This window comes from Acanthaster planci, linkage group LG21 (assembly GCF_054643075.1).
Source record: "Acanthaster planci isolate LZ-2023a linkage group LG21, COTS_SCS, whole genome shotgun sequence".
Lineage (NCBI taxonomy): Eukaryota > Metazoa > Echinodermata > Asteroidea > Valvatida > Acanthasteridae > Acanthaster > Acanthaster planci.
In genome coordinates this window covers 10,041,931-10,184,159 of record NC_141797.1, presented here as the reverse complement: position 1 = coordinate 10,184,159, position 142,229 = coordinate 10,041,931, and the positions used below count along the sequence as shown (strand labels likewise).

General features: G+C 42.2%; 9 protein-coding genes across 27 annotated transcripts in view; 4 read left to right on the top strand and 5 right to left on the bottom strand.

Annotated features, from left to right (window-relative positions):
• Nucleotides 1–10,071, bottom strand: part of gbe1 (1,4-alpha-glucan branching enzyme 1) — a 12,201-nt gene extending 2,130 nt beyond the window's left edge. Inside the window, exons 1-15 of the mRNA XM_022238439.2 lie at nt 9,826–10,071; nt 9,112–9,281; nt 8,472–8,587; nt 7,756–7,909; nt 7,360–7,464; nt 6,306–6,396; nt 5,814–6,023; nt 5,191–5,306; nt 4,063–4,190; nt 3,493–3,591; nt 2,884–3,166; nt 1,867–2,051; nt 1,266–1,396; nt 930–1,047; nt 1–246 (exon numbers count right to left, since the gene is read on the bottom strand). The exon at nt 1–246 is cut by the window's left edge and continues 2,130 nt beyond it. Of these exons, the coding sequence (XP_022094131.2) occupies nt 184–246; nt 930–1,047; nt 1,266–1,396; nt 1,867–2,051; nt 2,884–3,166; nt 3,493–3,591; nt 4,063–4,190; nt 5,191–5,306; nt 5,814–6,023; nt 6,306–6,396; nt 7,360–7,464; nt 7,756–7,909; nt 8,472–8,587; nt 9,112–9,281; nt 9,826–9,920 (2,064 nt within the window). The 5' untranslated portion in view covers nt 9,921–10,071 and the 3' untranslated portion in view covers nt 1–183. The remainder of the gene's footprint in view (nt 247–929; nt 1,048–1,265; nt 1,397–1,866; nt 2,052–2,883; nt 3,167–3,492; nt 3,592–4,062; nt 4,191–5,190; nt 5,307–5,813; nt 6,024–6,305; nt 6,397–7,359; nt 7,465–7,755; nt 7,910–8,471; nt 8,588–9,111; nt 9,282–9,825) is intronic.
• Nucleotides 10,072–12,657: 2,586 nt separating this feature from the next.
• LOC110981193 (uncharacterized) lies at nt 12,658–43,609 on the top strand. Its single transcript, XM_022238549.2, is given in 13 exon segments — nt 12,658–12,976; nt 13,792–13,898; nt 23,204–23,298; nt 27,312–27,420; nt 27,874–27,969; nt 28,524–28,578; nt 29,260–29,447; nt 30,759–30,836; nt 31,278–31,641; nt 32,012–32,137; nt 33,763–33,971; nt 34,480–35,910; nt 35,912–43,609. Coding segments are annotated over 13 exon segments (6,324 nt in total). The 5' UTR covers nt 12,658–12,951; the 3' UTR covers nt 39,353–43,609.
• Nucleotides 43,610–44,392: 783 nt separating this feature from the next.
• On the bottom strand, nt 44,393–73,243 carry vcl (vinculin). 10 transcript variants are annotated; one of them, XM_087131010.1, is made up of 28 exons: nt 72,839–73,243; nt 67,518–67,625; nt 66,897–67,068; nt 66,365–66,510; nt 65,972–66,140; nt 65,093–65,190; nt 64,554–64,677; nt 63,899–64,044; nt 63,071–63,263; nt 62,432–62,580; nt 62,166–62,328; nt 61,318–61,466; nt 60,936–61,001; nt 60,180–60,291; nt 58,948–59,145; nt 58,442–58,533; nt 57,283–57,414; nt 55,791–56,021; nt 54,581–54,676; nt 53,726–53,797; nt 53,509–53,559; nt 52,250–52,405; nt 50,293–50,374; nt 49,715–49,836; nt 49,177–49,292; nt 48,543–48,666; nt 47,624–47,714; nt 44,393–46,913 (listed from the first exon to the last, which is right to left on the bottom strand). In XM_087131010.1, the coding sequence occupies exons 1-28, from the start codon at nt 72,899–72,901 to the stop codon at nt 46,747–46,749; spliced, it is 3,588 nt and encodes a 1,195-aa protein (XP_086987136.1). In that variant the 5' UTR covers nt 72,902–73,243; the 3' UTR covers nt 44,393–46,746. The 10 variants fall into 10 exon arrangements, with proteins under 10 accessions (XP_086987136.1, XP_086987137.1, XP_086987138.1 ...); XM_087131011.1 differs by lacking the exon at nt 53,726–53,797 and having other exon boundaries at nt 72,839–73,242; XM_087131012.1 differs by lacking the exon at nt 55,791–56,021 and having other exon boundaries at nt 72,839–73,242.
• Nucleotides 73,244–75,144: 1,901 nt separating this feature from the next.
• Nucleotides 75,145–105,066, top strand: LOC110981176 (uncharacterized). 3 transcript variants are annotated; one of them, XM_022238520.2, is made up of 23 exons: nt 75,145–75,457; nt 76,457–76,591; nt 81,336–81,438; nt 83,708–83,777; nt 84,378–84,530; nt 86,460–86,522; nt 87,313–87,426; nt 87,830–87,910; nt 88,513–88,653; nt 89,165–89,245; nt 90,108–90,178; nt 91,125–91,236; nt 91,555–91,771; nt 92,783–92,874; nt 93,448–93,504; nt 93,694–93,766; nt 94,136–94,361; nt 94,761–94,834; nt 94,993–95,042; nt 96,818–96,900; nt 97,195–97,246; nt 97,572–97,712; nt 98,145–105,066. In XM_022238520.2, the coding sequence occupies exons 2-23, from the start codon at nt 76,483–76,485 to the stop codon at nt 98,241–98,243; spliced, it is 2,262 nt and encodes a 753-aa protein (XP_022094212.2). In that variant the 5' UTR covers nt 75,145–75,457; nt 76,457–76,482; the 3' UTR covers nt 98,244–105,066. The 3 variants fall into 3 exon arrangements, 2 of the variants coding, with proteins under 2 accessions (XP_022094212.2, XP_022094213.2); XM_022238521.2 differs by lacking the exon at nt 75,145–75,457 and adding an exon at nt 75,566–75,962; XR_015423599.1 differs by lacking the exons at nt 94,993–95,042; nt 98,145–105,066 and having other exon boundaries at nt 97,572–97,658.
• Nucleotides 105,067–105,287: 221 nt separating this feature from the next.
• On the bottom strand, nt 105,288–112,527 carry tada3 (transcriptional adaptor 3). Of its 5 annotated transcripts, none has more exons than XM_022238398.2 (10): nt 112,363–112,527; nt 111,424–111,539; nt 110,287–110,486; nt 109,530–109,709; nt 108,790–109,051; nt 108,032–108,116; nt 107,728–107,842; nt 107,397–107,544; nt 106,741–106,934; nt 105,288–106,004 (listed from the first exon to the last, which is right to left on the bottom strand). In XM_022238398.2, exons 2-10 carry the CDS (start codon nt 111,512–111,514, stop codon nt 105,873–105,875), a joined length of 1,407 nt encoding a protein of 468 aa, XP_022094090.2. In that variant the 5' UTR covers nt 111,515–111,539; nt 112,363–112,527; the 3' UTR covers nt 105,288–105,872. The 5 variants fall into 5 exon arrangements, with proteins under 5 accessions (XP_022094090.2, XP_022094094.2, XP_022094092.2 ...); XM_022238402.2 differs by having other exon boundaries at nt 109,530–109,706; nt 112,363–112,526; XM_022238400.2 differs by having other exon boundaries at nt 112,370–112,526.
• On the top strand, nt 112,268–115,914 carry pigv (phosphatidylinositol glycan anchor biosynthesis class V). Of its 3 annotated transcripts, none has more exons than XM_022238396.2 (4): nt 112,268–112,323; nt 113,521–113,703; nt 114,075–115,277; nt 115,430–115,914. In XM_022238396.2, the coding sequence occupies exons 2-4, from the start codon at nt 113,614–113,616 to the stop codon at nt 115,739–115,741; spliced, it is 1,605 nt and encodes a 534-aa protein (XP_022094088.2). In that variant the 5' UTR covers nt 112,268–112,323; nt 113,521–113,613; the 3' UTR covers nt 115,742–115,914. The 3 variants fall into 3 exon arrangements, with proteins under 3 accessions (XP_022094088.2, XP_022094089.2, XP_086987094.1); XM_022238397.2 differs by lacking the exon at nt 112,268–112,323 and adding an exon at nt 112,539–112,645; XM_087130968.1 differs by lacking the exon at nt 112,268–112,323 and adding an exon at nt 112,652–112,884.
• Nucleotides 115,915–116,148: 234 nt separating this feature from the next.
• plk1 (polo like kinase 1) lies at nt 116,149–125,703 on the bottom strand. Its single transcript, XM_022238395.2, has 12 exons — nt 125,400–125,703; nt 124,684–124,791; nt 123,513–123,629; nt 122,944–123,108; nt 122,456–122,604; nt 121,950–122,254; nt 121,249–121,404; nt 120,526–120,609; nt 119,989–120,142; nt 119,528–119,657; nt 118,798–118,911; nt 116,149–118,426 (listed from the first exon to the last, which is right to left on the bottom strand). The coding sequence occupies exons 1-12, from the start codon at nt 125,508–125,510 to the stop codon at nt 118,160–118,162; spliced, it is 1,860 nt and encodes a 619-aa protein (XP_022094087.1). The 5' UTR covers nt 125,511–125,703; the 3' UTR covers nt 116,149–118,159.
• A 538-nt stretch (nt 125,704–126,241) lies between these two features.
• Nucleotides 126,242–130,806, top strand: pinx1 (PIN2 (TERF1) interacting telomerase inhibitor 1). The gene is made up of 6 exons (XM_022238404.2): nt 126,242–126,404; nt 127,117–127,239; nt 127,530–127,698; nt 128,121–128,238; nt 128,711–128,854; nt 129,191–130,806. Exons 1-6 carry the CDS (start codon nt 126,332–126,334, stop codon nt 129,647–129,649), a joined length of 1,086 nt encoding a protein of 361 aa, XP_022094096.2. The 5' UTR covers nt 126,242–126,331; the 3' UTR covers nt 129,650–130,806.
• On the bottom strand, nt 130,387–136,204 carry LOC110981198 (methylthioribose-1-phosphate isomerase-like). 2 transcript variants are annotated; one of them, XM_022238561.2, is made up of 7 exons: nt 136,087–136,204; nt 135,490–135,639; nt 134,809–135,047; nt 133,833–134,002; nt 133,197–133,373; nt 132,296–132,520; nt 130,387–131,703 (listed from the first exon to the last, which is right to left on the bottom strand). In XM_022238561.2, the coding sequence occupies exons 2-7, from the start codon at nt 135,628–135,630 to the stop codon at nt 131,573–131,575; spliced, it is 1,083 nt and encodes a 360-aa protein (XP_022094253.2). In that variant the 5' UTR covers nt 135,631–135,639; nt 136,087–136,204; the 3' UTR covers nt 130,387–131,572. The 2 variants fall into 2 exon arrangements, with proteins under 2 accessions (XP_022094253.2, XP_022094252.2); XM_022238560.2 differs by lacking the exon at nt 136,087–136,204 and adding an exon at nt 135,855–135,969.
• Nucleotides 136,205–142,229: the final 6,025 nt, after the last annotated feature.

Here is a 142,229-nt window from a genome sequence, read left to right as displayed (position 1 = left end):
AAAACTAGCTTGTGCTTGATAAATTTGTGCAACTTTCCATGACTTTTTTGACTTTAAAATCACATTAAATGAAAATCCAAGGATCATATTTTAAATGACGGCAGATAACGGCCAGATTTCATCATGTTGCTATAGCGCTGGAATTGTACTGTCTATGATGGCAATGCTACACAAGCCGTGTCATCAGGACGTAGCCGTGTCATCTACAAGACCAAGAACCAAGGCAACACGACTTGGTATATACACCTGCCAAGAAAACAAAAAGCAATCCTAAAGAGACGGCTTGCGGTAGCACCATGTGGATAGATATCTTTTGCAAGAGGTATAATTCTGATAACTGGGGTGTACCCGATGCTTTGATCGGTGTGCTCTCCAACATGCAAAACTTCCAGGTTTATCGACAGTGGCGTAGCTAGGGGGGCACCAGCATCTTATGTGGGGGGGGCACCAGCTTTCAGTGGCGCGGTTTTTGGGGGCAAGTTTTCGTTAGCCTTGTTCAAGTTCCATTCATTTTTTTTTAGTGGAGGCACCAGGAATTTGTGGGGGGAGGGGACACGCCCCCCCAGGCCTCCCGGTGGCTATGCCACTGCTTATCTACAACACAATCCTTATTTCCTCCCTGTTTAGGCAAATATAGAACCTCTCTGCCTAATGCCTAATATTTTATTTTTTTGGCAAAATCAACTAGACTATGTGATGCTTACAACCTGGTGCAATCTTTATTTTTTCCAAATCTACTGAAATCAGTGTAATCACGATGCTTACAGTGGGAAAAAGTTCAACTCAGCCACTTGTTCCGTTTTCAAAAAGAAACAAAGTTGTCCTCCACAGGTAAAGCGTCAGCAATAAAGGACAAAACCTGTTTCTTACTGTTTTCAGAGACAGGCAAACTTGACTGCGGAAATGTTACATTTTTAATCAGGCCTCACCTGCAAGGAATGTTGCCTGTCATGCCATGGGACGGGCAAGGAGAAGTACCGGGTGCTGTGGTCCAGTCTACAATGACCCCCAAACTCCGCCGCGTCGGAGTCTAACTCAATCTTGTACCTTCACAAACGATTTCAGGAAACACTCTCTTTACGAAACATGAAAGACAAATCGAAAAAGGAGGACCCTGGCCAATAAGATGACCTGTGTCAAATATTACCGTTTCGGGTCAAGAATTCTTCAAATGGACAAAAATGTACAAAAAGAGAAAGTTGAAGGGTAAATTAAACATTTAGTCTTGAACACAGGGCTGCCCGTGGCTTCATAGCAAAGGATACTCTCCATGTACATTAGTGCCGATGCGATAGTCCGTGAAGCTGGAAGACACATGGAAGTTGAAGATAAATACCAGACCCGCTCTCTCAAAGACGATCAACTTGTCACCTTCATGTTTGCAGCTCACGTAGGCCTGGACAAAAAGTATGCCAAAATGGTCGGTTCATTTATTCAAGTTTCTCATGCTCAATACAGAATGGAATTGTTTGTTTCAAACAAAATAAAAATGAAGAAAAAAGAAAAGGACCAAAAAAAAGGAAGGAAAGGGATTGGACCCTGGTCCAAGAGGTCCGCTGTTTATTGGTTGGTTTGTTGCTTGGCCCTGACCCCTTCCCTTCTGCCAACGCCCATGCTGATGAAGCCCTCTTGCCTTTGCATTAAAAACGGCATGCATTTTGAGCTGGACCAGGAGAGGGCGCAATGTTCCCAGCAACAGAGGCTCGTCTGGTGGTGACTGAACTTCACTTGTTTACGAACGACTTTGAAATGCACACTTTACAGTTGCATCACTACCAACAAAATCCACACTCCCCACCAGCATGGCTCTTTTCAACCCATGAGGGGGTGCTTCTGCTCGAGGCGGATTACTGGTTGTGCACTTACCTGGGGACTTTCTAACCACTGCTTCTTCAGTTGTAATTCATTCATGGCTCGGTCAAAGTTGTTCAGGTGTTCGTAGCGTAGGTTGGTGTCATCAACGGTGTTCCACTGCCTCCGGGCATAATGATAACTGTTGTTATTCCCCGGGCGTGGGAAATCTAGCCACTCCGGGTGACCAAACTCATTTCCTACACCAAGAGTTTTCACGGATCTGTTTGAAGCATTCTTTTCAAACAAATATACAATGTGTACCTTCAAATGAAGTAGAAACAATAGAAACTTGGCATGGTAGCCATCTTGCAGGGCAGTTATTTTGTTCCACAGGGAAACCTCCTTTGTGCATACCCCGTAGAACAAAAGCACTGGCCTGCAAGATGGCAGCTATGCAAACCCTCTATGTTACATGGCCATACTAAATGTCATAGTCGAGTCTCTCATTTTAACTAAAGACACATTTTTATTCTCAAATCAGTGAAGATTAATGATTAGCCCTCTTTTCATAAAAGAAACTCTTTCAAGGGATAAGCATTACATTGGGCATAACAGCTGAAGTGACAATATTGAACATAAGTCTTCACCCTAATTAGTCCTCAATCCTCCGATTTCAATTTGACTTTTCATAAACCCTAAGGGGTTAGGGTCAATAACTTTACTGTGTTTTCCTGACAATTGGTCGATTGCAATCCTTTTGTGTCCCCTTTATGTGTATCACGTCGGTCAAATCAACCAACCCCACCTGCAATCAGATTCTATCACCTGGAAACCATCTGTGTCTATTTTCATACAATATAACAATGACCTTTGATCTGTCAACCTTGCAATGAAAACTATCAGTGATCAAAATGATAAGATTCAACAGTTTGTTTCTAAACCCCGATGGGCCTTACGATGTATAAAAAACACACTTTAGGGGAATCAATTTATAGAGTTTTTAAGGTATCCAAGTACAGCGTTATATTCGGTGAAATCTCAATGATTTTTTCAACTATGAAATAATTTTCTTGGATTTCAAGCGCTCACCGATGAAATTGAGCCAGGCTTCTCCGCCTAGTGCATGCGTGATGAGGCGGATCATCTTATGCAGCGCGATGCCGCGGTCAATGATCATGGTCAGCGGTGTTAGCTTGGACATGTGGGTGTACATCTCCTTGTCCATCAGCCAGAAAGCCAAGGTCTTGTCGCCCACCAGGGCCTGGTCGTGGCTCTCTGCATAAGCCACTGTCTTCTCCCCATGGCGACGGTTGATCAAGGTCCACACAATGTCGCCCACGTTCCAATCCTCGTCTTTCTGCTCCTTCAGTAACTGTTCCAAGATTGAGTCCAAAGATCAGATGCACAAAGCACTTACGTTAAAAAGATGACATTATTTATTCTGGCCCAATTGAACGTGACAAAATGCAACAGGTCAAGCATTGCTGTGTGTTCTTTTGCAGGCAGTTTTCAGACAAAACCCTAATTAGGTGCATTTTCATTAAAAATATTGGGCTAATTTTAGGCTTCAACAAGGTATGTTTTAGCTTTCCTGGACATATTTTCAAGCTCTCGCATTCCCGCTGTTTGATCCAGCAGTCAACAGTGGATACACTGTCACTACACTGTCACTATTGTCACTACGATGCCTTAAGTTACCTTAATCCACTTGTCAGGAATAGCCATAGCCAGCCGGTAGTCAAAGCCATTACCCCCTTCGCTGACGGGCCGACACAAGGCAGGCATCCCAGAAACGTCCTTCAAAAAACAAGAGGTCAATAATAAGTTATTGTTACCCGGGCTTAACATTCGGCAGTTCAGGAAAAGAGTTGGATTAGCACTCATTTCCTTCATGAAACTTCAGAGAAAAATTCACTTTGTATACTTTTGTTTTCCAGGTTCTGTTTCTCCGTTTCCTTTGATCTTTTGGCAGCAAAAACAACTTGTAATTTTGCTCATGTTCTGCAAAGTGTGTGGGACAGGCAGAGGTAAGACAACTCAGGCAGTGAGACGTATTGGTACTGTGAAAATCAACCATAGCAGATTTTCCTCAGTTTTTCTGTATAAAGAGAGTGGCTCTGACAGACCGGTGAAACCAACTTCCTACATGAATTAACCAAGCACTTTGCTAACAAGTATTGCACTCCGATCTGATTATTGCTGATTTTGATTCCAAACACAGATGAGCTGAGTAATTTGAAGAACTAGTTTGCCCGCCTCAGGATGTACCTCTGCGATGGTGACGATGTCTGGGTAAAAGGTATGTAACATGTGATTGGCTAACGTCAGGTAAGTCAGAGCTTCCGTGTCTGTTGATAGGCCAAAGTATTCATGATATCCACCGCTGAATCCCGCTCCTGCAACCAAATAAACAAATTGTCTTTGGGCCTGTTTGTTTCACATGGATCATAAGCTCAATCAGTGATCTGTCACTGGTTCACCGACTCTAGAACCCACCTAATGGATGGCAGGAACCAGTGTTGGGATCACTGATTGAGATGTAGATTCATGTTAACCAGGCTCTCTGTTCACCTTATGTAACTGCTTATTCAATAGTAAACATAACAATTTGAATTCCCCAGACTAAATACACTGTTGTTATACCTCGTGATTCGGGGCAAGCTTTTGCATAGCGACCACCATCTCTGAAATGGATTGGTTCCTTTGTGCTCTTCTCATCCACTGAGAACAGTGTATTGATGCAAGGCGTCTCTTATGTAACTAAGCAAAAGCTTGCCCCGAATCACGAGGTATAGCAATAATGTCTTTTGTGTGGACGATTCAAATTATGTTGAAGTGAATTTAAAACCTCAGAGTACCAGATTTTACTCAAATTTAGGTCATAAAAGACTCCTTCCATTTATGAATCTGCCCATTCAGATTCTCTCAGTGTCAATTTCTTGATCAGATGCAATTGACTCTGCTATCATGGCATTATTTCCTCCCCTGCAGTAGTCACCCAACCAATCATCCTCACAAATTCCAGCAAGTCCGTCAGAAGTCATCCAACTCGCGAGCCAAAACCAAGTCAAGTGAAGTGTGCGATGAGCATTCCTTTGTCAATCACCATCCTATTTCCTGCGGGACTTGTGGTGAACTCGCCTATAGAGGTTTTTCAAGTGATGCAACATGATGGGCAGAGGCATTTCAGGAAGCATACCGTGTCCGTGGAGGAGTGTGTATTTTCCAATCTGTGTTTTCCTGTTGGCAATTTCATGTATGCCAGAATGGTGAGAGAGACTTTGAAGGCACGCACGTTCCCATGCACACCTGTCTCAATTAAACGCTGACCATCAAAGATCACATGACTGAGAATCCTCCACATCATCCCTTGCTGTCCTTGCTGCAGGAACTCACCTATGCCGTGGTGATGATAAATCATGGATGTGACTCCGTCAAATCGGAAACCGTCAAAGTGGTATTCCTCCACCCACCACCTCAAGTTGGACAGGAGGAAACGAAGCACCTCCCAACTATTAGTACAAAAAGAAACAAATTTAATTTGTGAACGGGCCTCGAGCTGGACCAAAAGAGGGCGCAATTTTCCTAGGAACAGAGGCTCCTTTGGTAGGAACTTCGCCTCACTGGTTCACAAACAACTATGAAACGCAAGTGTTGCAGTCACATTGCTACTAACAAACTGAACACTCCTGACCAACCTGGCTCTTTTCAACCTATGAGGGGGTGCCTCTGTTCAAGGCACATACAATACACATTCAAATCAATTTTGCGATAAGCGCACAGACATAATAAAGTATAATTTCTAGAATACTGTAGTATTCTAGAAATTATTTTATACATGGGATTGGTGTAGCTCCATAATCCCATGTATACAGGCCTTTAAAACACTGAATGGAATGGATCTATTAAGACCTGCACGGGTTTGGGTTGACAGTTCAACCTAGTTTATCATTTGGTTGGTTGTTTTTCTATCTATAGAGCAAGTCCAGGGCCAAATGTTTACAACTTCAGGTATCCACCTGCTGTAATTGAATAGTCGGCTATCCCACAACATGTGCTCGCCGCGGTGTCCCTCATGGAAGAAACAGGAGTTGGAGCCGTCAAATTGGTTGAGACCATCCAGGACGTTCTTAGCTGCGTGACTGTGGACGACATCCAGGAACACTACGAGTCCGCGTCGATGTGCCTCGTCAACCAGCCTCTTGAGGGCATCAGGGTTTCCATAGCGACTGTTTCAAGATAGAAATGATGGTAATGAAGTAAGTTTTTTTTTTAAATTAAATTCACATTTTATCAAGCTGCATCAGCTTATAATTGTTTTGGGAGAAACATTTCAACATTTAAATTGGAAATGCTCTAACTCTGTTGAGAAAAAGTTTCAATCTTCTAATTTCAAGGGATTAAAAATTTAAGAAAAAGGTTTCATTACTGCACCCTTCCTTTGAGTTATGTGACTTCATAATATGTGTTGAACTGAAGCAAAGTATGATCAACTTGAGCTAGCTTTTTACCTGGAGGCTGCATAGAAGCTTGTTACTTGGTATCCAAAGCTGGCATAAAAGGCATGCTCCATGATAGCCATCAGTTGAACCGCATTGTAACCTGGTCCGAAATCAGTCTTGAAGTGAGACTATGACAAGATTATTCACAACACCAGTCACAAGACCAGTCAAAGACCAGACACAAGACCAGTCACAACACCAGACAACACCAGTCACAACACCAGTCACAAGACCAGTCAAAGACCAGTCACAAGACCAGTCACAACACCAGACAACACCAGTCACAAGACCAGTCAAAGACCAGACACAAGACCTGACACAAGACCAGTCACAACACCAGACAACACCAGTCACAAGACCAGTCACAAGACCAGTCAAAGACCAGTCACAAGACCAGTCACAACACCAGACAACACCAGTCACAAGACCAGTCAAAGACCAGACACAAGACCTGACACAAGACCAGTCAAAGACTAGACACAAGATCACACACAAGATGAGTCACAAGTAACAGGGTGAACAATGACAAAGGAATGCTTTGGTTGCAGTTCATTTGAATAGCTTGTGACTTGAATTCAGACTGGAGCTCTTGTGATTGTCTTCAGAGGTCCTAACTACAACACTGTCAGAAGTAAGTTGATATCAGAAGAAAACACAACACATACTGTCACCGTCAAATGAGACTGGCTCCTTTAAGATGAGTCCTAAGTCCTTTTTCCCAGTCTTTTTATTTGAGTACAGATTAGAAAGAGCAAGCTGAGCTCTTGCTATTGATGCATCGCTCAGGCTGGAATCCTAACAAAAATGGATATCACAAGTTTCTATTGATTTGCACTTGTGGAAGGTTCTTACAAGTGATTCTGGTGACTTCTGACTTATTTGGCTAGGCTGGGGTTCAATTTACATTGAAATAAGACCAACGAAAGGCATGCACTTCATTTGTTTTCAAGGTTCATTGGGAGAAAAATTACACAAATCTTTCTCTGTTTTTTTACTTGACAGACAAAACAAAGTTCCTTTTCTCTGTTCTCGGGCTTAACTTCTCTCTAGACTTCGACCACACCTTGCTTTTGTATCCGTGGCAACACATTGTCCGTGAAGTTATCATAGCTTGACACCTCCCCCTTCCACGAAGCAATCCCGACGTGAGCCTCGTAGATTTGGAGTCCTATGAAAAATAATGATTACTCGGCTGTTTGCATTAACACACTCAGGTCCCGTCAATAAATGTCTTTGCGTTTTTATATCAATGTAACCCAATGGAGGTCAACGGCATGAATAAAGTTAAACACGGCTATAATGTTCAAAGGGTCATGACGTTTAACAGAAATACCTAGCTTAAGGCATCAATTTTAAACATGTTTTTCATATTTTGTGTAAAAATGATGAACCGATTGTTCCCAAAGAGAGCACAACTTGTACAGAAAAGTTTGAAATTGCGGGAACCAAAAATACAGACCAGACACTTTGGGAGCAGGGTACTTGAATTGGTATGGCTGAGGGGGATCCCACCACACGCTATCAAACAGCATGGTGTCTTGACACTGCACTGCGTACTTCGTCCAGGGGCAGATTCTATCGACCAGGTCCCCCGACTGAGTCTGAATCTGCAACTGGGTTTCAATAAACACAAGATGGAGGTGAAGATGACGCGATGGCAGGGTCCTGCTGTTCCAACCCAACTACTGCAGGGCATCAATTTCAACGGGAGTAGGGCTGGCCCTTCTACAGTAGGCAAATTTCAGTTGAAAAAATTTCTTGACCTTCTCCAAGTTTATACAGCACACACGTGACAGAATGCATCCAAAATATGCAAACCTGGCATTTCGTCCATGACACAAGTAAAACCTAGTTTCTACTAGCGTGAGTTGCCGATATGAATGCAATGATATTGGCATATGCTATGGCCCACACTGCTACTCTGTGCTAGTAACACCAGACCAATTGTACCACTATATAGTCGTCTCAACTACAGTTGGGACAAATGCTACACCTGGGACAAGGAGGAACTTCTTTAATACTAATTCAGCAACCAGAATTCGTCTGTTGGTCATAGGGGAAATAGATTGGCATATATACTCCAAACTGTCAATCTTTCCCCACAATGCATCATAAAAAACAGCCCGGCATTGTGTTCGAGACCGCACATGGCCAATCTATACGTAGCTTAGTTACCTTTACAATTGAGTTGTGTGCGATTGGGCAGGACCCGTCGTCTTTTGGTGGTAGAGTAAACTCCCACTTTCCAAATCCAATATTCCGGAAAGCGTGCTCACAACTTCGCCACTCATCTACAAAATAGAATTTTAGAATTAATGTATCTACACAGCTATGTCAACTACCTTAATACTGCACAAAGCAAAATGTCTAGGACAATTCAGAGGCAGACCTGTAGATGAGGTGTTACAATAAGAGAATAAATGTATGCCCGGCCGGTCCTGAACATCCATTTGAGACTGGACCAGAGGACGGACGCTGATAAAACCAAAGCCGAAAGCACAAACATATATGCATTCTCATTCATAAACCTTTTGAGTCAAAAAGTCAAAACAAAGTTTACAAGTTGTAAATTTCAAACAATTTTGTTCAACCATTTTATACGTACTTCGTGTTTTTCAAACATCCCTCGTGTCATGTTATGTTATGCTCTTCTCAGAGATGCCACAATCTCAAATGGAAATTGATGCACGTGGCACATACCACATGAGCTGGCTCACAGCCAGCCGCTGCTTCATCAATCGGTCAAGACTGACCACCTGAGGGGCTCTTTGACCGACAGGAATGGCCATCGTCTTAGCAGTTCATGAATACTTACTAAAATCTCCTCTCAGATAAACGGCCTGCGCCGCCGGTGCCCACTGTCGACATACCACACCACCGCTGGGGAGTTTATTGATGCCAAAATACTGGTAGCCTGACGTGAATGAATCCAGACCGCCTTGGTCTTGCTCTATGCCTTTCAAAAGCAGCTGCAAACAACCGTATCTGTAGACAATATAAATTTGTAAGATTGGAGAAATATAAATTTGACGTGGGATGGTAATAACTGACAGTGTAAACATCACTTTGCAAAATTAAGATAATTAAAGCCCCACCCCTAATATGTCTTGCAAGTTCTCAACTGCCAAAACCAGTAAGAATGCCACATTTGATTTCCATCAAAATGATTGAAAGTGGAGGACCTAAATGCACCTGCTTAAATGACCACCATGAGTGACCATAGCCACTGCCACCATGGCTATGCATATTTTCTTCGATGATATAAAGTCAAATTAAGCCTAATCCATGGAGGTAGGCAGGGTCAGGTGATGATAGGAACGAGTAGCATAGGCCTACCCATAGAGGCATAGGCCTAAGTAAATGATCTGCTGAAGAGGACAGAATTGATGTAGCCTACTGAGTAACTTCAGGCCCATGGACGGTTTACAAATTTGTTACAATACATGGGTTGGGTACGTTAGGTCTAGGGCCTACTTTAACCTTGTTTGGTAGGCCCAAAATAAAATTGGAACCTGGTGGGAGGACTCACCGTCGTTTGATTTCATGTTCATGAGACTTCAGATACCCATCTAGTCGATACAACGATTCCAAGTCAGGAATATCTCCTTCAAAAGAAACCGCCATAGCTTACGTAATCACGTCACAGAGCAACTTTTGTCAATGAACTCAGAGCGATGACCTAGCCAACCAAAATAATGCAGCAGGGATTAACTTTCTAAATCCCAGCCCGAAACATGCCGTATCCCGTGATAGTGACCGTGCGGACTTTCACCCTCGCGCCAGCGCCACCCTTCGCCGAGCTTCCACTTATTTATAGACGGTATACCGCCCTCTTGCGTTGTAAGGCGTCAAGTGCGCTGGTCCTGAGCGCCAGCGCAGGGTGACCCCGCTTCCTATGCTTTGTAAAGTAATTGATAGCTCTAATATTCTGCTTCTGCTGTTGTTTTTGTCTGACTTGCTGAAATAGCCTTCCCTTCCACATAAGTCTCTCGAAGCTAAATACATCAATAAGCTCGAGATAGTACAACGACGTGCAGCAACAACTTTAGTAGAGAGACTAGTGTGACCGACAAGATCACAAACCTTGGGTGGGATACCCTAAAACAGCGTCGTGAAGCTGCTAGATCGATCTTGATGAAACAAATGCATATGAGTGAATATGCTATTCCGAAGTCTATTTTCAAGCATGCTTCCACAAGACCATGTAGAACAGTCACTGGAAATAGTTCTCAACTTGATTTGCCACACAGCAGAACTGAAGCGCACAGGAATTCCTTTGTACCCAGAACTTGTACAGATCTGAAAAGGCTTCCTGATACAATAGTCTCAACAATGTCAATCAGCTCTTTTGGGAATCAGGTTCTTGAGTTTATTAGATCCAGGGCTACGAACTTCAATTAATTTTGTGTCACTCCGTCTTGTCCCGTGGCTATACATGGATTCTGTGAATCTGGTGCTACTTACCGAAGAAGAACTGTTTGATTTTTCAACCAGCGAAAGTTCGCGCATGGTGGTCCGCAGATATACTGTCTGGTGACCTACTTCTTCTGCGCTACCTCGCCGATCGACTAGTTTATACACGTTCTGTCTAAGTTCAGAAAAATCGAAAGGACTATTGAACTGACTGTATCAAAATAAACTCGTCGCGTGCCTGGAAGAAGCTTAAGGACGTTAAAAGCGCTTACGCCCTTTTGCCGGGAAACATGATCAATGCAAAAAAAATTAAAATTCTCGGCAAAAGGACATATGTGGTACTGTTTCAGAGAAGACTGCACGAATCACAGTTGTACTACATTACTTATAATGCTCATTAAATAAGAGGAGAGTCAGATCGGCGTAGTGGTTCTTTCCTCGCCTTGGTCTGCGGGGCAGTCCGGGTGCAAATCTCGGCCCCGGCGGGGTCTTCATGTGGATTGGGTTTTCAGTTCCTACCTGAATGTTCCTATAAGGCTTCTCATTGGCTCCTCTCTAGCTCCGCAGGCATGGGCGTTCCTAGACCATTTTGGAGGGGTGGGTGCCACATGAAATTTGCCGACGGACCGTCACGCAAAACGAGTGTACTGTAGTCTGATTCCCTAGCCCGACACCTACCTGACTATTTTATTCGGCCGACAGACCATGACTTTGCCGACAAAACTAGCCAACGGGGGGTGGAGTGGAGTGAACACGATCCCGTTCTAGAGACGTCTGTGTCTGCAAGTTTTTTTAAGCTTGGGAGCTGCGGTGCGTAGGGCGCTTTTGGGGATATCCTTGGTGTCATTAATCATAAAAGATTTTTTTTTCATAATATAGATGATTTTCAACTTTGCGAATTTCGGCTGTTCCGGTTATCAGTTTGAGGAGCCAACCCTACGATATAAAAGTAAATCTGCATATAAAAATATACATGATTCATGATGGTAATGCCAGGATTTTATCGGGAAAATGCACGAACCCTAACAAAACCCAATTTTATCGGGGGGGAGGCCGAGGGATACAAATGACAATGTCACGTGGTTTTCAATCCCACCCCAGCCCCTCTCTGTTCATTCCTACGTATCCGTCCTACCCACTCGCCAGTAAGTATACCCAGCCAATAGGCTTGTGGCGGCCGCGGCACTTTCGTGAGCCCGCCGCTGATGGCGTAGGAGGGTTAGAACTTTGCAACGGCGTTATGATTTTTGAACAAAGCAGGCTTGCCGATAGATACTAAATCGAGACGATGATCAAAAGGAACAAAAATCCTGTTTTTCACAACGGAAACCTCAAGCTTGATACGGCCCTTGGCTTCTTGTGGGCCGGGGGCGCTGTTCAGATGGCGCTGTTCAGATGGTGTCGAGTCACAAGAGACTTTAAAACACGAGCTGAACTGTTCTCTTGCATTCCTATCCTTTTGTATCACTTTTCGGCGGTATCGTTGATTTATTTTGATCCATCTTTTTTTTGGGGGGGGTCCTTGTATATTGATGTTTTTCACCTTCCCCACTTCCAATTCCCGTCGCTACAAACAAAGCGCAGTTTCATTTCCGTCAGCCCCATATGTTTTAGTTCATTTCAGTGGTTTACAGATCATCTGTGTCCTACTTATTTGTTTTTTTTTTCGACCGCAATAGTTAGCAACCGGGCATGCATTATGTCTATTCCAATGCTTCCACTGACTGTCTCCCCGCTCCACCTTTCTCCTTTCTTTCCTAATTTTAAAGCAGTCTGAAATCTTTTGGCACACACGGAGACGGCAATGATCCATTTTTATCTGTTTATAAAGTCTTCCAGGTAGTAATTGAATCATGATTAATTGACCAATGGGAAAACAGCGATTCTGCACGTGACCTTTGGTCGACCTCGCATTTTGTGTGATTATAGTATTGTACGCGATTAAGGTGGATGGAAGTGACCAGGTCCCGGGATATCGAACGTAAATGTTTCTTGGTAACTTCAGCATCAGGTCCCAACCTTGAATGACACATCTGCTGTTGTTTGTTTTTCGAAGTGGAAAATATAATGATGCAGATTTTGACAGAGAAAACACACAAAAGTATCCTTTAACTTGAATAGGGAGATGTCCCCCCCACGGCTATAATCCAGCGTTCCGTGAATACGGAGACGTATTTAAGAATGGAAAATGGCGGCCGACTCTCCCCAAGGATGACACTCAAACGGCATTTTCTTCTCCAAAATGCCGCGTAAGAAGCCGACCACTGGTATGTGTGGTATTATCAATATTTCTTTTCCTCTAAAACGATATTTTGAATGTGCTCTGGTCATTCTTTGTGACATGTAAGCTTAGGATACGACCTGAGTTGGAACTGATTTTGCAAGGTTTGGCTTGTTTATGCACGGTATAGACCCGTTACATGGTTTATGTATGGCATGTGTGCCTAGTGCATATTATAAATCAAATGAACTCTTCAGTGTTGCACTAGTTTCCCACAAAATTTGCAATATTCTGCGTCATTTCTGCTCTGCTTTGTCTTGTAAATATAATACCTACCTTATCTATTCAGACAAAAAATCCAACACACATGAATGTGTGGATGCAATCATAATTATTAACAATGAAGAAAAACTTTCTAGGCTCAATGTTTTTGTAAATGTTTTTAGCCTAGCTTTATAAAGTTTATGCTAACTTACTTAGTTGAAATTTAGAAAAAAAAAAGGGATGTGGAGGAAAGCGAAGAATGGAATAAACTTATTGAGGGCAAGACTCTTCCAAGAAAGAATGCAGGACATGAAACGACGGGTAAACTGGTTAATATGAAATGGGCCAACTCGTACCCAGGTGAACTTGTACCTGAGTCAACTTGTACCCAGGTAAGCTCACATCCACGTCGATCAACTCGTAGTCACCAGTGCGCCAACATATGGGTTTTGAGGCATTTGTAGGCTGATTCATTTATAAAGATGAAATGATGACCGTCATTTCCTATCCTCATGTGGTCTGATTTCAAACATGTCACAGTTCTGCTTTCATGTAAACTTTTAACTGGTTCCTCTCCACTGTTTGCTTGTTTTGCAGAATCGGAAGACGTCTTACAATTACGATGCATGTGGGAGACCGTTTCTGTGTTCCAGTTTGTGGGGCTTTTCCGATCTAAATTCCATTTCAGCCAATTTGACATAGAGGTAAGGCACTACAGTTCCACTTATTTCACATAGTTTTAATTATCCTTGAAAAAAGTGGACCGACGTATGAAATGTCACAGTCCCAAAAGTTTCTCTACATTGTGTTTAAAATCATAACCTTCATTAAAGCAGGATTGTGTTTGTGTCAGTGTGTGTCAGGTTGCTCGCTTAGTGCCTTGTTCTTGAAGCATACCATTATAAGACAAATTGGAAGCTTCCATATTCTTGCCCACTTTGCCTGCCAGTCAGTCATACCACGTGCTGCTGGAATGCATCATACTTCCTTGATTTACACGTACATCAGGAACTCCACTGTTACGAAATTACCTCCGTGTACTGGGCTTGGATTGTTTAAAGGTGCAGTGGCTGAAACAGTCTCACAAAAGTTACACGCAGAATTTAGAGCCTGAGAACGACCAGAGCATCCTGGTCAAAACGTCAAGTTTACACTCTCTTGATTCCACACAGTGTACCCACAAACCTCAGTCTAGCCTCCACCATGCAGAGTTTCAAATCTGATTTCACTTGAATGGTAAACAGATTGCAGTCACGACATGGGAAGCAACAGATCCTTTTTTTAAGGAACATACAGGTACACATGTACAGTAATTTACTTGTTACTGTAAAAATTGGTATCGATAACGTTTATTCCTTATCAAACTGAGTTATGATCTCATAATCCTAACCATCTACATGTGGGACCTTTTGGCTAGGATATACAAGTACCCTGAATCCTTCAAAATCCTCCAACTGCCCCCGTGAAAACATTGGATTCAGCCTCAGTCCTCCCAAATCCTCTGATATTTCTTGAATATGTTCTGTGGAGGGATGCCCACTGCCCCAATCCTCCAAAATCCTCCGGCAGTTCCTCTCATTATGCTGAGGCAGTGTGAATGGCGTCCTGGAGCAGTGTGGAGGATTTTACATGTATAATGTACATGTAGGCATGAATTTATGCATGGCTGAACATTAAACTACACCAGGTCTAACCCACAACCTTGAGACAATGCATCCTTTTCAATCAGCCACACTTCTTTCTCATTCTTCCTTAATATCCTCCAAAATTGCCCGGGGGATTTGGAAGGATTGACATGGTTAGAGTTACATGTCATTGTTCATATTTTCATCAAGGATGGAAATTGACGTTCATCATTATGGAGCATACTTTGCAGTTTGTGCATGTGTAATATCGACAAAAATATTCCTATTTTTGTTTACATATCATATATAGCATACCAGTGGAAATGTGTACAGTAGATAGGTGTTGATGTAAACTTGGGTATCAGCTACATGTTTGGTGTTTACACAGTAAGATTAGGTAATCATGGACTTCAAGTAAACATGTGTATATACAGTCTGCTTCATGTGCCCAGTGCATTAGTATGTACATAATATGTACAAAGTACCCGCACTACAAATCCCACATAAATAATGCCTACACGTATGTACATACATATACATGAAGAAAATGCTAAAAACTTGTACATGTGCTTGTTAAAGGACACGTGTACTTCACACTTGTCACTTCGTATCTACCAGGAGCAGAAGCACCTGTTGGTTGAAAAGCGCCATGTTGGTAGGGACTGTTTATTTCGTTGGTAGGGGCACGACTGTGACGCATGTATTTCGTAACTCATTTGTGAATCAGCAAAGTGTAGTTCTGACCATAGGAGCCTGTATTGCTCGGAAATTGCCTTCCTCTCTTTGTCCTGCTCGGGGTGCATACCGTTGCAATGAATCTAATTTATGACAAGAGTGAACGTTCACAGATATACACATGTAAATTCCAAACTTGGTTTGTGATTCCTAAGATTGAGATGTTTAGTAAAATTGCCAGTAGTTAGTCATTACTAATGCATAGTAAAACTATTGAATTTATGGACTGTTGTACAATATACCAGTCAGTGTTGTATTCGAGTCCATCACAAGTCCCTTGACAAGGCCAGCCACAAGTCCCTTCACAAGGCCAGTCACAAGTCCCTTCACAAGGCCAGTCACAAGTCCCTTCACAAGGCCAGTCACAAGTCCCTTCACAAGGCCAGTCACAAGTCCCTTCACAAGGCCAGTTTCAAGTCCCTTCACAAGGCCAGTCACAAGTCCCTTCACAAGGCCAGTCACAAGTCCCTTCACAAGGCCAGTTTCAAGTCACTTCGCAAGGCCAGTCGTAAGTAACAGGGTGAACAAAAAGAATGCTTTTGTCACAGCTCATTTGAATAGTTTTGGAATTGGCTTAAGACTGAATGACTTGCGATGAACTTGAAATGGACTTACGTGTACATGTATGGGGTCTTGTACTTGTGATGGACTCAAATACAACACTGGTACCGTGGAGTTTTCTTAAATCTGTGCATCGCTGTGTTGTCTCATTTGTATCTGGTTAATAAATGTTTACATGTACATACATGCACCAGCACATTTGACCATACAACAATACAGTACATTTACATGAATGTGCAGTGGCCTTGATCGCCTGTGCACTTTTACAGAGCACGTTCTTGAATTCCCTTCCCCCAACATCTTCCATTGTGTATGACAGAGGCACATTATCATACATATACCTGTTTTGGTACATGGATGTGTTTGGAAAGCTTTTATAGGAGTCTGCTATGCCATTTCAGGAACCGGTACCCGTACCTGTAACGTGTAATGCTGCTCGTCAAACTCGTCTGACTGCAGAGTTAAAGCTACATGTTGTAGTTGGAGGATGCGATGATTCATCTTCCTTGATTTCACTGCACATTTCTGACCTGTCACCATAAAATGAGCTGAAAGTCAGAATTTTCAAAAACTGAGATATTTGTATTTTTGAATTCAGCAGAAAGAGAGCTTTCCAATGGTACGTACATGAAACACTATCGGTAAAAGTATAAGGTGACATTGTGGCATTATTCTGGCAGCTCTGGGTCTTTATTCCCAACATTGTTTCAGCATTTCAGGCTAGGCAGGATTAATACTTTCGTCAAATTGCTGAGAAAATGACATTTTTAAATACGGGATTCTGCGAAATATTTGGAATTAAATAGGAAATGGGTTACTCTGTCCAAATATTACAAAACCCAAAAATTGACCTCCACTTCAATATGACTTAGAACCCTCAAAATAGAAAAGAGTGGAATGCCACTTACCCTCATTTTATCGTGACTGGTCACATTTATCACAGTTTTTAAATCTAAGATTTTTTTCCTCCGGCCTGCATTACCACCCCCCAAAAACAATGCTCTGTACTTTCATTTTCACAAACAACTTGACGAATTTTTAGGCAGTTCATCAAGGTCTGGTAAGTTCCCTACTGACAGTCCTGGAAATTGCCTTTTTTTGTGTTCTGTGTAGAACTGTCCTTGGGGAATGCCTTTTCCCAGGCTGAAGTGACTTGACCTCTTCAAAAAAGAAGAAATTTAGCATCAATTATGGATGACTGGATTTATTTCAGTCGCACAGTCAAAATAAAATAATGCCTAATGTACAGTGTTGACATATACATGTACATATACACCTGAACGTATCGTGTACACAAACACATCCAGATGTGCAAGAAGTTTAACGACATACTGACATCATTATGACGCCATCAGATGTCGAAAGTCAGTGTACAAGAAAGATAACCCTGACTTTTTGCTTGCTTTTTTTAACTGAGTGACGTGCGCTCTTTGCACTTGATTATCACATAGACACGACGCTGTCAGTTTTAGCAGCATTTTTTGTCTGACCTTTACTTTCAAGGTTGTAGGAAGTTCAGAATTAAGTGCTAAATACATTCGAGGTGCCGCAGCTATGAAAATCTGGTTTAAACTTTAGCTCTCATGGAGGCAATCTCCAAGGAATGCTCAGTGACTGACTTGGGACATCCCTGCCTATCAGAGCAAGGTCCTGAAACAGTTTTTAAAGATGTTACGAGTGTTTTACTCTGCCATAAATTTTCTGACGAAAGTGCAACCAGAATCCAAGTATTTTTAAGTTCCAGGTATGCACACTACATGGTTTTGTGCCTCAATCTTGTCAGTGATGACATCATCATGGTGGAAGTCACACCAAGGAGAATTGCGTGCTCATACAAACCAAGGGGCCAATTTCATAGAGCTGCTTAATCACAAAATTTGCTTAAGCGCAAAAAAAAAACCTTGCTTGATAAATCAGGTTACCAGCCAAAGCTCCATGTGATGGATATTGTTTTGGAATGGTATTCACCTGTCTTTTGGTTAGCATGACAAGCAAGGTTTTTTTTTGCGCAAGCAAACTTTGTCCTTACATGTAAGCAACTCTGTGAAATTGGCCCCGGAACGGAACTGAAATATTTCTTTCAATAGGCAATATACATTTGTTTACATGCCTGCATATTGGATGATTATTTAACCATATAAGACTTACAACGCATTCCCACTTGAATTGGGAAAAGGTAGATCTTGATCCGGCATTTTGGTGTGATCATTATCTTATACAACGAAACTGCAAGTCGCGTTCCCACTTACGCTTGATCCACCTTTTCGGACGGACATGTCGAGCCCAGAAGGTCACAGAGTTCGGTGTTGCGCATGTTCTAGCTTGCTGAGCGCACACTCTGTGGCAGTATTGCGTGCTGGAGCGGCATGCATGTGACCCTGCGGTGTTTTGGGTTCGAGCTTCTACTGACGTGACAACCTTGAATCGGACCGAATGTTCAGCCTAGTACGTTGTCTCTTCAAACTTTGCTTCCATTTTTGATACTCTGTTACACGCTGCGGGCTATACACTAACACCGAATTAGTTTTTGATGGAAAGCAAGTGAAATTACACAAATGAAAAAGGTTAAGAAAAGGGACGAATGCACAACGAAAATTGTGAAAGGGCTAGTTACACATCGCGGCATGCATGCATCGCGCATGCGTGGTGACATATTTTGCTAGCCCGTAGTTTAGCAGTTGTTTATTGTGCAGGCTGTGCACGTCGGAAATTTTACATGAGCTACATGCCAAAAATGTATTTCTTTGTTCATCAGACCGCAAAAGTTTCGCGCCACTCGTGCACGGACGGATGTTGACAGGTCAAATTGCCGGATCAGATCAACTTTTTGCGTTCCCATCTCATCGTGATCCGCCAATTGCACGATCTGATCCACCAATTGGGGGATCTGTATCCTACTCCAGAGGAGGATCAAGAAAGGTGGATCTGATCCTGATCCACCTTATAACGGTTAGCGTTCCCACTACACACAATTGCCGGATATGATCCACCAATTGGGGGATCTGATCCGGCAATTTGGCAAAAGGTGGATCAGATCCCCCAATTGGTGGATCAAGTGGGAACAGGCTGATATTAACCAATCAGTGGATTTTAATTGTATGTTTGGCAAACTTGTGACGTTGGTTGTCGTGGGTCATTGTATACATTTGGGATGTGCTTTTCCCCAGTTTTGAATTGGAAGACCTTTAGACTCATGAATCAATTTCAGCACTGACTCGGGTACACGTACATGGAGACATGCCATTGTGTGATCAACAGGTGTGACACCAGAACATTTATTCAGCTACCCACTGGTTACTGGCAAACGTACATATATTCATCAGCTGCTCATCCGTGACGACAGTCAAGTAAGCCTTTCAATAAATGTGGGGCCCAAAAGTGTGACATTTCTGTGTCCCTCCAACACCTGGCCTGTGTAATTTGACATAGAAATATCACCGAAACAGTCTGACCTGGAAGTACACGTATTTTTGACTTATTTTGGAGGTGACTTATTTTGTGCTAGTACACTGTAAATTGCACAAATACGCTTTGGAATTGAAAGAGAGTGTTGTCAAACATGTATGTCACAGGTGCACAAAAAATTGGATTCCCATGTTGGAATCCTTGGCATTCTCGTGGCATCGAGCTACCTGCTAGATAGAGGACAGCCTGAGGACAGGCAAGAACATATTTGGACAGACACTTGTTACATGTTCCTTAATCACCCCCTCTCCCCCAATTGTTACATTTATGAAATCATTTACACTGGTGACCATTTAGTCAGATTTCCTTTCGAACCACAGGGACAGTGGAAACACAGCCTCAGACAGCACTAAGGGATATCACTCTCCAAAAACTTCACTGGAAGTGGACAGGCTGTTTTTAACTTAAGCCGGGAAGGGGCAGACAGATGAATGAAACCTGGTTGCATAGGGTCAATGGACAAAAGCCTATTGACCAATCAGTACATGTAGCTCTGGCCACATTTGAAGTCAACTCCAATTGGCTGCTCTGCTGGGTCGCATACCTAAACTTTGCATATTTACCATACCACGTGGAGCATTAGATGACCCTCTATATCAGTGACAATCATGAAACCTGGGCCCACGTTTCACAGCGCTGCTAAGGCCCTGTTTGTTTCACACGGATCTGGATCTCGATCAGTGATCCTAACGCTGGTTCGCACCATCCATTAGGCGAGTTTTGGTGTCTGTAAACTAACGATGGATCACTGACCGTGATCCAAAACTGTGCGAAACAAACACGGCCTAAGCACACAATTTCAGTCTAGCAGAGGCTCCATATATTTTATCACAACCGTAAGCAGTAAGCGCGACAAAAGGCACACTTTAGCTTCGAGGAAGAATAGCTTAATGCAGTGACAACACCAGAAATCTCTACGCACAAGCAACCATAACCCTGACAACGCGGAGCACTTCCATGAAATACTGCTTACGGTGAGCAAAATTCTGTGCAATAGCAAGCACATAGCCTTTCTGCTAACTGTCACACAGTGCCATGAAATTGGGCCCAGGTGCAAAGTTTACTAACCTAAAGCCCGATCCCTCATCCGAGATTGAATTCTCATATTCCTTTGTTGTCATGATGGCCTCATACCCTTAGGCATGCATGCACACAGGTATTTCAGTAACAGATTTATGCGTGTCATTATGACCAACCAAATTACTGATGTTTTCAGAAAAGTCCAGCCGTACGTTATGTGGTTTGGCAGCATTGCCTTTGGGAAAGGATCCCCTGGCGTAAAAGAAGAAATCTTGTTTATATATAATAAATTATAAAACATGACCCGGTCTGTAGAGCCTTGGTGAGCCAGTAGTCTGTGTATGCTGTGGAAATATATCAAAAATTTACACGTACAGGGACAGAGACAGTTACTGTACATGTATACCGTTACCATGAAGAAGGGATTCATGAATGGTAAATGGCAGCCATGCCTTCAGGAATCCTACATTTACACATCATGCGTCTGTTATCAAACCAGATGTTCTGCCTCTGAACGACCAGGAAGGAGGGGCACACAGGCACAGAACTGACTTCACAATTAATTAATGAGGTGACCGTTTGCATTGCTGTGTTGGAGGCATTGCCATAGATATTATGTGCACGCTCATGCAATCTCAATTGTCATTTTTGATTGCACCAAATTAAATTGTATTGGGAAAAAAAAGTGATTTCCATTTGTTTCATACATGTATGTGGACTTTTTGTATTGATTTCAAAGTTTGGACCGTTACCTCCAATAAGGAGGGAAGTTCCTTGGATGGGTTTTGGGTTAATTATTATCAATGAGTCATTGTACATGTACTTGGGCTAGAGATTTAAGCTCAGCCTTCATGATTTCATACACGATGTATCTTCATCAATCAGTCTACTTCATGCTTTCTCATCAATACCCACTCTGTCAGACATGCGTGTACGGTACATGTACATACATGTTTACATGTTACGCACTTTACACGTGTTCGTGTATATGCATGTGCACATGTTACGCACTTACACGTGTTCGTGTATAAATTTATGTAAAAGGTTAACAGTGCAGGTACATGTATGATGCCAGAAGTTATGCTGTCATGGTTGAAGTATGCATTGTGATGAAACCCTTGATTTTGCCGTGAGCAGGTGATTGCAATTTGGCAGGTGTGGAAATATAATTGTGACCGCTGAGAGAGCACATATACATCATGTAGATCTGTTAAGTAGCTATGATTGATGCTGTTCTATTGATCATACATCTGCCTGGAATTGAATTGCACCCTCACTGGCGAAAGAAAGAGAGACTGGCATGGAGTTTTCCAACCGCGTTCTTGCAACTATTCGGTGTGCGCATGAAGACCATACATTCCAGAATAAATTTGTCGCATGCACTCAACGTGCTCGCCATCAAATGCGCATAAACCTGCACGGCTATGCCGTGAGTTTGTACTAAATGATTGTCAATTTCATTTAAAAACACGCCCTCTTTTGTTCCTGCTCGGAGCGGATGCCAACAGGACTGTTGTGCACACATGTTTTCAGAGCCCTGTCTGTACAGGGCCCAATTTCGTGGAGCTGCTTATCAAATAGAAAAGGCGTGCTTACCAAAGCATCAACTGTCGCTTTCCGTTCAGCCCTATTTCACAGTGGTGCTTGGCACAGTTCTTACGCTTGCCTGTGCATTAAGCAGATTTTTTTTTCAAGGTAGGCGTGTCTTTTGTCATGCTTTTTACTGGTACTTTCGGTCTTCTTGAAATCGGAGCTTCTGTTGGCATAAAAATCCTGAGCTCAGCACCATCATGAAATTGGGCCCAGATATGGTCTATAACATGCTTTGGCTGTCCGCATGTATCTGCTGAAAATCTAGCGACCTACCTGATTTACTTGGAATTGAGTGTGCAGGGACAAGGGCATGAGAATCACTGTAGGTTTTTAGGACAGGACAAGAAATTAGCATTCAAGATGCACAGTCCACATAGGTTGTTCAGAGACTCTCATATTAAAAATCTTGCAGAGTTGCTGTCGGGACCTCTTAAGACCACCACAAGACCTCCAGTCTGAATTCAAGTCACAAGCAGTTCAAATGAACCGCAACCAAAGCATTCCTTTGTCATTGTTCACTCTGACTGGTCTTGTGCATAGTCTTGTGACAGGTCCTGTGCTTAGTCTTTTGACTGGTCTTGTGTCTGTTCTTGTGAATGGTCTTGTGACTGGTCTTGTGTCTGTTTTTGTGAACGGTCTTGTGACTGGTCTTGTGTCTGTTCTTGTGAACGGTCTTGTGTCTGTTCTTGTAAACTGTCTTGTGACTGGTCTTGTGTCTGTTCTTGTGAATGGTCTTATGACTGGTCTTGGGTCTGTTCTTGTGAATGGTCTTGACTACGACATAGAAAACTTGCAGGTTGAAACCTTGCAAGGCACCGTACATGTATTCCTGTTCCGGTAAAGATTTTCACAACAGTTACATACATGGACCGGTACATGTACAGTACATCACCAACAAGTGCCCATGTGTATACGTTCATGCACACGATCAGTGCTGAATAAATTGCCAGATTCTGCAGTATGCGAGCAGGTTTTGAATTAAATTTTCCACTTGCACGTTTTGCTTGTAGGATTTTGAATACAGTCTGGTTCAAGAGGAGAGTATATTGGTTGCGGATATCATTGCCCGGCTCCTGAGGTTTGCGTTGCAGCGAACGGACATACAGTAAGTGCATGTACGTTGCTCATGTATTCATTTACCTGTGCCTTCGGTTTAACATCTTCTTAGCCCACTCTCCTGAACACTGTCTGAGTTGCGTGTATTATCCTTTCTCTTGATTAATTATTGTGTTAAAGACCAGGCTTCCTTTCCACTTCCACGTTGTAATGTCATTAAGTATTAAACACCTGTTGACGGATATCCCACAAGCATTAGTACCAGTACGTGTGTGTTCCTGTACATGTACATCCATGTAGTGCTGATGGTGTAATTCGATAATCAGAATTGGCGGTCGTTGCTGTCATGGTGGCAAAGCCCTCATGGGCAGGTGGTTTGCGCATGTTACAGGTACACGCCCCGGCCTCAGTGACCAACAGGGTGTCGTGATTTCCTAACTTCACGCGCGCGCGTCAAGCTGAAGAATGTGCGTATGAATGCGGTGCCACCGCAGTTAGGGCGTCTAATCAGATTAGTCTACACAGTGTACCGATACTCTGCCGCTACATTTACATTATGTACATGTACATACACCTGTTGAAAAGGGAGCCTTCTGAGTGGCCAACATGTACACCTGTTGAAAAGGGAACCTTTTGAGTGGCCAACATGTACACCTGTTGAAAAGGGAGCCTTCTGAGTGGCCGTTATGTACACCTTTTGAAAAGGGAGCCTTCTGAGTGGCCAACATGTACACCTGTTGAAAATTGAACCTTCTGAGTGGCCAACATGTACACCTGTTGAAAATTGAACCTTCTGAGTGGCCAACATGTACACCTGTTGAAAAGGGAACCTTCTGAGTGGCCAACATGTACACCTGTTGAAAATTGAACCTTCTGAGTGGCCAACATGTACACCTGTTGAAAAGGGAACCTTCTGAGTGGCCAACATGTACACCTGTTGAAAAGGGAACCTTTTGAGTGGCCAACATGTACACCTGATGAAAATTGAACCTTTTGAGTGGCCAACATGTACACCTGTTGAAAATTGAACCTTCTGAGTGGCCAACATGTACACCTGTTGAAAAGGGAACCTTCTGACTGGCCAACATGTACACCTGTTGAAAAGGGAACCTTCTGACTGGCCAACATGTACATTGTATGTGTACACCTGTTGAAAATTGAACCTTCTGAGTGGCCAACATGTACAACTTACAAATCAGTACAGTGTATGCGCATGTAAAAATGCACTTTCATCTACCGTGTGAAATGAACTTATAGTTCATGTGCATGCACTCATAAAAATTGATGTTCTTTGTACATGTATTGTTTTATGCATGGGATACATAATTTACCAGTGCTGTAGCTGCATGTACATGTATGTGCTATGGATGATATACTGTACATGTACTGTGAATGTATTTGCCATGAACACTGTGTACATAATACGTCAGGGTTTCTCCTGCCATTTCAAGTTTTGAGATAGCACCCCTCACTGATTTTAGTGACCACCTCAGGCTTTTCTGTCGAATTTCACCTCATTCTAAAATAGACAAAGTTGGAAGGAAAAGGCAAAATAATTTAGATATTTTGATGTATACATGTGGATCAGTTTCAAATCCTTCAGAACGATAAAGAGGGACACAGAATACCAGATCAGTTTATTTTAGAGGGGAAATTTACAGTAACCGAGTGTACTACCGGTACACTGTACGTGCATTGCACTGTATGTACATGTAGGTTGATTAGCCAAGACTCAATCAATTACCGGCACATCTAAGTTCAAATGTTCCCCAGACATTTTTTCTCCCTGTACAGTCCAGGGTTTCCCCTGCCTATTCAACCCTCAGGCTTTTCTGTTGAATTTTACCACCTTACACTTAAAATAGACAAAAAGCAAAAGAACTTCGATGCATGTATTTTGCAACAGATCAGCTGTACATAGTTCAGCATGGTACGGGCGGCCTCAGAACACACGATCCATCTACAATGTATTTTAAAAGGAAATTTCAAGTAAATATATTACTACCAGTAGCAGACTACATAGAATTTATTTTAGGCCTTTTTGAAAACTCTCGCTTTTGTTTCAGACACTAGAAGTTTGGCAAGATTTGTTAGACCACCTCACACAAATTGGTACCCCGGGGGAACCCTGGTACATGTACAGTCTAAAGAATGAATGTACACGTACATGTAGAGTACAGTGTGTACATGTACGTGCAGACTGTGCAAGTACGAGTACATGTGTGGTAGTTGACGGCCTACATGTGACAAGCACTACATGTACAGCACCGGCAGTTGAGCCAGTTGATAGAATATTGTACATCAGACACATAACAGATATCTTCCTCTCGGTAAATCAATGCCATACTTGGAGCTATATCACAATTTTGTGAGTAATAGCTAGTAAAAGGCCTGTTTCCTCTTCAGATCACTCTAGCCGAGGGCCTGCTTATCGGCTGCCCCGGGGCGCTGCGATGTGTATCTACATGGTAGCCGTCCAAGGCACGGCCATTTTTATATACATGTATTTCACCCAGCATTAATTTTGAGCATGGAATGTTCTCCTGTTACTAGGTTTTCTTCCGACATTTCCTGCAGTCTGCGAGAATGTCCAAGATTTCGCTGAAGCCCCTTAAAAATGCTCAACCTTGGAAACTGCATGGATAGGAGGAATCAACTGTTGCATGATAGATGTTTTACATGTGCACCTTGATGCGTGTATTCCTCTGACATTTAAAAGTGTTAATGCATACATGTATATTAGTTCGTACAGTGTACATGTACAAAAAAAAAAAAATGTACAGGTGTACATACATGTACAGGTGTACATACTCTAAGTCCCCCTTCATCATTTGTGCTGAGAATCATTCTGTGTACGGTACATGGACAGGTGCACTCATTATCATGTATTTAATGTTACATTGTAAATGCAATCTTGTAAAAATTTGGAACACTGCCCCTGAAAAACCCTGGAAACCAAATTAAAGATGGAGAAATGACATCCCTGGAGGCAACTTGGTAATTCTGAATGTGTCTGACATTGAAATGTTCACAAGAATTCGATAAGGAAACGACCTCAGGAATTCCAACAGTCTGATGTACATGTACAATAAACACTGTAAGTTACGCGTATACATGCATGTGGACATGTACATTTATGGTGTGCATCTTGAGACCTTTCTTTAATCAGGTCTCCTTTTTTCAGCTGAAGTTTTTCGTCTCCAGTAGACCGTGATAAACGTACATGACCTGTACTGATAGGTACCCTTGTAGCCTATGAGGTTGTACAGGATCATGTACGTACATGTATTTATATTGATGTTGCAGTAGAAATAATGCACAGGTGCAGTGTACATGTACTTGAAGGTCAGTTTTGGATCCTATGCAAATATCCAAGGGGAGTGATATCCATTGACATCTCTACATGATCACATCTGGGTGCGTTCCTTGTGTGTTTCTCCCGAGTGATATCACAGTTTACACACACCTTATCGGTACGTTAACCCGAACCACCCAGGTCCTTTTGGCTAGGATACACCCTGAATCCTTCAAAATCCTCCAACTGCCCCGATGAAAACATTGGATTCAGCCTCAGTCCTCCCAAATCCTCTGATATTTCTTGAATATGTTCTGTGGAGGGGTGCCCACTGCCTCAGTCCTCCAAAATCCTCTGGCAGTTCCTCTCATTATGCTGAGGCAGTGTGAATGGCGTCCTGGAGCAGTGTGGAGGATTTCATATTCAAAATGGGCATGAATTTATGCATGGCTGAACATAAACAACACATGGTCTAACCCACAACCTTGAGACAATGCATCCTTCGCAATCAGCAATGCAATTTTGCCATGCAGCCTCCAACATCCTCAAAAATCCTCCAAAACCACCAAGAGGATTTTGAAGGATTGATGGTTAGGGTTAATCCTAACGTGTGCACCTGATCACTCTATCATCAATATCATAGCATTCATACCAAAACGTGGGGAAAAAGTGTAACTACAAACTGACAAATGATATTTAAAAATAGTGGAACCAAAGTAGAAAGTCATGTCAGAATTTTATAAATGGTTTGATTTTTGCATTTTCAGGATATTCAACTGGGAGGGGCATATTCATCGGTTTATCCAAGAAAAAGCGGGTCGGAGTAAGGGATATTTAAGTAGCGTGCCCTACCGGGCACTTTGTCCAAGGGACAGGGTAAGTTCCTCAGAATCTGCACTGTCATAAATGTACACTCTGGACAAGTCACCACTCTGTACAAAAACAGTGTGCCCGGTTGCATAACAAAATAATGTGATTTATTTTTTTTACACATTCAAACGAAAATCAGTTGGGCATGCTCTGTACTGTGCACCTGCGAATGCACATTCTTGGTCTAGAGCTGCGGGTACCGGTACCTCTCCCATGATGTACAACAAGTGTAGTTGTGGGAACTGACCAAGGCCTAATCAATCTCATCCAATTTTTCGCAGTAAAAGAAAGATTCCAATTCCCAATTCTCGTAGCGCAGGCCAAGGCACAAGACTTGTTTCTTGCATTAAGACTCACACCCAAGGTCAGAGCGCCTTCTACTGCTCATGCATGCAGGTCATTTCAACATTCACACTCTAATGCATTCATACAGATTTCTATTTTTTTTTCTTCTCGTAGCTTTTATTGTTGAAGAAGTTAATCGACACCGTTTATGCTTGCAACTTTGAGGAGCTGACCGAATTCTTGGATGACCATTACTGTCCTGATGATATGGTGAGAGTATAAAACACACACAATGCCTACATTGTAACTTAAGTGTGTATACCGTCGCAGCTACAAATACAAAGCATTACTTAGATTAATCCTAACCCACTAGGGCTTTTTTGCTAGGGTAATATGAATACGTCCTCAATCTTCCAAAATCCTTAAGTCTTTGCACTTATGCTCAAAATGAGAGGTACGTGTACATTAACCCAGCTCCTCAGTCCTTCAAAATCCTCCGGCAATTCCTGCCATTATGTTGAGGCGTGGCGAATGACTTTCTCGAGCAGTGCGGTTTATTTCAAAGTAATGTCGGGCTAAATTTACGCATGACTACCGGTAAGCATAAACGACACGAGGTCCAAGCCGCGACCTTCACACATCCGTCACATTCAGCCGTGCATCCTCCAGCCTGCAAAACCGCCCGAAGGATTTTAGAGGGTTGAGGAGGGTTAGGATCAAAGATCACAAGTACGTAAGACGGCAGGTGTATAAACAAAATGAAGAGTAAACTCTCCGTTTGCATATCATCCAAATGTTTGGGCTTTTTGTTTTTTATGTTCCAGCGATTTCTGTCTGTTGGACAGGATGCTCTGAATAATCAGTACTGGTACTTTAATGGTAAGTTACACTGGTTCCCAGACTCAGTGATGGTGATTATGTAATAAGGGACTAATAGATGTGACCGCTCTGTCAAAATGGGTAATAAGTCGTGCAGTGCCAAAACATGTTATGGCCTGTTCTTTTGGAGAGGGCAAGATTTCTTCAAAAACGTGATTTTGTGGTTTTTCCTTTTAATAGCTTGTATAACATTTATATTTTCAGAATTTGTGACTACAAACAATTCTTTGAATAACAGGCTGCACTGGTAACTTGGACTGAATTATTTTCATTTAATCAAACCAAACACATACCAGCATGGAAACGGAATAGGTTTCTGACTACTGCGGCCATTTTCACAAAGCTTTTCGCAGAGGCGTAACTCCCCTTATGCAACATTTTATCCCGTAAGTTGCACCAAAAATTAAGACCGATTTCATTCAATTCGATTGGCCGTAGGTAGCACCCCCTCAAACAAAGATATTTACAAATAGGAAGAATTGTCAACATAGAACTTGGTACACTAGCTCAGTTGGTAGAATCCGGTATAGTGTTCCAGAGGTCACAGGTTCGAATCCCTTTCTTCTTTGATTTTCTTTGCTCGCTTTTATGATTTATGTTTAGCTGAATTGTGATCAGGGATTAAAGCGGAGTACAGTGATTTGGTATTTCCGACTGTTGTTATTTTGGTGCTCCACCCAGGTTTACGACTGTACAAGGATCTAGCGAGTCCCAAGAAAGGCAAGACAGCTTGGCAGTGCATCTGCAAGGGTATTGAAGAGTGGCAGGCATTCCTGAAGTCCCTCTGCAAGAGCTTACACCCGGATGAGATAACGCTGTATCACTATCTACACGATGAGGTGATGCCCATCATTCAAGGTGCATTGGAGGTAGGCAGACTTAATTTCAAGGTGTCCTTGCTGACAGAGATAGAACTGAGTGCAGGGTGTAGCGAGAAGAATTTGTTTCAGAAATAAAAGGATGGAAATCGTTTTAGATTACAAAATTTATTGATGTATTCAATTTTTGACATCTCGTCGTAACACACTTTCAACAAGCAGCAGAAAGATGATGGTTTACATTGTTTCATGGAGTGGTGTTGCAACAAGCTTGTGGTTAACATTTTGAAAAGTGTGTCTGCTAGTGAAGTTGAGCATTTGAAGATCAATTGTATGGAGACCAATAGACTGAAGTGGCAAATGTGTGTTTATGGTTACAGGTACCTGACCATGCCAAGTTGTGTCACATCCACTTTGTTAACGTAGCTTTTTTTCGCGTTGACTCTCTTGCATCTCTCCACTTACTGATACCATGTGAAATGTTCACTGTCTTTTTTTTTTGTCTTGTTTACTTCCCGGAACAGAAAAGGTTAAATTATTCATAAGACTGGCAGGTGAGTAATACAGGTGGCTTGCCGATGATTTGGTTTTTAACCCCCAAAAAACAAAGCATGGAGAATTAAAATCTGCCAGCATGGAAAACCTTTGCATGTGAATGAAATTGGAAAAGAAATGATGTGTCTCACTTGGCATATTAGATGTGGTTTTGCTTGTAACCTGAACACAAGTTTGTTAGATGTAGATATTGAACATAGCTGTAGTGAGCCATTTGAGCTGTGAAAGTGTGTCCGGATTACCAGCCAAATAAGCGGATATTGGAATATCTGGAAGTACCTGTTGAAATTTTTACATTGATTCAGCTTGAATTAGCCTAGGTGCAAAAACCGTGAAGCTGTCAAAGCCCAAGAAGGACAGTTGGACAAACTAAAAAAGGACTGTACCAGCTTTGTGACCACAGAACTGTTGTAGTTTTGCACAAAGCATGTGCACGTTGTTTTTTTTTAAGATTCGGGTCACGTGCAGTTATTGCTGTTCCAGCATGCCTATGCAGAATGAATACAAGAACAGCTGCTTGGACCACAATAGAGGCTTTCCGAAGTAGCCATCTTTCAGGGCAGTTGTTTCGTTCCACAGAGACACCTCCTTTGTGCGTACCCTGTGGAACAAAAGCACTGGCCTGCAAGATGGCAGCCATGCAAACCATCTGTTCAAAGAATATGTTTTTAAAGACAAGTGTCAATTGTACGAGTTGTATCCATGTACACTTTAAAAGGCCTTGTCACAGCTCACGCAGCATGTTAAATTAGAGAATTGCTGGCCATGTCCATGAGTAATATTCCTCTCTCGCCGATTCTGTTCAAGGACAAAAGACAAGAAGCCAAGCAGAAAAGGAAGCGTTTGAAGCAAGCCGCCAAGGAAGGCAAGGAAGCCGAAGTATTGGTGAGTAGTAAGCTGTCTGTGGACTTCAATAACACACTGTCTTGCAGGTCCGCAGAGGCTGACCATGTCTAGTGCCCTGACTGGGCTGTTGTCCTGACTGGTTAGCAGATTGTTTACGAGTCTCTGAGGCCGTGTTTGGCATCCAGTGCTTCAGCTACATGTAATGTCAGTTTGGGATACAGTGTTGGCCTCAGAGGTACGGTAACCGAACCTAAACTTACTCAAAAGACATGATCACAGTAACAAATGACTTTCATGAGTTGTTGTTTGAGGAGGTTGAAATTTATGGGACATCTTGTTATCATCAAAATCAAGTCTTTCTGCCAACAAGAATCCTGCATTTGGGACTCGTTTTCATTGAGTGCGAAATGACACTGCCTGTCATCACTGCCACTTCAAAGAACTCGGCCAACACAATTTGAATACCTTTTGTCTGCACAGCGAGAATATAACCTGCCTAAAATCGACTATCAAGAGATTCTGCGTCAGGAGAGACAGGACATTTCCAAGATGTCAGACGAACTGACAAAGCTAGCTCAGCTGGCTAACAGTGCGGACTTACAGGTCAACACTCAAACCCTCCACTCCCCCTCGCTGCCCACCATCAAAGAGGAAGGGATGATGAGGAAGCGACTGGAGGACGGCAGCATCAAAGGAGACGGGGACCTAGGGGGCAAGATGTGCCTGAATGTGAAGCCGGAGAAGACGGGCAGCACCAGGTCCAAGATGGGCAAAGACGGCGAGGAGGACGATTCAGTGTTCCTACCTGATCAGAACCTTGGCAACGGTCCGGACGGAAACAAAGGTCAGTTGACGGTGGCTGTTGTCATTCAAAGTGGGAACGTGTCAATCAATTGTGTTTTTCAATAAACTCATAGCTGAATGTTGTTCATGGGAGGATCTGCCACATGCGAGCCGAGCCGTCTCTTGTTTCGATAAAATGAGAAATGTGAACATTGACTGCATTCGAACCTCCGACAATAGACATGTAGAACTAAGCATCTACTTATAGATTTGGCCGTATGTATGTATTCTCTGCCTTATACTCCACGATGGAAGTTGACAATGCAGCAAATATCGGTAGTAAGAATCGCCCACATGACGAGCTTTCAAACAGGTACTCTCACAGGTATTTATGAAGAATAACAAAAGCATTCTTTTTATATTTTGTGCAGACGAAAAGGTGCCACCTCGTAGTAAACGGAAAAGTGACTCCAAGGTGAAGGAGATGGATTGGTGCGGTAACGACGGAGACAACCTGAAGACAGCAAAGTCCAACGGAGAAAATAATAAGATGCCAGGTGTGTAGCTCAAATATGCCAGAGTCGCCATTGAAACTGCATTCCAAACGTGGATTTAAGTATTTTAACATCTTCGTTCTATTCCAAGCTGGTTAAGCCAGGAAGTTCCGCAAGCTTCACTCTCCAAGGCCGCTTTCCAATACTCAACTTTGTCTCCGTCTCAGGCTTTGTCCCCGAAACCAATCCCCGATTGTGGGCCTGAAGCATTTAAATCAAATTTGATTACTGTAAGTTTTTGCTCTCTAGCATCTTATTTGATGTTCTGTGGCACTATTAGACTAATTGGTGCGCTTACAGCTTCAAAGTCAGCTAGTAAAAAAAACAGTTTGAAGCCTGAGACAGAGCCGAAGTTGAGTATTGGAAAACGGCCCAATTCTTGGACTCAGTTGTATAAGTTATATATGTGACCCACCATCCCAGAACCAGGCTGCAGTCGGTAACTTCATAACCCCAAAGTAGTGGAATTTCCACTGTTCAGATTTTCATGGGAGTTTTACAGCTATCTCTACCCGTAAGAAGCTCACTGCAGACAGATTTTGGATTTCACTTTGAAGTGTGAAAAAAAAGCTGAAGGAGAAGAATTGTCCAACATCACAAGTACTGACTTCAGCGTGGTTTGGGGACGGTGGGCCACAATTTAATACTTGAGAGGATTAGTCCATCCTTACCTTTTGATATTGTCAGTATGAGCCCTGAGCTTGACCAATAGAGGGCTCAATTTTCCTACCAACGGAGGCTCCTTTGTTCGGAAATGCACTTTGCTGGTTCACAAATGACTATGAAATACATGGGTGTTGCTGCCAGCAAAATGAACATTCCCTACCAACATGGCTCTTTTCAACCAATGAGGGCGTGCTTCTGATTATACCCCTTATCTCACTTTCACGTTATAGCCATCTCGGCTAGTACGGTATCATAAAGGAATAATTTGCATGCACTCCATGATTACTGTAGTGGAATTTCAGGACCAATCTGAGTTTTGATATTTATTTTATTGTGGAGTTTGAACTTCTCCACTTCTTCAAGTGTCCCTGCTATTAATTTGAATTTGAGTACATCGTAACAGACATGTTTATGTGACATGCCGAGTGTGGGCGTTTTTCTGTTTCCTCAAAAACTTCGTGAAAATAGTCATTCTTCTTGTGTGCACTGTCTTCGGCTGCATTTTTGTCAAATATTATTTGAGCGTTCCCTGTCCATTTGTTAACAATAACCCTGATCCCAAAATGCGTTAGAAGGGGTTGCCTTGTGTGGACCCGGCTTAAGCCACAAAAGGTTCCCAAAACGGGCAGTACATAGACCCCTGTTGTTCACGAGTCCACGCTAGAGGTGTAAGGTTGACACACTGTTGCAAGTAGGCAGTGCTCAGAACAGATACGGTACATTGTCAGTTTCACGATGAAGTGATGTGTAGGATAGTTTTGGTACACCTGGGAGTGACGTACCGTCCATAGACTTTGTGCACATGATACGTCAGTTCGTGGTGCGGCAACTACAGTTTCCACAATACGTCACTTTGTGGTGCACCCAAAGATATGTACATAGGACGATGACTTCAATGGACTGTGTCAGGTGTTTAATGCCCGACTTGACACACCTGTGCATATTCCTGTGTTCGGTTACAGACGGTGTTGGACATACTGGGATGTCTGGCCCAATGATGCCCTTTCAGCAACCACCCAGCTACCCCATGACAGGCCCGAGGGAAGTATGTGTCTTCTCTACCCACCTCGCCAACCAAGCTGCCCAGGCTATCCGCACCGGCCAAGCCGATTCCATCCTGTCGTTTCATCGCTCACAGTTGGCAAACAGAGAGTTTCTTCATCCTGAGCAGGTCAGTTGCCCAGATTATTTCCACTCTTTCTACAGAACAGGAAACAGTACTCCCACTGATTTTAAAAATAATGCCAGTAATGTATCTTTATTGACTCATTGTGCAGCAACCTCTTCGCAAAATCAGTAAACTAACTTCAAGCAGAACAATTCTGGAAGTGGTTTTGATATCAAACATTAGAGACGGCGACTAAGCAAAAAAGAAACCAGTCCATCTTTAGCTGTAGTGTATTTTCATCTTGTCCAGCTGTTGGACAACATTGTTGCAGGTGAAACCATCGCAAGACCTTTCACAAGACCAAACACAAGACCAGTCACTAGCAACAGGGTGAGCAGCAATGAAGTCCTTTGGTTGCAGCTCGTTTGAATATCTTGTAATCTAAATTCAGACAGGAGGTCTTGTGATGGTCTTGTGGAGTCTGGTGATGATCTTTTGGGGTCTTGGGATGGTCTTAAGTGGTCTCAACTACAACACTGCTTAACAATTTATACCCTTTTTCTAATTGCAGGATACAGACCTCATGCGCATGCAAGACACCATGGCATTGCCCAGTCAACAACAGTCGTTGAACTTCAACCAGCCCAACATGGGTCACCCTCACCCTATGATGATGGACCAGAACCCCACCAACCAAATGCAGGGCATGTCCTTGAATCCACCTCATCCGTCTCATCAGTCTGGCCCATTACCTCCAACCCAGCCACAGCAGATGATGGATGCTGTGACCAATGAACAGACCAAGCCAGCTGGTGGCCGTAAGCGTCCCGACCGGCCGAGTTCAACGACAGCAGACAGCAACAATCCCACCAAGAACAGTACAGCTTCCAACAAGAGTGCGTCTGGTGAGGGGAACACCGGGAAACACAGCGACCTAGGCAGTGGCACCACCACCACTAGCTCCACCAAATCCACTAAATCGAAATCCTCCAAGAGGAAGAGGCCTCCATCTTCATCTCAGCCGCTGCAGCCCAACATTTCACAAGGACCCACATTACCCGGAATGCCGCCTGGCCCTAACTTTGGACCCTTTGGACCCCAACAGCCCTTTGGACCGGGCCAGTTTCCACCACAGATGCCTGGAATGCCAAACATGGGAATGCGTCCCCCGTTGCAGAGTGGCCCACCGCAGTCGGGACCACCATTCCAAGTCGAGGCCACAGAGACCGAGAATCTCGACCCAAGTGCTCTGTGGGAAAACCCGCCCAGCAACAAAAAGATGCCGAAGAATGCAAACTTAGCGTGGCAGCAGGAACAGCAGATGCGTATGATGCAGCAGCAGGTCCCAGGACCTCACTTACCCATGATGCAACACCAGCAGTCTCCGATGATGTCACCGTGCCATGAGCCAATGATGCCAAATCGTTCTTTCCCAGAAGGTGGACAGTCACATGACCCGTCCGATATGGGACCCTTTTCGCCCTCGTCGGGTGTGGGACCACAGTTTGAGCCTTCAAATTACAAACCGCCTCAACAAATAGACAATCCCACTCCAGAACAGTTGCGGCACAGGGAAGAGAGATTAAGGACCTTAAAAGAAATGCAGCGCCTGTTATTTCCGGAGGAGCATCAGAACAGATCACCCACTCCGGGGAGGTTGATCTCTCCAAGTGGGGGCATGGGATCACCCCAAGGGGCCATGATGGCTCCCCAGCAAGGTATGATGAGGCCACCTGGGCCTGGAATGATGGGTCCGCAGCCAAGACCCATGATGCACGTGCCTAACATGGGTCCTCATCCCAATATGGACAACCCGGACCCCACTGTAGGACCTGAGCAGCGGATGACGCAGGACCCAATGATCATGCCACCACCGCCCGACTGGGAGAACATGAACGCACCCCAGAAAGAGTGGTACAAACTTCAACAGGAGTTCTACGCGCACAAGAGACGCAAGATGCTGATGGAGCAGATGAAGATGGGGCACGGTCCCCAGCCCCGGTCCCATGCCAGAGCTCCACGGGCCAGGATTCAGGGACCCCATGGACGTGGGATCTTTCCACCCCGGAATGCCGGGTGGACCGGGAATGGGCCCGGGACCCGGCATGGGACCAGGAATGCCCCATGGAATGCCCGGAGACCCCGGAATGCCTCCATCTTCTTCTATGGGCAGGTGTGTGCCAGGACCGGACATGGACATGACGAATCAGGGGATATCCGGTCCTGGAATGACGGGTTCCGGAATGCCGGGGATGCCCGGCCAGGCAATGCCCATGCCGGATATGCCGGCACAAACAGGACAAGGCATGCCCCCACCGCCTCCTTATCATGGAACCCACAATGCAACGCAGCCATCCATGCCAAGAAGGTCCAGCCTGTCCGGTTCCGTCGGGCAGTCATTAAATCAACCAGCACCTCCCTTACCGATGTCTCCCCATCAAATCCAGTCTGGACAGCCATCACCAAGGGCCAGTCGAGCCAACTCCCTACCTGCTTCTGTCTCCTGTTCAACCACAGTGAGCAATCCCACTGAACCGGTATCATCGGGAAGTGACATTAAATCCACCAATATTTCGTGTAATAATGTGCAAGCGGGTCAGGTCACCTCAGGTAGTATTCCAAGTGGAGCCATATCATCAGCAACTGGTCCTTTAGGAACCACCACAGCAGCCCCTGTCTCTACTGCACCCGTTACTGCAGGATCGCAGTTGCCGAGCACGCAAGCAAGACCGGCATCTCGCCCACCCACGTCACCTCAGCAGGATAGTCCCTTCCGAACAGGCCATCAACCACCAACACCAACGAATGTTTCCAATCCAAATACCCCAGGGGAATCCAGTAAAGGAGGGAAATCACGTGCTACAGGTGGCAGCAGCGTGGAGCAGTCGCCGAGACCACCTCCAGCGGGAACTCCTGGGGGTGACGCAAATGCTACGACGGTAAGGATGAATCCAAGCGGAGGCTCACAATCCCAGCCCGGAACCCCTAATTCGACTACGGTCAACGGAAGCAGGCAAGGGGTGGCCACTCCAAGCAGTATGACGCCACCGGCAGTTAAACCGGGATCCGAGCCAGCCGCCACGAAATCCAGTGAGGGACAACTTACTCAGAGTTTGTCGAGCCAGAAGCCCTCAGAGAATGTCGCAGGTGCTTCGACTACCTCTGCCCCTCAGCAGAGGTTGGTCAACTTTCCTCCTAGCCAGCTGAACAGAGACAAGGCGCCGAATTTCCCACCTCGTGGTGAAGACCCTCAGCAGTACGCGTCAACGTTTTACCAGAAGGCCTCAAAAGAATCCAGCAAACCTAGTGCAAGGTTACAGCATTATGGGCCGGGCAGTCCCATGGGACCAGAAGTAATGGGACCAAGTGGGGAGAATTTGACACCACAGACTGGATTGATGAGGTCACAACCGGATATGATCCCACCACAGCCTGGAATGATGGGACCACAGCAAAGAATGATGGTCCCGCAGGCTACCATGAATTCACAGCCTGAGTTGGGGACTTCTCAAACGGGGGTGATGCCGTCACCGCAAAGAATGTTGACGTCACAGTCGGGAATGATGACCTCACAGGCTGGGTTGATGGCATCACAACAGGGAATGATGACATCACAGGCTGGAATGATGTCTTCACAGCAGGGGATGATGGCATCACAATCCAGGATGACCAATCCACAGGAAGTGATGGCATCACAACCCAGGATGACAAATCCACAAGAAATGATGACATCACAACCCAGGATGACAAATCCACAAGAAATGATGACATCACAACCCAGGATGACAAATCCACAAGAAATGATGACATCACAACCCAGGATGACAAATCCACAAGAAATGATGACATCACAAGCCCGGATGCCCAGTCCACAAGACATGATGACATCTAAACAAAGGATGACAACACCACTGGATACAATGACATCACAACCGAGAATGACGGCACCATCAGATATGATGGCATCACAGCCAAGGATGACAACACCTCAAGAAATGACATCACAAAGGATGATAGCATCACAGTCGGGATCAAATGTGCCCGATAAAGGCATGCCACACCCAGGAATGATGCCAGAATCGGGAATGGTGAGAACACCTTCAGACATGATACCTCATCCAGGAAACATGACCCCACAGCAAGACATGATGGCCTCTCAGCACGCACCTCATGGAGGAATGATGTCACCTCAGACTGATATAATGGCACCTCATGATTCTTTGCCGCATCAGCCTGGCATGATGCCAACGAGGATGCCCACCTCGCAGCAAATGATGCCACAGTCGAATACCATGACATCACGGCCGGGGATGATGTCACAGGCACGGATGGGACATCCTGGTGGCTTAATTGGATCGCATGGGAATGCGGGAATGCCGCCGGATGACATGATGTTGTCGCACAGCAACATGACGTCGCAGGCAGGGATGATGAGGCCTCATGGTGGCATGGCAACATCCCAGACTGGAATGATGACACAGCAGAGGATGATGTCGCCGCAGGCAGCCATGATGCAGCAGCACGGTATGCCGGTCCAGACAAGGATGTCTTCGCACAGTCCCGTCATGGAACCCCACTCCATGGGAATGGAGCCTCACCCTATGGACGGACCCATGGGGTTCCACCCGATGCACGGCAGCATGCCCAACAATGCAGCGATGCAAGAGATGCACGGAATGCATAACATGCCCAGCAGGTACCCAGGACCAAAGCAAATGCACCGGAACTTACCGGCATCTTCAACCATGGGACCCAACGCAGGACCCATGGTTAGGACTAGCATGGCAGCAGGTGGGTCACCTATGATGCACATGGACGGGAATCTGCGTGAGCCAGGCATGATGCCAATGGAAAGCAAGTCCATCAGTCAATCGCAGGCCGGCCGGACAGTCCACACCTCATCCCCGAGCCCACTCTCCTTACTGCAGAGCCGATTCTCCCCGCCATTGCTTCCGGACGGGAAGGGACCCAAGCAGACACTGCAATACTTTCCCCAGGGGAATCCCACCCCTGCCCCTCAGGCCCAGTCTGGCAACCCCCACCTGAACCCTTCGAACACTTCAGGGGCGCAAGGGCCCGGGCCGACACCCAAGCAAATCCAAATGCCATTTCCTTTAGAAATGGTCACAGGAAACCCACCTTCCATGACACCGTCCTTTGGACCGTCGCAACGCATGCCTGGCCCATCCTCTAGAATGTGTGGCCCAGATACCATGTACCCTCAGGGCTATCCCGTGTCCAACAGACCGAGACACCAAATGACTGGTTACATGGGAGGTCCAAGACCACCAATGCAATATGGAAGCCCACCCATGGGAATGCCCAACACCATGGGCCAACAGATGCCCGGAAACTATGGTCCCGGCTATGGCCCGCCGCAAATGCCGGGCAGCAATATGGGAATGGGTGACTCCATGATGCAGGGTTATAACATGCCAAAGTGAGATTTACAAGGAGAAGATGGTCGGATGTCACTGTAGTGGATGACTGAATGGAACCGTTGCTGCCTGAAGCTGCTAAAAGTGGATGGATATGGCCACAGGTCGTTACTGATGCAGTGCGTGTAACGTTCTGCAGGATAGTTGACAGCCACCGAGTTTACAATGACAAGCCAAGAATTCTGTGCATGTGTTGGACAAAAGTTATTTATTTTTTGCCCAGAAAACGATCACAAGAGTGAAGTGTATTCGTTGATAGGTTTTATGTGGTTTAATTGTGGCTATTGCATATGATGGATTTAGACACACTTGACTTGTACATGAACAGCGTGGGGCATTACATCTAATGTGTTTTGTAAACTATTAAGCTTTCCAAACATTGGCTTTCACCTCCGAATTAAGGAAGGGGAGCTCACGCATTGATAATTGTTCGTCCTTTTCTTCTTTTTCATTAAAACTCTGTCAAAGTTGCAACCGCGCACTTGCACCGGAGGCATCAACTGTCATGTCCAATTCTAGATTTTGCTGTCGGAATTATCCAATGCAGTATGAGATTGGATATGATGTCACTTTTAATCCCGTGTGACTGGTGAAGATGCATCGTGATGAAAGTCTTTGTCAGACCCTTCAAATCTCTTAAAACCTGGACCAGGAACTCATAATATCCTTTGTATATGTGCACAGGCTTGCAGACTCTCAGTAGATCTGCTGATTAGTTCGTTTGTTTTTAAATCTCCATTACGTGCCGTCGCAAATAGAATAATGCTGCACAGGGCCGACAGCAAAGTATTTTTCCCCGTGTCGTTCCAACTTTCCCGCCTGTGTACACCCACATACACGACAAAATATTCCCATAGAGGAAACCTCCACTCAAGTGTTGGTCAGTTAGTTAGTCTCTTGAGAGGTATTGGCTGTACGTCTGTTAGCAGAAGTTTGGTCACTCGTCAGAAACCTTTAATGTGTAACCAAGGAAATGGGGCTAGGATCAATGTAGTGTACAGTCTCACCAGCCTGCCAAACAAAGAAGGTATATGCAATCGTAAAGTCTAGTTTAATGTACAATGTACCTGCAAGAATATGTGCCAAGTTTTCATCACGTACACAAACTACAGATACCATTTTTTTTCTTGGTTGTGAAATTCTTCCTAGATTGTGCTGTCTTTCCCAAAATAGTCCAAATAATGCAACCAAGGAATCAAGCCAGCTGATCCAAGAATATCGGGAATGTCAAACATTGTACTTACAGAATTCTGCCATTATAATTCACAACAAAAGAGCCACATGCAGTCCAAAATTCCTTCCACTTGATTTGCCACCATAGACAGACACATGAGGGTCATTTGACCACTTGTAACTGACAGGACAACTCTGTCAAGAATGCATCTTTGCTTAGGAGGGTTACTGAGCAACTGGTCAAGGTAACCTGTAACCTGTTAGTCTGTAACCTGTTTAACTTGTTAACCACAATAACAAGCAACGTGCATGCACAACATGTGCATGATGTTTTACCCTTAAAACTGACAGGATCATCTACTGCATGTAGTAGCTTCACTAATACATGCAGTTTCCATGGCTACATGAATATGTAACAGGCATATGAAGTGACCTTACCGATTACATTCTATTTTTATTGTTTGGAATGAAAAAATGCCCCCCCTTCCAAAAAAAGGCAGAAATATTACATGTAGTGGTGTATGATGAAAACTACCCTGTTATGTAAGAAGAGAAATCAGTTTCTGACAAAAAATCTACAAATTGATAACTATTGGTTACAATTTTTTTTAAGTTTTCAATTTGTGGGATGCACAGGTCATCCTTTTCCCTAGGTAACTTCAAGTTATGAATCAACATTTTCTGAAATCCATGTATTGTATTTTTTGCAACCGTTTGAAAAAAATCTTTTTCCTTTAATTTCTTAAAACATTCTGGTATCTTATAATTCTGCCAGTAACGTAAGGCCAAGCAGAGTGTTCAAAAACTGTACGCTGCCTTTGCTACCTTAACCAATCATGTCTTTCTCGGCCCAGTGGCCTTAATCACTTCGGCATATCATGTCCAATACAGTCAATGCCAAACATACGCATCATCTGATGCAATGCTGGAAGTAGTGACTATCAGTTCTGTCTGACACAGCTGCAGAACGCTGAGGTAAAATGCAATCTTCGTGCATCATGGCCTTTTTTTTTCAAACATAGGGATCCCATTGCGATAACTTAATATCTTCTTGACACTGCCAAAAGAACCGACATTTAAATGACACAGACTGAGCCGATCAGGTGTAGCTGTAATGATAACGTCTTGTATCTACCTCATATGAATTTATTGTAAATATAGGTATATCTGAGAAAGGAAAATAATGCTAGAGATGGTCCTGGCCGTCTGTCTTTTCTTTGGGTAACGATATTGGACATTTAATAAGTAGCATTATATTGTTGATGTGTACAGAAAGGTGAAGAAATTTTGGCAGAGGTACCGGTGATCGGGTGCGGAAGAAATTTGTCGTAAGTTTTGGATAGGTTTGTACCACCTGATGGTTGAAATTTGGTCACTGTGACTAGTGTCGCCATGGATGAAATCTGATCATAAATTTAATCGAGGGGTTTGATTTACTAGTTGTTTCAGCATCGCAGGTTAACTTGAAAGTCCATCTTATTTTCTTTGATTAGCAGTTGATTAAGTCTGATCAGAATTGGTTGTGCAGTGGCTGTGCTGCAGAGCATTGACCGACCAAATAGTGAAAGTGTTATTTCTGCAACCTGTGTAGATTGGACTTTTAGTTTTGATAATGTAAGCAATCACCGTCTCTCCATTTGCAATACAATTTGAGCTGCAGTCTGGATGGATGAACAAAACCAGAGTGGATGTTAACATTTGCTTTAAAGTGGCTGCTTTTATGTTAAACATGTACACGTGGATGTACTGTACACACCTGACTAGTGTTGTATTTGGGTCCATCACAAGTCCCTGTAAGTCCCTTTAAGTCCATCACAAGTCCCTGTAAGTCCATCACAAGTCCATCACAAGTCATTCAGTCTTAAGCCAATTCACAAACTATTCAAATGAGCTGTCATTGTTCACCCACGACTGGCCTTGTGAAGGGACTTGTGCCAATGACCACATCTAATTGATATTCAGCAGGTGCAGAGGTAATTGTGCCAGTTGTTGGAAAATGAGACAACAGGTTTTATTTGTTTTCTGAACAGTTGTATTTCATAACAATATTTTGCTCCATTGCCTTAGGAAGAGACCGACGGCAACTTCAAAGTGACATAGTCATCCCTTTGCCTGTATTTTGGCAACGGTCATTCACAAGAGACAATATCTGTGAATCTTGTTGACGAACCCACGTCTCGACTTGCAAGTGTTTCTTTTTCACTGAAGTTCAGAGGATGATGCTGCATTAGAGGGTGTGAAAACAACATGTCACATCATTTAGAGATAAATGTTCAGGACTTGGAGAGTCATTGTTGAGGGCACCGGAGGACACAAGCACGTACATGTTTGCTGCAACTCACTGACTTGCATCTGTAGATAAAATATTGCAGAGTTGGCATACTGTGATAAAAGGCGGCCTCGGGACAGAGACGAATCCCTGACAAAAGGTGGTAATAACCTGTGCTGCCTAATGCCCATAATCCTTCAGTTAGTATTTATTCCGTATTTTAAATCACAAATGTCACCTAGCAGAGGCGACATGGGCGTGTTTGTAAGAGATGCTGAGGTCGTTTACCTCATGCGTGGCACGCTGACCGAAGATTTGTACAAGCCTCAGCGAGAATCCCAACTGTTACACCGACGGCCAGTTTTGCCATATATACATGTATGATAATTGTTTAAAACCACCTGTTGTTTCAAGCTGGATGTGTTGTGTATATTGGGACACCATTTATCAGCTGATTGACTTGTACATAGACTAACCTGTAAATAGCAAGACGGAAGCATGATCATTGCCGCATTGTGGCTGCAAGTCATGCGCCGATGTTGTATATTGGATGTATACATGGTTGCACATAATACAGCATTGATGCATTTACTTAACCTATTACATGACAAATTTGTACTTTTTTAAAACTTATTAGTGTCCATGATTATCTGCGATATGTCTGTAGAGATCTGGTAGGTTTATCCTATTGTGTTTAGCTAGCGACATTTCTTGACCATCAACACAAGAGGAGATAAAAATCTTTGGTGGGTCTTCAAAAGTTTTTTGTATTTCCATTGGAAAGTATTTTGTAAATAAGATTATTTTGAATATCCTTGAAAGATTGTATGAAGCAATCTGTTTTATTTTTTTCTGGTTTGACTCAGTCTATTTTGCAGGCCCTGTAGTCTTGGTTCAAGATATTTGTGCCTCACAGCAGCATCCATCCACACCCAGATACTTGACTTTTAAAAATCAACTAACCTCACACCTGTTACCAATCACGCCATGGATGGCTATGTTGGTAATTGGCCCCGAGCAGAAGCACCCTCTCATTGGTTGAAAAGACCTGGGTTAGTCAAGAGTGTTTGTTCTGTTGGTAGCGATGCGACTGCAATGATTGCATTTCTTAGTCGTTCGGGATGCGCAGTTACTACCAAAGAAGCCTCTGTTGCTAAGGAAATAACCCCCCCCCTGATCCAACTCGAAGCCCATTGGTGACCAGATTGGTAATTTTCATGTATATTATTGCTGTACTTCTGATGATAAGGTCTCCATTTCACAGTGCTGCTTACCACTAAGCAGATTTTTCTGTTAACCGCTGCACAGAAATTTGCTAAGTGGTAAGCATATTTCATGGCAACATTCCAAGGTTGCTGTGCACTGGCATACATGGAGTTTTCCATCATTACATCTCAAACTGAAGCACATTTTTCCTCCAAGGTAAGCGTAATACTTCTTATGGTCCCCACAAAATACACGGAGCCTCTGTTTAAGATTAAAGTTGCTTGCTTAGCAGTACCCAAAAATTGAACCTTGTATGTGCTGGAAGGAAGTGAAACTTATGCATGATAATAATCTTGTCTAAAGCATTTCAGATGAAACAAAACGATTTCACACTGATATGGTTGTCTGCTGATTACATTACCTGACCAGGCATTTAATCAAAAGCTCTCTCCAAACAAATCTACAAAAGACACATCAACAAGATTTGATCAGACAGGGACGAGTCAATTTAGAAATACAAACTCTGAAAAATTCCAATGTGACATCTGTTGACATAATTTCACGCAGTGAACATCACAAGAAATTTGCTTCCAACAAGAAATTGGTAGAGCACCAGTACGGTATTCCGGAGGTTGCAGGTTCAAATCCCGCTCCAGTCAATTTCTTTGTTCATCTTTATACTTAATGAAAGCACCTAGTCAATTTCCAAACTCCTGTGATTTTGATAAGCTAAGTCAAAAGGATTAGAAAAAAGAAAGTAGGAAGACTATTGCCGCTCTTTGGGCATGTATTGGTGTATGAATACATCAAGCCAAGCTAGTGGCTTAACTAGGATTTAATTTTACCTGCCAGACCGTTGTTACATACACCACTAAGTCAAGCACAGGCACCAAGGTTGAAAGATTTCTAGAAAGTCAAGTTTTAGAAGGCAGCATGGACAAGTCATTTCACAGCTTTACAAGATGATGACAACTACTGCCATTCAAAGAGGCAGTGTAGTTGGAAACAGGAGCAAGATGTTATGCATGAATACTGCTTAACAAAGCGCTTCTTGACGTCAAGTATCAAACACTGTCCCATGCCCGTAACAGATAAAAATTACAGCAAAGGATCAATCTATGTAGAGCAGGGTGAATCCGACATTTTTTTGGATGACCCGAAAGCTCATCAAGGGGTTCAGTCTTCCTCAATCCTTTAAAATCTTTTGGGAGATTCTAAAGGATTTGAGGTTTTTCATGTGAGATTTCAGTAAGAAAACAATTGAGACATTTTCTTTTCAGATTCTTGATTTGTTTAACCTTTGACCTTCTGACACTGTATATTGCCTTGTTGGGTTAGCAAGGTGTAGAGACTGCCCCAATTATGACAAGCCTCAGTAAACACAACAAACAAAACCTACTATGGCCAACTACACAAGATCTGATGTATGCCCTGCCTGGCTTTGACATCTTCATCAGTCTTATCAAAATAAATCAGGAAAAGTTGACACTGTATTACGTGTTAAGGTAATGACATGATGCAATTCAGAGTCATCTAAAAATGCACCTACATGTAGTTTGCTCTTTTAAGTTGAATCGATCACTAAAACGATTCACTAGATTTTTAATAATCTTAACATATGTGAGACATGTCGATAAAAAAACTTGCTAAAAAATATAATATGCAACACACGACAGCAGTGCTTTCCAACAAACTTGCATCTACCCAATCAGACAAAATCAGCTCAACTCTAACAGAAGGCATCACTTGATGCAGTGTCACTAGGTTTTTAGTTTTCAAAAAGTCTCAAGTAAACCAAAGAGTTGACTTAAAGTTGCAATGTCCAGTAAATGACACACTCCTTATAAATTACATCACAAAGATATTGCTTCCTTTTTTAATTGTAAGTGTCAAACGTTTTCATGCCATATTAGTAATTTATTAAAATATTCAACTCTACTGCTGTAACCATCATGTCAGATACCTAAAATAAAAGATAATTTCATTAGTATACTTTGTCATTTCCAAACTTTCTACGCGCTGACTGAAAAAAAACGAAAATGGCAAATCTAGGCTGCTATAAATAAATTATGTTATAAAAAATAACTGTTAATATTCATGAAGATAAATTTTAAGTAATCAATGTATTGACCAAGATTATTTGCGATTGGCTGTTAATTGACCAATCGTTTTGTGATACAAGATTCCTCGAAGCCCGGAACTTTACCTCTCGCACTAATCTGCAACCTATCTACAGACTGACCATAAAGTAGGACCTTTTAATTTAAACATTTCTACTTCTGGAACAAAGAACAAGATCCTACAAACCGTATATCACAGGGCATACTGGGTTCAGTGAAGGAATTATCGAACCACATACTGTAGTTGTAAAAGAAGTTTTCTGATTGATAAAATGACATTGAACCCCCCCCCCATTTTAACACAAGTCAATGAAAACTGTTCATTATAAACCCGGACAAAAATTAGTTTGAAATGTGTTTTATTGAACAAAGACAGTTTGTTAGAAGTACAGGAGGACAGACAGAAACAAATGCTTGACCATCCCATCAAAATTTGGCTTTGCCAAAATGTTCTGCAAAAGTACAGGTTCCGACTTCAGCTCGTTTTTATATTGACAGGTCGCATTGACATTTTTAAAATGGTACTTACTGCATAGAAATTGTTGAATATCAACTCGGCTCAAATCAGTGACTTAGAGAGAATGGTATAAAAGTAATCTTGTCCAAGAAGACTTAGGGTGAAGGAGAGGCAGTTAGTAGGCGTAAGGGTTGCGGCGAACCCAGCGCAGTTTGAGTCCGGCGTCCGTCCGGATCTTGATGGAGGCGGCCTCTGAAGCACGGACCGTTTCCTTGACGGCTTGCATCAAGTTCTGTGCATTGCCAATAAGCATCTCTGTAGCCTCCTCATCTTTCTCCGGATCTGGTTTCAATTGAATCAATCAATTAAGCCATAGGGTCAAGATTGAGAGAAATTCAAAGCCGTCATTTCCTCAGACAAATCCAAAGGCACACACACAAACAAGTTGTGGTATTTTGGCAGCTTCCATATGGCTAAACCTTGCCAGATTGGCCCAAAATGCTTGCTACATTATTTCACTTCATATTTCAAACTGGGCATTTTTCTTGCGACATGCTAGATTACTTCTCTTTTGCAGAACTGTGGTGCTGACCATTTTAGGTGGGTGAGTGCAACATATGGTGATAAACAATGGGTTGAGGTGGCCCGGCCAGACTGAGAGAGGTCATTGCACTTGAAAAAAAAATCCCAAAGGTCGAAAGCAACAGACAACCAAACGCACATTTCCTGCATTTCTTTCACTGAAGTCATTTGACCCCAGATGTTTACTACCGCGAGTATCAAATTAAGTATCAAATTAAACAGGGTGATGCTTACATGAGCAAGCTGGGGGAAGTAATGCTGTTGGCTAACCAAGGCTGACTGATCTTGATGCATTCCGACGGTTGACGCAATGTTAGTTTGGTGGCACCCACCTCCAAACGAAAATACTTGCTTAGCAAAAAATGGGTCACCAACGAAAAATCCATGCATAAATACATATTACTCCTCACTGGCTCCCAGCTGTTTTTGCTTAATGGAGCCAATCACAGCGTACTTGGTCTAAACCTCACCTTGTGCACCCAGCATGGTGGCTTTGACCGTGGTCAAGATCTTCAGCTGAGTGCTGAATGTTGGAATCCGCTCAATTACTTGCTTCATGTTCTGTTTAGTAGAAGACAAATCGAGTGACTGAACTTGGTGACAGAATTCAGAGACACGCTTCTAAAATGCACATGAAAGACTGCTCAAGGCAAAATGTTGCATTCTCGGTTTGAACGCAGCTTTCTTTGCGCGGACAATCTGTACTTGATGCATTAAAACAAGTGGGTACAACTTGCCAGTCACACAGCACATATGTGCCGAGAGCATAGCTAAGCACGAAGTCCGTCATTGTAGATGTCTTTCTAGACAGCATTCTCCCTTGAACGAGAATAATATACCAGCACCATTTGACTGACTGACTGACCAACCATAACCAACCAGAATGGATGACTGACCTGATTGACTGACCAACCTGATTGACTGACCGACCTGATTGACTGACCGACCTGATTGACTGACCGACCTGATTGACTGACCGACCTGATTGACTGACCGTCCTGACTGACAGATTAATATCCAGACATCTTTTTTAGATAACCAACAATTTTGAACACTACGTGTTTTTAAGACACACCATTTTGCAGTACAGATATGAATTTAAGGTAAGAGGAATCGGCTAACATATTGCGATTGTTTCGAAATGACAGTTTTACAGTCTTTTCCTAAAGTACTTGTTAAAATTCCAAATACACAAGATACAACATTTCTTGATGTCGCTGCACTGAATCTGGACACAGGAAGAAAGCTTTTCCCAAGGGGTCACTATTGAAAGCCTTAATGGAAATGAAGCAACCCACTGGGGATGAGGTTGAACGCTAGACAGCAAGTGTGTATTTTGGGCTGGTCATCTTGACTAGTCTCCTAATCAGACGTCAGTCATCTGCTCACCAATCGGATGCGTTTGTCGGTGCACTGATCGGCGATGATGTTGGCTAGCCTGGTGACTTCCCCTGACTGCTTGGCAATCATGCGAGCGCACATGATGAAATCCTTCTTGCTTCCACCCTCACCTCTGTAAACAAAGCAAAGCAATGCACAACCATATACCATGTTGCTACTCAATACTCAGGTGAACGACTGATGACTGCTAAGGTTAACCCCTTCGCTGCGGGAGACGTCGACAGCTGCGGCTTTGCGTGAGGATTAGTGCATAGCACACACACAGTCTATTTATCATGCACCTGCAGTTTCAATGAGGGCCTGCTGATGGACAAAGCTTTGCATACTGGGCATACCGCAGCCCAGCAGTCGTGGTCAAAAGAATACTGGCATAAAGGGGTTAAAGGGGCACTCAATGAAAAGTATCAATCACCAATTCAAACTATTTCAGTGGCTGTTCCACAATTATTGTCAAGTTGTAACGGGACACCCATCCACAACTGTATTCCTCAGAGTACTTTAGAAAATTTCAAGCATCGCTCAGTTTCCTAAGAAATTAGAACAAGAAATTGCACATTTAGAACATCTGTGGCGTGAAATGGGTTTCTGATTAGCTGGGTGGGTAGTTTTCTGTTCTTCTCACCTGACGTGTTTGCTCATTTCAGCCATGAGGATTGCCATCTTTTTGGCGGCTGCTACCAAGTCATTACCCTGACTTGACCATTTCTGGGTCTCCAAGTGCAAGTCATAGGCAGCTTTCTGAAAAGAAAGTGATCACAAAGCATTCTGATCATTAGTGTAAACACAAATTTACAAATCTCTGTTCATACTGTCCTTTTTTATAATAATGATTTTGATAGGTGATCTCCTTTGAAATCAAAATAAAGTATAAAGCAAGAGACGGATGGTTGTATGGGCTCGGAGCGCGTCCAAGAGAGGATGTCATTTTCCAAGCAACAGAGGCTCCTTTGGTCAGAACTGCACTTCATTGGTTCACGAACGACTATGAAATGCACAGGTTACGGTCTCATCACTACCAACAAAATGAACTCTCCGACCAACATGGCTCTTTTCAACCAATGAGGGGGTGCGTCAGTCCAAGGCAGATTGCCAAATGATGCTGTGCAAAGGTGAACCATCTGGAGACTGAGCTGCTATGATGTATGAGGATAGAGACATACCATGATAGGCTGGTTGCTAGGTGGAGCCTCAGGGAAATGTGCCTCTGTCTCCTCCTCGGGTGGGGGTGGGCGGGGTGGGGGCACCTCGCCCTGGGGGAGGGGTGGCCTGGGTGGTGCAGTGTCTGCAAAGACAGAGTGGTTCACTCAGCATTCTGATCATGAGTGCCATTTGGAGAGTTTTGTCAGTTAGTTTCTTGTGTTGTCTACTGCTTCTAGCGATATCGTAAAACTCGTCTTTCCTGTATCTGTGGACCACTGTAGGAAAATGAAGTGGTCCAAACGGTCTTTCTTATAAAGGAATTCATGATCCTCACATTCCAAGAAATGGAATGGCAAATAAACCTGCTTCTAGAGGAAAACCAATGATTCTACACATCATCAAACCCCTGCACAGATCAAACTTGTTCAGTTTTCCATTCTGCACTTTCTAACGTCTCTGATGGCAACTGTTTGGTCATTTTTTTTTACCTATTAAAGGTGACAGCATTGATTCCCTTTGTCTGATTCCCAATACTGAAGTGAGCAGCAGACGAACACCGAAATGAAAGATTTCACTGCTAATTTTAAGACAAACTCACCCAAGTTGAGAGTGCTCATGGCATCGGTGGGTGGCTGAGACGCGACAAACGCTTGGCGGACATCGCCAACACTGTCAAGCAACTAAGAACGTCAACAAAACCAGATGGAATATTATTAGTGATGTGGTCGTGCTGATCACATTACGCCAAAAGCCAGTCAACCTGCTTGGTGTTATTGTCTCGTGGCTAAATATAGGTTGTGTTTCCATTAACCCTAACCCTCCTCAATCCTTCAACTGTTGGAGGACTGAGGAGTATTAAGGTTAATGATTAGGACACTGTCTGATTTGATTTGGTAAAAATTTTTTTCAAAGATCAGACTTAGAACGAAAGAAACTTTCGCCAACTTTTGTCCTACTGGGATGTTTTTTATACTTTATAGTAGTTGCCAAAGCAGGATTACCTGTGTTTGACCTGACTTAAAGAAACTATGAAATCACCTTCAATTTACTGACTTCTATGAGAAATACTTGATATGGAAGGGAACAGTTATAAACGTAAACCATTTGAATAGAAACATTGACAACTTCAAAGATTCAAGCAAGGTAGGTTCAAGATGATGAATCATTCAAAGTTTTATGATAAGCATTGCCACTCATTCATTCATTCAGCTTGGAATCTTAACTAAAGTCATGTGACAGGTTACTGAGTTTCTTGGAAACATGCCGTGTTAGCGGGCAGCACTTTGGACATTTCCTGAACGAGCAGCAACTCCAGGACTTTCAGATGCAGGCAACGGATAAAAAGTGGTCTACCATTTTCAAAAAACAATTCTCTTTTTATTTATCTAATAAACTCATGTTTCCAAACAAGTGTTTATGCCAGTTAAAACTTCATGCATAATTAGATAAAAATTCGATGTGAAAATTATCTCACATCCACAAGAAGAAAGTTGTAAGAATCCACTTCAGTGTCAAACATGATTACAACAAAGGTACATGAAAATTTCACATTTTCAAAAGTCAAAACAAAGCGAAATCTCATTCCGGAGAGAATAAATAGAAATTTTGAAGAAAAAAAAAAGACTAGTGAAGTGCATCAGAAGATAAGAGTAGGGTCAGATCATGGATCATTTGCATCTTGCTACAATCGCAGAAAAATGGCTTAGATCCTGATATTACGTAATATCCTTCATGCTAAACACTCGTCGATGTGACAACGACGGAGGAAAACCTGCAAACAAACAAAGGGTACATGTATATTTCATGTTCCTCGTGGGGAATATCAAGCAAAGGGAGTGAAGTAGTTTGCCTCTTTATCACATGCAGGCTACATTCATGATTACAGGTTATGGCATATGATCTGTTTAACCCCTTCACGCCGGGATTCTATTGACCATGACTGCTGGGCTGTGGTATGCCCTGAATGGAGGGCTTTGTCCATCAGCAGGCCCCATTGAACCAGCAGCTGCATGGATCCTTACACAAAGCCGCGGCTCTTGCCGTCTCCCGTCGTGGAGGGGTTAATAACTACAAGCACGTTCTTGTAAACAAAGGAAGGTAAGTGTGACTAGGGATGCAATATGGGTACCATAACGGCACCATAGCACGGAGGGATCTTTTCTTGAAATCATTCACACCATGCGGGTGAAACACTCTCCGATCCAAGCTCAAATAACTTGATAAGGTCACTGTAAACGAAGCCACATTCATACATGTAATGTACATTAACGCAAAGAAATATCTGTGGACGGTTGAAATGATTATTACAATGACACTATCGAGAACAATGGAATGCATGCTCGTTAATTGGTGTTAGCATTGGATCAACTACTGGAGTCAATTACAAGTAATTGATAAATATGACTGATGTGAAATCAAACTCTTCAATGGAAGCATGAAGTACGTTTCCTGAAACACAATGCATACAGTTAGATAGAGTGACCAACCGTCAGGCAATGTGGGGCACGCGGGCAAACGGAAAAGGAAAACAAGTTTGAGAGAAAAGTTCAGAAAACCTCGGGCGATTGCCAGTCTTGGGGATGCGCGGCTGACGAGTGCGCCATTGCACCCTGACCCCTCGTGGGCGTGGCTTGGTAAGAGGTGGGCGGTCCATGGGTATCCAAGCCTGACACCTGAGACATGGAACCTGGACCTGTAGACACCTGACTGGCCTGAGCAAATACACAGGATAGCACTAGAAGAATAAGTTGCAAGGTGCAACATTCACATAACATTCTTTTCAATTTGAAACTTCATTATCAATAATTTAACTGGAGAACACTCCATCAATACCACGCAATATCTCTACTCAATAGTACAAGGGAGAAGTTCAATAATTTCTACAAACAGTCCCTAACCAATATGACTCCAATCACGTAAGACCAGGAGTATTTTGTGTTAAGTTTTGTAAAGCCATCCATGAGCTACAAGTGCCTAGTCCCATTATTCATGGCAGAATTATGAGTGTAAAAGGCATCGGCATGAGATCCAGCACATGAAACAACACATGCGTGTACTCCATTCGTTTGACCCACACTTCCTGGATCAAATGATCATGATGCCACGCTTTGGTACTCGATATGAGTCATGCTGCCAAGCATAACACATCAGTCTATCTTGATCATTGATGAATGATAACATTTACCATGTGAGTGATCAAACTGGGACTGAGCTGATTCTTGGCATGGTCTGTTATGTCAAGTATCAAGTATAAACAAATGTGACCAGCTCTAGAAAAATGGGTACTAAGTCGCCAGATTCAGTACATCAAAATCTACAATTTGATACATGAATGACCCCTGTAGTGCACTGCGTTCCGGAGATATATGGACATTTGTACATTATATTCACATTTTCATTCAATTTCATTTTCATTCAATTTCATTTTCATTCAATTTCATTTTCATTCAATAAAAGCATTTTTGAGAAAAGGCTCGTAGAGTGTAGCACTTGGAAGCCCAATGCTACATAAGATTTTTTACTGAATGATCAATTTTTCATCTTTATTCATCAGTATCCATGTTTGTAGTCACAAATTCTGAAAACAAATTTTATAGAAGCTATTAAAGGAAAAAACATAAAATTACATTTTGGAAGAAATTTTTCCCTCTCCAAATAGAATAGGCCATTACATGTTTTGGCACTGCGCGACTTAATACACTTTTTTTGCAGAGCGGGTCACAAATGACACTAAAGCAATGGAAGAAGTTAACCGATGGAGAGTAAGGAACTTTGTTATAAGCCGGGTAAGTGGTTTATGAGAGGTAATTTGGACCTTCTTAGGTTGATAGCTGGGTGGAGGCGGTGGTCGAGGCGGTTCCTGACTCTGTGTATAGATAGAAATAGAAAGATACATGAAATGCCAAAGAAGGCGATGTGGATAGCAAAGGACAGCCAGCATGAGATTGAGTCCTCTTAGAAGACACAGCAAGTATAGTCTTGATAGGTCAGTAAAGATGGAAGCAAGCGTGTGTTAGTCACACCGAGTTTACCTGGTAAGAATGAGGGGTGCGTCTTGATGTGTGTGATGAGGAAGGAGGTGGAGGTGGAGGAACGTATGATCGCTATGGTAACGGAATATATGAAATGGTGAGAACATTCATGAAGCTAAAAACTCGATCCCTAACCACAGCAGTCCACCAACTAAACTCTGTAATACATCATTGGAACTGTAAATGAAACGCTTTAATTAAGTCAGTCCCAATCGTTTCAACCATTAAATAAATGTTCTTGTTTTTTTTCCAAATTAACCATTGTTCTTCATTTATTGGTACCTGCATGTAAATGTACAAACAGTAACATCATGCCAATGTATTTGCCTCAAATGAATGACAGGGATGACATGCAACATTTTCCAGTGCACCACAAAAAAACTGGTACATGAACAATTTCAGAAGTTATACTTTACTGGATAAATTAACTGGAGGTTAAAATGCCCAGACAAACCTTTAATGTAAATGCATCGACTGAAACAAAACAGAACTCAGAGCACAAAGGAAAACAGACAAGCATGACAGAGCTTGTGAAAGAACAGAAATTTCATGGAAGAGTTTTAAGCCAGGAGTGATCAAAACAAAACAGCCACCATCCGAGTAACCATAAAAACCATAAAAACCGCAAAATGGTATTTAACCAAATCTGGCACTGGGTTTAGAAATTCTGCTCAATGATTCGTCATTTGAAACTTGGCAACAACGAAAAGAACACAAGAGCTAAAACGTAAAGACAAATGGTAGAAACACAAACTCAACAGTGACTCCCTCGTGACGATGTCTGGAACAAATTAAGTTCAAAGTTAGATTGTAAAGTCACATGTAGCATGTCAGAGACAGAAGGAGAAAAAGAACCTGAAAAGCTTGAGGAGCAGGTGGCGGGGGCACCGGAGGAGCAGAGTGAACCTCGGCAGCAACACTGTGAGGCTTGATAGCCTCATAACCAGAAGGCTACGGAAGAAGAAGGGAAACAAAAGACATACTATCTCGACCACCAATAAATCCACGTCATAAACTTGTATGCGCATCACGGCAAGCTACGTTCATGCACGGTACTCTGGGATATAAGGTATCTTTGAACTCAGCCTCGACCTTAGTTCGCTGCTGCCAATTGTCCTCTCAGATTCTTCAAAATCCATCGCGAGATTTTTCGGAGGAGTTGCGAGGATTGAGGACAATAGAACCCAGCCACTATGTCAAAGGGACAGTTTTGAGACCAACAATCAAAAGTCTGTGTTCAAGGATGTGCTATTGGTTCATTTCAGGAGATTTGGGGGGGGTCATGTTTCCATGGTGATTTTAAGGAGTGCAGGAGTTGTTCAATGAATAAACAGAGTGCGGCGGCAGTTTTCATGAAAAGCATTACTGCAGCACCAAGTGCTGTGCTTTGTTTAAAAGCTGCAGACTTTTGCTCGAAGCCAAAAGTTAATTGCGTTTTTGCATCATAGCGTAAACCAAAGTAAGAAACTCTGCGCACCTCTGCTGCTGAACGCTGCATGATGTAACAGAAAGGGTTCTGAAGACCATGCTTATTCAAACCAAAGATTATTAATGAAATGGTTACCAGGGGGTGCTGGGGACCTGTTGTTATCTATTACAGGTATCAAGCCCCAGGGTACCAGTTCGCTGCGGAAGTGTGAGAGAAAGAGGACATGCGGTGAAAATGATAACACAGAAAGCAATTTGAGAATGAATCAGGCACTGAGGTGATAGCAAGTGGCGTTGCTGCACTCTGAACAACAGTGTCCATGACAAGACGAGAAGATGGAGCCATCCTTTCACTTGAAAGTAGCACCAGGTCAGCTACATAGCAACCAAGACAATAACTGATAAACATGCAGCAACTGGACGGCACCCACAACTCAACCAATAGCCATCAACGTTTCATGCAAGCTTTCAATACTACATAAAAAAATCAAAAGACAGCGTTCGGCTTCAACATTCTACTCTCAGTGATGACAACAGGACACATTTGAACAAAACACGACACTGCTGAACAACAGGTCCACCGACGACTTCACAACTTAACAAGAGAAGAGGCAATAAAGGAAGCCAAACGAAAAACCTGTGCATGATAAACCGGCTGACTTGATGAGGTGGGGTCAATTTTCACGGGGATATCGAACTGATTAGAGGTTGGGTATGCATAAGGCTGATGAGATGACACGGCCGGGTCATGAGAAGGCGGACTGTGCAGAGCGTCTTGTAACTGAGCGGCCGCCTTCTGGTAACCAGGCAAATCGGGTCCGGGGGTTGTGTACTCTGACATGCTGGGTACCGGGTACTGCCCTGCTCGCTACATGGGTAAGAAATAGGGATGAAAACCATCGTCAAGGCAATCTACATAACAACAAATGGATTAGCAATTTACAGCAGCAACTTCTAACCACCTGGCTATAATTTAGCCCTCTACAAACCATCATCATGCAAAAATTACGTAACTCCAGAAGCAACATAACATCACCTCTCATGGTCAGTTGCTCAAACCACTTCATTTTCACGCTCTTAAGTACATCTTCAAAATTACGCTCATTGTAAATGAAAACTATATACCACGTTTGAAGATATTGAAAAAAGAGCATTGTTACAGCACCGTGAACTAACAATGAAATCTCTAGTTTGCTACATTCACATGCAAATACACCAGTTAGTAACCTCCACAGTTGAGTTTAAAATGGACCTAACACCAGTAAGTTGAGACACATCGTGTCTAACATTATGAGCATTTCTTGCTGTTTCCAAAATACAAGCCATCTAAACAATTGCTGCGAGGTTTTTAGCATGTTAGCTCAACACTTCAAATGATGGAAAAAGCCCGACAACTCCGTAGTCGGTAATTACAGTAAATGGTCCAAACGTGAGCTTTTAAGAGGAATAATACTACTAGATAACATAAAAATGGGATTTTTTTTTCCGACAACATGCAAATACATGTACAAAATGCCTGATTACTAGAGAGACGACTAAAAGATGAAAAATACAAAGAATGTTTACATGATCGTGTCAGTGCTAAAAGTTCCTTACAGAAAAATTGCATGAAGTGGTCCTTATTAAAAAATTTTGATTAAACCATGAAATTGGGCAAGAAAATTTAAACATATTGGCCCCAGAAATCTAGTTTATTAAACAGTGGAAAAGATGTAGTCTGCTTCAATACAGTATTTCTTGGATGCTCAGCGTACGGCTCTAAGAATATTTTGAAAATTACATTTCTGCCGTAAGGCCTTTTTAGCACTGATTCAAACATATGCAGATATGAAGTATATCTACCTCAGCATCGCATGCTTTCATGAAGCCTATAGATACAGGTGTACCTGCCTAATGACCTAACATCTGATGTAAGAAACGAATTGTTAATTGACTGCTTAATGAGGTACTTCGATAAATCTATCTCCCACGGGTACTGATAGTTATCGATAGGTGATATGAAATGATATCATTACCTAATCTTCACTACTCTAGCTAGCTGTCTCATGCACGGATGGTCAACTATTACTGGAGGAAACAAAGCAAACAAACAAAGTTAGTAAGTGAGCGATCGGCAATATTCTGTCCACCTGTTTGGCCGGCTGGGCACGTTCCACTGTCTGTGACGGGGGTGGTGGCACTGGAGGCGGAGGGGTGCAGAATTCCACAGGTGGGATGACACAGATGAAGGGGACTTTGAGTTCGGCCACTGAAGTCAGGAGCTGGGCAGAAGGACAAGCTCAGCAGGTTAGCCCAGCAGTAGACGCTACACTGCTCAGCAGAGAGTATCTCAGTAAAATTGGACCCAAAAAAATAACAGGGTCGGAAAAAAACTACACCCTGTGAGAGAAAGACTATAAGCATAACCAACAGTACGACTCGAACAATGCAAGTATGAAATTCCAACTTCTATTTAATTTGCTCTGTCACACACTATGCATACTTACATATGGGTACCTAAGGTTTTCTAGGATCAACGTTAGAGAGAAGTAACGAGATCATAGCTTGTTACGAACTGAAAACTGCAGAATGAGGTGTCTGGTGCAGAAACATGCAACAGATTGTAGCTTTAGTACATCCAACCCAGTGGCTAAAGAATTAGAAAATCAAGTTAGAGTGATGCAGGCTGCAGCGTGAAGACATCTACCTCAGACAACTTCGTCATCAGTTGACTTCATGGAAGGCAGCCAATGCAACCAGACGTAACGGACTACAGACTGAAGACATCTATCCCAGAGGGGTCTTTCTGCAACTTCGGGCTTCCATTTTTCCCCTGTCCCTGTTATATCCTGCATTTGATTTTGTAAAGTTGAGGGCGCACTCTTTAATTGCCAAGAGTGGGTATTATAAGAAATGCAAATTACCTGCCGAACAAAAGAAAACGGATTAAAAAGTCGATTCCAGTGAGATATCCCTTGGTAAATTACACAGATCTGGCGTAAGAGGGACAGAAAAATATCACACGTTGGACCCCAAATTTACAGGACTCGGACAACTTCAGTAGACACCAGTGAAGGCAGCCAACCAATGTGGCATCAACGGGCCGCAGAGTAAAGATATCAATCGTAGCTTCAGTTGACCTGCCGCAGTCAGCAGAATAGCATGTTGCTGTGCATCTATAAGTAACCCGCACAGGTTCAGCAGACGTCACTCAAGACATCTGACTCATATAGATGCAACGAGCTGTGGAATGAAGAAGCATAATTCAAAAATGAACGCCACAAGCCGCAGAATGAGGCACGCTGTTACCTTGTTATTGGCATCTTGCCAGTTGGCCATCTTTTCGGGATTATCCATGTCTTGCATCAATGCCTTGCCAGTAGTGACTGTAGGAGGAATGCCTGTGAAGAGAAAAAGTACGTACACCAGTGTCAACTGCAGACTACCGGTTAATACAGCCAGCTGGTCAGCTAAACAATAAAGCTGTGCCCAAATCACTTGGCTATGGCTGTGAAACACGCTACAGCTATGGAAGCCAATGGCTAGCGGCTTTGTTCATTTCCCATCTACTTGTGCAATATCAAGCCATAGCCTCTTAAATTGGACACTGCCTCACTTTGTCACAATTCATTTGAATAGTTGATAAGTTGAGATGATTGATCACGGGCTGGTGATGCCCCTTTTCTGAAGTAAGTCTTTAAGTTAAGCAGATAAAAGTTAGACCAGCATTGAAGATATTACAAATGGAAGAAAAGTCACTGAAAATGGAACAAATAAAGAAGATCAGAATTGGAAACAAATGGCAAAGAACTTACAACTGTTGACTTTGTCAGACGCCGAGTCCACTTTGTGCTGGAATTCGGGATCCTCGCTGTTCTCTGCCTCCCGCTTAGCGACTTTGACCATGTTCTTGCCCCGCAGAGCGATGTTGGAGATGCAAGAGGCAAAGGTCTGGGGGTTGTGCTGCTTGACCGCTGCCACGGCTAGCTCTGTCTGCTTCTTCATGCTCTCCTCTGAAGTATCACAGAATATAAGTTGACAACTAAACATGTGCCAGTGCTACAGTCGAGTACTTCACGAGTATTCAAGGTCATAGTGGAGTGCTTCGCAAGCACTGACTACAGCCCTGGCTAGCTCTGTCTGCTTCTTAATGCTCTCCTCTGAGGAATCACAGAATGTCAATATACAACTTCACATCTCTAAGTATTATAGTTGAAGACTTCACAAGTACTTCAGTGAGATAGTCAAATACTTCACAAGCACTTCAGTGAGATAGTCAAGTACTTCACAATTACTCAAAGGCTATAGTTAATTGCTTCACGAGTCTTTCAGTATTGAAGTTGAGAATTCACAAGTGCTTCACGAGTACCTTGCTGTTGTTAAGAACCTCAACATTATTTCAGTGTTAAAGTCAAGTATTCACAAGTACTTCAGTGTTATACTCAAGTACTTTACAAGTACCTTTGTGTTATTGTTGAGTGCTTCACTAGTACTTTCAATGGTTGACACAAAGAGCAATTTCTAAACATCCAACTATCATACCAATCCACTCAAAAACCTGGTAAACTGTTAGCAGTAAAACTTTTGCAACTCGTAAGTATGCTTCAAGCTGAGACGATATCACATTTACAGAGTTTGCACCATTAAACCCTAACCCCCCCCACCTGCTTACTTTTTCCCGACAGCCTCTATGTGTTTTTCCTTTAAACCCTAATCCCTCAAGGGTTGCTGGCCCTGACCTTCCCCATTCACAAAAAGTTAAACACCCATATGGGACTTTGTGCACAGAGGCTGTTGGACTTTGTTTTTCTGAAGTATGCCAAACCCAATGCAAAAGCCAGCTGGTATGGGCCTACCAGACCTATCCCCACAGAATTAAACACTTTACTGCTGTTTAATTCTCTGTGGTTGGGGAAGGTTAGGGTTAATTACTGTACTGCCTGACACTACCCAAGTACCCTACTCCAGGTTCTCTGAATTCCCCACTGAATACATACAATGTAATGCAACATAGTACAGGTGCGAAACAGGTGAGTAACATCCTAACCTGAGGCTTTCATGAATGCCGGCACGTCCAAGGAAGACGTCAGTTTAGTGTCGAGGTCCTTCATTGCTCCTTCCCAGTCCTTCTTCATGACATCTAAGTGGGAGGCTGCAACCTGCCAACATGGACAAGAATATCACTGTCATATCAAACGGGGTTGGGTTGCATGTATATCGGGCAGTAGAGCTCATTCACAATGGAAGACATGTTTGATCAGGTTCCATGTATCTATCTTATTCGATGCAATGTGTCCAATGGGGTGGTGCCAGACTATTCTGGGTTCGGTGCCCCACTTTCACTTTTTTCAGTATTGTTTAAATCATTTAGATATGTGAAACCACAAATTTTTAATTATTTTTTCCTTGTAAATGAAATTAATTTATACTGAACTTTTATTTCATTGCTTCCGTTTTATTCTTAGGTTCCCAACTTAAAAAATGTAGCCTCGCTTTCAATTCAATATGGCCGACTTGGGAATAAGGCCAATTCTTCAATCTCCTTCCAGCAGAATAAAATATTAAATACAGTTTGAAAGTAGCAGGGAATGTCATCCACGCCAAAACTACTTGCTAAACAGGTTACCCAACCAAAGTGCCATACAAAGTGTACTACTTGAGACTGGTTTCCCGCTCATTTTTGCTTAGCACAAATGGAACGGCTCCATGGAATAGGTTTTTCAGGCTGCTTATCAGGAAACTGGTAGAGTGTGACTGCTACGTTTGACGTACAAACGGAATGGAATGTGTAAGTGAGTCTGACCTTGTTGTTAGGATTCATCAGGACGATGCGAGCAGCGGAGATGACCTGTGGAGTCAATTCCTTCACCTGTTGGAGAAATGATATCAGGGATGCGATTGGAGGAGGGAGACAGCAAACCTGGGAGAGGTCACCATGACAACAATAAAATACGCTGACAATTTGTGGAGAAAAGTTACCAACAAAACTTGAAGGGTACTGACGGATCAAAGACGAGATTTAATTTGTTTCAAGTAAAATCAATTATCTCTCTAAATATCTATGAAATAAAAAATCAAACACTGGAATTTAACATTTGTTTGCAATTTCAGAAAAACTATTTCTTTTTTTAACCCAAAACGGTGTGGTGAGGAGAAGTTGGTCCTAGGAGGCAGGCAGTACCAACCTGATTGCTGAGACGATGGATCTGATCTACTGTGTCCCTGTCGGCATCTGCGATACCGGCAAAACGAGCCGCTGTGTCTGCCGCCTTGTTGCTGCTCTCAAGGAATATCTGCGCTTTGCTGGTGAAGTTGGCCTCCCGATGTGGGGTTCCTGGAGGACAGAATCAAACATGGGGGATAACAAATCAGAGAGAGTCTCAGACAAAAAAAATACAAATTTCTTAATAAAGAAGCACCAGGGCTTAGTCTTGCATGGAGTAGTGATCCAATCACAAGTCGTCACAAGTCCACCACAAGTTATCTCCACCAATCATAAGCTAATCATATTGTTAAACAGAAGCCAATCTTTAAGTCCATCACAAGTTATCTCAACTAATCATAAGCCAATCATAATTTAAACAGAAGCCAATTATAAGTCAATCATAAGTTATCTCAACTAATCATAAGCCAATCATAATTTAAACAGAAGCCAATTATAAGTCCACCACAAGTTATCTCAACTAATCATAAGCCAATCATAATTTAAACAGAAGCCAATTATAAGTCAATCATAAGTTATCTCAACTAATCATAAGCCAATCATAATTTAAACAGAAGCCAATTATAAGTCCATCACAAGTTATCTCAACTAATCATAAGCCAATCATAATTTAAACAGAAGCCAATTATAAGTCCATCACAAGTTATCTCAACTAATCATAAGCCAATCATAATTTAAACAGAAGCCAATCATAAGTCAATCATAAGTTCATCAGACGTCATTACTGGTTCTCACAAGCCAGACACAAGCCAACCACAAGACAATCAGAAACCAATCACAAACTGTCACACACCTGTCTTGGAAACATACCTTCAGGAACCAGTGCAGCTTCATACAACTTGTTGACAGCGGACATTGGGTCCAAGAAATCCGACGACACCTGACCCATCACGATCTCGGTCATTTTCTCGTTCAACTGACCAAGCTTTTCTGACAACTTTTTGGCAGCAGCTTCAGCCTGTGGAGTGTTACCCTAGAAACCAAACCAAAACGCATGCCGTATGAGATTCCAAAATTGACAGAAGGACCACAGTGCCACTTTTGTCACAGTGAACTATTACGACCGTGATACCTACCTGTCCCTTGTTACACAGGTCCTTCAGGTGGTCATTCAGAGTTTCCGTCTCATTGCAAAGACGCAGAAGGTCATTACGCTGACCCAGGTCATCACAGGTGCCCGCGATCTGGCGTCCAGTGGTAATGATGTCTTTGATAGCACGATAACCTTCAAGAAGGAGAACATACAGAGATACAAGAAGTCAACTGCAGTGACAAGTGGATGATGACAGACAAAGATTTTCTTTCCATGGTAACATGGGGAGTCGGGTTGGCGTAGTGGTTCTTTCCTCGCCTTTCACCTCTGCGGTCAGGGCTCAATTCCTGGCTCGGTCCACACGTGGATTGGGTTTTCAGTCCCTGATTCCGTGGGTTTCCCCAGAATATTCCTCTGGGGTTTTCCTCTCACCTCTAGAACTGTATTACTGCTTCTAACTGTCTCCTCTCTACAGGTTTCTTCAGGCTTGTGAGCAACAGTGGCTGTAGAAATCCTTGGTTCCATTACATTAAACAGGATTCCAAACTATTGCCATAGTTGGGCGCTATCATGAAAGACCAAACTAGGTACACTATCATATAAAACAACATAGTGGGAACAATATTCAATAGAACACCCATTACTATATCTATCTGTGAAGGACACTACAGACGTTGCTTACCGACTCCTTTATCATCTGCTCCAGGGTTGTTCAACCATTCCTTAGCCTGGGCTAGCTTGCCACCAGCAGTGTATGCCATCTTGCCCATGCTACTCTTTAAGATCTCAGCAATCGCAGCATTGATCTGGTTCTCCAGATTCAACAGCTTACCGTCGATAGCCTTGGCGAGCTCCAACGCTCGAGGACTGTTACCCTGTACAGGCGAAATCATTTCATTGTTGGACAGAGAAAAATTCAATTTACTGTCGTGTTAGTTACAATATCTCACACAAAAAAAGATTGGGAAGACAATTTAATAGATCAACCACCCTCGGAATGTTTGATGAGAAATGTGAGCCAACACAACAATATGAGCCATAAGTCACTGGAACCAGTTTTGAATGAAAGGCTTTTCAGAGAATCTTGTCACGTGTAAATCAACGGGAACCCTCAACCTTTGTCAGCAATATAGAGAGTTGAGAGTACACACGAGTGTCTCAATTGTTGGAACCAAAATGGTGGAATATTCATCCGTACACATGGATAATTAGCACGCAATAGCTGCATGCTGGACTGCACACACAAAGAACAGCCATTTTGGTGGCCAAAGTCCAAAGCTGGTGATCCTCTCTCGACAGATCTGCTCTGGGTATGATCTTGTCAGTTCTGAGAGCCTGTTTGTCTCACGAGGATCCAGATTATGATCAGTTGGTTCACTGACACCAGAACCCATCAAATTGATAGCGCACACCTGCTTTGGGATCACCGATCGCAATCCAGATTGGTATGAAACAAACAGGGCTGGAATGTAGCCACATATCTGCATGTCCCTAGTGATAACTGCCTCACCTGTCCCTTTGCTCGGAGGTCTGAGAGTTCATTGGTCATGGCAGTGATTTCATCAATAGCTTGCTCTATGGCTGCCTTCTGGGGGCCATCCAGGCCACTAGCTACCTTCTTAGCATCTTCCAGGATGCGTCGTACCGCCTTCTCACCTACACAATGCAGAGAAATTGATTTATTCCCTTGAATCATCTTTGATCACAGGTAACGGCCGGTTCATACTTCATGCGAAAACGAACACCAACACAAATTTGTGATGTCAGATGAAATATTCGCATTGCGAATTCATCAGAGTTGAACACATTCCAACTCGAGCAAAATTTCGCTGCAAAGTTTTCGTGACGCAATTGGTAGGATTTCACACTGGCTCAGTCAGGGCCAGATCTGTGCACACAGATTGACCAATCAGGACCAAGAATTTGTTAGAGGATACTCACCCATGCCCCCAGCCAGTGCATTAGGATCAGCTAATCAGACCATGTATTACATCATTCTGCTGTCATCACAGATTGACCAATCAGAACCAAGGATTTGATAGGGGATACTCACCCATGCCCCCAGCCAGTGCATTAGGATCAGCTAATCAGACCATGTATTACATCATTCTGCTGTCATCACAGATTGACCAATCAGAACCAAGGATTTGATAGGGGATACTCACCCATGCCCCCAGCCAGTGCATTGGGATCAGCCACCCACCCTCTTGCCTTGTCCATGTTGTTCTTAATGTGATTCTGAGCCGCGCGCAGCCCGGTCACATTATCCACTCGGAAACTGTCGTCATCCTAACAAGCAAAATATTCAACTTGTATTCGTTTCTGGATCCATGGTTATAACAGTAAGTCTTTCTTTTCTGTGCTCTGCCACAAAAAAAAGCTCATCAAAGTGACTGAATGAAGAAAAAAGTGATTTAAAGATTTAAAGAAAGTGATTTAATGATTTGCAACCAAAGGTGCTTTGGAAAATCACGAGTCTGAAATTAGACAAACATTTCAAATGAAAAGCCTGAAATCAGGCAATAGCCTGAAAACTGGCACCCTGGACTATGTGAAGTTGCCATGGTACCTACTTCCATCCGTTGTCCAAGATGGACAATACAACCATGAGTTAGACTGGCTTCCTTTTCTGTTGTTACCCCTTTTCGGTCTCTCCCTGTGGGTTTAACGAGCGACTTCCGTCAAAGGTATTCAATGAGCTTACCACTGCCTGAAGCACCCTGATGATTTCTTGGATGTGGTAGATCATCTTACTGGCCACGTAGGTCCGATTCTCCCAAGCTTCCTGTTTACCCGGCTTCCCTGCCAGCCAACAAATCAAACAACGCATCAGTCACAGGAGATGGCATTCCTATTACGTTTCTGAAAGGCAAGACAAACTTCCAACAGGAAGCAATGCCAGGGTCTCTTACAGAATATAAATACGGAGGAAATTCATCCGTCTTGCAGGAAATGAATCCTGTCCTTGGAGTTTAACTTTTCAATTGATGCGAACTTTTTTTTTTCAACATGAAAAGTTGCCGAAGTAAGGTGCGGAATGCTGTGCCTTTGGGACCTTCTGAAGCAGACATCATGCATTTAAGTAAACACAAACAGTGTTGTGGACGAGACCTCTCAAGACCATCACCAGACCTCTCAAGACCATCACCAGACCTCTCAAGACCATCACCAGACCCCACAAGACCATCACCAGACCTCTCAAGACCATCACCAGACCCCACAAGACCAAGATAAGACCTCAAGTCTTGATTCAAGTCACAAGTTATTCAAGTGAATTGCAACAAAAGCAAGTCTTTGTAACTGTCCAACCTGTGACTCATGACTGGCCTTGTGACTGGTCTTGTGCCTGGTCTTGTGACTGGTCTTGTGCCTGGTCTTGTGATGTCTCGACTACAACACTGGACATAACTGGAACGCAACTGGACAAGTTCAAGTGACAACCACAGTTCATCACAGTTCAACTGCCGTCATGTGACGAATGGACCATTTGGACCGTCCAGTCTTTCAGTTTTAGCCACTGCAATAAGTAACCAATGGCACCACAACATCCGACAGACATAGCAAGCCAGATTGTAGAACCCACCTTGGTCAAGGATGGCGACGTAGATTTTCATACTAGAGACCAACAGCGGGATAAGTCTCTGAAACTGCTCCAGGTGCTGGGCGAGCTGCGCGGCATGCGAAGCGTTGATTAGCTCCTCCCGACGGGCTGCCACCTGACTGTTCATGTTGGTCACCACAGGGGTCAAGCTCTACCCCCCAAAAAAAATCAGTTATCGATCAAATTATAAAGATTGCAAGAATTGATAGGAATGGTTCAAATGACCACTAAACTTGGAAGATTCGAATCCACTGAAATCCTGATGTTTGCTGGGTCAAAGTCGACGCACAGCAACTATATTACACAGTGAACACAAATTTGGCCACATCTTTGTTCAAATTTCTACATTATGATTAAATAAAGGCAAAGTCTCACCTGAACAAAGGTGAGAATATCTGCCATGGTGTCCACGACCTCTGACACTGCCAATAACTGCAAGACGCCCTCACAGATCTTGACAATCTTACGCACCTCGCTCTCATCAAAGACAAACAAGAGCTCAGAGGTGCCTTGCAAGATACCTGGATAATATATACACACAAACGATGAGACTCCACGTCTGCCTTGAGCAGAAGCACCCCCTCATTGGTTGAAAAGAGCCATGTTGGTGGGTAGTCTTCCTTTATGGGTAGCGACATGATCATATTGTGTGCATTTTACAGTTCTTTGTGAACCAGCAAAGTGCAGTTCCCACCAAAGTATGAACCTGCGTTGAGGCTTTGTGAAATGTTCCTATGTTATTATTGGAACTGGAGCCAATCCTCTGAGGCTGTGTCCAAAATACAAGGCTGTGACTTGCAATTACATTCAACTCTATGGGGAATGGCTGGAGCCACATCCATAGACTCGTGCATAATGTTAAGCTGCAGCCAAGTAATTGGAACATAGTCTGTCCACGTATACCCACCTCTGGCCCCATCAATCAGCTTCTTCCTGGCCGGTACGGAGTACGGGTCCTGTTTGAGCATGTCGCTGGCCTCCACCAGCAGACCCGACGACTTCTCCACCTTGATGAACGTCGGGGGCATTTCCCGACGCAGAATCTCATCTTTGCTGGTGCTTGCTGTTTGCTTGCCAACCTAGTGGGATCAGAGCAAAGCACACCTAAGAATTTGTCCAAACGTACTGGCTGTGGCTAGGAATCACACATGCGCCTATGAAAGCCACATAGTAGTGGCTACAGCAATGTCACATGGACATGTGTGATCCTGTCAGCCATAGCCATGAGTATTTTTCTCTGCCTATGGGTGAGACACTATTTAATTTGGTCAACAGTGTTGTAACTCTCTCATGTAGCTTTGAGTCCTAGATACTGTCATTATCATGTAAATCTAACACATTATACCAGTAAATATTCATCAGTTCTGGAGACGCTCGGTACATGTAACAAAACAGGAAAGGAGCCTACATTGAGACAACGTGTACAGATTGAAGAATCTTGAAGACTTGGCTTTCAAAGATGAAAACTGATTAGTTGAATTGAATCAACCAAATCAATCCAAATCAAACACTACAGTGTTCCACTTACGACAACCAAATTGCTGACAGCCTGATCTACAATCTTGATGGGCGAGGTCAGATCAGTCATAGCGTTCCCATCTTCAGCTTGTTCGTGGAGGATCACCAGCTGACCAACCTGTGCACAGGTGTAAAAATGGAATCAGTTTGGCGCAGCACTTTCTGACCTTGCTTTCTAACTCCACGGCCCGAGGTTCGAATCCCGCAGGGTGGCATGTCGATTGGGTTTTCAGTCCCTACCTAATTACTTGGGTTTTCCTCCCACATCCAACAATGAATATTAATGTTTACTATTAGATGAATGTGAATTTAAGGCATAAAAATTAAGTAATGCATTATTGCAGATTCCAATTATGTTACCAAAAATGTAAATTTCCCTTTCAGCTGTAATGCATTAGTAGGACCGTGATCAGTGTTTGATAACTACCCTCTATGGTTGAAAGCGGTACATGACGTAAAATATGAATCAAAGCCAGAGCAAAATAGACATCAAAAGTTCTTGGCTATTCTCAACTTGTAGTCTCCTTTTTCAGGAAACAAGGTCAACTATTAAAAATGCATTTTCAATTTAGCTAAACATCTCACAAGTGCACCAAAATCATTAGTCTTTGTAACGGACAACACAAACAACGACAATAGCATCTCTGAATCGATCCCGCCCTCTGCATGGAATTTGAAAAGTCAGGAAGGAAGGCTCAGTGAAAAACTGTGGAGGAAATGTGCGCCACTGATTCAACAAAGTCCTTGGCACTCACAGAAATAATATTATTGTACTTTTACCGCCGACATGAGTTCACATGACAGAAAAATGAGAAACTGTTTAACCGACAGTTTCATCCAGGAAGTTGTTCACAAAATGGGTCTGTAAGCTTGTTGAAATAGTAACCGATACTCATAAATACCATCCTAAAAATCACATTCACTTCCAGTATCATTTGCTGTTTAGATAATAAGGTCAGTCATTGTTGGTTTTGTTTGGACAAACATGGAAAATGGTTGCAAAATGTGTGATGTCTGGCCAGATGTGATTTCAATTTCCACAAGTACGGTGCAAGTTGGTATTGTTTGGACAAATATGGTTAAAGATCGCAAAATGTCTGACGTCAGTTGACTGAACATGTGTAATTCCACTTTCAATGAAATGTCAATGTGAACAAGAACGTGAATTTTTTCACAAAATTTCCCATTCAGTGTAAACTTTAAACTGGTACTCAGCACTGGATAACCGGCAGCAAATACCGACATGTTGTACGTCCATAGTTTCCATACGTACATGTACATAAAAACGCTGTGTCTTTGCTACAAGGTCCTTGCTGAAAAACTGCACTAAAAGGTCTTCATTGAAAAATACTGTTTTAACATAAAATCAGGGGAAAAAAATTTGTTGAAATTGAAATACATGTACATTAGACCCAGAAAACTAGTTTAATACTTAAAAGTAAAACAAATGTACTCTGTTTTGGAATAAATTTTTTTTATGCTCAGAATAAGGCCCTCAGAGTAGTTTCAAAAATGATGTTGCTGTAACGACCTTTTAGCACTGACCCAACGAAAATATCCTACAGATCTCAATTTGACAGTTTTCACGAGTTTCATCAATTTTTGTGCCACGTACGGTAAATGTACACACATGCATGTATTTCATTTTAATGATAAAGGGATGCTAATGTACATGTACAGTGTATCAACAAACACGGCCACCACAGTAAACCACAGTCGTAGTAAGCACTACTGCAGATGTACCACACGGAGCTACCGAACTTAAGCACACTGCAGTGCAGTGAGACTGCCCTAGCCAGAGGACCATGTCCATGTTTGGTAGGGTTAAGGTATTACTCACACACAAGCATGTGATACCATGGACATGCGGTGTACTGTACATGTACATGCAGTATCAGCATGCAACAGTCATCATGGCTTACATGTACATGCAATGTCAATTACTCACAGGCTATTGCACTGATCGAGCTAGATACATGTAAATGCTTTTATGTATGTAGGAAGGAAGCTAACATTTTTGTGAGAGCTAAAATCAAGACAAAATTGTTGTTTCAACAAAATTTGTTGAAATTGACCTCATGTACATGTATGCAGGGTGCAGCAGACCTGTTTTACATACAAAGTGTGGACATTCCTTTGTTTTCCTGTGATTAAGGAAACTTGAGGAAACTGCTCCTTTTTCTCCAACTAGGATAACTCCTTTGAGCTGGATTTTTGATGATGATTTCCTGGACTGTTCCTCTTCATTTTGCCACAGGTAACCTTGACCCCAAACTGTTTTTCAGAGAGGGGAAAACATTGTGTGGACGTGTGCGAGTCCACACAACACCATCATGCCCTGCATTACATGTATGTGGACTTCTTTGTGCAGAGGTCCACACTACATACATGTATGCCACGTCTGCACATGTATGTATGTACCGGTACGGGCCTATTAGTTAATTAAAAAGAATTTTAACACAGATGCTTCATGATGTATTGACAAAAAGATTCTTACATGGTATGAAAAGTGAATCAACTATTCAACTGAATGGGTTCGTCAGAATTCCAACACTGGGTTTTACCCCTACTAATTAATTTCTGGACTGTTGATGAACAAACAAACCTTACTCTCAAAACTACACAGTGGTTGGGAGGGGGGGTTGCCTATAAAGGATGGTGTCAAGAACATTAATGATGCAATGAATCTACGCAGGTGTACCAGTGAGCGTTTTAATGACCTTTAATTAAAAAGAATGATCTTAAGAGTACGTGTACTGTATCCATTTGCAGTGAGTTCTTGCACTGTACGTGTACATTGCCTGATGTGCGATGCATATTTGTTGGGAGCACACCTCTCAAGGTCAGGATCCGGGTCCATGATTATGACAAAATGGATGACCCCATCACATCAGAGTGGAACGAAAGACCAGGTGCTGGGTGGATATGCACCCAAATATTGTGAGGCAGGCTGTTCCAGCGAGGGGAAAAAAAGCTGTTTGCATGTACATTGAATGTAAGATGGTTTCGCTATGATGATGGGTGGTGTCGTCTTGTGCTTCTAGAGGCTTTACATAAATAGTCTCCCCATTTTTGTATCAACTCTATTGTGGCTAATTCCATACATCAGAGACACATGTAATCTGACAATCAGCCAGCAATCAATTTAAGGTCTTGTTTCAACAGGACATTCAGTGGGATGAGGGGTTCTATACTCCAGTATGTCAAATGATAGTGGACTGGTCACATGGGACCAGCATGCCACCTGCCATCATGCATCTGAAGTCATTCCCACTGGTCAGATTTGCGCATTCTCCGATGCACTGTACATTGACTACTGTGACAAAGACTGTGTATATTTCTCAGATCAATGGTGAGTGTACATACATGTACCTGTAGGCCTCTGTCATTCTGCAAACCTTATCTTGAAAATCAAAACCCTGTTCTCTTTCCACAAATTACCGGTAGGCCCAGTCCAAACCACACTGACCATTACCGGTAGGCCCAGTCCAAACCACACTGACCATTACCGGTAGGCCCAGTCCAAACCACACTGACCATTACCGGTAGGCCCAGTCCAAACCACACTGACCATTACCGGTAGGCCCAGCCCAAATCACACTGACCATTACCGGTAGGCCCAGTCCAAACCACACTGACCATTTATTTTCATTTTATTTTTATTTTATTTCCACCAAATCCAACGGCGACCAAGTTGCAAATTACAGTCGCCAATAATGTCCTAGTCACCAATTACAAGTCGCCAATTGCAATTAATTTTTCTTTAATTAAAGGCAACAACAGGTTGGATATGTCACAAGGTATGTATGTAGACAATGTCAAAAATAAATAAAGAGGCAATCAGACAGGGTCAATGGGGCAAGGGAAGTTCTTAAACTATTATTGACGATATGAATGGGGCCCTAAACTCCATAGCAACTGAAAAAAAGTATCAATATGTACAGTACAAAACTGCAGTGGAAATCACGTGGAAAAGTCATGTTTTCTTTGCAAACATTATTCCCAATTTCAGAAAATGAGGTTAGGCCTACAATGTATCATTAAAAAAAGTGATTTTAATAGGCAGAACTTGTAAAAGTCACTTTGGTCACTGAGCAACTACCAACAGGCGGTGTGAAGTTAGTTTACCTATTCCTCATTTGACCTTCGACATTCAGTGTTGAACAGGTAACTAATATTCAACATTGAATAAGTAACCGTTTGACAGGCAGGACGCACATCCCTAAGAGAGATGGAGTGCAAAAGGAACAAAAAACAAACTGTGCCAACTACATTTTAGGGCTTGTTTGACCCCGAAAAACCCCACGGGTTGCTAGGAGTTATCGCTGATTGAGGACAATAGTGATATCAGACTCAATGTAATCTCCAGGTAGGGCATGGGGTTTGGGTATTTTATTTCGATGTGAGGAAAGTGTGGTACGATGCATTCACTTTCCCACATGTACTCTGGTTTGCAAGCAAAGAACTCCACCGAAGAACCGTTTTGACTGTGTAAAACTGCCCTTGCCCAAGTTGAAATGGAGGCAACAGGGTCGCTAAAGTGCACCGAAACACTTTGAAAATAAGTTTAGACCTGGGGCTTGGGACTGATGTATTATTTCAAATGAGTGAAATACAAGTAGTTTGAATGAAAACAGCAAGTGCCCCTTTTCCCCTCTGACAATTACAATGCTGTCAAACTGTCGCCCACATTTCGGGTCTTGCTTGATCCAAAAAACCCTTTGCCCAGGGTTGCCTCTGTGGTAGAAAGTTGTGTTTGTACACATCATTGAGAAACGGCATGTACAATGTAAATACGCTACATCAATGGATGTGCATGGTGGCGCAGTTTTGTTGGGGGGTTTTTTGGTCCCTTTCGCACTCCATCATTTCTAGGGGTGTGCACCCTGAACGTCAAACCGCTAATCTATTAAATGTTGAAATTTCAAACGGTGACTTCATGTACTCGTTCAACATTGAATGTCAAACAAGGAACAAGGAACTACAAAGTTACTTCACATCAGTCAACTAACAACATGAACAAATCTTGTCAAACCACGAACCAGAAATATTGTGAAGTCAATATGTTATCCAACTCTTTTGATTTGAGTCTTGCTGTCGAATGTAATACTTTTATATTAACTTTTAAAGTTTTACTTTTCGTTTTTTAAAATTTGTGTCTGGCCTAAACATGATATAGGGGGCCTAGGCCTTAATCATGTGTTTATGGAAAGCGCATTTTGTTTACTGGCCTATGAAAAAGACTCGCCGTAGGGCTAGGGGCCGATAGAATAACGTCAGTGAATTATTTATTAATTTATTATTACAAAATCGTGTCATTTTTGTACTCACTTGTTGGGCAACTGGGTCCAATATGCTATGGATTGTCTTGGTGCGATAGGAAGTGGTAGGCATTGTTGCTCACTGAAGTGGTCCAACGGTAGCAGAATTGGTCTTGAATTTGGCTTTCAGACAACGCCCAGCCACGGCTCAAAAACCACATCAACCTCAGGCTTTGGGCCGATGACAAGTCTATCAAACAAAAGTTCTGTGTCTGTCAGTTACTGGCCAGTTTCAGGGTAAATGTCAACTGAATGTCTGAGTCCCCGGTAGTTGACATAAACCTTTTACAGAATCGGTTTCCGTGACTCAGACACCGTCAAGGTGAAAGTTTGGGAATTCTCTGCGGGCACCGGCAGTGATCGATCGACTGGATGGAATACCCTCATTTGGAATTCCTCGCATGCCGGGCCGCTCGCGGCGTGGTGGTCTTAATTCAAGGCGCAGGCGGCAATTAATACTTCGCGATACAGGCAGCCATCTACAGAGGGCGCTATTAACGCAATCCGGAGACATAAAAGTATCGACCTAAAATAAATGACCAGCTCTTCCGCCCAATTTATAACGGTTTTCAAACCACTGGTGATGTCTGTATTTCCTGGGATGCAGTAAAATCCTTTCTTTCCAAGCCTGTAACTATTACTGTGAAAGCAATGAACAGTGGTAATTCCCTCAATAAAAAACGAAGCAGTGTACACAGCTTGTGGTGGTGATGGGGGTGGGGCGAATTCAAAAGCGAATGCGGCGGCTTCCACGATGTTGGGGAGAAAAAAATCAAACTGAGCCTTACTCACGGTCCCGACATCCTCGCTTTTATTTGCAAGTGTTGTTTTCTTGAGGTTTTGGTGCTGTACCGATTACTTTCCTTTCTGCTCACCTTTGAAGTTCTATTTGTAAAACAAATAATACTAAAAATAGTCAGGCGGGCAAGACCCCCCCCCCGCGCCACCCATCCCCGCTGGATACGCCCCTGAATTAAAACTAGTCCTGATCCACAGTGGAAATGTATCCTTCAAACTCTGACACACCACGGAGGTAGGAAGAGATGAACAGATCGAGCTTTTGAACCATGATCTCACAGGTGGCGGCGGCTTCTGTCTCCTAGTATCATCCCCCGGCTTCTTGATCTTTTCTTAAAACTCGACATGCACAGGACACGGAAGTTGTGGGCGCGTCTGTGAAGTTTGTCATCTTTGAAGTTTGACACGCGCGTAGAACTTGAATCCGGATCAGTAGGAACGTAAGTCGAGTTCTAGAACTGTACTCGTCGGCCGGAGTGCGTCATGACAAATCGATAGGCTCCTCATCAAGGTTGTGTATTGTCCCCAGTGTTAGTTCCACTCTATAACAAGCGACACGTCTTAATGATATGCTGTTCTGGATTGGTTTCTTTATATGAATGATGATTCTTTTTATCACAAAGAGGTAGCTAACTTTGTTAATGGTGTGACTTTAATTATTTGGCTCTGAATTATATCAAAAACTGAAGAAGTGCTCGACTTCCGCAAAACCAAACGTGGTATCAAACCTCTGTATATAAATAGCACTAAGGTTGAATAGGTCAGTGACTAACCAGAGGATTTTTTTCTGGAAGCTTAAATCATTCATTACCTGCATTTTACTTCTTTTTTATCAAAGTGCTTTGAAATCAGTTATTACTGTCTGGTGTGACAATGTCAGAGTCGTGGACAGTCACACGGTCTGGAACGTGTCATCTAGGTAGCTTCTGAAGTGACTAGCTGGTACCTCAAAGATCAGTTATCTCCAAGCTTTAAGACATAATGCAAGATTACAACCATCCGCTCCAGTTGTTCTCATCAAATTAGGAGGAGTACATAAGCGCTCCAGAATGTCATTCCTCATGCCTGCCTCTTATCAACTCTAAATTCAAAAGATAACCCCCTGTAAGGTTTTTACCTTTCTTTTTCATGATTTGCTGGCATTCACTTACTATTAACAAGAAAACAGGGTAAAAAGGAAGAAAGAAAAAAATACACGTACTTTGAAACTTGTTTAGCCCTGACATTTTTTACTATAATCCCCGATTTCTTCTTATTACGTGGTTATTGTTGGATAATTGTAATTTTGATGTTCTGTAAATTTACTTTTCTATGTGTAAATATTTTTGTGTTTCATTGTATCACATCCTGCACATGGGAAAACAAATTTCATGGTTTTTTTTGACGTTATGATAAATTAAATTCAACTCTTCATCGTACTTTTAACTATTATTTTTTGTCGACGCTTGGACTGCTCGCACCAGTAGGAGGCGCTGTTCATCAAATGGGATTACAGCGCGCGCAATGCAAGGATCGATCTAGTGCGTCCGTAGTGCCTCGAGGAACCGCATTGATGCACGAGAGCATAAATATCGACATCGAAATGGTACAGTCCGAATACAATTATGATAATAAACATTGGTCTTCTGCTAGCTGCTGCAGTGTTGACCGGCCGGTGTGTTAAAATTTTCCTTCTGGAGTTGAGCGAAGATTATACGATTCAGGAACGTCGATCGTGCCAAAATAATTCGTAGTCAGCCATGTCGGCAGCTCATCAGTGCCCTGTGTATTAAATCAGCTGCAGCATCGTGGCACCGATCTATCTGTCCTCAATTTGTAAACACGGAGCAAGGTAAGTCGCTCACAGGTGGGCTTAAAATAGAACCCTGGGCCTGGCATGCCTGGCTTGTTGTGTAACCCCCAAGTGACACGATGTAGGCCTATCATCATCATTTCATGGCACGGTTGATGTGGCATGGTCGACTGGCATGACTGGTGTCAATTTAGTTGGTACTTTGACCATGTTGACGGGTGGCAGTGACAAAGATTGAACGTGATGACTCCCGTGTCAATGAGGCTTTAATAAAGTGCAGGGCCATGATCTAGAGTATGATGAAGCTCTCACTCGGCTCTCACCAATGTGTTGGCTGTTGGAGGTTTGATTTCCAACCCAGCATGCCTAGGTGATATAGACGTTAGGCCCAATCCCCATTTTAGAATCAAGATTGGAAACAAATGACTAGGCATGAAAATGAAGAAGCAAACTTGTGCAGAATACGGAAAGAGTTCTATATATGTGTCTGGGGACATCACTTGACACCCTGTGCAAAAACCCGATGATACTGGTCTGGAAAATTGTAAGTATTTTCTAAAATGCTTCAACATTTTCAAAGCTAAAATTGACATTTTAGGAAGCTATCACTTTCTGATTGCTACTAAACTATTGCAAGGGATAATCACAGAACACCCTGTCACTTGAAGTAATCCCTTCATGCCCTTCAGAATCTCTGGTTAAACTGATCATTGTGAATATTAATTGCCAATCTGAAAGTGCTTAATGTCAAGTTCTCTGCTCGGCAAGTTTGGTGAGAAGAGCTGGTCTTATACAGGGAGCCATATTATGAGTAATTATGCAATAATGCAGATTGGCTGATCGCTTCCAACACCCACACTTGCAATCATGGCAATTTCCTTTCAGAGAAAAAAAGATTTTGAATTTGCCTTCATCAAAATAATTGTTAGCATCCCCATGGCAGTCTTAAGTTTTGGTCTTTTTATGACTAGTCAAAGAGTGTTGAATTTATATCTGGAAGAACTGTTTAAATTTCAGTGCAACAATTTTTTTTGGCAGGATTTTCGGTGCTTTTGGGAAGAGTCATGTCTTCGATTTCCGGGTCAAGGCGTGGCAGTACTGTGAGTGAACATTCGCGGGCTCGATCAGTTCACATAGGGAGGACATCTAACTCAAAGTGGCTGATTCGCACAGGTATGTGTGTGCTTTTTATGTACTTGTAGAATGTCTATACAGGACCCTGAGGCTGCAGCACAAGTATGGACTGGGGATACCGGTCAGCAGGGTTCCCCCAGGGTACTGACATGTGTGAGGTGGTCCAACAAATTTTGCCAAAATTCTTGTGCCGTAAACAAATGCGAGTGTTTATAAAAAGGCCTAAAATAATTTCTTTATACATATATAGTCTAATCCGCTCTGAGCGGAACAAAAGAGGGCGTGTTGTTTTGGTGATCACCACACAGGCATGCCATAAGGTGCGTAAGTACATGTGTATGCGCGTTTGAGGCAGAGCACGCTGAGTACATGTAACTAATTGATTCGGGCATTGATGGTCTTTGCATGCATGCTGAACATGTGCAAGAACCCGCTTGTAACCACCTGTCTTTCTTTGGCCAATTGGGTGCACTTCTGCTCAGGGCGGATAGTACATTTACTGTCTGAAATAAATTGATTGTGTACTCTGTGTCCATCTTTACCATTCTGAACGATTTAAAACTGATCCATTTCAAAAATCTAAATTATTTAGCTTTTTTCCTTCAATCTTTGTCACTTTCAAGTGTGAGGTGGTAAAATCCAACAGAAAAGTGTGAACAATTTTTAAATTGGCGTTACTACCATGGGGGAGGAAGTTGATGATTCCTTTATGGAAGAAAAAAAAAATCCCTTTTTTGTCCCCCTGGACGGAAAACCTGGATGCGTCGGTAGAGCTATGCGGTACATGTAATGTATATATCTTGTAAGGTTAAGAAATAATTAAAACCGGAGGGTGCATTAGTTGCATTAGTCTGTTGTCAATCAGTTGTGGAGGCTGGCATCTGATATGATGTTGATAAATTAGAAAGGCTCCCTGGTCACAGGGGCTGAACTTGCCTCCAGTTCAGTGATCCTAAACTTGCCTCCAGTTCAGTGATCGTGAACTTGCCTCCAGTTCAGTGATCCTAAACTTGCTTCCAGTTCAGTGATTCAGCTTCATTTGTTCACTGTGGCACACTGGAATATGACGCAACAACTCAATAATGCATTGGTGTGATGGAGTTACATGGATGCAGGGATGGCCATCACAGGGGCGGATCCAGGGTCAGGCCATAGATTTCTTTTGGGGGGGTCTGATTTTTGCGGACGATCAGAAAGGATGATGAAACATAGTGTACAGATGAATCTGTGGGATGCTATCTGGTTTTTAAATTGACTTCTAGTTAATTTTTAGTATTTTTCCCTTTTCTGTAACTTTGTGCTTTTTTTGTCTCGGGGGATTAGCCCCCCTCCCCAAATCCGCATTTACCATCATGATGTAGAAAATTTACTGGTCTACCCAACGGGGCGTACATTTCAGGCAACAGAAGTCTAAACATGCAGACATTACATCTTGTGATTGAGAGCACAATTCAGAACACAATTTCTAATTTCCAAGAGTGATGAATTAATTAATGCAAATCACCTGCCAAATAAATAGTAATAGTTTGAAAACAGTTCCGGTGATATTTCCTTGTCAAATAACAAAGGTCAGATGCACTTGTAACAGGGACACAAAAATGTCACACTTTTAGACCTCTAATTTCTGGAATTACCCAAGTACTGGTACAAGTAGACTGGAGATGTGTCTTACATCAGTACAAGGAAACGTGAAACCCATTACATGTGAAAACACCAAACAATCAAGACAGTCAAGATCTACACCTACGTTTTGTGCATAAATTTTTTTAAATATTAGTTAGACAAAAGTAAAGGTCAGTGAGGGTTACTCTACCCCCCCAATGAAATAAACTGACCATCTGGTGACAGTTGGACAATAAGTAATAATGGTCAGTGAGGATTAAACACCCCCATAAAAAAAACAAATTATACTGAAATTGGCCTGATACTGCCTTAACTTAACGATAATGTGTTGTGATAAAATTGAGCCGCTGGTATTCTGATGTACATACATAGACCTTGAAAAGTGGCAGGAAGGCAGTGACCTCAGGTGTAAACTGTAATGAGGTTGGTGGGTGGGGAGAAGTCAAGACAAGACAGATGGCATTTTGGTGGTAAACCATTGACATGTGTTATTAGCCGAGCATAAATTAGCCTTGTGAACAAAGTGAACACGGATGGGTGCATCGGCAAACTTGCCGAGAGCTGGGAGCGTGGCGTGCTTTTTATATTTTCAATATTTATGTTCAGTGGAAACTGCAAGCGTTTGCTGGTTTGTTACCGAGTTGTGATGATTTTGCTGAAATACGAGGACGGGGGTTTCACCCTCCTTAAATCGTAAGGCCTCTCTTGATAATGCTAGCGCGATGCTAACAAACATACATGTACATGTTTAGGTGTATTCTAGAACCTTCAGAAGAAACCATTAATGTCTGCTCTAAAAGGCACAAGTCCAATGCTTGTAAAATGTCATTGTCGACGTTGCAAGGTGAGCTTTAAGTGAATTGATTTTTTTGTCGAAGGTCAATCTGCATTTCCCATTAAACAAACAAGTGAAATGATGTACCTGTTCTTTGTACACAAGCGTACTGTATGAAGTACTTTATTGTATTTGTTTACATTTAATGATGTCCATGCATTTCACTTTATAGTACCTTAGATTCGTGGAACCTTCCGCTTGGTATGCTCATGCACACATGTTTGAAATAGTTGAACGGCAGGCAGTGGTGCGATATGAAAGCCGCAGACGTTGAATATTTGTGCAGCTGTGAGGGGCTGTCTTTAGATTCCGTTCTGAAATGTCAGGGGGTTACGGGAAAGTAACCGGGCGGAGAGTCTTGGCGTCGGCAGCTGCAAGTGAACTTGGACGTCTTGCTCCTGAGGAATTTATGCAGATGAATACCCCTCCCTGACACATTGCACAGTGTGCTCGTGGGGGCCAGGGGAAAAGATATAACAAACACGTCTACAAGTACGTGCCAAGTGGTTCGTTTGTCAGGCCAGACTGACAACAAGCATTTTCTCAGGATAAATATACACGTGTCACTCAGAAGAAACGATAAATTGTTTTCTCATAAAAGCTGCTATTTTATTAAGGACTTACTGGAGATAAATATTTGAACGGTTAAGCCACTCAGCTTAGGGGCCATGTTCAAAAGAGCTTAATCTTTTACGTGCAGCCCACAGTACCTTTTTGTCATTTTTTATTTATGAAGGTCAGCATGGACATAAATTAAAATGTTCTTGAGGCACATTTGCCGGTACATGTACACTGGAAATACAACATACAACATAAGGGGCACTGTTTGCAACTTTCACATTGACACTAAAAACTGTTACCTATTTACATTTAATACATACACCTGTAAAATCTTTGAACTATTTCAGGTTAACCTATAATTATTCTTCTCATTCTGATTATGCTGTATTCTATTTTAAATGTAATTCATCAGTATGTAATTTCATTAGTTCCACATACCGTTAGATGTACGGTTCTTGCACGTATACCGGTACATGTTTGCATGTACATATACTTCACCAGTAAAAGTTCCAAAATTCTGTCAATTTTTTGTCCTTTTTTTTATAAGTACAAGCACTTGACCTCAGTCTGTAGTGTACATGTCAATTGATGTCTCGAGGATTTTTCCCATAAAGATGGCGCTGTCTTGTTGAGATGTATCATTAGATTTAACCACATTCGCGTACCTGGTATGTACGGGAAGGAAATTCAAAAAGAACTAGGAAAGTGGGGAAATAATGACCAGTTTTGGACTTTTTCTCCTTTTAAAAAATGAAACATTTTGAAAAGTACATGTCCGTATGTACCTGCATACCCCAAAACCAAATAGAGCAGACTGTATTGATTAATACGGCTCATGTTTACTTTCCTTTAGAAGCAGTTCTTTATAGACATGCAGGTCATGGATTTTGATTGTGATATACTGTATAATTTAGAGAAAAACCAAAATTGGGGATGTGCGTACGATATGTGGTAATGGATCGTGTCGACCTTCATGAACATGTACATGCACCTGCGGTTTGCATAATTCAGTGCTCATTGGGTGAGTTAATGCGCTGTCGGGCTGTGATTGTTCTTCCACAATACATGTGAGAGTGGCTTGTTTCCGTTCCTGGACGTGTAAACAAAATGTGAGTTTTGCGATAGCAATCATTGCTGGTAGGTGGAAATAAACCTGGAGGACAAACAATTTTCAGTAGGGCTATAAAAAAAAAAGTTATGTTTCCCAAAGAAAAATTAGGGTGGTTGAAGTCTTGTTACATTTCTGCGAATTTTTTTTAGTGGGTGAAGGTTAACAAGCATCTGTCATTTGATACTTTTGATAGAATGTTTATCGGCACTGTCAAACAGTCTAGTCACTGATTGAGTGGATAAAAATATCCAAATTTAGAAAGCAGATTGTTGTGGTCAAGAACAGGCTGTGTTTTTTCAAATCAACCAGCTTGAAAGATTAAATAAAACACATTAAAACAAAATCCGGAATGATGTACATGTACTTAGCAAATATAGGTTGCCACCATATGGTTTTTATGACTTATTTGAATGAAATATCTTATGATTAAAATTTTGGGTTAGGTAGACGGAATCACTTTTTTCCCGAGGCTCTTTCTGTTTTTTTTGTTTTTAAGTCTGATTTTTGTTCTGAAGAAGCAGAAAGGAAACATGTCAGTTGAGTTAAGATGAACGAGGAATGTAGGCTGTAGAGATTAGTTTAATGGAATGAATGTGATTTCCCTATATTTAGAGAGCCAGATCAAGCTGATTGATTGCTCTCGTTGATTGCAGTTGCCGAGTTTTGCCAGCAGATCGCCGTCATCTATGAGCACTTTGCCATCAACCTGCAGTCACTGGTGGAATCCTTCAAGGAGCAGACGCTCAGCAAAGATGGGTGAGATTTATTAATAACGAGAGACATGCAGCGGAGCGGTCCCTTGCTACGTACCTGCTGACAGGCGCGCAGTAATGGGCTGATGTGACCTGCCCTGATACCACACACTTAACAGGACAGACTGTAACGTGCTTGGGAGGTGGGACTGTGGGCCTTTTTTTTTTTCAACATAACCCACATTAAAGCAGTTTTCTAAGTACGCCCTTCTGCCAGGTACTGGTAGCCGACGACGATGGATCCACAACCAAATTTGGGGGGAGGGGCAAACTTGTTTTTTGGGGGCTCGAAGACTTGGAAAATTTTTCAAGTTACCTTTCATGGTCTTTCTGAGGGATGAGGCTACGTGATTTATTGGACTTTTAAACATTTTGGAAGGAAAGGAGTAAAATAGCTTTCTAAAAAAAAGTCTTTTGCTTCTTTTTTTCCGGGGGGGGGGGGCAATGGCTCCTGTTGACCACCACCCTCCCAATTTTTTGCCTTGGTCCAAGACAGTGTATTTCGTGTGCGATACTGGTTTGCTGTAGGCGAAAAAGGAAAAAAAAGTGAGAGCTAATTATAGAGTGAAGCGAATATTAATTTGCTGTGGAGACTGTGAGAGGTTTTGCTCTCTGTGTGCCGTGGCAGCGAGTGCTGTTATAGATCAATCCAGATGTTCCGATTGTGACATCTTCAGCTTGTCCCAACCCTGTTCATTGTGTGAGGTTAACACATTGAAAAACTTACGTCAGTCAAATTTCCTTTACATTGTGATTGCGTCAAAGGCCTGCTGATGAGACTTTGTGTAATCAATCAGATCCGGGAGACATCGCTTCCGAACATGCGGTATGAATTGAAAGAGACCGACACACATGCTAGCGAAACACATGCATTTTTTTTTACGTTGAAGAATTTTGAGCATCTTAAATGGCTGGGAACAGGATTGTTTGAGATCACACCTTCACCAACGGATTGGTTGTTAAATTGAGACCAGTTGTTTTGATGTACATGCACCTGTACTGGTTCATACGGACTGCAAACAAGACAACAAGACAAGTTTAGCGAGCTTTTTAAGTGGAGCTCCGGTGCATTAACATGACTAGATGGTCCATGTACATGCGTGCCAGTTGAAAGTCTGGTGTGAAATCTATTATTTTGTATTGTATGTTGCTACCTAGGCTTTTACTGCCAAATCACTGTGAAATACCTGATCCCTGAAAAAACATGATGTACCACTTCCCCCCCTACCTTGAGCCAACAGTTTGGTTATGTTTTCAACACATTAAGAAGGATTTAATGTCTGTAAAACCTCTTACATGTACCATTGATTTTTTTTTTAAGCTCTTCCTGAAAATCTGGTCACTTCACCAGCTGTTGCCAGCATGGCACTGTTTAGTTATTGAGAAATCTGTGAAAAGGCCCCTCACTTAATTCTCTGGTGCCAGTGGGGCACAGTTAAGTGTTATTAAAACTCCTTAAACAAATCCCTTGTGGGGCGAGCCCTGGGTAAACAGTTCTGAAATAACCCAGAGGGATTCATCTCGGTAGGAGGCGGTACATTGAATTTAAAGGCAATATCAAGAATATGTTTATAGTGAATGTGTGAGTCAAGGTATGTGTAGATGCGTGTATCTGGCGCATTCCATGAGGTTGGGGCCTAATGTGTGACAGTGTCAATTGTTACACGGTTGGGTAAAAATAAACAGCTATTTCCCTGCATGTGGATTCCAAATTGACATTGTTATACACCTTGCAAGGCTGAATACAGAGGTACATAGTGTTATTTTTACAGAGTAAATGACTTACATGTACTCTACAGGTCATGACAGGTGGTAAAAGTTTTGGACATAACAAGGACACCATCACAAATTGTGCCTCAACCTGGTGGAATGACCTGTCTGTTATGTACATGTACTAAAATGTTGGTCCACAGCACTCCTGTACCTCATTTCATTTCCATGTAATATAAAGAGATAACGATGGTACATACGAGTATTTAGTTGATGGATGGATATCCCAAGAAGCATCGTTTGTCGAATGGAAGCTCCATAGACACTTTCAACATCATTACAGGAACTTTAGGCAAATGTTATTACCAATAAACTAGAAAAAAATAAAGTACACATACCTGTAATGTAAAATGATATGCAAACAACGACATGTAGGCTGTAACCCTGTGATATATAACTTCATTGTTACCGCCAGGGTTAGCAACATACCGGTAGTTCTGATTGTCATTTTTTATGCAGATATTGTCTTCTTTATTTAGTTGTTTATGCCATTCTTTTCCCAGGATGTGTGGCTATCGTTGGTTCGAATCCGCTTGGGAGGACCTTCTAGAACAGTATGCTGTCGTCTCGTCGGTACGTCACTTTGAAAATGCAGCTTTTACTTTATTTACAGGAATTATAAAAGGGATGTGAATTCATGTCGTTGTAAGGTTTACATGTACTGCACAAGACATATGTGCCTATGGTCAAGAAATTGTGTACATCAGACGGCCCTAAAATAAATGACAAAGTTATTCTTGTCTATCCGTTGTGCAAGAAAAGTGGAACAGTAACCATTGTTAAACTTCCTTGGATGTGATAAAGTACATGTACATGTAGATGTTTGCAAATATTGATTTAAGGCTTAGCAACAGTGTTTTTTCTTTATTGAAATAAATGGAGTTTCCGGCAGATTATGTAAAATTCTACTCAGTCTTTTGTTACTTTAAGTGTACTTGTAATTTGCTTTATTTTTGTGTTTTTTGCCACAATAGTAGAACTCATAAAAGCTCATAAAAGGTCATATTTATCAGATTAAATTAAACCTTTCATACCCAGCCCCATTTATGGAATTTGAGTTTTCAAACAATTGGAAAAATGTGTTTTGAGACATGAAAGCATGTGCAGATCATCATGCAAATATTTTTATCTGTGACTCAGCTGAGAACGTGCATTCTTTCCTCCCCCCACCAGGATTACTTTGATCTGGCCCACAACCTTGAGTGCGGCGTCACCAACTCACTACAGGAGGCCGCTGTTCACAAGCACGCCTTCCTGGACGACGTCGTCCATCACCGCGACAGCCTACGGCAGGAGATGAAATCCAAGGACTCCAATCTGCTGAAGGTAAAGTTGATGGGCGCAGGATAACTAGGCAATTACTGGAGTTGGCTCGCGTCATTGCACATGTACCTACACGTACGCATACATATTACCATACGTGGCTGACCACCGCTGGGATTATGGATTAATCGATTTTCAGACTGGGAAGGAAAATCCTAAGTGCAGATTGATGGTAAATAGGTAAAACCAAAGAGCGGAAGACTGCCCTGTTGGGAGCTGTTAATTTTAGATCATGTAATTGGTAGATCGCGATTATGGACATGCACTTGAGTTTGACTGTGATAATAATTTTCATAATTTGGTTTGTGTAATTGTCCATAAGATCATCAGCAATGCACTACACGCAAAAAACTGCATCAGACAAAACGTAACCAACAAGAGATCAAATTAAGATAAGTCAGGCTTAGCATATTCAGGTAGAAAACTTGACCTACAGTTTAACTACATGCAAACTGCAGGGGCCAATTTCATAGAGCTGCTTAAACACAGAACTGGCTGAAGCACAAAAAAACCTAGCTTAACAAACAATGGTTATCAGCTCAAACTCTATCTGATTGTCATTCTAACCAAAAGACAGGTAAAACCATTCCAAAACAATAAACACCACAAGAAGTTTTGGCCGGTAACCTGATTTGTCAAGCAAGGTTTTTTTTCACGTTAAAACAAATTTTTCACTTAGGCAGCTCTATGAAATTGTCCCCTGTACTTAAAAGTCTAGAACATAATAGAATTACATGTAAAAAAAAGAGCTGCCGCATTAACTTGAAGGCCAATGGCAAAAAGAGGCCCTAATTTACTTTGCAAATTGCCCTAGCTACATACGTGTACGTGTTTGTATTTTATGTTTTTGTGACCATGAGTTTTTGAAATTGCTGACATTCATTCAGTGCACAACAAAACGTGATAGTAATTCTCGTCCTGAATCGGTTTTAATCTGATATGATTTAAATTGCCGATAGCTTAAGTTATGCGCACAACAAAACGTGATTCTAATTCTCGTACTGAATCCGTTTTAATCTGATATGATTTAAATTGCTGATGGCTTAATTTATGTCATTAAAGGGCCATTAATTTTGCTTGAACTGCAGCCTTATGCACCTGTTACTTTTATCACTGACATTGAACCTTAAAGAATGCTGTCAGAATCAATATATCAGCCTTTGGGGTCAGAGACGTCTTAGCCGCCCCTTCAGTTGATTAGTCAAACTGGTTTTTTTTTTTCCTTTTTTTGGGATTTACAGTACTGCAAGAATTTGTTTTCATTTTTGTGATATCATGGGATGTTCTGCATTGCTGTGCTTTTAATTTGTACATGTAATTCTGTTGTCTTTTCACCAGAGTCAGAAACGTCTCCTTGGAGAGTAAACACAAGAAAGGCTTATTTTTGGTCACTTTTCTTTGATGAATTATTTTTTTTTAATATGGCATCCCAACTGAAACTAACAGACAAGTCAATTTTGGTAGCTTTGTTATAAACCCGTTCATTGCAAAGGGTAAAAGCTTGAAGGTAAAAGAAGTGAGTTGAGACTTATTCTTGCCCAGTGAGTCACGTTTATTCCCCTCCCCATGGTTCCCATTCTCCTCGGCCAGGAAAAGAGTTGACCAATCTTAAACTTGAAGACACTTTATTACTAGTTCATTTGAGGTGCATTTAACATTTTCAAGTGGAGATTTCTAGCGTCTCCGGTGCAGTTTAAGTACATGTAGATACCCTGCTGCTTCTTCTCAAAGTCCGTAGAGGTGGTACTTGCATTGTCTGGTCCATTATTGATACACGGTGGTAGAGTCAATTTATCATGGCTTCACATGAGGTCATCAGTGCTCATGTATGCATTAGAGAGAAAAAATAAATGCAACAAAAGTGTCACTTTAAGCTAAGGGGACAGCTAAAGGTACCGATATCTTAATGATGTTAGTCTTCATGTGTAACAGACAGAGAAGGAGTACGCGGAAGCTTGGAAGAAGATGGCTCAGGATGGCAATGGAAACATTAAGGTACGCTACCGACATCAAAGCTCCACTCTTATTCACGATTAATCCACCCACGCAGTTTCAGGTTTCTGCAATTTCACTGATGAAACTGTCTATATTTCAGGGCGTCAGCTCAAATGGTAATGTGTCCTACAGTTTTGCTGAAAGTTAAAATTATGATGGCAATTGTCTGCCCAGCACGTGATCACTTTTCTTGCAAATGAAGCTGATGATGATATGTTGTATTTTAGAACATTTCTTGAAGAAGGTAATTTATTTAACATTCTCAATGAACGAGTCAGCCATATTGAAATTGAAAGTTAGGTCACATGTAACTCTTCATTTTTTAAAGATTAGAGTAGAAAAGAAACTCATGAAATTTCACATCAAATTAGTACCAGGGCCCAATTTCGTGGCACTGCTTACCACAGAATTCCTCTGTGCTCTAACCGCACTAGCAGAAAAATTCTGCGCCGACCTTTTAAGCACAGACTCCTTAGTTGCGGGATGTACTGGTACGCAAGCACACAAGCCAAAATTCCTCGCTAACCCGTGAAATATGTTCGCCGTAAGCACAGAATTTCCTGCTATGGTAAGCACCAATTTTTCACTTATGCTAGTGAAATTAGGCCCTGATGAATAATTACAAATTTTTGTACCTTAGTGTGTAAAGCCACATTATAAAAATATTAAAAGGGAGGCTTGGAATACACACAGTCTGGAGCCATCCTAAAGAACAGTTCACAGATGATCAAAGGGATTCAGGGGATAAGATCGAAATGGCTGTCACACAGGTCTATTGTTTTATTTCCAGAGTCCCAACACAGCGTTATGTTACAACAAGCACAATGGTTATGTGCTAGAATTGGCCGGTCTCAACAAGTTCAACGAGAGCGTACATGCCACAGTCTTGCCATCATTAAGCAGGGTGAATATATGCTTAGCGTGTTTGCTTTGCTAGGTTTCTTCGCGGATAGCACAATATACCCAAATTATTTCCAGTTCGTGAAGAACAGAAACCTGTGATCAGTAAGACTAGAAAGATATTCTCTAAGCACAAATCACTTCATGCTGGCCAAAGTTCATGCAGTATGGACTATTTTGTCTCGTTGTAAATTTTTTAATTTCTTTGTGAATTGCTACCATATACATATCAGATTTAATTGAAAATTTAAAAAGCAGGTGCAGTATGAAAGGATAAAACAATCATATTTTAGTATTTATGTGCTGATTAAATAAACATTAACATAGCGATGGCATTTCAGAAGATGTGAATATTGATAACTTGTAATAGTATGTTAATGTTTCATTGACGTCATGTTTATTGCAAGGAAATTGAGCGAGTCCACAGCGAGATTGCCGATCTTGTCATCCAGGGGCTCATCAAACATGCGCAGCTGACGAAGTCAAAGGTAAAGATGGCTGTTGGAAGGGTTTTTTTTTTTCTTAATCTCATCTTTGATCTTCTCCGTCTCAGGCTTTGTCTCGGACATCAGAACTGCTTGCAGGAAAGCAGTGTTCCAACTGAAGGAAAATACTTCTTTGTGGCATTCAGGCTGAAAACATGGCTACAGTTTGAAGCCTCTCCAGTTAAACATTTATTTTTTGTGGTTGAAACTCTTTCATGGGGTAATGAGTGTGTGAGAAATCTCAGAATATTTGACAGTATGTCTGCAGTAACTTGACATCTGTCACGGCTTATTTCAATCACTTGTATTGACAAGAAACTTTAGGTTTTTATGGTAAGCTTGTGATAAACCATCACTAGCAATTCCTATGCATGTCATGGGAATTGAGCAGGACCAGGAGAGGGTGCCATTTTCCAAGAAACAGAAGCTCCTTTGGTAGGAACTTCACATAACTGGTTCACAAGCAGCTATGATGTGCATGCGTTACGGTCACGTCACTACTAACAAAACAAACACTCCTGACCAGCATGGCTCTTTTCAACCAACGAAGGGGTGCTTCTGCTCAAGGGGGATACCTTATGATCACTTTACAATTGTTCTTTCAGCTTAGTGTGCACGGTAATCACATGGATGCAGTGGTCCGTGCACTGCAAGACATTGAGGTGTCAGGCGAATCCGTGCATTCACCATCCGAGAAGGAACCGAGGCGTTACAGTTTTGTCAAACCGGATCACAGTGCATCTAGGGTAAGCCTGTTCTGTTAACATTTGTGACTGCATCCCACAGGAGATCCTATTTTTAGTAATTCCGTTAAGGCCGGCTCATACTCTGAGAGTGAACACAAATGTAAACAGATCAAGTTTTTATGCTGTGACTGCGCAAAAGTTGAACACATTGTGATTCAAGCAAATTTGGCTGCAAGTATTTTGCGACATCAGATTCGCGTGACAGAGTATGAACCGGCCTTTAGTTTGCACAAGAAAAGAGCAAAATGAGTTCTATGTTTTGATGTATCGCCCACGTTGACATCCTCGCGAAAATGAGCATTTGTTGAGGGTTCTCATTAATTACACGGTGGACGATTCTCTCGAAGGCCTTTCATTCAAAACTCACTCTGGCGACTTGTGACCCATTTTGTTAGGTTGGATCACATTTACAATTTATGTTCCTGAAAGCTTCAGCAAGGTAGATTCTTCAGTCGTTTAAGTGAGTGGATCCGGACTTGTGCACACGTTTGGGTTTTCTCCTCTCCTCTAGGACTTTGTTGAGACCAAGCTAGTGATGAATTTAGCCACAGGGAGGGTGCTGCGTGACAAACATGAGACTCTGGTCAGGGAGGTAAGGAAATGGATACTTTTACCCCAAGAGTCCTCAATTCTCCGATTTTGCATACATCGTAGGGAGTTTGGATCAATCTTATCTGCTTATTTACTGCCTGGAAAATATTGACAAACAGTTATAATGACTGGTAACGGCTCCATTTCAGTCTCATGTAATCAATTTTGCCAAGATATTTTTGGTTACTCAGTCTTGTTTTTGTATCTTTAAATCTCCTACTAACACAAGTCACAGGCCGTCTAAAATTCCTCCCATGTGTCTTGCATCGATACATAAATGTGATGTATAAAGGTCATTTGATTGATCTTGACCAATAGGATGACTTTGTGCAGAACGCATCTTTGGATAGGAATGTTAAGATGTTGTGTTGTAGTCGAGACCTTTGCAAGACCAGACAGAAGACCATGCATAAGACCAGTCACAAGACCAGACACAAGACCAGACACAAGACCAATCACAAGACCAATCACAAGACCAGGCAGAAGACCAGTCACAAGACCAATCACTAGACCAGGTAGAAGACCATGCGTAAGACCAGTATCAAGTAGCAGGGTGAACGATGACAAAGGAATGCTTTGGTTGCAGTTCATTTGAATAGCTTGTGACTTGAATTCAGACTGAAGGTCTTGTGTTGGTCTTGAGGGGTTGTGTGAAGGCCTTAAGTGGCTTCGACTACAACCCTGTTAAGATGCGAAAAGATTTCCATTCAATGCATGTTGAGAGTTGACAGTTATGCCTTGTTGGTTTAGAGTGTGTTGTGGCCGTACATTTCTGTCTTCTTAAAGCTACTTATCCAGTCATGGAACCAATTACAGCTTTTAATTTTAAACACAGTAAAGAATAATTTTGCTTCACTCTGCAGGTGAATGATTTGGAGAGAAGAATAAACACAGAAAAGGAAATCTTGATGAAACTGACTAAGCAGCATGACAAGTAATTACCACCTGCACAATCTCAAACAAATTTAACTTACCCTCACCATAATATTGAAATTAATTCCCACCACCTGGGCAACCAGGATGAAACATACCAGCCAAACTGTCGTACTCCTTCATGAGGTCAGGCATCACCGCATAATTGACCAGAATTTTAAATGAATTGAGGTCTCGTTCATTTAAATACCTTTTAATCTATTGTGTGGTATTACCTGACCTCAAGAAGGAGTACAACTGGTTAGCAGGTCTGGAAAAATATACTTCAACTCAAAGATGAAACTCCATCTCACATTTGTGAGAAGTGATTTTTCCCCCGTGTGTCTTTTTTATAGTTTGCACGTATGTAGTCAGCACCTGTCCCTAAAACAGTGCTAACATTACAATGAAACAAAATAATTAAAATCCACAGAAATATGGCAGTATGCCATACAACGTTAGTTTTACCAAGGGAGTAAATATAAGCTTTGCCCGTTGTAAACTTGCGTTTATGACCTGCTCCGGAGAATGAACGCGACCAATGCCTGAGCCGCATTCATAAATACTGTTGTAGTCAGAGAGCCAATAGAAGTCAGTATATGTGATAAATTTCCAAGGATTTCGTTCAATAATTTTACTTTCAGTTTCCTGAATGCCCCCATCCATTTTATGGTATATTCCTTGTGTAAGTAGTCCAGAACAATCTCCTAATATGGGCTTGGTGCACATAAGACAAGTTTTGCTCGCTGAGTCGCACACGGACTCGTGACCGATATGCATGGATTAAACTGTCTCGTGTCCAGGTACCGGTGCTTTTTTACATAGCAGGCATTATTAAATCTCAGCAGGTGTTATCAAATGTTAATACATGGTCAAGTTGCACGTCGTTGAATAGGGAAACAGTCCGAGGTACTTCAAGTAGTATTCGTGGGTTATCTTAAGCCTCAATTACTCATTTAATTCTGTAGTATCAGAGCTAACCAGCAGCATGCCAAGGCAGCCGAGTTTCTGAAAAAGATTGCCAACCACAAGTACGACTTGCAACGAAGTGAAGTGTTTCTGGAAAGCAAACGAGCACAGGTTTGTACTGATGATCATCGTAATCAATAAAGCCAGTTAGAGCATGTGTGACGGTGTTACTTCACAGGATGAGATGTTTCTGATGTCGGAAGACCGTTCAATAAACTTATAAGAGTTGACCTTGGTGATGTACATTCTCGGTACAAAAAACAGGAACACTAGTCACAACTTGCTAACCGGTTTGAGACAGATGTCAAAATAAAGGTTGATTTACCGTGTTTAATTATAGAGGGCTCACTTCAGTTAGTGGACACACTTGTGGGAGAAATGTCTAATCCCGATTAAACTCAGGTGAATGCGATCTTTTTGCTGTATCAGCTACAACTATTTACTCGGGACATTTTGAGCTGGAAGCTCAGCAACGGCCATGCTGTGATGCCTGGCAACGGCGAACACTCGGAACAATCGTCGGTGTCCTCGGAAGCCAAGGATTCATTCTCAGACTTGCTGGACAACGGCAGGAGAGTGCATTGTTTCCAGGAGTATAACTTTAAGAAGCCGACTTTTTGTGATAATTGCAGAGGACTCCTGAAAGGTTAGTGACAAATAAAAGGCAGTGAGGATTTCCTTAGGGCTGAGTCAATTCCAATAATTCACTATTTGAATATTCGACCTTCAGTTTGATGGAATATCCGAATATTCGGTCGCACTGAGCGGCAGATTGTTGATGAAAATGCCAATATACAAAATCAGTTGCAATAACACACACAATTGTACATTATGATCAATGTAATAGCTTGTCGCATCTAGGAATATCTCCAGCCACGATTTAGCAAGATTGAAGAGATGAACAACACTTCTTGTCCTGTTGAAAATTTCTACTCCTTTAAATTGTTTAGTGAACAATTTACATTTTAAATCGTAGGATTTCTGACATCTTTCATTTGAAACTACTTGAAACAAGCCTCCATCATGCAATTTTTCTCATTTAAAACAAAAGAAAAATTTCCTTTTCTTTTCATGAAATTTGCATTTGAATATTCAAATTCGGAAAATAATATTTGAATATTCGAAAATGGATCGAATACTTAGTTATTCGGATATTTGACACAGCCCTATTGTTCCTTTGCTCGGAATATTCCTTCTCATCAGGCATGCAACTGTTCTTTGGTTCAAATGATTTCCTATTTTTATGTTGCATTTTTGACAACTTCAGATGTACTGAAGACCATTACAAGTTGAAAAAAAACTGTTGTTCAAAGTTCCATGTACTTGGACTTTTCTCATTGTTTCCTTCCTAGCTGCTTTCTAAATCATCCAAAATGTACTTTTTCCCCCCTCGTTGTGTTGGAACTTATTGTCCCAATTGCAGTTTTTTTCTCCAACAGTGACTTCCTTGTGCTGTTGCTGCCAATATTTTTATCTCGTTGAAAAGAACAAAAGGCTGAATGTCGGGCAACAAGACAAGTGCTCGGATCTACAAAAACTGATCCTACATCCCCCCCCCAAAGAAATTTCAAACATCCTGGTAAATTCTGTAAGATCGAGGAGGGCTGTTTGTTGGCAAGATTTAAAGTGTCACGAGTCTTGTTGATTTGTCTCGTAGGAATACTGAAGCAAGGTCTCCGATGCAAGTTGTGCAAAGCCAACGTGCACCACAGGTGCCAAGACGGCATACCTGCATGCAAAGGAGGCATGGTAAGTCAGTGTCGTCATGTCGGGATAACTTGTTAAAGAGCACCTCGAAGGAAAACATGTTTTCTCTGATTCCATATGTTCAAATAAATCTGGAAGCATCCAAATTGAGCGCAGTGTCATTTGTCTTCAGAGCTCTACTAAAACAAGCTTAAAAGGGCTTTTTTCCTGTTTATGCCAAGATGCGAATTCTGAATGTGCAATGTAGATTGCATCATTCTGAGAAAACAGAGGAAATGACGGGAACCCTCGCCCCGTGTTCATTCAGGATAAACCCTGTGCGTGCCAAATAAAGCATGTGGCCATTGTTTGGCATGTACACCGGTTTATCCATTACGAACACAGGACGAGGATTCCTGCTTTGAAAAAAAGAATGGAAAAACCAGTGAGAAAGAAAAGATTAGGAAAACAAACATAAGCTAGAAAGAGTCGGAAACTAATTGCATGGGTTTCTCATAATTAGCATCACAGATACCCACAGAATCACGGCATATTATTATCAGCAAGCCCTTTATTTTTTATCAGTAATGATTTCAAGTATCACCTTTAATTTTTACTCACTTTGATCTCATTCAGGAGAAACCCAACAGGGTGTTTCGCCGGCAAGCAAGCGTTCGTGACATCAAACCACTAGTATGCAGGTTTTTCCTTTTTCCCTCAATTTTTTTTTTGAGTGTGCAAATTTGTTGATTTTCTTACATTCTGACAGAAATGCTACTTCAAAATTGCTTGCCAAAATGGTCAAGGTTTAGTAATGGAAACTCGTACCAAGGCCTTTATAATGTTGATGAATTTCTTTCATTCATTTTCTTTCTTGGCAAGGTTGACAAGAAAAAGCTCTTACGTCGCCAGAAAAGTTCTTCCGAGCTGGAGATTCCCAGACAGTATGACTCCAGTGAGTGTTAGCTACTTCAAGTGATTTTGTTTAGCATTTAGTGCATATCATGAATGGAAAATAAGAAATCTGTTTGACTCGGAAAGAATCAGGCTAAGAACTAATCAATCATGCAAGGTTAACCTCGGAACTCATTAGTTTGAGTTACACAAGCTAAATGTTCAACCCTGGTTCCATTTCATTGGTTTTATTTTCCAAAGGTGTTATTGAGTTCTATATATACATTAGAATTTGAAAGAAATAGGGAAAATTGCTTTCGATGTGGCAGAGCGCCCTCCATCGTTCATGCTCATCAGACCCCACTGATGTCTAGATTCCTGAAGCTGGTTCAGGGACAAGTCCGTGTGTTACTGTAATCATTCTTATCAGATGTGGATCCAGTCTATGAAGCTATCAAGTGCGCTGCTAGTCTCTCCAATGCCAGTAGTAGCTCCTACATCGATACGTCTCCCCGTCCCAGCCTGGTATCCAGCACCTCGGCGACCACAGCTCACCAGTCGGGTTCCTCTCTCAGCGGCTCGCATTCCAGTGGAAGCACCAACTCCCTGTTTCCAGAAAGTCGGGATCTAGACAAGTCTAAATCGGCTCCACACAGGTGTGTTCTTAGTTCAGTGGGGTTCAGAGTTGGCAGAATGGATAAGTGTACTTTGGAAATGTGCAGTACATAGAGGAGGAACCTTAAGGGGTTTCTCTGCTGATGTCTTATGGTCATTAGGCACCAATTTTTGTGAAATCATAACAACCATTCTTGCAAAGTGTTCATATTTCCTAGACAGGTAGACTTTGGTAGATAGTGATAGAATTGAATTGATTGAAATGAAATTCAAATTTCGCATGTGTTCATATCTGGTGTCATGCTGAGCATGCCAAGTTTCAAGCAGATTTGCCCTTCGACAGCTAAGATCTTTTGAGGTGGATGGAACCTTCACCCATTCTGGAAATCAAGGGACTGAGGAATGTAATCAGCTTCTCTTGATTGTCTTGATTTCCACAGTCCGAGTTCAACATCCACCAGACGTAAGATACTGGAGACCTACGGCAAGAGCATGTCCTTGGACACAGAACCTTGTAAGTCACATGTCCTCTTAACACTTGATTACATTGAGAGAAAATCTTTGCATTTTTGTCTGGCACCTGGCAAAAACAGTGGCTTGACCAATCAGAATTCGGCTGTTGCTCATGAATATGTATGAGGCGTAGTAAATGTGGCATTCCATTTTCTCCAGCCCTTCGGCAGCAGCATACACACGGGAGGAACAGTGAGCCTTCTGTCAGGGTGAGATAGCATGCACTGTGGGTGGTCATCATAGTCCCATCATTTGGAAGTAGTTTTGATTGCCTTTCATGCTTGGCAGTATTATGTTCGCAGTACACAAATCATGAATATTTATGAGTGCAATGGTTAGAAGAATTTCAGGAGGTGACAAATGAACTGTTTGATTCCATCAGGCCAATCAAATGATTGTATCCCAAAAGTTCTTATTAATATTTACAGTCCTTCATCTTTCCGCAGAAGATTGAGGACTGGTAGGACAAAGGGAACAAATTTTTAATTGGATAGTAATTTGTGAAATCGGGAAGATCAATGCAGATGTGCCAGATCTTGAAGTTGTAACTCTCGAATTGGAGCATGAATGAAGTAAGCTTTCCTAGGAGCACTGTAGAGTATTCGCTTTGCTTGTCTCTGTGCCGACACGTAGTCGCTTACTACTTTCGATCATTTTGTACTTGGTCGAATGCTTTAGTTGCACGCAAGATATTCACCAGTGCATCCTTTAGTAGGCTGCCTGAGCCGTCCAGTAGTCCGGCCACGACGCCGTGGTCGAGTTTCGTTTGCTGACCAGGTGGGCATGATGACCAGTGTTGTTGTACGGTGCAGTGGTGCATGCATATGTGCTCGTTGTCTTCCTGTTCACCCTTGTTCGGAGTGTGCATCACCCCACAAGTAACATTGGATTGTTTTTAGTTCAGGTCATTGAAAAGCACATGTATATGAAGATAAGGCCAGTTCCAGACTCAATATTTTAGGGGTGGGCCGAAGCAAATAAAGCAGTGTCCCCGGTGCACTTCTGCATTAACTGATCCCACCAGCCACTATTAAGAAGCTGCTCAGAAACAGTTTCTCGAACAAAATGGCGCTGTCTGTACAAAACGACCTCCATTTAAGACGTTTAATATCTTCACTCTTATTGATTAGAAAAAAATCCACATTGGTTTTGGGGGGACCCTGTCTCCCCCCCCTGATCTGCCCTTCCCCCAGATCTACCCTTCCCCCAGATCTACCCTTCCCCCAGATCTACCCTTCCCCCAGATCTACCCTTCCCCCAGATCTACCCTTCCCCCAGATCTACCCTTCCCCCAGATCTACCCTTCCCCCAGATCTACCCTTCCCCCAGATCTACCCTTCCCCCAGATCTACCCTTCCCCCAGATCTACCCTTCCCCCAGATCTACCCTTCCCCCAGATCTACCCTTGTATGAAGAGTTTGGTGTTTGAAGCTGGTGTAACAAAAGTTAATGCTAACCCTAGATGTGAAATGACAAGGGAATTGTGATTTTGGGGGAATGTGAATTTTAAGACTGTGATTTTTAGAATTGTGAAATTAGGGATTGTGAATTTTGGGTTTGTAAATTTTGGGAGTGTGAATTTTTGGGACGTGAATTTTGATGATGTGAATCACAATGTGATTTTGAAATTGCAGTTTTTTTAATTCATATGCTGCTAATAAGCATATGCATATTGAATGCAAATTACGATTTACTCATTTGTGGGCTTGGCATCTAGTATTTATCAAGCAATATTACAGCTTTCATGTTTTTGGCATTTTACTGGCTAACCAAGTAAACAAGTACCTAAATCAGTTTCAATGTGTCATGTTTTGCATGGGTATTGTGGGATGAAAGTCAGTAAATTTAAGTCAAGTGTTTTTTGTGTTCATCTTTCGTCATGTATTTTTCGTTTTGAACATGCTGTCTTCACTCCTGTTACATTGTTTCCAAGCATTTCGTGAATTGAAGAGCAAGTCATAAACCACTTCATTTCTTCTTGCAGTCGTCAAGTCCAAGCTCCAATGATCAAGACTTTGTGGCTTTGTATAACTTTGAAGGCATGATGAGAGACGACTTGTCTCTGAGGTAAAATTTCACTGGTGAAAACTTCATCAGTTTTTAAGAAGCAATTCTCTCACTCTTTGGTCAAATGGAAGCCCCTAAATTACTCCAAAATCTTCCACTACGCACAGTTCTGAGCGCCGCACTCTGATTTTATCAGGTTTCTTTAACTGACTGTCCGAAGAAAACTTTTCTTCAAACATTAAGTCTAGAAATTAAGCGTGATCAGTGATTGTTGCTTCATCTGGGAATCACCTGGCGTGTATCTACAAATGATCCTTAATTTGATGATTTCAGTGTTACATCTGCTTTTTCTAGAGCCGGCGATCGTGTCCATGTGATTGATAAAAGAAGTACAGAGTGGTGGAAGGTACATACCTCAGCACTATTCATTTTGTTTTGCTTTGTTTCAGTCCGTTTCATTTCACTTTTAGTTCATTTCAAATCTCAAAAGTGAAATTAAATTATATGAAATGGTGGAATGCGGTTTCATTTAATTTACTTTTATGAAGTGAAATGAGCACAGAGTAGTGGAATGTAAATTCTTTATCACTTCTTCTCACTTTCACGAAAGTAAAATGAAAGGAGTACAGAGTTATTTCATTTTCAGCTTGTCTTAAAAGTAAACTGAAGTGTTTGTATTGTTATTTTGATGCAAACCGTAAATAAACTTTTCCCCTCATGGTTTTTCCCAGGGAGAGTTGAACGGCGAGTGTGGTTTCTTTCCTTCCTTTTGCGTGACATCACTGAAGCCCTGGGAACATGTGGTGAGAGTAACGCGAACCTACAAAGCATCGCAAGACGTCAAGGATGGGATTGCTCTCAAGAAAGATCAAGTCAGTTTACATTCACTCCATTTTTTTTCCCAGGGGAAACATTCTCTTAATTAATTCTCAAGGGTTGAAATTTGTGGCTGAAACCCCACAGAGTGAGGCTAAAATGAGACCATTTTCTGCTCCTTTAAACATTGCAAAGTATTAAAATTAGCTCTTTATTTGATATATCAGTTCAGAATCCTGATGCAGATGGGCATTATGAAGTGAAAAATAGTGAGGGTTCCTGGCAAACTCCTTTGTTCAAGATCCATTTAAATTCCCTGAGATTACAACTTGTTCTGCTGACTTATGGCCTAGTTGTTAGGTTGGGCCACATCTTGGAATTTATCACACTCCTGCCCAGGTAGCTTTGAAATCATCAGAATTATTATTCAACTTATTTGGCCTTGATGTCCTTGTTGGGATTTTGTTTTTCTTCTTTTGGTTTGTCAGGTGGTGATTCAGACCTCCAATGAAGATGGCGGTTGGGTGCATGTATGTAGCAGGAAACAAACGGGATTGTTTCCATACAAATACCTGCAGCCCATCTAACAGCTTGAGGTTTGGCAAACTTTGTCTTCTCACAATTCAACTTGAGATTGATTCATTCGTGTCTTGCACTCGCTGTCGGACATCGACATCCAGACATGTCAGAAAGGCAGGGAGCCAGCAAGCAAGAAATGAAGGTGATATGTACGTCAGACTGGATAGGAATGTAAACATGTACAAATCAACGTTGTGTGGGAATAGATTCATTGATGGTTGAAACGTTGAGACTAGGAAATGTCATGATGAGAAAACGACAACCCCGTGATTGGGTCTGATGATGTGATGTTGAATTGGACGACTACGTTCATTTTTACCTCAAGATACTCAACGCCATTGTTGCAATAATGCTATCAATTTTGATTTACTTCTTACACCGTTTTATGATGCGAAACAGGTGTGAAATTTTACTTGTCAAACTGTACTTCTTTCTATGATACTATTCCATAAATTTTATTTATTGTAATGTAAATAAGGAAGTGTTGTCATTGGTCGTGCAATTTACATTTGAAATATTAAGTATACTGATTTGTGATTTCGTCTTTGAGAAACTGTTTATTTTTGACAAGGAATGCCATAAAGTGGGACATTTTGAAAATGTGATTGTCAGAATTCGGCTGCACGTGGCGGTTACTGGGAAGATGTGCTGCATTAAAGCACAGCGTCGTTTTTAGCCAGAAACAAAAGTTGTAACCTGAAGTGCATGCATCACTGGTAAAATGGGCTACATTTCAATGCCTGCGTCATGACTTCATGAGTCAAGAATTTTTGATTAATTCATCAAGTGGAAATTTTGGAGGAGAAATTTCCGCGGAGATTGCTATAGTTACGTTGTTGTTTTAAGCATGAGTTGCTCCTGAAAGTGGCACTTTTTCTTGGTGTTTGAGTTTTATTCACCGAACAGTATAGTCTCTATGAGATAGACGACGGCCGAGTTTACTGAGAACCAGGTACTCAGCCAGGGCTGAGAAATTAGTTGCTCAGACTAACTTGGAGGTGAACTGAATTTTAAAGAAGAGTACAGGTCAAGTTCTTGATTTACCTGGTCTGATTTAAATATTGAACTGTGTTTTAATTTCACGTTTGGTACTGTTAATATTATGCGAAGTCAAACGTGATTGTGTCATCTTCAGACACGCCATCATGAATGGTGAGATGAGGCATCCGTCATGTTGTTCACACAATCTGATACACTGCTGGGCCATGCGCAGTACAGATTGCACCCAAAGCAGAGAGAAAACCAAGATTGATGAACATGTTTTGATTTTATTGATTGAGTCTTGGTAACTCAAAGCCAATGCCAAATAAAATTGTGTTCATTTGTAACTCAAATTAAGAGAAGTAATACCTCGCCTGTTGAGTCTCCAAATATCATGCTGTCAAATTTGAACTGTCCACCGTCCAGTATTTGAACTATTTTAGCCCCAAAAGTACTGTACTTTTGCATGTACATGTTGCAATTAAAGTACTGTGTCCTTAGCAACCAGAGTACTGTGCCCATAGTAACCAGAGCACTGTATCCGTGGCAACCAAGTGCTGTGTTAATTCATATTTATGCGTGTTCGTACTTGCTGTATATTTTGCTGAGTGACGTGACAGTTGGAGAGTTTGACACAAACATTTCCTCGGCCTGCATTTTCAATTACTATGAAATTCAGATAGTCACCTATGGATTGGTTTGGAGATTTGATTTGTAAGATACAAGAATCCTTAAAGCTTCACAGAATAGACAACATTGAAACATCGTTAGTAAAATTTGTTTCTTTTTTTGACCCATGGAGAATTGTTTTTACCTTTGTCCAACAGAAGGCTCTTTCAGTACCTCAGAGCAGTTCACATTGGTACAGGCGAAGTATTTCATATGCATTGATCGTTTCTTTGGATATCCTTTTTTGCATCGGAAAGAATAATTGTATCCACCTTGTTACTTGTAACCATGTTGATAAACACAAGGGTACCAGACACGGGAGATGTGAAGAAGCTGTTATAGGTGGTCATTATTTGATATTTTGTAAAACTTGATAAGCCTGACAAAATCAGAGGAGATGCTTTTATTGTGATAGCACCACATTCATGTGCATGTCCCACCAGTGGTGGCAGCTGGGTGGGGACAACTCTTGTCCCACCCCCCCTCCCCAGGTCATCTGTATTGAGTTACCTACGTCTGGACATACAATATAGACCTATTTAACAACGTCCTTGAAAGGGCTGTCTTTTTATAAACTCGATGGTATAGCCGGGAGGCAGGAAAGGGGACTTAACTGACCCCCTGTGTGGGAATTCTTGCCCCCCTGAGAAGAGCCTGACTATGCAACTGTGTCCCACGTGCTCTTAAACTTGACGCCTGTGATTTTTTGGGGGGCAAGTCCAAAGACCTGCTTGGTCCAATAGGCATTCATCGTGACCTGCACGTAAGACTAGTATCACCCTGGTAATGGCATCTAAGTCTGGTTGCTAAGTTACGCTCTTCTTCTGGTCCCAGAAAAATCCAGAAGAGTTGAGATTGTTTCAAACCACACTTCCCCAGAGATTGGACAATCCGCTTCCTACAATCCTCTTCCAAGGGCAGAGTCCGTGTTTCACCAGGTCAAGGGATATTGTGGAGTGACTGAGCCTGGAATTTTTTGAGACCAATAACAGTGTATGTGAATAAGCCCATCTAACCAGTAGCTTAGACAAATATGGAAGGGCTGCTTAGCACCGTGATCAGAATATCGACAAGAATATAATATCAAATCAGTGCTCTGAAATATGTGATTGCCGAGTTTACGGTTCAGTTACCCTGAAGAAGGTACTCAGTTACCAAAAGCTCGGCAGTTCTGCTTGCCCTGAAGAAGTTACTCAGTTACTAAAAGCTCGGCAGTTCTGCTTGCCCTGAAGAAGGTACTCAGTTACTGAAAGCTCGGCAATCACATATTTCAGAGCACTAAATTCATATTACATTCTTGTCGATATTCTAACCAGTAGCCTGTTTGACGTATCAAATGTGTATATTGCTGTTAGCTTCAGAAACTGTCTAAAGTGCCAAGTGGTTAATGTAATGTAAAATCTAAGGCAGTAAGTTGCATCTTATAACCAGAGAGAATATTCAGAACCCCTTCCAGGTGGCATGTTTCATTTATTGCCCAGTCTAACAGGTGTTTCTAAAAGCTTTTCCAGGAGCAGGAAATTTTAGGCGAGTATACTAGGAAGTTTGGGAGACATGCATGTACAAAAGCACTGAAACAGGAATTTAAGTATTATAATTTTTGATGACGTATTGTGAATTCTTGCCGATGTCAATTTTATGTGTAGTGTTTTAGTGGAGAAGTGTACAAAATTTGAAACTTTTCAGGTGTACTTTGTTAATTGATGGAAACGGACTTCAGAATTTGGATGGAGAGAATGATTGTGAGTTTTATGGAGGTTTATCTGTTGGCCTCCCAGACCAATCAAAATCCACCAAAATGATTGATTTGCTTCACACGGGAATTGATGTCCCTTGGCAGTCCAAGTGAAATGGTGTGCCAATTGATTTCTGATCAGTGATGGATTTTGGAGGATCCAGGAAGATTGTAATGAAAGAAAAATGGCTTTGGATGAATAGAGTTCGGGTGATAAACAAAAAGAAGGTCGTGATTTTGGAGGTTGGGTAATTCAGAAATTTGAGGCATGCCATTGATGGTAGTACAGCGTTGGTGTATTCACCCTAACCAACCTCAGGGTGAGAAACCTGTATATTGAAAATTGGAGGGCTTGGAATCGTGAGGAATTTTATTTAAGAAGTCGCTTTCCATTTCTGAATGAATTTTGAGGTTTTGTAAATAGCGCATTCTTGTTTTTGAGGTTTTGTGCAGGCACAAAGATAGTCATTTGTTTCACATTAACTCGCCGAAAAAGTCCCACACATAAATGTGGGCGTATATTTTTATCAGTGATGATACCACGGTATGCAATAGTACAGTTGAATTGAGGATTTTGAAATTGTGAGAAAAAATGATCGTGTTTGTTTGTGAAACATGCATTTTTATGATTTTTAGATGCAACGGTCATTGGCAGATTCAGGTCACTTCAGCATGTTTTTTTAATCTCTAGATGTTCTGATATGACAACTACATGTGACCAGTGGATATAGACCCCTATTTCGGGGCAGCCATCTTGCTTTTCTACCATTCAAAGCAAGCTGAGGCTAGAAGGAAAAATATTCTGTTCCTTTTTATCATGTGAAGTAGTTGTATTACTGTTGCCAGTGGGTCTACGGGGAACAAGACAAACATGGCAGCATCAGGGTAAAGGTTTACAGACGAATTGGAGACCATGTTAACAAGGGGCCTGTTTGTTTCACACGGATCTGAATCTCGATCAGTGATCCTAACGCTGGTTCGCACCATTTATTTGGTGAGTTTTGGTGTCTGTAAACCAACGATGGATCAAGATCCGTGTCAAACAAACATGACCATTGACTGGTCATTTGCAGTGGCCCCCACCAATGGCGGCATTTGAAGCAAGATATGGGACGGAGAGAGCCCCCGCCTTTGTGTTGGTCATTGTTTGATCGGAATCTCAGGAATTCTTTACAGACTTCTAGGGGGGATGTGTTAGGTAACAATAGTCTAGAGTGTGTATAGGGATTGAACAGGTAGGGGGGTACCCATCCGTCCCATATCTTGCCTGGTATAAATGGCGGTAAGCACTGTGATAGCTATTGGGTGGAGCCACTATTCATTGCTATCCATAGCACCCAACACAATGCTGGTCCCCATTGATGGGGGCCATCAGGAATGTCCTCCAAAACGTTGCTGGATTTGCCCATATCAGTGCTGGAGAAGCACTACATGAAGCCAGCTTGGAGCACCGTGATGAAATATTCTGGATTCTTTCATGTCTGAAATATTGCACGGAAATTAAAGAACTCGAAAGTTTTTTTCTTTTATATAGGTGATTTGATATAAATATAAATATATATGCAAACAAAATATGTGCACTTAATTGTTAGTGTGTGTTTGTGATGAAACTGTGGTGCAGGGGTCATATTTATACACGTTTTATGGAAAGTGTTGCCCAGGTTGTAAAAAACGTATTTTCTTGACAGTAAAGGTAGAGGGACGTGCACTAAATGATGTAACGTTTCTATGGTTACCAACCAGTGTAACAGAATCACCTAGTGATGACCTACCAGTGATGATGCTTAATCTGGTGACTGATTACTCCCATAGTATCAGGCGTCTGAGATGTACGTAGTATCCCAAATGTAACTCCTAGTCCCGACTTTTATTTGGAAAGAACTAGTTGTCATTGGTACCTCTGACCTCTTGTTTAGACTGATCCATTAATCCTTGCCCCATTGTGTTCTGACCAATCAAAGCTGTGATTCATGCCCAACATAGGAGCACGAAAGTCCGACATGCGTGCACACGCGTATGATGCTCGGGGCTGGAACAGGTAGTGTGGCACTGGAGAAGAACACCTGTAAAGTGCCCATGTGCCCGGGGCTTACTGGATTGGTCTGTTGACACGTCTAACATATTAAGCTTCAGAATCTCATAGTTTTGGATTGTGGAGGGTGGAAGTTCAGATTCACAAGCTAAATTTTTACCGTTCAACTGAAAAATGATTAAAATGTGCCGAGTTGATTTGCACAATCGTAAAGAGGTGAAGATTAATGAAATCTATGCATTAATTATAATTATTTAATATATAATCATGTGATGAAATATGGATATATTGCTATGGTAATAGTCTGGTGAAATAGTTTTAGCCACGTGGGAGAATATGTGTAACGGAACTCTATCATCCATGCAGTAATTAGCCTCTCAGGTATAGTACGTGTCATGGACGGTTGGTATATTGTAGAGACAGGTAGCTGACTATAACAGTGGTAAATACGTTCATTTTTTATTTCCTATTTATCATCCTTGATATAGTGACAAGTTAATCTTAGTTTAGTACCTACTGTACGCGTATATGTCCATTGATAAACAAATGTTGACCTCTTATATTGGCCAGTAGCGACAGCCGTTTGTTGGCTTGTGGATTGTGATGTTGCATTTTCCTGAGGACTATTGGAATTGTCTAGAATGTGTATGAGAACCTGTATCATTCTGAGGACAAGGTGTGGCAAATCCCAAATGCATATACATGGAATTGTTCATAATAGTAACGAAGAGTATTCATTACAGCAGGTGCTGTGTTATGCTTTGCTGTAATCACAGCAGGTGCTCTGTTATGCTTTGCTGTAGTCACAGCAGGCGCTGCCGTGAAGTCAGACGTTCAGTGTAATGAATGTGTAAGTTGACTTCTCCATGTTGAACGTACCCACACTAAGAGGTTGGGTATGATCAGATTCAAGTATGTTTTTTGTATGATCTTACCAGGTTTGTTTCATGGGAAATCATAATTGAGAAGTACAGGTGACTTATTCATCTGAGGTCAAAGAAATTGAGCTTCTGCATTATTTGAATTCAATTCAGGCTTTTCTTTGTTGTTGAATCCCGAGAGAATCGTCAACACAAGAGCTGGGTGAGTTTGCTCTCTCTGAGTTCATTCAAATTGGGCTCGTTATAAAACACTTGACAGGGAGAGTTGGACAATGTGACTCTTGTTTCCATTGTGAAGTTTTGTATCGTGCTCTTGAGGGGGTTTCGCTCGTCAGTCTTTCAGATCGGAGCAACCACCCATCCAGTAACTCGATGGAATGTTGGCAGCTGGTCTGCAATTGCTTGCCATAACAAGCGGAAGACTTGATTTCACTTGGTAAATATGAACAAACTGTGTACAACAATGTGGCTCCTTGGGCTGTCTTGTAGCTGTAGTGTATCAGGAAATAAAGAGTCACTTGACAATGACAGAACTGTCTCCCGATGATTCATGATTTGTGGGTTGTAAGAGCACCAACAATCCTTTCACCAGTGAACATCCAAAGCTGTCACACTTGTTACCTTACGGCAGTCCAGTTTTGTTTTTAAGAAATCACTTTTCTTATCAGTTTATACTTGAAAACTGCTTCAGGCAGACCCTGGGTAAACCTCAAGAGGTTGATATGTGAACAGATTTTTAAGAACTGGACTCTGGTTAAGATGCCTGTTTTCATTATTTTATTACAAATTCACAATACTGGTGCACTTTGAAGGATTACTACGAGGCCAACCTATCAACGAAAATGCAACCAATTTATACTGCATCCGAGTGGTTTCTGCTTCCGGTTCCAAATGAAAAATATTTCCCAACTTTACAAACTTACTGAGACGGCACTTTAACCCAGGAGGTTTTGCTAACCCAACCGAGTTTTACGTTTTCAAAAGCCCTCTCTGGAACAGGCTGGTGACAGGCTTGACCTTTGGCCCTTGAGTTTATTTTCTATAATACTGTTTTCTAACCCGTCCAGTCCAGAGCTGTGGTGCCGACTTCACATTTGGGAAACGTAATGGCTGTGTGTGTGCTAATTGTCCATGTGCTCTGATGCATGTTCCACCATTTTGGTTCCAACAACGGAGACACTCATGTCGCAACTCTATATACAGCTCTGGTCAGTCTTTGAGCCAGTTCCTGTTAAGACTCAAACATCAGAGTCTTCTGTCCCTTCACATAATTCCAGACAATAAACAGTCTATACCGACCATCCAAGAGCTACAACGCCGCATTGTCTGGTACCTCGACTCACATAGATTCCAGCTGCTTCACCAGTGCCTCTCTCTCCTTGATGACCTTCCAGGCCTGGTCCCTTTCCTTTTTAGTGGGCGAGCGTTTCTTCTGCTTGGCTGCCATGATGCGACGGAATGCATCCATTGCCTGAAACAAAAGTCCAATGATACAGTCTGAAGTGATACCGGGGAGAAATCTGTCGTGAACAATTCTACTAAGCCAACCTCTCGGCATCCTACACTCAAGCGCAGAGTTAGAGTTGAGCCCATCCACGATTTCACAAACGCCCATCCAAAGTCACTCATCAGTCTCAAACGAGGGCACTGATTCAGGTCAGTGGGGGGGACTTTTGAGAAATGTCCTCTAACACCAAGGGATGCTGTTATCATATTTTCAATGTTTTAATTTTACTGTTTAGTAATTTTTCAACCACATAGAAACTTCAAGCTCTTGGCTTCAATTACCTGGTGCAGTCCACACATCACCAACAGTAAAATCAAACACTCCCCATTTAATAAAGAAAGTCTACATTTGGCACAAACAGCCGACAACAGTCACTCTTCACACCTGGGCTCAATTTCACGAAGCTGCTTAACAGCAGAAAAGTCGCGCTTACTATTTGAAGAAAAAATTACTACCCTTAAGTACTATTTAATGACCGTGCTTGGTGTGGTTGTGCTTACAGTTTCTATTGCTAAGTCACTACAATAAGCTCCTTCAAGGTAAGGGTGCCTTTAATCCCGCTTACTACTTACAGTATAAACAAAGCTTGTTAGCATAAAAATCACGTGCTTCGCAATAATGACATAAAATTGGACCAAGGTCCAGAGTGCCTCCGATTTTAATCCTTTGTCCATCATGAAACAGTTTCTCTCCAATTTACTTCGTTATCGGCAGCTCTGAGTTTCTGTCGGACCTCCTGCCTTTTCATCTCCTCCTTTGCCAGTCGATATAATCGCATCTTCTGGCTGCGATTGTGTGCTGACAGGGCTCTCAACTCGGCTTGCCTCTTCTGAAGTTCTACCAAGATTTCATCGTCTGTGTCGTCGGTGACTGGGTCGTCTGCGTCTAGGAGACCTACGAGAATGATTTCATTGTAAAGTTAATTAATAAGCGTTAGAAACAAAACTATGTGAAGAAAACTTACCACTTCCATTCTGTTAATGGTCCAGACAAATTAACTTGTCCCTAGGTAATTGATGTGCTTGAAATTTACTTCAAAACGTAACAGCCTTCTCTTTGGGGTTTCTGGAAAATGAGGTCTGGTGGTTCAGACCAGCTACTTGTGATCATAAGGTAAGTGGTTCGAATCTAGCCACTGGCCATGAGCAGTATTTCAGCAGATATAGATAAACACCAGCCTGACAAACCCTCACTAGCTTGGGACAGACTTTACCTCTCGGCTTTCCTGACATTGGTTGCTCAATTTTAATATGGTCAAAGCCCACTCACCTTGCAGCATTTGTATCACTTCATAAGGGTTGCTTGAATACTCTTAAAAGTAACAACAGAAAAAGGTATTCTTGAGATCGGCTTTACCTAGATGAAGCAGCTCTTCCCGAAGCCTGGCTTCCAAAGCCCTGGTGTGAGGGACAGTAAATCGATTGCCGTTCTTGGGGGATATTCCATCTTTGCTGTCGGGACCATCACTCTGAAATGATGGCATCAACGTCTGCTGATCATTGATCTGTCCAAGCATATACACACTTACACTCTACGTGAAAATGACCACAGCGACACCGTGGTGTTCTTTTTGTTGTTGAAATTCTGGAACTAGGTACTTTCCTGTGAACGACATTCCAAGTTAAAATGGACTAGCAGAACTTGCAAAGCTACTGAATGAGACGATGGCAGAAATGTTGCTCCATACCTTGGGGGTCGTCTCTGAGATAATGTCCTCAATCGGTGTCATGATATTTTCCTCGACTAACGCTGAGATCAGGCGCTGTGTGAGTGGTCCAAATGGACAGATGTCCTCCTCGCGACTGAAAAAAAATTTAAGTTAAACGCACTCATGTTCAAACAGGGATAAACGGTAATTTGACAGCGTTTCATGTCGTGCCATCCGTCTTGGAGCACATTTTTTGTATGAAATACGGAACTAGAATGTCAATGATATCCAAACTCGACCGGATCCTTCAAAACCCACAGATAGAACAGGGTCATGCACGTACCTCTCTGCTTTCTTGAGGAGGGCCTTGGTCTCTTTACTGTTTGCTGAGTTTACTGAACCTTTCTTCTTCTCACCCATTTTGCTTCCTTTAATGGAAAGAGATGGCAAGATGGTACAATCCGTAAGTCCACACACATTATGTAACGTCCAAAACCAACTCTATACAGCCACAAAATTTGGGCACAATTGTATGAAACAATACATAAGCCACAAAATTCTCCTCTTATCAATATAAAATGAATGGAAAAATTACTAATATTATAATCAATGAAACAATTTAAAGTAAATGAAGCTCACTTCATAATGATCGAACAAATACACAGATCAGTTCAGTATTATCCTTGTGAAAATAAAGGTTTCCTCTGAAAAAGGACACAGGAGGCTGACCACAACTTCCTCCACCAAGAAGCTCCAACGTTCAGTGTAGGAAACTTGACTCTGATCATTCACTCATGCAGGCTGCTTATCCACACAGTCTATCCGCCCCGAGCAGAACCAAAAGAGGGCGCAATTTTCCTGGCAACATAGGCTCCTTTGATAGGAAATGGACTTCACTGGTTCACAACCGGCTATGAAATGCATGCATTGTGGTCGCTTTGCAACCAAGAACATGAACACTCCTCATCAACATGGTTCTTTTCAACCAATGACGGGGGCTTCTGCTCAAGGTGGATTAGGTGATAAACCATCTGTTTATCTCTAATCTGTCTGTCAGTCTCCCTTGTCCGTCTGTCTGTCTGTCTGTTTTGGGTGGCCCACCTTCTTTCTGCTCCTCCAGTAGGTCCTCCTGTGCCCATCTCAGGGCGTAGTGTTTCCCCAGGGGAGGGATCTTGAAGTAGTCCATGTCGTCGTCTGATGTCTTCAGCATGTCGTCCAGCACCTTTACATCTTCGTTGGTGATGTCCGTGCAGTAGGGCTCCACCGATGTCCAGAATCGATCTGGTGCATCATTGCGGGGGATGCGGGGAGCCAGTGGCTCAGCTAAGGGATCATCTGTGAATTCGTACTCCTGGAGCTTTTGCTGGAAAGAAATAAGATCTTTTCCTTTTTCTCGTTCCAATCTCAGTCCCTCGTTACTTTTTTCAAGGATGCTTTCCAATTCTTGGAAAATAAAATCCCCTCTGTGCAGAAAATCAACAGCAAAATTCTTTGCTTCTTAATTCACAGGAGCATTGCCCCTTATAAAGGAATTCTGGAAGCTACATCCTACACATTCCTATAAAAAACACCAAAACCCCTCAAATGACTTTACTGAATCTCAAATGGTTCACTACAAACATGATAAACAGCTCTCTTACAATCTATGGATGAGTTACATTTCCAAATGATGGCCTGCCAACGATTATTTAATGAAAGTTTCCAGTTAAGATTCAAGAGATTCTGAGAACTGAAGTACCATGGCCTGTCTTAGAATGAGCCACTAGCTTGAGGACCTGAGTGCAGGCATCTTGTACATGATAGCAATGTGGAGCTGTTTGAGGCAATCTCATCTGACTTACATGCATACTCTTTGCCTTGGGTCGTCCTGACGTGACAGGTGTTACCGTTGTTGCGGTGGCTGCCATCGCGCCCTGCTTGCCGCCCGATTCCTTGATTTTCTTGGGAGGTTTCTCTGGTTTGTCTGGTTTCTCCTCGACCCGGCTTCTCTTCCCCGACGGAGTGGTCGGCTCATCTTTCTGCTGGACCAAGACACAAAACACTTATCTGTTCTAATCAGCGTCATTAAACAAAATCAGAGTAAATAAAATCAGGGTGAGAAACTATGGCAGTAGTTGACAACTTAATCCAACCCAGTTTCCATGAGCTTTGTAACTGGGCTCTTCATAGGACAGTCCGTCTAGTTAGGAATTACAGTAAAACAACTGCACTGTAACGCTCATGTCCCGACTGCTAACAATTCGGATAATTGACTTTTTCTGGTACAATCGTGTCAACACAGCTTGGAAAATATTTTCCAATTACGAGATTCAAATAATGGATGCAGGACGCACAAACTTGAGACAAGCAAAACTCAATGTATAAAATGCCTTGGTGTTGTTTTGGGGGCGTGGCTGACTGGCACGGTGATAGGTGAGTGGGAGACTTTGCAACGCATGGTGACAGCAGTCAAACCAGTCCTTTCCTGCCGTTGTGCACGTGTTCAAAACTAACACACAGTTAGAGGCTGTCCACCCAAAACTTGCTGTAGTGACTTATGACTCATTTTGCTACATTGAATAACAACTGCAAATTGAGGAGTGCGCTGGAGTGGCTTACAGGTTTGCCTTTGCCGCTCGCCGGTGTGGGGGTAGCAGCTCCCTTTTTGTCTCGTCTCTCCAACCAGTCGATTAGTGTCTTGTTCTCTGTCTCCAGCTGCAGCATGCGTTTGGACACCGACGCCAGCAACGTTTCCAGCTCAAGTTGCAGAGTGTCCAACTCGTCTATGATGATACCGTCGTCGTCATCGCGCTGCAATACTGCAAGATAAGGACAACCACAACAGACATGATTTTTGCTGTGCTAAAGACACTGAGCTGGACCAAGAGAGGGTGCCATTTCTCTAACAACGGAAGCTCCATTGGTAGGAGCTTTACTTCATTGGTTCACGAATGACTATGAGATGCATGCCTTGCGTGCGCGTCGCTACCAACAAAACAAACACTCCTGACCAGCACTGCTCTTTTTATAAGATGAGAGGTGCTTCTGCTCAAGGTGAATAAACTCATCTTAAATCGAAAAAGCGGCCATAACTTACACTTGAATGACTCTCGTGAAAATTTTCTTTTGCACTCTACTTGATAAGCACAATGTTGCTCCATCATCTTATAGGTGCCGTCTGTCACACCTCAGCCATGGATTCTGTATCTTGATTGGCCGAGAGCTAGTCATGTGGCATTGGCTCTTTTTGTTATCTTGCATTCCACAGCCAAAAGATCTGTACCCACGGCAACCAAAGAACTATACACTTGACCACCGGCACTGTGTTCAAAGCATACTGGTGGGTACGTTGGGCATCACGCACAGTCCAAAGTGTCAACACGACAGAGCTGAATTCAAACATTTTATGAAGGGGTACTGTAGCCGGGAAAAGTGCTGGTAAATTTTCAACAACATTCTTAGAGAAATGGATGTACCTTTTATCTATTTACAATACACCAAATTAATCAGCTATTGCTTGAACCAGGCAAATATATCTACAGACAAGGCAGAAGAGGCGTTCTATGAAAAACACTAAAAGCTAGTGGTGCAGTAAAGCTAGCCTCCCTCGGTGTTCGGGGGAGCATCATCCTGATGTTTCTTCCACCATGATGCCGAGGGTGGCTAGTTTCACAGCACCACTCGAAGCACTCAGTATTGCATATTCTACAACACGGCTTCAACCTTTTCAATTTCTAGAAGGACTCCAATGATCACCTGTGGTATATCTAGGACAGGATTTCTCGTGGTCAACAGGAACAAATTCCTGAAACTGCAGAGGGCAATCTTTCACCTCGGTCATCTTCATGGTTGCTGAATGGTCCTACAAATGGCTGAAATTACAACAAAGTAGATTGCAAACTTGGAAATCAAGTTCAGTTGGGAAGGGGGGTGGCTATTATATTAGTGGTAAGTGCTTGAATGAAGAATTTGGTAACAGAAAGGGCAAAACTGGTAAGCGCTGCAGGAAAAATATCTGTTTTGCCACAATGCCACCTCTGATTGGTCGATCACATACTCAGACTGACATATCAGGGTGCTTTGTGGGGCACACAGTGTGGAAACAAGTCTTAACTTGACTTCACCATGCTAACTTGTTTATTTCACAAACATAACAAACTTTAAGACACAATCAAATTGAGAGTTCCATATATGGACGCCACTTGACACCCTCCGCACAAACCCTTTACCCTATGAGACTGGTCTGAAACAAGTGGTTTTTCAAGTCAACGACTTGGTATCTTCCCTCCCAAATCATTTTTAAATGGAACTTTTCTGGACACGTTTTGCTCTCTAACATGTCTGATGAATATACCTTTAGTATACTCATGGAGAAATAAAACATTTCTCCATGGTATACTCTGTCTGAGGCTATAGGTTACTACAGCTACAGGGAACCGGTGTCTGTTTATGGAACTCTCTCCTCCTAGCCACAGAGCCAGGATTATGAGTTAGAAACCCACCAGAAATGCACACAACCGGTGTTATTATTTGTGGTTACGTGCACAAAATCACAGCCCCCCCCCCCAGCAGGCCCACAGCCATGACGGCCAGCTGCACAGCTCCCCCGGCCCACAGCGCCCCCAATTTTTAGCGCTAGCGGTCGACCACACACAGGTACGTAGGAAGAAGATTTGGTCTCAAAATACAGCCTACCGCCCACATATAAAGCTATATCAGCGTCTGTCACAGAGGAAGTCTTTCCACGGTCGGCTATACGTGATGTTGTTTTCAACTTGATGGAAGATATGACAGTTTTAAGCTGTAAATCGGGCGCGTGGATGGGCAACCTCGCGCTGCAGGATAGCTCATGCTTTGTTGCGAGAATTAATGACCTGGACAGCTCGAAATCATGCATATGCATGTCCTAAATCGAGGTGACCTTTACACTTTGACCAGCGCAGCACTGCATGCAAGCATGGCATGCAATGGTGTAAACGTAAGTGCAGTGTAGGGATCGCTCTCTCGCGCAAGACCCTCGAAGAATATTGGGAATATTTTTGGAAATTGGTGATAGGCCCATTGTTTGAAGTTTTGTGAGGGACGGTTGTTGCACAATTCACAAATGGTCAAAAAGAGAGAGGCCATGCATCGGGTGTCACTCATGGCAAGTGGAAGGCCAATCCAGGTCCCTTATTCATGTTAATGTTATTTCGCCACTTACTGACTTGACAACAGGTGACATTAAGAACCTGGTGACTATACGGTCACACACGTTAGGTTTATTCTTGCATACCTCGTTCTTCATTAATTCAGTGCTAGTAACAGTGTTCGGAAAAAATGTTGCATCCTGACTCCCCTTCAGCAGTTGTGTACAAAGTCTCTGGGGAGTGCAGAGAATTTTCTAAGTTCCCAACAACATCGGCAAATGTTTCTCAGTCCAGAGTTCGTGTCTTTCCAGCATTTCTGTAATGACTGACTTTTATTGAGATGATACATGATGAAAAAAGTGGAGTCAGGATGCAACATTTCTTCCTCAGACTGCGGTATATGGAATAGTTGAATATTCGTCCTTTTCTGAACAAGCGTTGCTTTTTACAAGACCCCTCCACTTCCCTTATGTCATGATTGTTAGGCCTACCTAACACTGGTTACTGTTCATGGTCAGATTGTACCATATATGTTATCCCTACCCTAGCAGAATTCTAGGGGTTCGTCATCCACTACGCTCCCACGTAGAAGCGTAGCATATTACGAACACCCGAGTTCCAGGGCTTTGAATGTGTTACATGTATTTGTTAAAACTTTTTGTGTTTGTGGAGGGGAAATAAAGTAAAACAATGTAAGCGAGGTGCCTTTTTCTTTTGTTTCTAGGTCCACTGTGATGAACTGACAGGATTTCAAGACTGCAATCATGACCATGATGTGTGATGACTATTGATATTGTGTTACTGACACACTGACATCATGTTCCCTCGACTCGTTGTAAACCATTCCTATCCCATTAGTGTTGCTTTTTTTGCTCTGCTGTCTCGGTTAACGGCTATTTTGATTCAGGTAAGATTTCTACGGCACAGTTGTCATGGTTGTGCCTAATCTGAGCCTCTCAACTCTCATGTTTGCCACAGCTTGAACATCGGATAAATTTCTAAATGCTGGCTGTTTTCTGCAATGGTTAGCCAAACTAAGCCACTGGCCAGAAATGACAGTGAGATTCCTGACTGGTTTGTAGCTGTCAGCAATTGCTATCACATCAGGTAGATGCTCACTGATTGGTGGAAATGAAAACGTTAAAAATGCATAAATCTTGAATAATCATTTGCCAAATCTGAATGCACATGTATTTTTATAGATATTATAATGTCTTTTCATAGACAGAGTCTAGCATTGGTATGATGTTGCCAGAATGACTTGTTTTCTTTTGGCAGGTTGCGTTTGCTAATGTACTACCTGACCATCAGGCCGATGCATTTCATCTGGAGCCTATCGCAAACCCCTCAGCATCCGACAGATTTCTCCATTTCCTCCTCGGCGGATATTCAAAGTGGGATGCCTCCTATTTCCTCCACATCGTCCAGCACGGATACACCGAGACGCAGATGTTTGCATTTTTCCCGCTCTTCCCAAGCGTCGTCCGCATCTTTGCAGAAATCATTGTGCTCCCGTTACAACAGTTGTTATCCTTGCGCATGCACTTGTTTAGCCGTGTTTTGCTGTCTGCTGTCACCCTGAACATCTTCCTGTTCTCTTGTGCGGCAGTATTGCTGTATCACCTCGGAGTTCGTGTGCTGTCCTGTCAACGGCTCGCATACAAAGCAGCGCTGCTGTTCTGCATCAACCCGGCCAGCGTGTTCATGACGTCGGCGTACACAGAATCTCTTTTTGCTTTGCTGAGTTTCGCAGGGATGCTGGCGCTCGAACATGACAAACTTTTGTGCTCTGCACTTTGTTTCGCATTCTCGGGTGCGGTGCGATCCAATGGCATCATCTCAGTAGCGTTCCTCTTGTACTTTTCAGTGAAAAAGGGTGCTGCCTTATTCAACGATGTTGTTCAATTCGAACGTAAAGAAAGCAGACTTAAGGCAACTGTGTTGTGGAAGATGACATGTTGTCATCTTAAGGACGTTCTTTGGATTGCATCTGTACTGCCACTATGTTGCATAATCTTTCTTCCATTTGTCTTGTTCCAAATTTACTCGTTTATGACAATTTGTACCAGTGAGAGTGACATTGTGTCTTTCGTGACCAGTTATTTCTACGGGATGACGATACCTGTGCTAGACCACGCACCATCATTTTGTCATGAGAGCATGGCGATACCTTACACAGCAATCCAGTCTCAGCATTGGAATGTAGGCTTTTTGAAGTACTACGAACTGAAACAATTGCCCAATTTTCTACTCGCATTGCCAATGGTTGTCCTGTGCGTCGATGCAGTCGCAACATACTGTCGGAAGAGATGGCAATATGTACGCGTGTTGGGGTTACTGGAGACGCCGCAGGTGCAGTTGGAGAATAGGAGAAGCGTGCAAGGCAGGCCGTGGCTTGGTGTGTTCAGCAACAAGTCGTTTGTGTACATCGTTCATTTAGCAGCACTGCTTCTCTTCGGCATCACCTCTATGCATGTACAGGTAGGAACAGAAATTTGTTAATTTTTTTTTTTACATGCGGGAGTGTTGGTTGGTGACAGAACACCCTCCGTGCTAGTTTTCCATGCTAATGTTACTTCATCACAGTAGGTTCGCTGAATTTTCAAAAAACATTTCCATGTTTGGCTTCACAGGTGGTCACCAGATTCATTGCGTCCAGTTGCCCGGTGGTTTTCTGGTACGCGGCTTATGTGACAAGTGACAAGAGCGAAGAAGTCTGTCGGCCTCGTGAGGAACAGGCCCAACACCAAGACACTGGCGGTAGACAGAACGTTAACGGATTCGCCGGTAATGACTCCTTGTTGGATGTAAGCAAGAATGAATTGATACTGCAGTTTATGAGATGGCGGGAGCAGCGTGTGGGCACAAGGCTTGTTTTAGGCTACTTTGCTGGGTATTTTGTCGTCGGTATTGCCATGCATTGTAATTTTTTACCATGGACATAATGACGTTTGTTGTACATAGAATGAGATGCTTATGGTCAGTGCAATGGTAAGGAAAATTTCCTGAGGTGAAGGATGGAATTTTCTATTCCATGAGGCTTTCCCTGCAAATTGAAGTTATAAAACAAAAATTTGACTGCTTCACGTGGCAAAATAAAACTAGCCTCCCGAGTTGATCCGCTGAGCTTTTTGAAATTTGTTGCAGATGGTGTGAAGTGGGTCAGAGAAAGCCAATGTTACTTCAAGAGTTGAAGCAATTTAAATTTTTTTAAACACCTCGTACATAGATTCATTGCAATTTTAAAGCTGTTATTAACAATCATGAATCAATGCATGCCTTGTTTTAGAGCATCTTACGACAGATTTGGCTGCAACTCTTCATATAAAACACTGCAGAGAACAAGCAAATATTGATCTTCAAATTGTTTTTTGCCAATCGCAAAGCTTTTTAATACACTACAAATATACATGCCAATCCTCAGTCCTCAAAATTTTCAGTAGTTACATGTATGCGTGCTGTGTTGGTACAGTCCTCTTGAACAAAATGACACACTGAAGACAGTCGGTCCGTACAGAAACCTGTTGATTGGCACCGACCGTCCCTCAGTAATTTGCTTTCTTGCAATAAATGATTACGTACAAAAAGGGCCTATAAATCAATCAGATCCACTTAATTTGGCTCATGAGTTTGGCCCTTCCGTTTCTCCACAGACCAGAATCCAGTTATACAGAGCTGGTATTGTTGCCTCTGAGTTGTTCTCTATATTTCAACAAGTTTGTTACCAGCATTTGAGAACTTCATGTTAGTGGCATCACGAACTGACGTATTGTACGCCAGTACGTTGCTTTATGCTGCAACCAACGATATGAATGATAGTTTGAACTGTGAAACAGTATTTACAACTGAAGAGCTATTACATACATGTACATAGGATGCAAGTGCTAAAATTCAAGATTTAAGAGATTCACTTTTGAGCTTCTCACAAGAGCAGGGAATTTCTTAAGTATCAATCTTATAAATCTAGTTTTGTTCCCATGTCAATATTTTTTATAACCCTCCCCAACAAAAGCAGGTGTCATACAGGTGTACCCTACGTTACCTCAAACAAGAATGTGTGACTAATTCACAGTTTGTCTGATAGAGTAGCAAATCACAGAACACTTTAGGACTAAATGGAGTTTATTAATCTTATTCTATAGGATCTGGTCACTTCTTTACTTCTGGTACTAGAAATTAAATCTTCAGAAATGTCCTTGTCACCAAAAATAAAAGCAAATTTCACACTCACAGAGCGCCAGGCGACAGCATCTTCCACAGTGGATGTGGCGTAACAATTGCCCCAGAGTAACATCTGAATACGTGTAATTATCTTATGCATTGTTCACTGACGAGATACTCATTCCATATTTATATAATCATCAGTAAGCATAGTTTTATACATTTAGGATATATAGGTCAACATCTATATACAGTATATGACTTTCAAATTGTTTATTTTTTCTACATACTGAAAATTTCTTAATATCAGCAAAACGCTTAATTTCCAAACAATGCTTTCTATTTCCAAGCAATGCTTTCAATTTTGAGAGAAGAAAAATATCAACCCACACAATCCTGAATTCAAAACAGGATTCCGGGATGATTGAGAAAAATTCATTTTCCGACTTATTTGGCTTGCGGGAATCTTTGAAGAATGTGGATGCAATAGAGCTGAATTCTAGAACTTGATTTGAAAGCAACTGAGAAAAATGCAGAACTTATAATGAACTCAATTTCAGTTTTTCGACGCGAAGTAATGAAATCCCATGGTTACTGGAATTGACAGAGGTCACAAAACAAACGTTTTTTGTTGACAAAATCAACTTATTCATAATTTCTCACTAGTTTGATTACCAAAGTCAAACATTCCTTTTATGGGGCTGTCTTCCAAGCATACCACCCTCCTTTTCTCACCCGAACCATTTTTTTTCTACTTTGTTTTTATACATTCACAGTCTAGCTGCCATTGTGAAAAAGTTCCGTTTACCTCGAACAAGTAAATGTCGCATGCTACGTCTGTCATTTGTGCTACATAGTGCAAAGGTCGACAGACTTTTGATGTGTCTCTCTAACATATTGGAGAAACTCTTGCTCAGATGGTAACTCCTTCAAAAAGGAACAACAGATCAATTACTGAATAGTAAAGGGTACGAGAGAGTTTGGCGCATGGACAGTCTTAACCTGACAAACATTAACAGCCAGCAAAAGCTTGCTTGGACAGTGTATTGTGGGCCACATCCAGATTACTTGGCTATGGCTGACTGTGACACACAAGTCTATAGGAAATGACCGCAGCCACTAGATAAGGGCTACCTATAGGAGTGTGTTTTTGTGAGTTGTAGCCAAGTAATTTTGACACAGCCACGTCCATTGTGACTTGACTATCTGATGGTCTGCAAGGCACCTTCCTTGGTGTTCACTGCTGACGTCGTTTCCTTGTGGGGTTTTGCGCTGTGCGTCTTTGGTGCAAGCAGTCTCTCGGTCATGATGCGAGCGTACTGCAGCCTGCTGGCCAGCTCCCTACAGCAGCCGCACTTCTCAATCAGGCTCAAGCGGTAGGTGCGGAACTGACGCGTCTCATCGATGTACGTGACGGCAGCCATCAGCGGACACAGGATGATCTTGGTGTGGTCTTGGAAGAAGTTGATCTGTATAAACCAAACAATGTGGAAAACATTCAGCAAATTGTAGGCTTCAACGATGACATTATTTCCATGCCCATTGGAGTATTTTTTTTCTTCAAGACAGATCATCTCAATGTGGAGATTTTTCTCTAAAATATACCTTCAATCTGTCAAAATTGAACTTCCGTTTCTGTTAGCATCTGATAGATACTTAATGCGTACAGAACTGACCAGCTCAAATTTCTCTTTGATCTTTCCGCAAAATCTTAACCTTTTGTTTCAATTTAGTTCTACTATCCAAACTTGACAAATCATTTATATTACGCCTTGATGGGTAATTTTACCATCTCTAGTTTCTGGACCACCGTGAACGGAAGTACATAACATCACAGTACCTGTAGAGTTCCATTGTTGAGATGCAAGACGATTGCACTGCGGGTCCTAAACCAAGTCCTGAGAAACGGCAGTCGGGCAAGGTTGTCAGATTCCAGCTTCACTGCAGCCCCTGTCTGTGAATACAGTTGAAATGTACAAAAGTAACATTCAAGTCGAGAAATTTGGCCACAACTTCGGACCAAGAAGCTGTTGACACCTGCAAAATGTATCGAGTAACCTGAACTGTACACGCACAAGCTGCATTTAATGCAATCTCTGTGAGCACGGCAGAGAATTTACACAAAGTAGTGTGTACAGATGAACAACGAAAAGTGGAAAATGCAGTCTTAAGGTATTACATCAATGGACAAAGAGGCCACGACCAAAATGCTCTATGGTGACTACTGCAAGTTTCATATAACTGACTGTAGCCAGGTTTTCTTGAGGCTTTTCACACTGGCTGAACGGGTTAGAGCAAAGAATCTGAATGGCTGTGTGATGATGTGCGTACTACTCCAAGATTGGTGGAGATGCCTCGATCAGTACACTGCATCCACCTTGAGCAGAAGCACCCCCTCGTTGGTCAGAAAGAGTCATGTTGGGTCATTGGCAGGAGCGTTCATTTTGTTATTGGGCGTTTGTGAACCAGCAAAGTGCAGTTCCCACTAAAGGAACCTCCATTGTTGGGAAAATTGCGCCCTCTCTTGGTCCCGCTCAGGCCTCATATAGGTCATAAACATGTTACTGTACCTTGAGTAGATGCTCGCTCATGTAGTTTCGGAAGTACTTGAGGAGGGTGACCTTCTTGCGCATGCTTTCTGAGAAGCTGTCAATGCTGAAGAATTTCTCGGTTCCATCTCGCTCGATGTACTCCATATCTCTGGAGGAGGAAAAAGCCATCAACTCGGGTCTTAACATTTCTCATCAACTGATGAAATCTAAAAAGAATTTTGAAGCAGTAAGCAAGGAAAGCCACTGAGCAAGCAAGAGCCAGTTCAGAATATTTGGAAGGGTCATGTTGTTCCCACTAAACTTATTACGTTCAATGCTTGCTGGTCACTTTGTTGCCGTGTTTGTTACCCACAAACTTTCCTTTTTTTCTTGTCAAACAAATTCCAACATCAACAATGATGCTTAACCATTACAGTCTCTTCGATGCCTTTACACGGTGGCCTTTTAAAAGCCCACAATGTGCTTTTCAATCCACTTACTCTCCATTGGACTGCAGCAAGAGCTTGGTGGAATCGTTGAAGAGGACACCAAAGCTGCCGTCGCTGAGCTGGTAGCCGAGGCCGTATTTGTCGGAGTAGTCCACCCACTTGCTGATCCACAGGACGGGGGCCGCTGCTGGGTCCTCGGCGTCATCTTTGCAAAGGAAACACACTCAAGTCAATTCTCTTTGTAATGTCATCCTCTCAGGATGGCTTGAACACCAAGAAATGCCTCTGACAAATCATCACTTTCTGAGCCCAGTGTTTGGATTGTCATTACAGGACTTTTTAAAATTAAGATGGCACTATGGTGTACATGCATTGACTCGTCTCTTTATAAACCTTCAGAAGGTGTGAGTACTTCAGAGCACTTTAAGAACATCAAAAAAATCTTTGCGTAGCATAAAGTTGAATGAGCAAAGAAAAGTTGGTAAGATAACACACAGATCAACTTTTGAATCAATTAAAGGGTGTAAACAAACATGCCGAACACTAAAATAAGGACATGTGTCAGCCGTATGCAATAATCTCACTCACCCATTCTCATGTCGACTACCTCCGCTGGTTTGCAGTGGACGACTGATACCAGTTGACTCAGGAGGTCCGTCAAGTAACTGCATTCTGTGAATTGAATCAAAACCAAATCATACCATCCATTCAAACAAACTTGCAATGCAGTTAAAATGGAAAAAAAAATTACGTTTAGTTGCAAACTGCATGGAGTCCAAAGTTTCTTGGCCTGAAATTGAACACTTACAGTTGGAACATCTTTTCACCGGGAGGATTTTAAATTGATTAAAAAAGCTAACATCTGCATCCTCACCAACTGATTCCTACGCTATGACCAGATCAACAGTCATCAGACACAATTTAACCCTAACAATCCCTAACCAGCCCAACGCCAACACCAGGGTTTGTTGGAATCTGTCAGGGTGATTACTGCACTGGTATACTGCAGAGTTGTAGGTGGGATTTGGCATCCCACAAGTAAACAGAGAAACACTGTTTATGCGAACAGTTTACTGTAATGGTGTTAAGATTTTCAAGGATGAGGAAGGTTGCTAGGAAATCACTCTGGGGACTTAGGAAATCACTCTAGGGACTTAGGAAATCACTCTGGGGACTTAGGAAATCACTCTGGGGACTTAGGAAATCACTCTGGGGACTTAGGGTTGGTTATTGTATAACATGCAAGTGTTGAAGACTTTCGTACCACAAATTTCTTGGCAACCCCAGGTTCATATTTACAAGACCATTTACCTTCTTCGGTCTTTGCAGACTGTACTCTTGCTGTTGGGATAGACACAGCTTGATCCCTGCCGCTCGCTTGATTCTCACTTTGTCCTTGGAATGGCTTAGGCAGGGTGCCCTTGTGGAGCAAGTCCATGCCTGCCTTCGTCGGGGACGCATTTTCGTCTGTGTTTCCAAAATATGAACAGATTTTTTAGGTAAAACAAGTGAAATGACAAACCTATCTGATTACTTACAAGGAGTATTTGAAAATCTGAAGATTAAACCCTAGCAAGTTTGTGTTTGTACATGTACCATGGTCTAATAGCTGTTAGATTGATAAGCAACACACCTGTAACCTTCAATTATCCCCAGGCCAATTCATGGTCTCAGAGTTCAAGTCTACCTGCCACCCTAGGATCCAACAGTGACACTGTTTAAAACGACTGGTAACCATTTCATTGGAAGCGCAGGTCGCCGTACCCCCATGCAAGATCCGGCAGATTTGTGCACCTGTTACCCACGTGTTCATTCAGCATGGTTAATGTTGCAATGTTTCAATGTAACGAGGTTGAAAGGAAAACCTCAGTAAACAATGTTCTTCACATTGTGGCTATGAGGGTTTGCTCTGTGGTATGCCTGGTAATTCTTTCTGTACTTGCCAGTTTGCAAGGGTGGTGGCATTAAGTATGTAACATTTGCACCGTCTCTTACAAACAAGCCAATATTACCCTTTGCATTGATCTCCTTGAGTGGCTTCCGAGTCACCAATGGCGCAAACCGAGGTGTAACCGTCAGGCACGTAGTCGGCAGCTTTGGAGGAAGGTAATCGCTGGTGAAGAAGGTGTCCTCAAGGAGGGAATCAACACTGGGCCTCTCGTGGGGATTGTTCTTCAGGAGACGCGAGATAAGCGAGCGGGCAGCGGGGGACACCTTGCACGACGATGGGATGCTGTACTCGTTCCTCTTGATGCGGAGGTATGTGTCCTTCAGACAAGATGTTTCGAATGGCGGCTTGCCAACCAGAAGTGTGAACCTGTATCAAATTATGAAGTCACATCACTTGCCATGAAATGACAGATTACACCTAATTGCTTTTTTGGGGCGAAGCAACCTGCGGCAGACAGGCATCCCATCCGAGGGAATAGAAATATTCTCAGTCATTTCATGCCAAGGAAGCAGATAAACACTGCCCCGATGAGCCAACTTGGCTCGGACCAGACTTGCTTTTGCTTACATGATGCATCCCAGGGACCAAATGTCCACCTCGTAACTGTGTCCTTTCTTCGCCAGGACCTCCGGAGCGATGTAGTTGGGCGTCCCACACAAAGTCCTCTTCCTCTCCCCCTCTTTCTCAATTCTTGTTGCCAGGCCGAAATCTCCAAGCTGAGGACGATGACAGAGATATCAAGCGAAGGTTAAAAACTACTGTTGAACACCATTTTTATTAAGGTCCTTGGGACTTCAGAGTTACGTTGCTCAAACAGGGACCTTCCAGAATTGGAAACATATACAAAAAACTTTGGGATGCCAAATTTATCTTTAGAGAAGCAAGATGTATCAATTAACAGTGCTCTTATTACCGGTGTTTAACTGTATATGGATAACAGTAAAAACAATCCCAGAAGTGGAGACTATAACTCCCAATATGTATTCTTTTCTAGGTGCTCCCTGAATCCTTAAAGGTCTTCTCTACTACAAGTAATTGTTGAAGGAACTGCCAACCTTTAAATCCATTTCGTCATCGAGGAAGAGATTGCCCAGTTTCAGGTCACGATGGATGATCTGATTCTTGTGAAGGTACTGCATTGCCAAGACGGCATGACGCATAAAATAGCGCGTCTCAGGCTCTGTTATGGCCCGGCGACGTTTGTGCAACTCCATCAAAGACTGAGAGAGAGAGAAAGACAGAAAAATATTTGAAAAAAGTTGACAAGCAAAATAGGTCTCCGTCACATGCACTTCAAAAATGAGTAGTCTTTACTCGTAGTCACGTATTGTCTGTCACGCTGCAAATTGGAGTTAATATTGTGGAGAGAAAAACATTGTCAAGGGAGTTGAAAAGCGTTGAGTAATCAAACTGGGAAAGGGCCAAAAAATCTTGGCATCCATGTCAAATATTCTTTCAAACCAACAGTTCCATCAATGTCCTTGACAAAGAATGAGAAGTCAACTCAACATGCCAGACAGCAGAAATATCAGCAATGCAATGTACAAAAAAATTTGAACTCTTACAAATATGCAAGGTTTTTTTAAATATGCAAAATTTAACTAAAAAAAATAAAAATACCTACTCTTCTTCTGCAAAGTTCCAGAAGAATGTAAACATTATCAGTATCCTCAAAGAATCCGTGAAAGCCCACAATGTGCTTGTGGCTGACGCTGCGATGTATAGCGATCTCCATCGACATCTAAAGAATGAAAATCAATGGCATTACATAAGGGCGGGTCCAAATGTTGCGGCTGTGGCTATGGAAGTCACCGGCTAGTGACTTCAGCCATTAGACATGTATGTCACATTTCCACTCCCAGCCACATGTCAATTTGGACATGGCTAAATAACTCATCTTTGTGACATATGTGATATGCTCTAGGAAAACCCATCAGATGACACCAAACCCGTATTGAAGATCATTCAAAGATAGTCCCAAAAGCAATTTTTTTGACTTTTTCAGCCCCACTTTGATAAATTATATTATCGTTCTATAAAATATGTAATACAAATTCTCCTGTTTAATATCTAAAGTGCAGTTTGACGACAGGTAGTTAAAAGGCCATCACTGTTTTATGGAATTTATTTAGGTATGTCATTGAAACAAACATCCTCAAAAATGCCTGTTTAATGTTACTACAACTTTTGTAAAGTTTTAGTCAAGTTGTGTCCGATATGTACCTTGGGGAAATATTCAAATAAACCTTCCAAGCTAGATTTCTCAAAATGAGGCCAGCTGGTCTTTCAAATTTTATGGGAGGGTAACTTGAGTTTGTTGACAACCTATGATTGTAAATAGAGCTGTTTTGAAAAGTGCAAAGCTTGCCCTTTAATTAATTTGATGTGTCAAAAATAAAAATTTCACCAGGTGAAGGGTTTTCCCAGAATGCATCAACTAGTTTGGCGACATACGCTTGCATATATGAGGGGTAGGACTGTGGCATCACCCGTGGCATCTGTCCAAAGTTACATGCCATTTGGATAGTCTCAGCTATAGTTTGTGAAAACATTCTTTTTTTTTTTATAAATGATGGTTACTTGCGCCAGCAGAATTTTGCCAACTATAGTTGGACCAGCCAACCTACAGTGATATATGGTTTGGACCAGCTGATGTGAGTTGATGTTAGGGCATAACACATATGAACCATAAATTGTACAAATCCTTTTTATAGACAAATTTTTTTTCGGGCAATAAACTGCTTATTTGGAAATGGAAAACGTAGAAAAGTTGCCATCTGCAGAGCAAAGTTGACCTTTTCCTTCTGGTGGGGTTTAACCAGCAAGTTCTTGGACACAATTTTGCCTGCATAGGTGGTGTTGGTAGCAACATCTATCAGCTCATAGCACTTGGCAAATCCTCCCTGTAATAAAACAAACAAATATGAGAGATAAATGTTATAGGCCTAGGCATACACATCAAGGCCAAATTTGAATTGCAGAAAAATTTACCTCCGGCCCTACATGGGAAATTCCCCACTCTTCACCCAACTTTCTCAAAAGACCTGTAAGGCTGTAAACTCACATTTAAACATGTTTTTTAACATACAGTACACATGTATTTATTTCTAATCACCATGATCATAGAATCAGAAATAAAGTCAGAGCCTAGGCCCTATGTCCTTATCCTGGATATTTTACAAGCCCATCAGCTGATCATGCCAATTCTAGCCTAACATTAAGTGATGAAACATGCTGAATTAAAACTGAAATATGTTGTGGACAGAAAAATATGAAAATATATAACTTGAAAGCCTGTTTAGCCAAATTAATAAACTGCAGTGCTGCTTGTTGAAGTGGACACGGTTGAACACGAACTTGTTAAAATCCCTCTTCTTTTTCATATTTGTGTTTTTTAGCCTGGGCCCTAAATGTTTTTACCCTTTTCACTTTCCAGCTTCTTCTTCATGCTTTAAATTATTTTAGGTCAATTTGAGTTCAACCTAATTTTGAAATATAAAGCCTTTCTTACCTTCCCAAGGAATCGGCCTTTCTTGTATTTTTTCCCAGACCTCGGGTCGACGACGAAATCGGGAATGCATGCATCTTTCACCCTCAAATCTTCCCTTGGTCGAGCCGACATGTTCGGTTGTTTTCGTGGAACCTGTAGACAAAGTCACGGCGCTACGAATGGATATTTTGTTTGAATTCTCAGTTAACTTTCTGCACGAAATGTTCACCGAAATCAGAGATTCAGACGTTAGTGTGTGCAAGTCCGCACTCTGAACATTGTTTGAATCATCGATCAATATGTGTGCTATGAGTGCTCAAAACGGCCGCCTTTAAATGCCCTTCTTTCAATTGGTCAATGGAAGTCACATCTCAACGCTGATTGGATAACGTCGGGTTTTAAGAAGTTACCTTTGACCCTTACGTCATCAACGAAGTGGGCTTTAAATGTCGCTGGTGCTCGATAAGTTAACGTGAAATGTACGAACAGTGACTTACCAGTGAAATTTATAATTGGAGTTTTGCATTATGCATGAAGTACAAAAAATGAAATCGTTGAAAATGTTTTGTCTAAGTTGATGGCCTATTTCAATCTTGTTGACGCTGCAGTTTACATTATAAAATAAGGCCCAAAAATGGTAAACAGAAGAAATAATTATAATTCAATAAAAATTCAAACGCAGTCATTTTTATAAAGTTATTTTCAAATGAAGCCGTACGCGTTACGGCCGCTGTCAGTGGCTTCAAGATCCCTAAACACACGTGATATACACAATCGTAGCCAGGTTAGTTGGACTCGAGGCTAGGGGATCGGGGCGGGGCGAAGCGACGTGACCAAAGTGGCAATCATATCAGTAGCGCAATGGGGCGAAGTGGTGGTACAACGTGCACGTGGCCTACACGTTTGCGCGATACGGGCTTCTGCAGGTCATGTAGCCTTTTTTTCCGTCAGTGATGGCGATGTTGGCTGAGCCGAAACGGCGGCAGAAGTTATCTACAGACCCAAGAAACAAGGCATGGACTAACAGTAAGTGTTTACGTGCATTTATGGTAAAAACAAGGCGAACAAGTGTATGTTTTTGTCTGTGTTTATGGTTAGCCCGTCTGATACCGGTAGTTACGTTTGTTTGTTACCCCCAGAACTGTGGGGTCCGACGTCCGCTAGCGCTCCGCTCCCACGAACGTTTGTCGGACCCCACAGTTCCGGGGGTAGCAGTTTGTCACTCACCACTGTCAGCAAATGACATGAATGAGCAATGCATTTGGCCTACTTTCATGAATTTTGTAGGCTAATGTTAGGCTAATGTACAACCATATTGTCAGATTGTGGACCCACAATTTGCAATATTTTGCCACATCGTCATCATATTATCATGGTCATGGCTACTCAAAATTACGCCATTGTCTTTTTCACGCTGTATTACTATTGCATTGTACTTGTAGACATTGGTAGATTTAGGATAAAATTATTCATAAGTTTAAAATTTTTAAGCTTTCAACTTCATTTCAAGCGTGTCTAACCATGGTCTAACATTAGGAAGAGAACTTGGGGAATCCCCGCCACGAACATCAGTCGATCGTCAGGTCATCACCATGGTCATGCGGTGTCCAATACTGGAATGGCCTAAATGAAATTATAAAAGCAGCGCCCACTTTATATTAACATTTGCTCTAAAGTTGAAAAATCTAATATTTTCTGAATACATCACCTGTACCTGTATTTTTGCCTATATGCCTAGATGAAAACAAGTTTGGAGAGAAGCTGATGAAGAAGATGGGTTGGCAGCAAGGCAAGGGCCTGGGGATGAATGAAGATGGAATGACCAGCCACATCAAAGTAACTGTCAAGAACAACGTTTTAGGTATGTATTGAATAAAACAAGCGTGAGCTGGTCATTTCTTAGTCTTGGCCCAAGACGTCCTGTGGTAGGAACTCATCGCATCGCATTTGGAGCAGGACTCGCTGGGCATGTGCAACCAGTTTCTGTTTGAAAGTCTTCGCGTGTGCCCTGGGAAGGTGCATGAGCCTGCTTGAAAAACTTCCCATCTGCCTGCCTCTGCCGGTAGGGTACACTTCAACTCTTGACGGGTACTGAAACAGAGCTGTTTGTTTGAATACAGTAATAAATACACCTGCTTCTTGCCTTTCAAGGTTTAGGCTGCAGCCAACAGCACGACGATAACTGGATCGGTCACCAAGACGATTTCAACGATCTACTCAGCTCCCTGAATGAAGACCATGGTACATCAGACGACACAAAAACACCCAGCATCCCACAAAATCTGCAGGAGAAATCCAAGAAAGCCAAACACAGAGTGCAGTAAGTTGCAACGTAGACACTGGTCCCATTAATGTCCCAGTCGCTTTAACTTGTCCGTTCCTTGCCACATGACCTTTGAGATACATGTAGGTTGACTAATTTTCCCATTTTAATTTTAAAAAAGCTTGTGTGGATTTTATTAACCCAGCGAGTTGAAGCTTCAACTCCAAGTTTGGCCATGTTTCAGCCTCGAAACTTGTACACCTCGGCCATTTCTCATCAATGGGCCTATTACATAATCCAGTTGTGTATGTTCCTTGTTTTCTTTTCTTTGCTTAGCGGTAACCCTGTAGATGTGTTCCAACTTCAAAAATGGTAAATTTGACGTGCCCGAATGCAGTTTGAATCGTGATCTTGGTTGTTTTACCGTTAATTTTCTCTTTGCGGAGGCACGGTGACCAATTCTAATTTTCGTTTGGCAGTTACAAAAGGTTTGCTCGTGGGAAAGATCTGTCTTCCTGCAGTAGCAGCGACATGAACTGCATCATGGGAGTCAGAAGCAACGGTGATACACCAAATGACCAATCACGGGTCCAGTCGGTGAGTATATTGACCAATCAGGTGGCTAGAAGTAGAAAGCCGGTACTGACTCTTCTTATCCCCCTTGAGCAGAAGCACCCCCTCATGGGTTGAAAAGAGCCACGTTGGTTGGGAGTGTTCAATTTGTTGGTAGCGATGTGGCACTGACGCGCGCATTTCCTAGTCATTCGTGAACCAGCGAAGTTCAGTTCTGACCAAAGGAGCCCCCGTTGCTAAGAAAATAGCGCCCTCTCTTGGTCCAGCTCAAGGCCTATAGTAAAGTGTTCAAACATTGCAAAATGTCCACATACCCGAAGTATCTCAGTGTGGTGCCACACGTTAGCGGCCTTGTCTATCAGGCAACAATGTTTTGAACTGTCAGAAACGAAACCTGGGTTTTTTTACGCGATGGTTGAGGTGATCTATTTTGTTAACTATAAAATGTTGGGATGCATTTATTAAGTTGTGATTCATTAACGCAATGTTCTTTCAGGAAACCAATTCTGAGGATGATTCTGATGTTGAATGCGGTGCTAGAGCTGGTCTCGGTTGTGGATCATCCAGTGTACGACAAAGCAACTCCACTGTATATAACAACTTTGGCGTACAGACTGTTACCAGCTCCAACTCCATTCAGGTAAGGCTATCCGCCTTGAGCAGAAGCCCCCCCTCATTTGTTGAAAAGAGCCATGCTGGTGGGAAGTGTTCATTTTGTTGGTAGAGACGCGACCTTGACACATGCATTTCATAGTCATTTGTGAACCGGCGTGCAGTGTCTACCACAGGAGCCTCAGTTGCTGGGAAAATTGCGCCCTCTCTTGGCCCCGCTCAGAGATCTTTACTGCTGCTAGTAAATGAATACATTTTCAAGTTTGATTTTGAAATGTTCTTCGGATTTTTTCCTCCACTAAAGCCCTGTGCACAAGCAACCTCTCCACTGTTGTTTTTTGCTTCCTCTCTAATTTTACAACAGGAGTATTTTTCTCGTAAGATGAAAGAGCTGCAGGAGAAACGGAGAGCGGAGGCAGTTTCCCATAGCAATGCAGTTGCCGGTAGCAACACTAAACCAAATGATGCAGAGTTTGCAAACACAGTGCCAGACAACACCTCTGAATTAGCCAACGGTAGAGACTGGGACGTTGATACGTGCTGTGGAATTGAAAAGAAGAGAAAGAAATCCAAGAAGAAAAGGACAAAAGAGAAAGAAGGGGCGTTGGTGGGAGACCAGGGAAATGGAGATGGTAGCCAGTCACATGACACGGCTAAGGTGGAGGACTCATTTGGCCTCAAAAACGACAGGTGTATGAAAAAGAAAAAGAGAAAGCACAAGTCTTTAGCGGAGAACGGAGATAGTCAAGGTAGTTGCTCAGATACCATACCAAGTACGAAAGAAACGGTCACAAGAAAGAAGAAACTGAAGGTGGCTCACTAGGTTGCTGTGCGTGCAACAGAAAGCAACAGTCGTCCAATACGGTCAAACCTCGTTAACAAGAGGTCTTTGGGATTCAGCAGGTTACTTAGAACAAGAACCATGTGATATCGGGAATGAAAAGCAACAGATTTAGACCTAAAATGAGCAGAAGTTGTATCAGCAGTGCTCGTATTAACCCTAACTCCCCAGAGTGATTTACTAGGAACCATACCCATTCACACAAATTCCAACACCATATGGTAACCGGTGCACAGAAACTGTTGGACTCTGTTTATTTTGGGTATGCCTGAACCCATGTTAAAGCACAAGCAGTTTAGGGGTACAGTACCCAGTGCCACAAATTCACACACTTTACTGGTTACTAATTCTGTGTGGTTAGGGAAGGTGAGGGTTAATGAAGTTTGCCTGGACTGTTCACATTGTTGAGTTCATTAGCAGTCGGCCCTGATGACATGGGTTTATTGTACAACTTCTAAGTACCAAGGCAGGCCACTACATTATATGGTGTCTGGGGATCCACGGTTTCATTCTGTTCCATTCAGGGAGGTTCTCACTCCAGCTGTGATGGATTTTGTGGTGGCATATTTTCAACCCAAACTTTTGTCGGATGTTTTATATTTAGGAATGCCAAAATAACAACTTCTGCCCTCTGACTGGATAAAGTGGACAGAGAAAACCTTGGGTCTTTTTAAAGGTGAATGACTCTCCCGGCAATCATTAAATCATGCACAGCAAAATCATTTTTACTTGGAGGATAATAGACTGGTGTTATTTTGTTACCAAATGGAATTTAAATCAAGTTTTATTCAAAGTCTTATATACCACTACCTCGTAACATAAGTCAAGAAGTTACTTTATAATTTGCCAATGATGGTTAAAAACCGACATCAGAAATAGAATACATTGATCTAAATACATGTACATCATTTTCCTTGAGTGCGGTGTCTTTGGCTGCATCCGAATCTCTTGTCTAGAGCTAGGTCTAGGTCTTCACTCCATTAGAAATACGTGGAGACGCGTAGACAATAGACCTAGCCATAGCTCTGGAAGCCCGTTTCGGACACAGCCTTACATAACCCACCCTCACAGTGCAGTGCTAAAAGAAATCGGGAGTTGTCTTGGTAATGAAAATAAAACTTCAGATCTTTTTGTCAGAAGTTGCCTGTGTATGAAACACTGTTTTACGACCCAGCAGTTCATCACCTTCAAAAAAATGTACAAAAGTCAAATCTACAAGAAAGCAAAAGACTGGAAGAAATCCCCTGATATTTTTGTCATTTAAAAAAGCACCTCCGTGCTTGTTTATAAATTTGGACTTGCTGAGTAATCATTGCAAACAAACTCACAAGTTACTGTTTTTTGCACAATGAAAAAGAAGACAAAGAATTTTTGTAGAGATGATCAGAAGTGTTACACCAAAAAAAAGTGTCTTGTACTTGCTCCGTGAGAACCCTCTTCAAATTCTTTGGTACAAGATTCCATGATTCCGCATGCACATTTTATTTAATCCGACCCGTAAAAAGGCAAATACTGAATGGCTTATCGGCACTCCATGGCATTTCCTAATTTATTTCCTAATTCAAAATGTGAATGTGGCCTTGTCTGAATTACTTCGCTGTGGCTTAAAATCATCAATCAACCTTTTGCATAGCAACCACCATCTCTGGAATGGACTGGTTCCTTTGTGTACTTTCTAAGTTCTTGTCCACTGAAAACAGAGAATTGGTGCAAGGTGTCTCTTGTGTAACTAAGTAAAAGCCTGCCCCGAATCACGACGAATAACAACATTGGCTTTAGTATAAAGAATCCAAATGGTTATGTCCATGTGGATTAAAAGGACTCGGTGTACCAGATTTTTATTCAAATTTAACTCGCAACAGGCATAATCCAAGGTCCAGCCATATTGATTTGGATACGGCATATCTATGCTGGCAAGAGTTTGGTCAACTGTTCTTGCAGTTCACTTGGTTTGAACACTCCAAACTCCGTGATGATGCCTCCAGTGATCAGAGATCCTGGGGTCACATCGAAAGCAGGGTTCCAGATGCCTATACCTGCAGGAAGACAACACAGTGGTGTTCTTAATCTTTTGAAGTATTTATAAGTCATAACTTGTGTCTTTATGACCAGAGAACATTTGTATCCCCTCAGAACTTGTCAAACATGTCCATTCCAGCATTTCCCTGAATAAGGATCTACTCATTCAAGAATCAAGGAATACATGTAATTTCAAATGCACTTGACTCCATTTTGGTGAAAAATGGAATGTTCCATTTTACAAACTGAAGCCAAGTGAAATGGAATACAGTCGACTCTTGTTATAACACAGTTGCAGAGACCAAACAAATTACTGTCATAACCAGGACTATGTTATAGGAGTGGAAAAACAAAGAACATACGAATTCAAAAAATTGGGATTCTCAAAATCTGTTCTTTATAACGGTATTTTATTATAACAATTTGTATTCCATCTGTCATCACCAAAAGAAAGTATGACCCAGAGTATGGCTGGATGGAACATTAATCGATTTGTTAACCTGCGGAATGGAACATTCCATTTTGGTGGTGTGGCATTGAGATGTATTTTTTGTTGAATAATTCATGACACATGATCAAGGATCCACCAATCAGATGATAAAGACTGACCCTCGGCAGCAATCTGTACCCCGTTGACGGACATCATCTCCTTCGCTGGTCTCTCCTCTATCACGATGCTGTCCCCACTGGCTAGGTTGAAATCACATGATGTGAATGGGCAGGCAACGTAGAATGGAATGTCGTGGTGCTTGGCACATAAAGCCAGCTGATATGTTCCAATTTTATTGGCTGTGTCACCATTGGCAACCACTCGGTCAGCACCAACAACTACAGCTAGAAAAACAGAGAAAAAAATGTGTAAATGTTTAACTCTGAATACGATTCTCCTAGGATCATAACATCTGGCTCTCTTACTTTTCAAATTAAAAGAAATCTGCACACACTCTTGTTGAAACGAGTTTTGAAACCTTGTATTCAACATTTATGGGTGTGTTCGAGCAGATTCCACAAGTTGACTCAGGTTCAACCTTGTTTCCAAAGTCTCACTTGTTTAGCACACAAAACACATGGCAATCCCCAGGTCAATGCAGCCCTGTAAAAGCTATTTGAACACAGGCTGTACTTTCTGCATCTTGGATAAAACAATTTTGTTTGTCTTAAAGCAACAAAATGGCGACAACTGTATCTTTGTATACACTGCCCTGCCGTTTGTTTCTGCCAAACAGCCAATTGTCTTTTCTTTCAAATTTGCATTTAGAGGATTATTTAAAAAAAAAAAAGGAATGTGAAGTTAGAGACAATGGTGCCATCAGTCAGTCACCTTTTCTTCCTACTTTGCGGCTGTGAAAGAATGTTTTGAAAAAGGGAAGTAAAATAACAGATTTCTTACAGATTTGAGTGATTCCACAACGCGATCACGAGATTGTGTGATTGTGCTGATTGCCTAATCCCACCCAACATGGATATCTCCCACGTTGCAGTCATTCAGTCTTGCTTATCACTGCAGTACCTGTTACTCCTTTCTTGATCATCGTGAATGCGGCCATGCTGTCTGTGATCAAAGAAGAGGGTATGTGGTCATGTACAAGCTCAAATGCTGTTAGTCTGGCTCCTTGATTGTATGGTCTGGTCTCCGTACAGAACACATGATCCAGATCATCTGATGCATGCAGAGCACGGATCACTCCTGTAAACACATCAACCAAAAAATCAAGAAAATGTGAAAGTTGGCTACTGAATAATAAAACGATAGAATTCCAGCTGCGTCTGTCACAAAGTCCCTCTGCGTCCGTCACAAAGTCGTTCAGTCTTAAACCAAGTCAAAAGCAGTTTGTGAACTGAGACAAAAGCCCACAAGGAGTCTGTCAGTTTTTGGCCGTATCCAAAACAGGCTTCCAGAGCTACGGCTAGGTCTATTTCCTGTGTGTCTCCACGCATTTCCAATGGAGCGAAGACCTAGACCTAGCCCGAGACAAGAGATTTGGATGCAGTCCTAGGGCTAGCCTGGCTTTTGCCTCACCTAGTGATATACTACAGAAACAGGCCTTGTTTTACATTTCTATGCTAGCCTGGTTTTCCTCTTGCAGTGCCACAGTTAATCACCCTGTGTTTTACAAAGACATGCCTAGCTTGGTCCTTCCCTCACCTAAGGCCGTTCCATAGCCAGCCGTAGCGAGCGACCCAGTGTTGCAATGCGTCATGACGGTTTGTTTGCCTGGTTTACAACGTTGCTTAATGTGCTGAGCTCCATGCTGTCCGATGCTCTTGTTACACTTGACGTCGCTCAAAAGCATCGACTCGGCTTCCTGAATTACTCTATAAGAAAATAACCACAACATTAACATCATTTCCAATGCCAACTGTCTATTCAGGGCCAATGAAATTGCAATTTAACCTTGCATGTGATGGCAATAAACTGAGGGCAAAATACATGTATCTTCAATCTTGCAGTAATTTGGAGCTATATATACAATTTTTTTCTTTTGGTAATAAAATAATTGGATGAAAAATCAGACTCCTTCACGGTTCTTAAGAAAGGGAATATGGAGACCAAACTGTTCAACTGTGGAGCTCAGTGCTTCTTGCAGGTAATGTCACAAGAATGCAACAGTGGTTTACCGTGCAAGGAGGATATTGGAGGCTTCAGTGAGGTCCCCATAGCTATTGGTAAAGCCTAACAGGTTGGGGTTTAACCCTAACTCCCTTGGCTCATTCAGCTAAGAGGCGTCCTTAGTCCTTCAAAATCCTCCAGCTGCCTCCTGGTAAAAACTGTATACAAACTCAGTCCACCAAAATTCTCCATGATTTCTTGCATATGTTCCTTGGAGGGATGGCCAGTACCTAAATCCTACAAACTCTACCAGCAATTCCAAGCTCTGTGTTGGAGCAACGCAAATAATATCCTGGAACATTGCGGATAATTTCAAACACCAACCAGGCCTGGAGTTATGGATGGCTAAGGAAGGTCCAACAAGACCTTGACACAATGCATCCTTTACAATCAGCCACACTTTCAGGGTATTCAGACTCATTCCTCCAATATCTTCCATGAACTTCCCAGAGGATTTTGAAGGATTGAGGAAGGTTAGGATTAACACTGACAGTGAGAGGGAGGTACCAACCTTTGGCAGAGTTGTTGTGCTGTGATGTCAGGGTTGCCACGAATCATCTCCTCCATCAACGACTTGATACTATCAGATGCACGCTTCATGTTGACGGCAGTTGGCCTGGCGGACACCAAGTAATCCAGCTGTTGTGAGATGAAGGAAACTGTCTCCTCCCGGCTTGTTGGTGTGTGATTGGCCAATTCCACAGCCAATGAGAGACAGCCAACAATGGCAATGCACGGAGCTCCTCGCACCTGCAGTAAACAAGAATGCATTCAATAAGACCAGTACATGAAATGCACAATTTGTACAATGGCGCACAGAAGTAAACAGAAGTTGTGAAACGTACTGTAAGTTAGTTCCGAATGATGCAAATCATCAATTTTTGAAAAAAAAAAGAAAAAGCAGAAAACCTATTTAGGGAATTTTACCAGGTGCTTACAAATGATTAAAAGATGAACAAAGAAATTGACTGGAGCGGCATTTCAATCTGTGACCTCCGGGACACTGTACCAGTGCTCTACCAACTGAGGTATCGAGCCCTATGTCAGTGGCTCTTCCCATTTGTCAATGCCTTTGTTCAGGGGCAGTAGTCAGAAGCCATGTAACTTGAAACACTAGACAGCCAGGGATCACGCCCCATTTATCAGAACAGAACTGGTATCTTTTGGAATGATTGGCTTGGTGAGTAGTTACCTTCATTTGCCGGATTGACTCCCATCCATCCCGCACGCTGGTTATTTCTTCATACTCAAGCTGGCTGGGTAATAACAACTGGTTCAGGACACGCAGCTTGTGATCCTTGTAACAGATGGATTCTAAGGATGAGTTCTCCATCACGGCCAACTGTAACAAAGAAGCAAGCTTTCTCTTACCACAACCACACAGTTCCCACCTTCACACCCCAGTACCCAGATAGCTTCGATCCCAATTCCCGTGCTTCAGTAGCCCACAGCATTACTAGCATGGGCCTACAGGCCTAGCCCTAACTAGTTTAGAGCTAGGCCTACTTGGGCTATTTAAATAAAATGACAAAAAACTCGGAGGTGGGGCTAACATACAATCCCCGTTCTCATCAGAGTAAACCCGGCAAACGATTCTCGAGACTTCTCTCGATCTTCTTGCAGTGATGCGGGTCATCAGGGTCGAGATGCTTGTATTCATGATTGTACTGACCCCATACCGTAACTGGTCAAGATAGGCTTATGTCAAGTCCCGACGACAGCTTATATTATTATCTGAATGGATAATGGCATTACAGTTTTCAAAATAATTATATTACAATGGAATTACCTAAACGTCAAAATTTTGCGTTAAAATTCTCCCACGTGTTTTTCGACGGCCGGTATGCAGTGCCAGTTGAATGGTCGCACCACCTCAACGTACATGTACGTTACGTACGTTTGCCTGCGCCTCAGACGTAGACCTACGACTGTTCCATGATTCAACGTCTGAAATCATAACTATTTTATGATCTGAACTTCTACAGAACTTCAATAACCACGACATTTCTCTGTTGTACATTGAATCATATAATTTCTGTTCAACTTACATCCCTGACAAATATTACAGGCAACATAGGTACCTCGATTTGGGCAAAGAAAGTTTATAAATTTTTGGTGGGGGTGAAGTTAACAGCGATCGCATTTATTGCTGTGCATTGTGCATGTGTGGGTGAAATGTTGATTTCCTTTTCGGAATAAATTGTCATTTCTTTATTTACCATCCCAACTCAGTCTGTCAAAACGTTACTTGCTTTTTTTAAAAGCAAGTCTCGAAAATGGGGTTCCTTCAAAAAAATAAGGGATATGTGTCAAAGAAAATCCTTGTGACTTGAAAACGGTTGCGGCCTGAGCTCCATCAGTGACCCTCATTTTTCCCGGTAACGTAAACCACACGCGCTACGTTATACCGTGCACAGTCACCCTGCCCGCGGGCCGATGGTTGACAGTTTACGAGTTCAGTGTCGACTCGTGCGCAGATTTTCTCTCTCCTAAGTTGATAATCCATGAATGGATATTATTCATTGGCAAATCAACCCAGAATCGAGTACCATTAAGTACATTCAGCAGGATTCAATATTGCGCTGAACATTCTCTAAAATACTCTGCACGTGATGCAAAAGTGGGTTGTCTGAGACAAGTTCTTGTCTCTCACTTGATCCCCGGAGTTGATAATCCTTTGAAAGATTTCATTCAAAGGCAAATCAACTCAAGATGGGAATTTCAGCAAAATTTGAGATTGCGCAGAACTTTCTTTAATTAAAACGGTCTGCACGCATGGGCGTCGCCAGGATTTTTTTCCACGGGGGGCCAAACCATTTTTTCCCATTGGGTGGGGAATTTCCTGAGGGCAAACAAGGTCTAGTGAATGAAAGGGTGGAGGGGTGATATTTGTAAAGCAAATCCGCGACTTTCATCCCATTTCCTCTCTTATTTCTATTTAGTTCGTGTTTTTCTAACCCTTTTTAAATGTTCCCCGGAATTTTTCAAGGGGGATTGGCAAGCCCCCCCTCTTGCCTTCCCCTCGCGACACCCAAGCTGCGCGTGATGCAAATTAGACGGACTCAAACAAATTCTTGTCTTCTGCCAGAGGCCGGTTTAACCAATCAGATTGGCTATAGACGGACGGGATCCGGGATGATCGAGTCACGTCTCTTCCAGGATGACCAATCACAAACGAAATAATTAAAAGAACACGCTTGGAAATATTTTTGGGCGCGCTAATTTTCCTGAAAAGTAGTGCCTCGCATATACATCATCATCATTTTTTATCATAAAATTGGAAAACCCTTTTTTTATGACACTGGTTGCGATCATAACCACATTCCATGAATATAAAAATATTACTGAAGTGGGAGAAGATTGCACATATTTCAGTGCGGAGAAATATACCTAAGTAAGAATGTTCACACCAGCACAGTGCAGCCCCACTGCCCCACGGCGTTTCACCTCCATGTCATTGTGCCCTTGGATTTCGTGAAAAGAGTTGGGGCGTCTAGTTCACGGGGTCCATGATCCTTGTGAAGCCAACGAAATCCACTCGTACCTCCACGCTTTCCGACCAAGTGAGGGAACTTTGGCGATGTGCTGGTGAAAATGCTTTTGCCAAGAAGCATTACCCGTTTCGTCAACAATACAGGGAGAAATGTTACGGCCTCTCCAGGTGAAATTCCTCGGATTTTGAACGCTCTAGATCTAAGTTACCTTTTCTGACTTGACATACGGCGTGACCCTGCAGGCCACCAGGGCTTACATCAAGATGTACTCTGAACTAGTCTTCAGCATGAACATTATCTGTCTCACAGCACTTCAACAAAAGGCAAGAATGTGACTATAAATGCTGGCGAATTTGTGAGAAAATGAATTGAACTATTTTGACTGGAAATTTTGTTGATTCGTCTAATGTTCTGGACTAAAAATTGTGAAATGTCAAATGATCTGAAAGACGATATTGGATTCGGACGCCATACTGCAAGTAACAAGCACCGGGGTGAGTGTATTGTTTCATAAAAGAACCGAGGTATGTGGAGTTGAATTTCTCGACACACTTTTCCTGTAACTGCAGAAATGGGCAACTAAATATGAAACCTCTTTTATTTGACCCAATCTGCAAAAGTTAAACAACTGAAAATGTGGTCAAAATAAGTCGTTTGTCGTAATGCGTGGTTTTGGTGCCTTTGATTCCTTACCTGATAAGTGTGGTCGAATTTCGCCATCCCCCTTTGTCTTAAAAAGAATGTAGGCGTGACCCAATACAAAAAATCCGTCAGCCTGTGTTGTACACATAACCAATGAAATCAGTCTTTCGCATGGTTGAAATTTGCATATGAACAAACCAGCACGTGCTTTTCAAAGAGCCGCTGAAAAACTTTCGAGCGAGCGAGCGCTAGCGAGTGGGCGTGGTTTGTGGTCCGCTTTCAATTCATTGGATCTTGTCACTTCACAAAAACTTGAAAGCCGTGGTATGTAGCCCAGGTGCATGGTGTTCGCTGAACTTGTCAACAACCCTGGACCGGGCGGAGCTCGTGCATGGAATGGGTTTTAACCTTTGGTAGAAGTGCTCAAACGGAGCAGCAGGAATTGTGGAGTTTTTTTCCGTATACAATGCCGTTTTAATTAATATTGAAAACGACAAGTATTGTTTCAATCAAACAATGAATTTGCAAAGATGGAAGGACAATGGCGGGTCTGTTGTCCGGTTCAAATGATGTAATAATTTGCAAAGATGAAGGGACAATGGCGGGTCTGTTGTCTGGTTCAAATGATGTAATAATTTGCAATGATGGAAGGACAATGGCGGGTCTGTTGTCCGGTTCAAATGATGTAATAATTTGCAAAGACGGAAGGACAATGGCGGGTCTGTTGTCTGGTTCAAATGATGTAATAATTTGCAAAGATGGAAGGACAATGGCGGGTCCGTTGTCTGGTTCAAATGATGTAATAATTTGCAAAGATGGAAGGACAATGGCGGGTCTGTTGTCTGGTTCAAATGATGTAATAATTTGCAAATATGGAAGGACAATGGCGGGTCTGTTGTCCGGTTCAAATGATGTAATAATTTGCAAAGATGGAAGGACAATGGCGGGTCTGTTGTCCAGTTCAAATGATGTAATAATTTGCAAAGATGGAAGGACAATGGCGGGTCTGTTGTCTGGTTCAAATGATGTAATAATTTGCAAAGATGAAGGGGCAATGGCGGGTCTGTTGTCCGGTTCAAATGATGTAATAATTTGCAAAGATGGAAGGACAATGGCGGGTCTGTTGTCTGGTTCAAATGATGTAGTAATTTGCAAATATGGAAGGACAATGGCGGGTCTGTTGTCCGGTTCAAATGATGTAATAATTTGCAAAGATGGAAGGACAATGGCGGGTCTGTTGTCTGGTTCAAATGATGTAGTAATTTGCAAAGATGGAAGGACAATGGCGGGTCTGTTGTCCGATATAAATGATGTAATAATTTGCAAAGATGGAAGGACAATGGCGGGTCTGTTGTCCGGTTCAAATGATGTAATAATTTGCAAAGATGGAAGGACAATGGCGGGTCTGTTGTCTGGTTCAAATGATGTAATAATTTGCAAAGATGGAAGGACAATGGCGGGTCTGTTGTCTGGTTCAAATGATGTAATAATTTGCAAAGATGGAAGGACAATGGCGGGTCTGTTGTCCGGTTCAAATGATGTAATAATTTGCAAAGATGAAGGGACAATGGCGGGTCTGTTGTCCGGTTCAAATGATGTAATAATTTGCAAAGATGAAGGGACAATGGCGGGTCTGTTGTCCGGTTCAAATGATGTAATTAATTTGCAAAGATGGAAGGACAATGGCGGGTCTGTTGTCCGGTTCAAATGATGTAATAATTTGCAAAGATGAAGGGACAATGACGGGTCTGTTGTCTGGTTCAAATGATGTAATTAATTTGCAAAGATGGAAGGACAATGGCGGGTCTGTTGTCCGGTTCAAATGATGTAATAATTTGCAAAGATGAAGGGGCAATGGCGGGTCTGTTGTCCGGTTCAAATGATGTAATAATTTGCAATGATGGAAGGACAATGGCGGGTCTGTTGTCCGGTTCAAATGATGTAATAATTTGCAAAGATGGAAGGACAATGGCGGGTCTGTTGTCCAGTTCAAATGATGTAATAATTTGCAAAGATGAAGGGGCAATGGCGGGTCTGTTGTCCGGTTCAAATGATGTAATAATTTGCAAAGATGGAAGGACAATGGCGGGTCTGTTGTCTGGTTCAAATGATGTAATTAATTTGCAAAGATGGAAGGACAATGGCGGGTCCGTTGTCCGGTTCAAATGATGTAATAATTTGCAAAGATGGATGGACAATGGGGGGCCTGTTGTCTGGTTCAAATGATGTAATTAATTTGCAAAGATGGAAGGACAATGGCGGGTCTGTTGTCTGGTTCAAATGATGTAATAATTTGCAAAGACGGAAGGACAATGGCGGGTCTGTTGTCCGGTTCAAATGATGTAATAATTTGCAAAGATAGGACATGATATAATTAATTTGCAAAGATGGAAGGACAATGGCGGGTCTGTTGTCGGGTTCAAATGATGTAATAATTTGCAAAGATGGAAGGACAATGGCGGGTCTGTTGTCTGGTTCAAATGATGTAATTAATTTGCAAAGACGGAAGGACAATGGCGGGTCTGTTGTCCGGTTCAAATGATGTAATAATTTGCAAAGATGGAAGGACAATGGCGGGTCTGTTGTCCAGTTCAAATGATGTAATTAATTTGCAAAGACGGAAGGACAATGGCGGGTCTGTTGTCCGGTTCAAATGATGTAATAATTTGCAAAGATGGAAGGACAATGGCGGGTCTGTTGTCCAGTTCAAATGATGTAATAATTTGCAAAGATGGAAGGACAATGGCGGGTCTGTTGTCTGGTTCAAATGATGTAATAATTTGCAAAGACGGAAGGACAATGGCGGGTCTGTTGTCCGATTAAAATGTGTTTCAAAGTTAAAGGACAATTTGGTACCTTGGGTATACATGGATATTGTTAGCTGCAACATCCTTTATATGAAGATCGTCTTTCTGGAAGAAACATCATCCAATAAAAGCTTGTACCTGCGACCTCGACATGATCGTCAACGGGAGCGGCGACGAAATGTGCAGCTTTTCACGTAATCTGACTACCATGAGACGTTAACATCTTTCCTTTGGCGTATAAAACATTTCCTTAAAAAACTATTCATGAAATGAATGTTTTCTCTCATGACATTTTCGAAATATACCGCGTCAACTATCGAAGACGAGGATGATGGACAAAATTTTAACCTGCCTAACGACTTGTCCAATATCGGAACAAATTTCAAATCGATTGCATCACGTCGTCCCCAAATCAATGGGTATATTTTGTTTTTCAAAATGACCATGTTGATTGCGCTCGTCATATTCAACAACATGACGAGTGCGTTTAATCTGGTCACAATAAAACGAGTGCATTGAGATGCCTTAAACGAGCTTGATTGAAAGATCCCATACGAAAATTGACGAAATGAAACCAACCGATTGCTCTCCAAATACCAAAATCGAGAGAAATTTTAAATCGAAATCATCACGTGGTTTCCAAAAAATCTGAGTGTATTTTGTTTTTTAAAATGACCATGTTGATTGCGCTCGTCATATTAACAACATGACGAGTGCGTTTAATCTGGTCACAATAAAACGAGTGCATTGAGATGCCTTAAACGAGCGCGAGCTTGATTGAAAGATCCCATACGAAAATTGACGAAATGAAACCAAACGATTTTTCTCCGAAATACCAATTTCGAAATAAATTTTAAATGGAACGCATAACGTTGTCTCCAAATCAACGGGTATATTTTGTTTTTTAAAGTGACCATGTTGATTGCGCTCGTCATATTAACAACATGACGAGTGCGTTTAATTTGGTCACAATAAAACGAGTGCATTGA

Coding starts and splice junctions, on each gene's coding strand:
- pigv (XM_022238396.2), top strand. CDS start 113,614: ATGTTCCCTCGACTCGTTGTAAACCATTCCTATCCCATTAGTGTTGCT. Junction 113,704..114,074: donor TAACGGCTATTTTGATTCAG/GTAAGATTTCTA, acceptor TTCTTTTGGCAG/GTTGCGTTTGCTAATGTACT. Junction 115,278..115,429: donor TCACCTCTATGCATGTACAG/GTAGGAACAGAA, acceptor TTGGCTTCACAG/GTGGTCACCAGATTCATTGC.
- tada3 (XM_022238398.2), bottom strand. CDS start 111,514: ATGAAGATGACCGAGGTGAAAGATTGCCCTCTGCAGTTTCAGGAATTT. Junction 107,843..108,031: donor CTCCTCAAGAAAGCAGAGAG/GTACGTGCATGA, acceptor ATTTTTTTTCAG/TCGCGAGGAGGACATCTGTC. Junction 106,005..106,740: donor TCAGAGCTGCCGATAACGAA/GTAAATTGGAGA, acceptor CTTTTGTTTCAG/GCAATGGATGCATTCCGTCG.
- vcl (XM_087131010.1), bottom strand. CDS start 72,901: ATGCCTACCACTTCCTATCGCACCAAGACAATCCATAGCATATTGGAC. Junction 67,626..72,838: donor TGGACCCAGTTGCCCAACAA/GTGAGTACAAAA, acceptor ACCTGTGCACAG/GTTGGTCAGCTGGTGATCCT. Junction 61,467..62,165: donor AGCTGCACTGGTTCCTGAAG/GTATGTTTCCAA, acceptor TCTGTCCTCCAG/GAACCCCACATCGGGAGGCC.
- LOC110981198 (XM_022238560.2), bottom strand. Junction 134,003..134,808: donor GCACAACAACTCTGCCAAAG/GTTGGTACCTCC, acceptor ATTTTCTTATAG/AGTAATTCAGGAAGCCGAGT. Junction 133,374..133,832: donor TGGCTATGGAACGGCCTTAG/GTGAGGGAAGGA, acceptor ATGTGTTTACAG/GAGTGATCCGTGCTCTGCAT.
- LOC110981176 (XM_022238520.2), top strand. CDS start 76,483: ATGTCTTCGATTTCCGGGTCAAGGCGTGGCAGTACTGTGAGTGAACAT. Junction 84,531..86,459: donor AGGACTCCAATCTGCTGAAG/GTAAAGTTGATG, acceptor CATGTGTAACAG/ACAGAGAAGGAGTACGCGGA. Junction 93,767..94,135: donor TCCCAGACAGTATGACTCCA/GTGAGTGTTAGC, acceptor CATTCTTATCAG/ATGTGGATCCAGTCTATGAA.
- pinx1 (XM_022238404.2), top strand. CDS start 126,332: ATGGCGATGTTGGCTGAGCCGAAACGGCGGCAGAAGTTATCTACAGAC. Junction 127,240..127,529: donor TGTCAAGAACAACGTTTTAG/GTATGTATTGAA, acceptor TTGCCTTTCAAG/GTTTAGGCTGCAGCCAACAG. Junction 128,855..129,190: donor CCAGCTCCAACTCCATTCAG/GTAAGGCTATCC, acceptor ATTTTACAACAG/GAGTATTTTTCTCGTAAGAT.
- plk1 (XM_022238395.2), bottom strand. CDS start 125,510: ATGTCGGCTCGACCAAGGGAAGATTTGAGGGTGAAAGATGCATGCATT. Junction 123,109..123,512: donor TGGAACTTTGCAGAAGAAGA/GTAGGTATTTTT, acceptor TCTCTCTCTCAG/TCTTTGATGGAGTTGCACAA. Junction 121,405..121,949: donor CAAGGAGATCAATGCAAAGG/GTAATATTGGCT, acceptor TTGGAAACACAG/ACGAAAATGCGTCCCCGACG.